The sequence below is a fragment of the Pan paniscus genome, chromosome 3, assembly GCF_029289425.2.
Source record: "Pan paniscus chromosome 3, NHGRI_mPanPan1-v2.0_pri, whole genome shotgun sequence".
Lineage (NCBI taxonomy): Eukaryota > Metazoa > Chordata > Mammalia > Primates > Hominidae > Pan > Pan paniscus.
The window spans coordinates 152,652,940-152,797,118 of record NC_073252.2 but is presented as its reverse complement, the minus strand read 5'-3'; the positions used below and the strand labels follow the sequence as shown (position 1 = coordinate 152,797,118).

Sequence of the window (144,179 nt, the reverse complement as noted above, 5' to 3'; positions counted from 1 at the left end):
CCCCAAGTAATCACTTGTATAGTTTGTTTCTATGTATTTGCCTATTCTGAACAATTTTTTAAAGACTTTGATCTTAGAAACATTTCTAACCAAAGAATATACTTGCTAGCATATATATACTTTTTGAGACAGGGTCTCATTCTGTCATCCAGGCTGGAGTGCTGTGACATAATCTTGGCTCACTGCAACCTCTGCCTCCTAGGCTCAAGCAATTCTCTCACGTCAGCCTCTAAGGTAGCTGGAATTACAAGTGCACACCACCATGCCCAGTTAATTTTTGTATTTTTTTGTAGAGACTATTTCACCTTGTTGCCCAGGCTGCTCTCAAACTGCTGGGCTCAAGTGATCGCCTGCCTAAGCCTCACTAGCTTCTAAAATAGAGACTGGAATTTGCCTTTGGAGCATACTCTCCTTTTGTTTGGAGAAGCACTACAACAGTAGGCTCTTTTGGTTATGCAAATAAAAATTAAGTAAACACCCAATTAAGTTCTGCGGGGATAACTCATATGGCAGCATTTCCAGGTTGGATGTTGTTGTTAAGTGAATATCAAAGTTGATACACCCAAGTACCTATTTGCATATGCTAATTGACAGAGAGTCTGTGAAACAGGAAGTCATGAGAAAGAGAAAGGCTAAAGGAGGGGATTTTAAACTTCATTTCATTTGTTTTTGCAGATATTCTTCTTGGTTATAGAATTCTAGGTTGACAGATGCTTTCTTTCAATATTATAAAGCTATTTCTTCACTGTCATTATATACATTAGGACAACTGAATTTTTCCGATGCGTGGTTCTTTTTCTTTTTTTTTTAATCCTATCTTCTCTGTGTACTTTTGAGTAATCTCTCGTGCTGTGTTTTCGAGTTTACTAATCTTTTCACATGCCTAGTGACACCATAGAATATTAGAATTGATTGAGGAACATCTACAAGACCAGATTGTAGGCTCATAAGAAGTCTATTTTAATACTCATGCCCCCAAGAAATTGATAAGATTGGCTATCTATCAGAGACATCTAAAAGCAGTTTGACATGATAATATCGGCTTTGAAATTCTGATAACACTGGGAAAAAGTTAGATGTATCTCCATTTTTATGCTTTATAAAGAACCCTGTACAAAATGGGACAACCTAATAAAACTCTGCTGCAAACTGGGTACTAGCCAATCACAGACCTGACATGTGATGATGGGAAAACCTTCCTCCTTCCCTATCTCCTTAAAGATAATGGACTTGTCCAGTAAGAAAGGATGGAAGAGAATGGTATTGGCAGTATTGGTAATAGAATCATGATATAAGATACAAATTGTGATATTTTTAATTTTTAGCCAAAGCAGTTATGAGAAGCAGTACCAGGTTTTTGACGTGTTTGCCTAAGTGGTATATGGAGAGGATGGTCTCACCCTATAACTTGTCTACTGGTAGATTTGTGACAGTAAAAAACTGGGCCCCCTGAATTAGGACCTGGCCTGCAGTACCATTTAATGCCTCTAAATCCCCAAGGGAATTCCATGCTCAGTAAGTTTTGGAGAATAAAATCTGAAGTGATAACCTGGAAGAATTTCTTAAAAGCTATTTGTTGTACTTCTCCAATTTGTCCAGGGCTTAATGAAATGGCTACGGAGTTATCAGCTAGCACTGTGTATGACTGACTAGAGTAACCACAGAGTTAGGGTCCTCTACTTACAATGCCATTGTGGCCACCACTGACACCAGCCATATTTTTACCAAGAATGTTTTTGGGTTTCTATACTTCTTGTCACAAAGGTAGATTTCATGCCATAACATTTCAATTTCAGATAATTGAGGAAAACACAATTATTTTCATTTCCAGCTTAGCTGGTGAGGAGCTGTATTCCAATATGGCATCAAATTTCACTTCTCCACCAAGAGCTAGAATACAACCAACACAGTCCTGTATACCCTATTTTAGGAAAGCTTCAGAGATGCTGTGTATAATTATTAACTATTTACATTCTTCCTGTTCCACCTCTTGCAAAACATGTAGTGTTGCTCCATGAATATATATTTTAAGTGTTCATAAATGGTCTTAAGGTACAATTGTATCCTGATTCTTACATATTTTTTCAAAGAATTCTGTTATTACCATCAATTCATGTTGCTATATGAAAATCTAGCTTCAAACTGTAGCATAGTAGTTCCTAGTGGGAAGCTCCCAGTTTTTGATTACCCATCTATCCACCCCATCCCCCGAATGCATACTAGATTACCTTCAGCTCCCTGCTATCATAAATGCTGCTATAGTGAACATCTGTAAACATGTTCCTTTGTGGATCTGTGTAAGAATTTCTCTTTTCAGTTTCATCTTCTCTTAATTGCCCATTAACATTCTTTTTTTTCTCTGCTTCTCAGTAATTTGGAAGTATTTCTTGTAAATACAGATACTTTTAAATATCATTCCATCACTCATTTTAGATTTTGCAAATAACTTCACTCAAGTTGTCATTTCTCTCTTACTCTGATCATGGTGTCAAGATTCAGAACCAAATGCAGGACATAAGGAAATCTAGGAAAACTTGCACAGCTTATCTGTAGGACTTCAAAGGAATTGTGATCATCTGTCCTGAACTCTTTCCCAGGAAGGCTAGTTCCATCAAAGTATTGGGTTGAATGATTTCACCTGGTTCTACAACTACAACTTGAAATGAAAAAAGGAGACTTAACAATGTTCACAGAGATTTAGATGCCTGGGCTTCCCAAGGGTGCCTTCACTATAAATGTATCTTGGTTTCAGTGTCCTTTCAAAAGCCATCCAAATATCACCCCTTGATAATATGCTTATTTAGGTATATCACCAAACTATGTCTTATGAGTCATTAAACATCAGAAGGAGGTCAAGTGAAGAAACAAGAATCCTAGAGAGACTTAGTATCTTCATTAGGGTGGGTGTCCAGGGAATCATTAAAGTGAGTATCTAGGGAGAAAATACACAGCTGTTGCTTTCAAAACTGAAACAGAAATGCTTCAAGATATTAAAAAAATAAAAAAATAAGTGAGCTTCCTAATGCTAAATGAATCCTAAATCCTTTGAATATTTATTAGAGTGCAACTTAGCGGAAAATTTTCACATGGAAATGTTGAAAAATAGATTTGTGCCAGATATTGCTTTTGTTTTAAACTAAAGTAGTCCATTTAAATCTCCTTTTCAAGTGGGCATATTCCTAATGCAAAGAAAACAACTGAATTGATCATGACTTTGGTCTTTGCCCGTATGTCTTTGATGAAATTAAATTTTAGTGATGTGGTCATTTCTCTTGTTTTGTTTTATTTCTCACCAAAAAAATACATATCATTCTGAAAAGGTTAATGTTAGCTTGTTTTTGTTTTAAATACAATTCTCTGCTAACATTTCCATTTTCTGAAAGTTGCTAGGTCATATCTCCTATATTAATGCCACAGATATATGTGAGATCTATAATAGGAAGACCTACATGTAAAGATAGAGATGAAGATGGAGATGGAGATAGATATGTATCTAACTGCAAAGATTAAAAGGCATTTTGAAAATTTATATCTAATCTTTACGTTAAGACTCAATCATGTGAAAACCTATTGATCCCATAAACAAGCATTCTATCATTTTGTAAGATTGAATTCTAGCATTGTGAAGCTAAATTGGTTCTATTTGATTATCTTAATAAATAGCTATCAGATAACTATCAAAGTTAGGCTATTATTTTTTTTAAAGAAAAAAACAGACAATTAAATGTTAAGTAAATTATTGATAGTTCATTGTTCCCCTATCATGACTTCTAAAGGTGCTGATTCACTGAAGTATTAAGACTCTTCTTACAACATGGGATTTATTTTAAGCATATCTTCAGACCAGAAGTTAGAGATATTAGTACATTTATTTCAATGACCAATCATTTTTCAAAGGACATTAGGAATAAAAGGCAGTAGTTAATATGCTGGAAAATATTTTTAATCATGGACTTAGAAAAACAGAGTTTAAAATTATGAAAAAGTATCTATTAATATCTACAAATCAATGCCTATTGATCCCCCTACAATGTGCTCTGCTATTAAGAAGTTTCACATACAATGTTTATGTTATCTTACATAATTTCCACTCCTAATCCTCAGAGAGACCTACATCTCATTTTCCCCCCACTTTTACAGAAACAGATAATTCAAGATAGGCCTGATTGACCCCAAGCCACTGCATGCTAATTTTCTCCTCAACAATTGGTGTTACACTTGAAATAATAAAGTTGAAATCTCCGGAAGTTCTATAGCTCGCTCACTCTCTCGCTCGCTCCTCTTTCTGCCATCACTCTCTCCTGCTCTCCTTCGCTTTCCAATAGACGGTAGGTGTTACAGTCATTCGGTCTCTGACCTGTGAACAACAAAAAAGCAGATAAAGTTCCAAAAATCTGGACATAGAGGAACAAGTTATACTACTCATATTTTGAAAGATATAAAGTGAAGCTCCAGATTTAAATTCACAGTCTTCTAAATCCAGAGTTAGTCAAAGTAATTTATAAGCCTCAAATAAGATAAAACAAGAAATAATGCTAGTTAGTAAGAAATATACGTACAAAATATTTTTTGACTCATAGCAACTCATTATTTGCTTAGAAAAAGAAGCAAGGGAAGATCCATCTGTTCCAATTTGAATGAGTTAGAAAAAAATTAAAGAAAGATAAATAGGATGAAATTTACCTTTCTGCAAATGTGAAAGCTGAGAGGCTCCAAATTCATTAAGGAAGTATTCACTAGAAATTGTGCAGGCAATTCTGTCTCCTCAAGAATTTGTTTTTCTCTGTGAATCCTTTCCTCCCTCAAAATTTCAATCCCCTGTCCCCACCAATAATTCCTTCTTCCTGATAAATAAATATCCCCAAGTATTCTCTGCCATAACAAACAAGAATAAACAAGCAAATCCTTGGCAGTCCTTTTTCCTCAAGTTGCTGCTCCCTATGCATCATTTCTTCCATTGCCAAGCTTCTCAGAGCAAGGGCTTCACCTACAGATTCATTTCTCTGCAAATTCATCCTCATCCCCCTGGGAACTGACATATTATTCACCTCTCACCTGAATCTCTTTCCCTCCTCATCTCCTAAAGTGCTTTAATTGGTTGGGCTTTTTTCTCATCTCTCTGGTTGGGTCTCCCTAATTTTCTAACTCCTTAAAAGTAGACATTCTTTAAGTTTGTGTGCTTCTCATTTTGTTCTCTCTGGAGATCCTGATCTGAATTCCCAGCTGCCTGTTGGGACATCAAAAACATTGAACCAATATATTTCTCCCCCCAAAAAATTTGTCCCTTTTCCCCCTGCGTTATCTGGTGACATTCCTATTTTAGCAGGATTATGCCAACAGCTGTAATAAATGACCTCTGAAAATCTTAGTGGTTTGACACAATGAAAGTTATTGCTTGCACATGTAAGTCCAAAATAGTGGTCCTAATCAATGGACTGCTCTCTGCCAGTAGTGACTCAGAGACTCAAGCACCTTTTGTATTATGACTTTGTCATCTTTAACACTTGGCTTTTAAGGTAATTGAGTATGTCTTCATGGAGCCATTAGAAGAAAAAAGAGAATGGAAAATAAGACAAAATTTTAATTTTGATTTATTTTTGATTCTTTGGTCAATGCTGAAAATGATGCACACAGCACTTCTGTTCATAGACTATTAACTAGAACTCATTCATATGACCACATCTAAGGAAGGTGTGTGTTAGTTTCCAGCCCCAGCTGACGCCTGAGAGGAGTGGGTGGATGAGTGGTAAATAGCTGAAAGAACACTTGGGGGGCCGTAGGCAGGTGAAATATGTTTTTATTCAGCAGCTCTCTCATCAGCAGCTCTCTCACACTATCCACCTTTATCTCAACTGTCTGCTCCGACTCTGTGGCTCCTCTCAGGAGCTGGTTCTGCAGCCCCTGCGGCTCCCATGCACAGCTGCACAGCCAGCTCTCCCTACAGGTTCCGTGGCTTTACTGTCTCTACACACAGCCCCGCTCAGCAGCTTAACTCTTTCCCTCTGGGTGCACTTGCTGGTTTCTGGCTCCTGCCCCCCATGTCCATCTGCGAGATGAACAGCTCTGCCTCAAAGGGGTCAGCAGCTTCACATTCTCTCTCTGGGCACCAGCAACACCTGTACAGTGTCAGCAAGGCAATTATATGTTTTACAGACAATAGTGGCATAGAGCCAAGTATGAGCTTACACAAACAGATTATATAGCAAGTGGAGGTGTATGCCTGCACTCCAATCCCACTGAGTCATGCAGGCCTGGATGTCTGCCTCAGCCTAATTCTTCACCAAAGCACATCCTTGTACCTTACAGTTTCTTAGTCTGCTTGGGCTTCCATAACAAAATACTATAGTCTGGGTGGCTAAAACAACAGAAGTTTATCAGAGTTCTGGTGCTAGAAAGTCCAAGATCAAGGTGCCAGTCAATTTGGTTCCAGGTGAGGGCTCTTTTCTTGGCTTGAAGATGACCTCCTTTTTACTGTGTCCTCACATGGAAGAGGAAAAGAGGCGCAAGATCTCTCTCTCTTCCTCTTCTTGCAAGACCACAGCCCTATCAGATTAGGGCCCCACCTTATATCCTCATTTAACCTTAATTGTCTCTTGAAGAACCTATCTGCAGATGTAGTCACATTGGGGGTTTCAACTTCAACAGAGGAATTTGGAGGGGATATAATTCATTCCATAGCAGAAGGCCAGGAAATACAACCTATCTGTAGTCTCAGGAGAAAAAGAGGGAATAGGCTTAGTAAATGGCTACTCAGGCTCTGGCACAGCCCAACCTTCTGCTTATTAAATATCCATTCCACTCTTCTTTCCACACAAGAAACACAGTTAGCCCCTCCTAGAGGGATAGAAGCCAATGTCCCATCCAGGTACTGCATCTAGCTCCAATACCAGGGTCTTTGGGTGATGCATGTTCCCCTCCATCATGTATAGGGGTGTCTTTTTATGGTTCAGTGACTTATAACCTAAAAATATAAGTTGTCGTCTGTCCCCCTCAACACACAGTAACTGCAATAAAGATTTCCATTGGAAAGATGTTAAATAGTCACTGGTCCATAACAATGCTGTAATTCTTCCAGACAGGAATTTTGAGGAAGTTCTATCCTGGAAGCTGGGGGATTTCCTTAATCAGGTACTGATTCTTCTCTCTGGAGGAAGTTCCCTTGCCCATTGTTCTCTATGTCCCTGGCTTGACCTTGTAAACCAAAAAGTATCTGAGACAGGTCTCAATCATTTGAGAGGTTTATTTAGCCAAGGTTAACAACATGCCTAGAAAAAAGGAACATGTGGTCCATGTCTTTTTCCAAAGATTATTTTGAGAGCTATAATATTTAAAGGGGAAAAGCAGGCTGAAAAGGAAAGAGGGAATGTATGCTCACATTACTGAATTCACATGTTGCAAGAGAAGAGGAGTAGGTAGAACAATAGTCAAATTATGTATTTGTCTTGCACTTGGTAAATCAGCACTTTACATAAGATAATGTGTACATATGTACTACCTGTGGAGATTTTTTAACCTTTTATCTGTAGCTATCTGCTTAGGAATGAAAGGAAAGGCAGTTTCTTGCATAAGTCAGCTTTCAGATTAATTTTTTCCTTTTAGCAGCATGAATTGGGGTCCTAAGATTTTATTTTTCTTTCATAACATTTTGGATGATTCTTCTCTGCACATTGTCCTCAATGGCCACATCTGAAGCAGGTGTCGAGAAGTATGTCTTCTTTAGGGTCATATGGCTTTTGTGACTGCTTCCTACTCATTTAAGTTTGGGAGCCTGAGAGTTGTTAAAAGGCTCCTGACATTTGCAATATCATTTCTTCCAATGCCTTCTGGACTACTTATTTCCAGTCATATCCATGTGCCAATAACTACACTCAATGCTCTTTCCTAGACAGAATTCTCAGAGTGTGTTGTATTTTCTTGCTTTCTCTCTCCAGCAAGACTCTCTCTTTTTCAATTTAATGTAGGCTAACATGAGGCTCACTGCTCCTAATCTCATCTTTGCCACAGGGCTGAGTCTCAACAGACTCTTTCAGTATTATCTTTTACAATTTTCATTCTAGAAGTTGTTGGCCTCATCATCTTTATAATCCTGGAGTATGTGAGACATTTCAAGGAGTACTGGAACAGGCTTAATACCATGAGATCAGTGTCAAGGTGTTTTATTTCTTTATGTAGTTTTTTTCCTAAAACATACCTGCCTTAAGACATGCCTGAATTTCAGACCTAATTCTGGTTTTTCTCTCCCATCATCATTCCTTTCTTCAGAATCTCTCTTCCACCCCCAAAAGAAGGGGAAACACACACACACACATACACACACACACATACACACACACACACACATACACATTTCTCTACTCATCAGAATTTATAATGGTACCCCAGGCTTGGGATGTTAAAAACCTTTGCATACCAAACAAAGGGACAGTTAGAAATATCAGTTCTCAGTTGAGAAAGTGAATGGCTCTACTTGACTGCATTACAAATCTTTAAATCTTTTTTGTTGTTATGGTATTTAGATAACTATGTTTTTCACTTTCAATAGAATTAGAGGACCAAATGTCAGCTGATAGATCATCAAAATACACTTTTTATATTAGAGCAATAATCCAAAAGGAATTCAAAAAAATGAGACACTATTAAAACAAAACTTCTTTCATTCCCTTTTACTTATTTAGGTAAAAAAGATTCTCAACATCTAAATCTTGTTGTGGGAAGTCAGGGACCCCGAACAGAGGGGCCGGCTGAAGCCATGGCAGAAGAACATAAATTGTGAAGATTTCATGGGCATTTATTGGTTCCCCAAATTAATACTTTTATAATTTCTTATACCTGTATTTACTGCAATCTCTGAACATAAATTGTGAAGATTTCATGGACATTTATCACTTCCCCAGTCAATACTCTTATAATTTCCTATGCCTGTCTTTACTTTAATCTCTTAATCCTGTCATCTTCGTAAGCTGAGGATGTGTGTCACCTCAGGATCCCGTGATGATTGCGTTATCTGCACAAATTGTTTGTAGAGCATGTGTGTTTGAACACTGTGAAATCTGGGCATCCAAAAGGAACAGGATGGCTGTGATTTTCAGGGAACAAGGGATATAACCATTGGGCCTGACTGCCTGCAGGGCCGGAAAGAACAGTCATATTTCTCTTCTTACAAAAGCGAATAGGAGAAATATCGCTGAATTCTTTTTCTCAGCAAGAAACAACCCTGAGATAGAGAATGCATTCGCAAGGGGAAGTTTCTAAAATGGCTGCTCTGGGAGTGTCAGTCTTATACAGTTGTAGATAAGGGATGAAATAAGCCCCGGTCTCCTGTAGCGCCCCCAGGCTTATCAGGATTAGGAAATTCCTGCCTAGTAAATTTTAGTCAGACCGGTTGTCTGCTCTCAAACTCTGTCTCCTGATAAGATGTTATCAGTGACAATGCATGCCCACTGGGACATGAAACTTCATGAGCAATTCTAATTTCACCCTGGTCCTATGATCTCGCTCTGCCCCCATTTGCCTTGTGATATTTTATTGACCTTGAAGCATGTGATCTCTGTGACCCACACACTATTCGTACACCCATCCCCTTTTGAAATCCATAATAAAAACTTGCTGGTTTTGCATCTCAGGGGGCATCACGGAACCTGCGGACATGTGATGTCACCCCCGGACACCCAGCTTTAAAATTTTCTCTCTTTTGTACTCTTTCCCTTTATTTCTCAGACTGGCCAACACTTAGGGAAAATAGAAAAGAACCTATGTTGAAATATTGGGGGCTGGTTCCCCCAATAAAATCTGCAAGAGTGAATAATATAAATAGACTTGTTGACGAGCTCTGTCTCATTCTGGGAATAAGTAATATTCACACACAGATACATCAATCAGCACCTCAGCTTGTTATCCTTGCTGACTCCCCTCATGATCACAGGACAGTTCCAGGAACCACATATGGATAGCAACCTCAAAACATAAAAGAGGCACTTCCTCAAATGAATCTTTTTCTCTGGGCTAGGAAACAATTTCCAGGAGTCCTACCGAGCAAACCTCTCCTATGCCTCCTTGGCCGTAAGTAGGTTGTAGTACTATTCCCTAAACCAATCACAAGCCAACATTTCCTGATTCACCTCAGACTACCAACTATCTGAACAAAATCAAAGTTCTATTAGCAAAAACAAAGTGTGGGCAGGCAACTAACAACGTCTGCCCACTGAGACAACTAGGATGTGTTCTAACTGCTCTTCTTTCCTCCAACCTCTCATATCCTCTGTGCACAGAGATTTGCTTTGCTCCTTAAGCACAAAATGGACCGTGTTATTTTCCTGCTCACAGAGAACTTTTAAAAGTTTTTTATTGCAAATTACTAGGAGTTGTGCAGGACAATTCTGAAAGAGGTATGTCATTCTGTTATTATTTTCAAGGAATGTAGGAGGCAATGGAAAATGTAGGAGTAGAAGAGAAGGGGAAGGTATTTTGGAATCAGGTAAGGGTGGTTTTGCATGCAATGCTAATTCATTAACATAGAATGAGGCCTTCCACCGTATGCAATATATTATAAAGTCTTTGAAAAAAGAATTGAATCACATTCATCTTTGAGTGTTATTATTCTTTACAACTCCTAGCATAACCTTTATATGTAATTTAATACTCACTGAGATTTATTGAGTGTTTGCCATTGACAAGAACTGTTGTAAATGCTTCTCATATAACAAATGATTTAATCTCACTGCAAGGGAGGACTTTTCATCTTCAGTTTTCAAGCCATGAAACTGAGGTACATGAAGTTTAAGTAGCAGTCACAGGTGCTACGAAGTGCAAGTGATTGAATTTGCTCTCTTCATCTTATAATACTGCCTCTAAATAGCATTCAGTAATTGGTTATCTGATACAACTTATGGAAAGCTCTCTGAATTAATAATTTCAGCTTGTTACCCAGCAATCTAGTGTTGTTGATTACTAGTTATATGCCAGTGCTGAGTGCTTTCACATGCATTAACTTATGGAATACTAGTTTTCCCATTTTACCAATGTGGAAAGTTAAATCAGAGATATTAAGTAGTTTAGCTTACATCACCCTGCTGGTAAGTACAAACCAAAAATAAAATCTGAAGCTCCCGCCTCCCCCAACCCTTTGAATAGACTTCCTCTTCTGGGCCAGGGCACTCCAAAGTTAACCTAAAAGGTTGGTTCAGTCCATTACTGGAAGGGATAGTGTTGGACATATTTAATTATGCCCTCCCCCCTTTTGGAATTCAGGAAAATCTGACCAGCATTTAATATCAACATAGACCTTAAGTCTGATAGGAAACATTTACAATCTATTCTCTCTGAAGCCTGCCACCTGGAAGCTTCATCTGCATCACAAAAACTTGGTCTTCACAACCTCTTAAAACCCGGACAGTCCTTTCTATAGATAATAACTGTTTCAACCAATTGCCATCAGAAAATTTTTAAATCTACTTATAACCTGAAAGCCCACTTGCTTCAAACTGTCCCATTTTTCTGGACCAAACCAATGTATATCTTAAATGTATTTGATTGATATCTCGTGTCTCCCTATAATGTAAAAAAAAAAAAAAAAAATGTGCTGCATCCCAACCACCTTGGGCACATGTTCTCAGGATCTTCTGAGGGCTGTGTCCTGGGCCATGGTCACTCATATTTGGCTCAGAATAAATCTCTTCAAATACTTTACAGAATTTGACTTTTTTTGTTGACATAAGTATTAGAGCTATGCTTTCTTTTCCCATTACATCAAGCTACAAGTAAGAACAATATGATTATTTATAAAATCAGGTAAAAAAAATCAAATTAGCTTTTTCCAATAAAGTGGTTGAGCCCAGAGTAATTATGACATCTAGGAAAGCCTTCCCTCCATTTGTGTTTTTTAGAAATTCTATTACCTGAATCCCTTGTTTGACCTGGGTCTGTCTTACAGGAAATTTTCTATGCATTATCAAGTTCTGCATGTCCACATGAGTTGCTGTGAGGTCTGTTACTATGAATTCTTGGGTCTACAAAATGTTTAGAAAAACAATTACAAAGTTGATTTCCTCTGCCAGTGAATTTACTTAAAATGCTAATCACAATAAAACAATACAGAAGCTGACAGACAAAATAGCCAGGATAGAAAAGAACATAACCGACCTGATAGAGCTGAAAAACATACAACAATAATTTTATAATGCCATCATAAATATTAATAGCAGAATAGACCAAGCTGAGAAAAGAATCTCAGAGCTTTTTAACTAAAGCCCATTAAAGCTTGACTTTAATCAATTAACACTTGATACTGGATCTCTTCCCCTCCTCTTTCCTTCTGCCTCCTCCTGTTGTGTGCTTAGGATTGTGTTAAGCATTAGGAAAATCCAAATAAGTGTTCAACAGGTTACCATCCTTTGAGGACTTTTAAATCCCATTCAGTAAATAATATTTCTACCACTAAACAATTACATACTTTATCACAGTGGTGTGTGGTATATGCTGTTATAATTACACATATAAGGTCCTAAGAAATCTTAAGATATCAAAAAATGTGTAAACACTATTAATTTAAAGAGACACAGGTTCAGCTAAACAACTTCAGACTCACTATGCAAAACCATTAACCCTGCAGGAATTTCACTAAAAAACATCATTTTTAAAACAAAATATCCTGTAAGTACATGTTGTTATTGCAAGTTAAAAACAATAAGTTGGTGGATTAAAACTGATAAAAGCAGCTGTAAAGTCTTCCTCCTTTGATCTCTAATCCACATAGTCAATAACTGTTTTTTCTTTCTCTGTCACCCATGACCTTTATTTTTGCAATTTTGCTTCTAGCAAAGTTCAAAAGGTAAACAAGAGAACAAAGGAATGCAATGATAAACAAAGCACCACACAATGAAAAATCAGAAATGCTAGAGAGCAAAAAGCAACACTGCTCTCCCAATTGTAAAGGAATAGTTCCCAGTTGTGACCAGCATTATAACCAACTGGGATCCAGTTAATGCAAATCTTGTTAAGCTGTGTCTAAATCACATAATGAAAACTGTCAAGGAAATGCATGCATAACCAAAAGCTTTTTCTTTTGTTTTTGTTTTTGAGATGGAGTCTTGCTCTGTTGCCCAGGCTAGAGTGCAGTGGCACAATCTCAGCTCACTGCAACCTCTGCCTCCTGGGTTTAATTGATTCTTGTGCCTCAGCCTCCTGAGTAGCTGGGAATACAGGGGTGTGCCACCATGCCCAGCTAATTTTTGTATTTTTAGTAGAGACAGGGTTTCACCATGTTGGCCAGGCTGGTCTTGAACTCCTGACCTCAAGCGATCTGTCTGCCTCGGCCTCCCAAATTGCTGGGATGACAGGTGTGAACCACCATGCCACCAAAAGCTTTTTCAAAGCATGCCATACATAAATACCTTAAGAGTTCATAACAATAATCAAAAAATACTGGAAGAGTCAGCAAAGGTTTTATGAGGTGTGGAATTTTAAGCTGGGCAATGAAATGATATGTGAGATGTATATAGATGAAATGAACAGTATCTCAGCAGGAAACAATACCTATGAGAGAGTTTAAAGAAGACAAATGAACTTGGAATGGGTGTGGTAGCAAACTGATTAAGCCAGCATGGTCATTTGTAATTATCGGAAGTTTAGAATAGATGTCAGTAGCCACCCATAGGTAATAGCTATCAGGTATAACAGCTCTACAGAGCCTCCCTACCATCTCACTGTCAATTTCCAATAAAAATACCTCTTAAAGTGAAAGTTTTTACACCTATAAACATTTATTAGCAAGCAGACAAATAAATAAATAGAAACCTGTTTCATGAGGTCAAGTCGCAGCTCTTTGTCTAAATTTTTAGTTGTCCTGACCATAACTGGCAAGAGAGGGTCAATAGAGATAAAAGTGATCATATTCCAGAGGCAGGGTCAACTGATCTTGTGTTCAGCATTAGGCAAAAAGATATTTCTGAACATGAGGCGGCCCATAGGCAACATTCTGGAATCAAGCCAGGGGCACCATTCCAAACGGTACAGACTCTTGGGCCTGCTAGATTCTTACATGCTGTCCAGATTTCTGGCCAATCCACATATCTTGAACACAATTCATTTCACTAATGAAAATTTAATTTCTAACATTCCTTTTGCTAATTGACAAAGCATCTAGTGTTGATTACAGCTAACGAGAGTTGAAGAGCTCATAGGCTCTCTCTCCTCTGAGAGAGCTTTGATTAGATGCCACATCACCACCCCCAAATTGTGTATTCCCCCTTCAGGCCACTAAACACTGCCTAGGTGGATTAAAACTGATGAATATACCCCTACATCACACCATTTCTGATGAAGGATTTTAAAAATTAAATCAACACTGACAAAACAGGTGGGAAGCAGCAATGAATCCTCTAGTGAACCAGTCTGAAGCAGAGTGAATGTTGGCAGATATGAGGAGGGGAAAGCTGCTACTAGATTATGGAAAGAGCTCACTGCAGGGAAGGAGATGAACAGGCATCAGGGAGCTGCCTAGCAGGGAATGGAGCAGCGTTCTCATCACGGGGCAGCCTGCAGGAACTCAGCTCTAGAGGAGGGCCGCAGGGTGTGAACACTAACTCTACCAGTTACTAACTGTATGGACTTGAGCAAATTATCCGTATGCCTCAGTATCTTAATTCACAAAATGGAGATAATTAAAACACCTCATTCCTATAGTTGGGAAGAGTTAATTATAAAATAATATAAGGCTCTTACACTGGTATCAAAACTGATGATATAGCTGCAGATGGAATCTGAAGTCCTGAGAATCAGGAGCGCTGATGGTATAAGTTCTGGTACCAGTCTGAGTCAAAACAGAATACTGACGTCCTAGCACAAAGACAGCCAGACAAAGAGAGCAAATTCTCCTTTACTCAGCCTTTCGTTCTATTCAGGGCTTCAGTGGATTAGCTGAGGAGGCCCACCCACAGTGGGGAGGGCAATCTGCTTCACTTTGTCCACCATTTCAAATGTTAATCCCATCCAGAAACATCCTCACAGACACCCCAGAATAATGTCTAACCAACTATCTGAGTACCTGTTATTCAGTTAAGTTGACACGTAAAAATACTCTTCACTGTGAATAGCTTTGAATAATCACAGATTAAGCTTATAGCTTCTATGTCTTTATAATTCCCTCAAAAACTTGATAGGCTTCTCATCTGATTTGCCTCCAGCCGGTTTTACGTACCAGGAATTCACTCACAGTCTTTTTCTGGACATAGATCTTCAGTGTGCTTTGTGTACTGCTATACCGCTAGGTTCATAGTTTTTTTCCCTTATTTAATGGAAGCCACATTGAGGCACCTAAAACAAAGTTGTGTGGGAAGGAAATGCTCTTATTCTGACCTTTGATCACAGGGCTCTCTTCCTTTGTTTGGCTGAGAAGTCTTAATGGGAGGTCCCAGGGAAAGGCTCATTGTGAAGTCTTACACCTGCTATTTGGGGTACAGAAGACATTAGCTTTTCTAACCTGTAAAGCCCCAAATTTCTGAATTTTTAATCTCTTCCTCTGGATGAAAGCCACTAATTCTAACCTGATCATGTCTCTCTTATAATAGCTTGCTAATAAGATCAGAGGGGCACAGGAATGCACATTTCAGATTAGCTTTTTCACCTCTAGGTGCCCAGGTCTAGCCGAGGTCATTGGTAGAGGCTTTCTGAGAATCACTCTGTCTCTGATGCTGCAGACTAAGAGAGTTGTCAGTAGCTTCCTGAAGGTTTCTAAGGCTTCTAGCAGCTTACAGGTGAGCTCTCAAGCACTTCTTGGTAAGATCAGCAGTGACAATCCCTTGCTCTTCACTCCGTTTGTCCTTACATTGATTGTGGGAGCCTATATAGATTGACTTTGATTTTCCTGACCAAACTCAAACTGTGGCATCATATTTCATAAAACTTAAGTCATCTCAAATGTAACACCCACCATTATTTTATTTGAAACAAGAAAAGAAAAAAATGTTTGCTAAGTAAACTATGATATGTTGTACATTCTAAAAACATCCTGATTTCAGAGATATTTGACTGTTTCAAACATGCTTATATATGGTATGAAGTAGAATCAACTTTTATTTTTTTCCCAACAGGGATACCTAATTGTTTTGGCACTGTTGATTAAAAACGGTATCCCTTCTCCACTGACCTACAGTCCAGCTCTTCATATATCCAATATCTTTAGTGTGTGGTCTGATTCTGGACTCTCTAGCCCATTCTACTGGTTTGTCTATCCCCATACCAATACCATGTTGCGTTAGTTACTATAGTGCCAAAAAAAAGTTTGATAGCTAGTAAGAAAATCTTCCCAACTTGCTCTTCTTCATGGCAATCCTGACCTTTTGTATTTCTATATAAATTTAGAATTAGATTACCAAGGTAAACACAAAGCACACAAAGCACTGTGGGGATCTTGGTTAAGATGGTGTTGACTCTAAATGAAACTGGGAAAAACCAACATATATAGTATTTAGTCTTTTATTCATTAACATACATATCCATTTTATAATATTTTTCCATAGTCTTTTAATATAATTTGAAGAAGTCTGGCCCATATTTTGTTGGATTCGTTCCAAAATGCTTCATATTTTTTAAGCTTTTGTGAATGATGTCTTTATACAATTCAATTTATGTTTGCATATCATTTTTGCAAACTCTCGTATAACTCTGTGAATAATGACAGGTGTGTTCCCTCCTCCTAATCTTTGTATCTTTTATTTCTTTTTCTAGCTTTATTGGTCTCACTAGAACCTTGAGTAAAGTGTTGAATGGACATAGTGATGGAAGACATAATTGTCTAGTTCCTAGTCTCAAAGAGGAAGGAATTCAACATTTCACCATTAATTGTGATGTTTGCTATAGTTGTTTTGGAGAATAAGAAAGTTCTCTTTTCTTTTATTTCTAGTTTGCTAAAAGATTTTATCAGGATAATGTTTTCCAAATGTTTTATTATGTGGTGATAAATGGACAACAGCATCCTAGACTGCAGTGGCTGTTTTTGTGTGTGTGTGTGCATGTGTGCATGTGTGTCACCTACCTTTTGATCACTAATATGTAACATATCATAATGTGTTGTTTTGATGGAACACCATTCCCAGGTACCTATTTCTGAATATGTTAGGGTAAAGTTTAAACTGTTCTAATAAAAAAATTCTCACCACACAGCATTTTATGCCTTTCTTCTTCCTCTTCCTCTGCTTCTTCTTCTTCTTCTTCTTCTTCTTCTTCTTCTTCTTCTTCTTCTTCTTCCTCTTTTTTTGATACAGGTCTCTCTTTGTCGCCCATGCTAGAGTGCAGTGGTTTGAAGAAGTCTGGCCCACCAGCATATCTCACCATCAGTTTAAATGAAATGCTTTGTTTCCCACACAGCAGTCTGACTGTCCTGTCAGCAGTGCTTTATTTCGTGTTGTCATCCACTTGAGATTCTTTTGAATATACTTTACTACCTAAAGAAAGGAAAATGTGTACTGCTATTCTGATGTATTTCAATATAAAAATCATGGATGCTGCTTAAAATGATCATATCAAATGTGGCAGATTGCGAATTGAACCCACCAAGTCTGTCCTTCCCTCTTCCATGCACATGGCTGCCCAGTTAGGGGGTACAATTCCAAGCCCTTCCTTGCAGCTGCCCGTGGCCATGTGACTTAGTTTGAGAAGACGGGAAGTGAAAGAAAGGAAAGGTCACAACTTCCAGATCATCTCCTTTTCATAGACAAGCTTCCTTTCCAGGAGTCTGGCTCTTTTCTCTTTCATGAAAACTGAAAGACAGACCTGCCAACAACCCAGTTGTGAACATGCAGGTGAAGATCATGACCTAGGAGGGGGCAGAGCAGCTGTCAGACATTTTTCTATTTTTTTTTAAGAGATAGGGCCTCACTCTGTCACCAAGGTGCAATCATAGTTCACTGCAGCCTCAGATTCTTGGGCTCAAGCGATCCTCCCACCTTGGCCTGCCAAAGTGCTGGTATTACAGGCATGAGCCACCACACCCAGACTACTTTACTTATTTTTAATTTGCCTCCTCCATTCCATTAGCATAGTCACATTTTAGGAAAGATGTTTTATCATCAGCCAGTAAAATAAGAGTTAAAGAATTAATGGTAAAATTTCTTATTGCAATATTTCCATTAAAAGCTAATAACATATTCAATTCTCTAGGAAAAGAATACTGGAAGTATGTGTTAGTAAATAAAACCAATAGTTCAAGCATTTTCTAGTTTTACTTGCCACTAAATTCAAGCCTAGCAGCAGTTTTCAAGTGCCTGTATTTTGTAGTAGACATTGATGAGATTGTGGGAAATAATCAGGAATAAGACAGACACTGACTCCATGCACATACCCATTGCTCTTTCTCTATATCTCTCTTTACTTTTTCCCTGGTCTCTGAAATTTGGCTTATGAATGCAGGTGTGATGGTTAACATTGAGTGTCAACTTGATTGGATTGAAAGATGCAAAGTATTGATCCTGGGTGTGTCTGTGAGGGTGTTGTCACAGGAGATTAACATTGATTCAGTGGGCTGGGAAAGGCAAACTCACCTTTAATCTGGGTGGGCATAACCTAATCACCTGCTATCACAGCTAGGATATAAAGCAGACAGAAGAACATGAAAAAACAAGACTGGCTTAGCCTCCCAGCCTACATCTTTCCCCTGTGCTGGATGCTTCCTGCCCTCAAACATTGGACTTCAAGTTCTTCAGCTTTGGGACTCAGATTGGCTTCCTTGCTCCTCAGCTTGCAGATGGCCTATTGTGGGTCCCTGTGATTATGTGAGTTTAATACTCCTTAATAAACTCCCCTTTATATATGTATCTATCCTGTTTGTTCTGTCCCTCTAGAGAACCCTGACTAATATAGCAGGTAACCACCGAAGAGTATATTTGAAATTGTTTGGTGGCTATTGGACAGATCCCACCTTCAAACTAAATCAAATCTTCAAACTCATTTCAAACAGACCTCAAGTATTTATTGTTGCAGCACAAAGAAAAATTATCACTGTTTTTGGTTTCCCTGGTTAGACTATTTTGAAGATACTCAAATATTAGAGCAGGGTACAATCTAACCTGTAAAAAATTCATTATCTGCTGGTCATTACTTAAAGGGATAACTAATAAAAAACTATAATAATATTTGAAGTTCACAAGCTTAGTTATAAATTACCTAATATTTATGTAGTGGTAATTATGTGCTAAGTCCCTTCCATGTATTAAGTCATTTAATCCTCACGTGAAATCTCTATGAGGCAGATATTATTTGATACGGTTTGGATATTTGTCCCCCAAAATCTCACATTGAAATGTAACCCTCAGTGTTAGAGATAGGGTCTGATGAGAGGTGGTTATATCCTGGGGGTGGATTTCTCATGAATGGTTTAGCACCATTCTCTTGGCATTGTCCTCATGATAGTGAATGCTTTATTTTGATGTCTAGTTGTTTAAAATCCTGTGGCAGCCTGCCATTCCCCCTCGCCCCGCTAACCACTTGCTCTCACCATGTGAGGCACCTGCTTCCCCTTCACCTTCTGCCATGATTCTCAGTTTCCTAGGCCCCCACTAGAAGCTGAGCAGATGCTGGTGCTGTGTTCATACAGCCTGCAGAAACATGAACCAATTAAACATCTTCTCTTTTTAAATTACCAAGTCTCAGGTATTTCTTAATGCAAGAATGTCCTAACACAGAAAATTGGTACCAAGAAGTGAGACATTGCTTTGAAAATACCTGAGAATGTGGAAATGACTTTGAAACTGGGTAACGGGCAGAGGTTGGAAGGGGAGGGCTCATAGGAACATAGAAAGATGAGGGAAAGTTTGGAACCAGTCTCTGAGAGACTGGTTAAATGGTTGGGATCAAAATGCTGATAGTGATATGGACAGTGAAGTCCAGGCTGACAAGGCCTCAGATGTAAATGAGGAACATTTGGGAACAGGAGCAAATGTCACTCATGTGATGCCTTAGCAAAGAGCTTGGCTGCATTCTATTAATGCCCTAGGGAACTTAAGTTCAAACTGTGAAAGTCTGAACTTAAGAGTGATGACTTAAGGTATTTGGTGGAAGAAATTTATAAGCAGTAAAGTGATCAAGATGTGGCCTGACTGCTTCTAGCAAGCTATTTCAAGTGCAGGAGCAAAAACATGACTTAAAGTTGGAGGTTATATTTAAAAGGGAAGAAGAGTGTAAAAGTTTGAAAACTTTGCACTCTAGCCATGTGGCAAAGAAAGAAAAGGCTCTTTTGGGAGAGAAATCCAAGCAGGCTGCAGAGCAACTATTGCTAGATAGAATTGCATGTCTATAAGAGAGCCAAGTGCTAATAGCCAAGACAATGGGAAAAGGGGACTTCAAGGCATTTCAGAGATTGAGGCAGCCCCACACATCACAGGTCCAGAGGCCTAGGAGGAAAGAATGGTTTCATGGGCCAGGCCCAGAGTGCCAAAGCCCTGCACCACCTTGGGAGGCTGTTCCCAGCATCCCCACTGCTCCAGCTCCAGCTGTGGCTGAAAGGGCCACTGGTACAGCTTGGACTGCTGCTTCAGAGGGTGCAAGCTGTAAGCGTTGGAGACTTCCACATGCTGTTAAGCCTGCAGGTATGCAGAGTGCAAGAGTAAAGGAGACTTGGCAGTGTCGCCTAGATTTCACAGGATGTATGAAAAAGGCTGGTATACAGGCAGAAGTCTGCTGAAGGAGTTGAGCCCTCACAGAGAGCCTCTACTAGGGCAGTGGAAGGGAAATGTGGGTTTGGAGGCCCCACACAGAGTGTGCACTGTCTATGAAGCCGTGGAAGGAGGTCACTGTCCTCCGGAACCCCAGAATGGTGGTAGATCCACTGGCAGCTTGCGCCCTTCACATGGAAAAGCCACAGGCACTGAACTCCAACCTGTGAGAGCAGCCACAGAGGCTGAACCCTGCAAAGCCACAGGGGTGGAACTGCCCAAGGTGTTGGGAGCCCATCCCTTGCATCAGTGTGTCTTGAATGTGGGAGTCAGAAAAGATTATTTTGGAACTTTAAAATTTAATAACTACCCTGCTGGATTTCAGAGTTGTGTGGGGTCTGAACCCAATTCTTTTGGCCAATTCCTTCCTTTTGGAATGAGAATGTCTTCCCAATGTCTATACGCCATTGTATCTTAAAAGTAAATAACTTGTTTTTTATTTTACAGGGTAATAGGTGGGAGGAACTCATCTCCAGATGAGACTTTGGACTTGATACTTTTGATTTAATGCTGGAATTAGTTAAGAGTTTGGGGGACTATTGGGAAGTTGGGAAGGCATGATTGTATTTTTCAATGTGAGAAGAACGTGAGGTCTGAGGAGCCAGGGAGGAATGATATAATTTGGATATTTGTCCCCCCAGATTTCACACTGAAATGTAACCCTTAGTGTTGGAGGTGGGGCCTGGTAGGAGGTGACTGGATTATGAAGGCAGATTTCTCATTAATGGTTTAGCACCATCCCCTTTTCTTTATAAATTACCCAGTCTCAGGTATTTCTTTATAGCAATGCAAGAACAGCCTAATACATTACTAGTATTCATATTTTACAGATAAGAAAACAGGCTCTAAATAGTTAAGTAATTTGCTCAACTAATATAATATTCAAGTATACTAGGCTTAGTTTTTTAGTATAGTATCTTTGTATGAAGTCACTGTCTGGCTCTCATATTGCTTCCCTATGGCCTTGTTTTTCCTCTGCCTCATTTTATCATCTGCTTAAAATGTATGTCGTAGAACTGCATTGTATATATCAATAGGTCTATCTTAAACTTTGTTAGAAATAAGCAAAATGTAAAAAAGTCAATCACTTAAATTTTATATCTCTTTATGTGATGTAAAGTCTTTAATGTTTAATTTATGTGTATTTTTCAGAGTTTTATTTAAATGGTTTTAATTACTATGAAAATATAGTAATAATTCTTAACTTTTTGGAGGACACTGATCAAGTCCAAATGGAAATTTTCTCCTGTTAGGAATTTACTTTGTAATCTAATATACACAATTATCAATGAGCCATAAATATTTCCTTTATGTTAAGAATCATGCAACATAGAATTTGCCAAAAGGGTACAAATTTGTAGCAGCCCATAAACCACAAATGCAACTATGTAGGAAGTCACATATTTTATGCATCTCAACTACCAATAATAAAAACAATAAAAACAAGCTAAAAGAAAGGCTAAATTATCTTTCTGACTTTGCCATAAAAATTATATTAATTATTGTCATATGAATAGGCAATAAAAAATTATGTTGCCAAAGATATAGGGAAAATGTCCTAGAAATATGTGTCAGATTGCTCACGTGTGTAATCCCAGTATTTTGGGAAGCTGAGGCAGAAGGAACACTTGAAGCCTGGGGTTTGAGACCAGCTTGGCATAGGAAGACCCCATCTCTACAGAAAATTTCAAAATTAGCTGGGTGTGGTGGTGTGCACCTGTAGTCCCACTCGGGAGGCTAAGGTGGGAAGACTGCTTGAGCCTAGGATTTCAAGGCTGATGTGAACTGTGATAGCACCACTGAACTCCATCCCAGGCAGCTGAGCAAGACCCTGTCTCTAAAAATATACACATATTTATAAATATTTATGTATATATGTACAATATACACATATATACACATACATAAAATGTTATTTTTCTGGATTTTGTAATGATTATGGTATTATCGTCATTTCAAATTTTAAATTTGTTGTGATTTCTATTCTCATTCTAAATAAATATACTTTCTCCCTTAATTTTATATTATTTTTCTCATAGAGCACCTCCAAAGTTATTTAAACTTTAGCTTCCACCATAAAACTTCCTTTGCCTGTACTTTACACTCATATTATGTGATTGTTATGAGGGTAAAATTTTAAAATGCATTTTAAATAACTTGAAAAAGTAAAAAGAAATACAAGACTGAAAAGTGTTGGTATTATATTACTTTTACTATGACTCATTTTTACCTAAAACTTCCACACATGGTACAAAGACTTCCATGAATAAGTTCCCATTTCCATCTCAAAGTTGTGGGTCATGACTGCTGAGTGATGTGACATCTCAGGAATTGAAGTAGGAGATATGTTCTCTGCACTGAAAAGGTTTAGGAAATCCTGAGGAATTTCCTCAGTTGCACAGGTATTCACTTGTTGAGCATCTACCCTGACCCAGACAATATGTTATGTGACAAAATGATTCAAAAACAGATCCTGCATTCAAGGTAGTCTTAGTGATAGCATTCATTCATTAAGAATAGATTGATTTTTGAAAAATCCAAAAGTCATTTGGAAGTAATGGGGTGAATGAGTTGAACAAACTTTAATAATCATGTTTGAGGCTATAAGAAGATACTAAGATAATGAGATTAATTTTGTATATGGCCCATCTAGTAGAGCTTTTGAAATATTTATTTATACTATTCATTCATGACTTTATAGTCATATTTTTGTATACATTGTGGTTTGGAGATCTTCTTATAAACTCTTTACTGCCTTCAGTAAAGAGAAAGCCAATGCAGCTACATTTTTACACATTAAATTTTTCAGTGAGAAATTCACCAACACGGATTGTACTTTTAAAAACATAAAATTTATTTTTGAAATTATGTATGCACAGACATGGGTGAATAAGATCACTATTTTCACTGAGGCAGAGCATCTGCTTGTAGTGACATAATTATTAATTACCATTAGATAATTAAATCTTACCTCACATCTGTGAAAAATGGCTGTTGGTTTGCAATTTTGCCCAACTTTCAGGATTTCTCCTTTCTTGATGAAAATACTCTACTTATGAAGATGTAAAAAGAAACTCATAATAATCAAATATCAAATCAATGAAATTTTTTGTTTACTGTCTATTGGAGCCCACTAATATCACTAAATTTAAATGCAAAATTGAACCTCCTTAAATATCTATCCCTTTTGCTTATATTGACTTTGGTTTTACTTATTATGGAAATCAGTGTAGTTTAATTCCTTCACTGCTCATTCTCTCCCATTCATGAACTTCTTTCCCATCCACAGCTCTAAGAAAAACAAAACAAGAATGACATGTTAGGAAATTTAACCAGTACTGAGGAGTTGAATCCTTCAACCTCCTGTGCAACCTCTAGGTCATTACACCTGTTACTGCTTTTGTCTTGTTAGCTAAAAACATAGGCGGTATGCTCAGCTTTAGCACTGGCCTCACTGGAGCCAGGAAGTATCCTGATGTGGAAGGCAGGGACTTGCTCTGCTATTGACATCCCCATCTTCAATGCCTTAACCTATGTTTTATATTTAAAAGGGACTTAATAAATATTATTTATTTTCACTTATAAAATACAATTTATGATGTATTAAATATGTATTTTGAAATTCATAAGCATTTTATTTACTTTTATAAATATTGCATATATGTTTACTTCAATAAATATTTAAAGTTACCAAGTAAAATGTACTCAGTAAAATCCCCCCCTTTCAAAGTTATTCTCCAGACTATAAAAAGGTGTAACTTGACGATGACGCAGCTCTGAATAAAGCCCTCCTTTTGCTCACTACTACCCTAGGTTATGACTTTTTAGCCTGGTTTATAAAACCTGGCATCATCTGCCTCTGCTTAGCTCTCCTGCTTCATACCTTGCCATTGCAATCATCACACGCTCTGCTCAAGCCACAGGCTCTTTGAGTTGTATCTTTTATTTCTAGGCCCTTTTTTTTAATACTTTCAGAAACTGTTCACATTGAAATCTCCAACCAAATGAATATCTAGCCTAAAACTTTCTTCTGTTCTCTCACATTAATATATTTAAGGAGAGATGGTAAGAGATTAAGTTTTAGAATATTCATTGGAAGGTGAGCTGATGGAGGACAAGGAGGCAATAGACCACGATTTTTAAGATAACCTCTGGATGCTCAGGTCTGAATTCCTACCAGGACATCTGCTGCTTAGAGAAAACCACTGGGGTATTCTTACGTTTCTTATTTAGAAACAAACTTAAAGCAGATTTATATTTACTTCCACCACATGCATATAAGGAAAGAATGAGATTTTCTGGAGGTAGAAAGCTCTGAGAAGCTTAAATTCTGTGCCTTGGGGAGTAGGAGTTTGAGGAGCAGACTCTTTGAGGAGCACAGGACAGTCTGCAGCAGTGATTGAGCAGCAGCAAGAGCAGTGAGGCCTGGCCAACAACTCAGGAGAAGCCTCCTAACATTGCCCTGTCCCAATGCCAGCCACCCACAACCTCCCTTGGCTTGGCTACTTGCCACCACTTTTTCACATTTCAGCTTGTGCATCAGCGCCCTGGCACCCATCCTGGTAGCAACCATCCTGGTATTGAGTTCACACCATCTTCTGGGATCCTTCCCGGGGTATCAAATCTTGTATTACAGAAGAATGCTCACAAATCAATACATTCTGCATTCATCAATTTTATGTTAGCCTTCTTGACTGACCAAGCACCCTTAGAATCCTTTCCCATTTATAGGATCTTGTCTTTTGCTGATACGTGGTTACTCAGTCTTGCAACGCCTTTGAGGTATATTCCCTTTCCTCCCTTATTAGGCCTAGAGCTTCCCAGCTGGATTCTGCTGAGACTTGACTCTAGGTCTGTCTAGGCCTCAAGGCCAGGAGGAGACACAGGGGAAGATCCTGGGTGGGTCGAGGAGTGGGGGTGGGGAACACACTGACTTTGAGGAGAGGGGCCTTTGCATTGTCTCCAGGCATGTAGAGGGGTTAATTCAGGGGAATCTGGGTGCTCAAGATTTGGAGATGGAGGGAATCCCCTGAGATGTCACCAGTCTATATGTCAGGGTTCCATTCTGTCTCAACCAGGGGGCTCTTACCTTTGTATAGCCCACCTGCCTAGGTTAGTAGTTTAACCCTTTCTGGAGCTGAGTTGCTCTGACAATTAAGTCCTGGGTGGGTCCACAGCTTTATCTGATCTCCCTCTTCAAAAGATGAGAGCCTCTTTGTAAGACACATAGGCCCTCTGGCTTTCACATTTGATTTTCAATTGCCTATTAAATGCTTTCAGCTTCTCATAATTTTTAGAGCATCCATCAAATTCACCTACAGCCATCAAATTCCATTGTTCTTAAAGTTTACATTTCCTCCGTACTTTCAAATAGTTGATGCATTGCACCAGTGACCATATTCCTTTTTACCAGCATATCATCCCAATTCACCTACAGTGTTAGTTTTTAACAGTTGCATCACATGCTGGTACCAGGAGCTATTCGCACTCTACCTACCAGAGATGGAGCCTTTGTTGCCAGCTCAGCAGGGAGTGGTCTGACTCCAAAACTCAATCTTATCACTTGCTTTCTCTGCAGACTCTTGGTACCAAACAAAAGTAGGTAGCAGGCTCTAGGAAGCAGACCCAGCAGTAGAGGTTAGTGTTTAGAATGTTTATTAAGGAGTGACCTTGGGATCAATACCTATGCAAGGAAGGGAAGTGGGGAAAGGAATGGAGGGAGATGTTGTCTGTGCAGGCCTGACATCTTGTGCCAACACCACAGGAAGGTCTGGCACTGAATGGTGCCTCATTATTATCTTTCACTGGGCTAAAATGGTTGTACCTTTAGACTCCCACCTTGATCCATCACTGGAGCTCAGTACTTCCTTATCCAATTATCTTCTCAAATGTCACCCTTCCTCCTGTATAAGATGACTCTTCACTCACTTTTCCTTATCCCTGTTTTCTTCAAAGCACCTACCTGACAGTATATTTCTATGGTTATTAATTAGGTTTCTCTCCAACTAGATTATAAGCTCCAGGGGGGCAGGGATTTGTGCTGTTTACCTATATCCAGAACAGTGTAGAATGGTACCCAGCACATAACATTACTCCATAAAAATTTATTGAATTAGTGAATGAATGAAAGCCAGTCCACAGAAAAGGTGAAGAATGATGCAGACACCAAAAGAAAAGCACAGATAAGAGACTAGGTGAAGGAGAGATGGAACCTTGACTTTGGATGAGTTTCTTTACAGTTGGTTATAATCCCTCATGAGACTAGCCTGCATTATATGCTCTTGCATATCACATTCCATGAGATACATACATCTGCAACTTTCCAAAATAGATGCCCGTTTTTATTTAAACTGGTTTTCATTAATTTAAGTGTCTTATAAACAAAGATCCCTGTCAAAAACAACTGGAAAAATAGGTGTAGGGCAGACAGTGACAATGGAGTTCAGACCTGGGTTGGCTGTGGAAGCTTTGGGGCAAGGTTGATATAATCAGAACTAGGCTTTGGGAAGACTTATTTTTTATTATTATTATTATTTTTTTTTTGAGACAGGGTCTCACTCTGTCACCCAAGCTGGAGTATAGTGGTGCGATTTCGGCTCACTGCAGCCACAACCACCCAGGCTCAGGTGATCCCACCACCTCAGCCTCCCAGGTAACTGAGACCACAGGCACGTGCCACCATGCTCAGCCAATTTTTTTTTTTTTTAAGAGATGGAGTTTTGCCATGTTGCCCAGACTGGTCTGTAACTCCTGAGCATAAGCAATCCACCTGCCTCAGCCTACCAAAGTGTTGGAAATATAGGAATGAGCCATTGTGCCCATCCAGGAAGATTTATTATAGCAGCATTCATCAATCCAACTTTCATTCAACTAACAGTTATTGAGAAACTTTTATGTATTATCCTAAGTGCTGCATATACATGGGTCCTTCCTTGCCTTCAAGGAAATAGGTAATAAAAAATACACTCACCAACAATATGTAATTATAAGCTTTGTTTATTAAAGAAAAAAAGACTTCAATATCAAGCTCAATTTGAAAGCTACTACAATTGTCCAGGCAAGAACTAACCTGAACCATTGTTTCAGGCTCTAGAGAGTGTCAGCAGCAGGTAAACAAGATGGAAATAAAGCAAAATACATTTGGAAGTGAAAAGGGAAGATTTTTGTGACTGATGGAAGTAAGAGCATCAGGATTTTAAACCTCAGAGACCTGAACAATGAAGGTACTTTAGTGCTTATACACATTTGGAAAAAGAGTAATTGACTTAAGAGATAAGAGTCATGTTTGGTCAAGTTATAGATATGTTGAGTTTTAGATACCCACTAGATAACTAGAGGTCCCATGAAGAAGATCTATATAGTAATAATAATATCTTTGATAACATGCTTAGCTGTGGGAGAAGTGATACTTGTCATTTCACATAATTTCACTGTCACTCAGCTTCACTGAACTGTTAACATTAGAGAACTTGAAAGGAGGATTAAAAAATAGTACTTGTGTAACCACTTTGCAAATTGCATACAAGTAAAGCCTTCTAAGAAATGGCAGTAAATGATGCAGAAAAGTTAAGGAAAGTGAAGATCTGGCAAAGTCCTCTGGGTATTGCCATTAAGTGATTGAGGACCAGGTAAAATATCATAAAGAAAGTAAAACTGATCTCTCCTTTCTAGGCTCAAAGGCCAAGTCAGATGACAACAATATGACCCATTTACCTTTCTGAAAAATAAAGTTATAAAAATCAAATTGAAAAGAAATGTTTACAATGCTTATTGACAAACATTAATTTTTTTCACTTTGAATTCAAAGTCAAAAACATTATTCACTTTGGTATCCCTAGCACGTAGCACAGTGTCTCACACATGAGACGCAGTTAATACATTTGATTGAGTGAATGCATGAAGGAACAGCAATTCCTACCCTATTCTTTTCTGAATATCTCACTCATTCCTTTAGCCTTTACCTCTGATTCTAGTCACGCTTTCTAGCTCTGCAATTTTAATAACAAATTATAGTAGGTGGCCAGTTATGCTCACGGATGATGCAGGCCATCCAAGAACTATACATGCAATAAATGTTATACAAAGGTCAACTAGGAGTTATCTAAGATAACACATATCCTTTTAAAGTTCCTTTTTTATTTAAAAAAAAGGCACAGAATTATCCTTCACTAAATAAAAATAGTATAGGAATCAAGCACATACAACTTTTATTTTTAAAAAGCACATACAATCTTTACTAAGCCGGATTACTGATGCTGTAGGGTTTGATATATATTTTATTCCTCATAAACTGGAGGATGTTTCCCCCTGCAGGAAAACTCAGGTAACTTCATAACCTTTAACAGCTTCTGGAACACTCATTCTTGCCAGGGGAAGGAAAAAACATTGGTCCCACCTCTTTTCAGGGCTTCTGAGAGAAGGCACCTTGGAAAAAGTCACCACTGAGGTGCATTCTTTTGCATAATTTCGGCGAATCTAGGTGAAGAGGACATACTCATTGTTTTCTCCTCCCCATAAACCTCAAACAAAAAGAAGCATGATGCATGAAATTTCCTCCTTCTGGTCTGCCCTTAGAATAGCTGTGGGTTCTCTGATTATATAGAGTTACAGGGCAGGAATATCTAAGGAGGTGGTTAAGAAGGTAGGCTAGCTTGTGACTGTTTCCTAAAATGGGGTGATAACTTGAGGCTCATTTTATATCTGGGATTATTCTCTTATTCTGGAGTGCATATGATTATGTGTTCAATTTTTAACATTTTATTTGTTCATCCACCAGGGTTTTTTTTTTTTTTGGTGGGTCATACATAATATGGTTTGCTGCGTCCCCACCCAAATCTCATCTTGAATTGTACCTCCCATAATTTCCAAGTGTCATGGGAGAAACTTGGTGGGAGGTAATTGAATCATGGGGGCAGGTTTTTCCTGTACTGTTCTCATGATAGTGAATAAGTCTCACAAGATCTGATGGTTTTGTAAAGGGGAGATCCCCTGCACATACTCTCTTGCCTGCTGCAATGTAAGACATGTCTTTGCTCTTCCTTCATCTTCCACCATGATTGTGAGGCCTCCCCAGCCACATGGAACTGGGAGTCAATTAAACTCCTTTCCTTTATAAATTACCCAGTCTCGGGTATGTTTTTATTAGCAGCATGAGAACAGACTAATACAGTAAATTGGTACTGGGTAGTGGGGTACTGCTGTAAAGATACCCAAAAATGTGGAAGCGACTTTGGAACTGCATAACAGGCAGAGGTTGAAACAGTTTGGAGGGCTCAGAAGAAGAGAGGAAAATGTGGGAAAGTTTGGAACTTCCTAATGACTTGGAGGGCTCAGAAGACAGGAAGATGTGGGAAAGTTTGGAACTTCCTAGAGACTTATTGAATGGCTTTGACCCAAATGCTGATAATGAAATGGACAATAAAGTCTAGGCTGAGGTGGTCTCAGATGGAGATGAGGAACTTGTTGGGAACTGGAGCAAAGGTGACTCTTCCTACGTTTTAGCAAAGAGACTGGTGGCATTTTGCCCCTATCCTAGAGATTTGGGGAACTTTGAACTTGAGAGAGATGATTTAGGGTATCTAGTGGAAGAAATTTCTAAGCAGCAAAGTGTTCAAGAGATGACTTGGGTACTGTTAAAAAGCACTGAGTTTTATGTATTCACAAAGATACAGCTTGGAATTAGAACTTATGTTTAAAAAGGAAGCAGAGCATAAAAGTTCAGAAAATGTACAGCCTGACTACGCAATAGGAAAGAAAAACCCACTTTCTGAGGAGAAATTCAAGCCAGCTGCAGAAATTTGCAAGAGTAATGAGGAGCCAAATGTTAATTGCCAAGACAATGAGGAAAATGTCTCTAGGGCATGTCAGAGGACTTCACGGCAGCCCCTTCCATCCCAAGTCAGGAGGCCTAGGAGGAAAAACTGGTTTCCTGGGCCAGGCCCAGGGCCTTGCTGCTTTGTGCAGTCTTGGGACTTGGTGTTCTGTGTCCCAGCCATGGCTAAAAGGGGCCAATGTATACCTCAGGTCACTGCTTTACAGGGTGCAAGCCCCAAGACTTGGAAGCTTACACAAGGTGTTGGGCCTGTGGGTGCACTGAAGTCAAAAATTGAGGTTTGGGAACCTCCACCTAGACTTCAGAGGATGTATGGCAACGCATGAATGTCCAGGCAGAGGTGGACTGCAGGGGCGGAACCCTCATGGAGAACCTCTGCTAGGGCAGTGCATAAGGGAAATGTGGGGTTGCAGCCTCCTCACAGAGTCCCCATGAGGGCACTGCCTAGTGGAGTTATGAGAAGAGGGCCACCATCCTCCAGACCCCAGAATGCAAGATCCACCAAAAGGTTGCACTGTGTAACTGGAAAAGCTGCAGACACTCAACACCAGCCCGTGAAAGCAGCCAGGAAGGGGGCTGTACTGCAAAGCCACAGGGGTGGATCTGTCTAAGACCATGGGAATCTACCTCTTGCATCAGTGTGACCTAGATGTGAGACATGGAGTTAAAGGAGATAATTTTAGAGCTTTAAGATTTGACTGCCCCCCTGGATTTTGGACTTGCATAGGACCTGTAGCCCCTTCGTTTTGGCCAATTTCTCCCATTGCGAACAGCTATATTTACCTAATGCCTGTACCCCCATTGTATCTAGGAAGCACCTAACTTGCTTTTGATTTTACAGGCTCATAGATGGAAAGGACTTTCTTGACTCAGATAAGACTTTGGATGATGGACTTTTGAGTTAAGGCTGAAATGAGTTAAGACTTTGGGGAACTGTTGGGGTGTCATGATTGCTTTTGAAATGTGAGGACATGAGATTTGGGAGAGACCAGGTGTGGAATTATATGGTTTGACTGTGTCCCCACCCAAATCTTATCTTGAATTGTAGTTCCCATAATTTCCACATGTCATGGGAGGGACCTGGTTGGACATAATGAATCAATGAATCATGGTGGTGGGTCATTATCATGCTGTTCTCATGATAGTGAATAAGTCTCATGAGATCTGATGGTTTTATAAAGGGGAGTTTCCCTGCACACACTCTCTTGCCTGCTGTCATGTAAGATGCTTCTCATTTGACTTCCGCCATGATTGTGCAGCCTCCCTAGCCATGTGGAACAGTGAGTAAATTAAACCTTTTCCTTTATAAATTATCCAGTCTCAGGTATATCTTTATTAGCAGCGTATAACACATTGCAAGGCAAGAATCTCATGGTATTTTCTTAATTTTTAAGCATTTTTTCTGATCCAATTGACACTTCACCTATATTGACCTACATAGGTTTCAATGTCTCAGCTTAATTCTCTGCAAAGGTGAAAATTTCAGATACTCAGTGACTGATGAACATAACCAGCAACTTAGTAGAGATGGTTTCCACATACCAAATATAGCAAGATATTGACTCCCAACCATGCCAGTCAAGCTTCAGCACAAGAAACAGAAAACATTCTAGATATTTCACACAGAAGGGGACTTAGCACAGGAAATTGGGTGCTTAAAAAATTGCTAGACAGAAACATAAGTAAGGAGCCCACCCCTGGACAATTTGGATTTCAAGATCACACCCCCTTGCCCACAGCTGCAATTTAATCAGGTAGCTACTGGTGTTGCTGCTACCACAACTACTGCCACCACGACTGCCTCACACCCACAAAGTTCGTGAGTAGACACTAGGAATTGCCATCTGCTACTGAAAACATATATATTTAACTATCGTCACCAGCCAGCACAGCAATAGAAAGAGGGCCTCTGTCTCACCTTCAAATTCCAGGGGTCCTGTGAGTGCATCTTATTCACACTACCTGAATCAAACCCAGAACCACCACTGCAAAGGAATCTGGAAAATGTAGTTTTTAGCCTTTCTGCCCATACAATACAGGAGGGAATAAAGAAGAGCATAAATAAAACTCATTGCCAATATAGCATACCCTGCATACCACCTAATTCTACTAGTAGGAAAACTAAAGCTTCTCCTGATTTCTTTTCTCATCCCCAATGTCTATAGCCAATCCCTTCCCAAACCTTTCAAACCCATCCTTTCCCCTATACCTCAGTTGCTATGTCCTAGTTCAGGCTATCCATCTATCACCTGGATTACTAAAACAAGCTTCCTAACTGGAATCTCTTCCTCAAGACCTCACTCATTACCAACTTGCCTTCTGCAAGTCTTCCAGGACTTGTCTTGGCAACTAAAGTGACTTTCAGAAATTCAAATAATATTACTTCTTTTCTCTATTTAAGGCTGTTATCTGTTTCCCATGAACTACAGAACGAAGAACAAGCTCACAAATGTCCTCCTGACCTGATCTCTGCCTTCCTCTCCAGGCTTATGTTTGATTGTCTCATTCTCACCTTCTTCTAATTCTGCAATTTAGGCTTCCTTCATTCCAAACTTCTTCTAATTCTCTATAAGTGCTGTGCCATCTCACAATACCATGTTTGCATATACTATTTTTTCTAACTGAAATACCATGCCTCCTTCTCATCTTAGAAAACTACTTTTCCTACTTCACACAGCATATTATCAATAATTGTTTACTGGCACCCCAGATAGTTAATCACTTGTACTATTTCAGTGGCATGTTGAGGAATTTAAAAGGCCAGGAAACTGGTACACAAGTAGAATTGACATAAGATAAACTAAGCATCCAGTTCAAGGGTCAAAGATCCTTCAGTGGATGACAGTTTGGTTTGCATTCCTCTCTTAAGTGTTCTCTGAATATCGTTTTTAAGCATTACCTATTGTTGGAAAAGATTCTACAGAGCCCTTTTGGAACAGGTACATAGTTACATAATCAGAGCAGAGGTAATTTACCTGAACATTTGTGCTCTATAGGATTTCATGCAATCCTGATGTTCACCTTGTTTATTGAGGACTGGATATTGATGCAGACACTTGTTCTCAGGAATATCCCTGTCACTGAGAAATACAGAAGCTTTGACTCAAGGGGACTTTTATATATTGATTGGTCAGTGCTGCACCCCATGAGAAGAGGGACAGTGCACTCTCATCATTGTATATCCAACACTGATTACCACTTGCAGGTAGTAGGCATAAATTAAATATCTGCTGAGTATGTGAATATAAGAGGTTTACAAATTGAACATATAAGATATTCAAGGATGAAACTTTTCAAATTAAGGGCAAGAGGTAACTTACAGCCAGCTGCTCCTATCTTTCTTGAGAATTGCTCCTATTGCTTATTTTAGAATGTTACCATCATAGTATAATAGGGGACAGTGAGGAATGTTTAAATGTGAAGGGAGGCTTAGCTTATATAAACAGTTTTTAAAATTTTTATGTTAGTCTAAAATATATTTTCACCTACACTTATGGCATACTGAGCAACAGAAGAATCATGAAATTTTCTATGATTCAGGACACAGAATAATCTTCTACAAGACCCTGGAATTCTAGTTCCAGTAATTTCTATCCAGATGCTTTTGACAATTTTCTGGCCTCACTATGTGTATTAGTCTGTTTTCACACTGTTGATAAAGACATACCCAAGACTGGGCAATTTACAAAAGAAAGAGGTTTACTGGGCTTACAGTTCCACATGGCTGGGGAGGCATCACAATCATGATAGAAGGGAAAAGGTACGTCTCACATGGCAGCAGACAAGAGAAGAGTACTTGTGCAGGGAAACTCCTCTTTTTAAAACCATCACATCTCATAAGTCTCATCAGTCTTATTCACTATCATGAGAACAGCATTTCCCGCATGATTCAATTACCTCCCACTGGGTCCTTCCCACAACACCTGGGAATTTGAGATGAGATTTGGGTGGGGACACAGCCAAACCATATCATTCCACCCCCAGCCCCTCCCAAATCTCATGTGCTCACATTTCAAAACCAATCATGCCTTCCCAACAGTCCCCCAAAGTCTTAACTCATTTTAGCCTTAACTCAAAAGTCCACAATCCAAAGTCTTATCTGAGAAAAGCAAATCCCTTTGGTTTATGAGCCTGTAAAATCAAAAGCAATTTATTTACTTCCTGGATACAAGGGGGATACAGACATTGGGTAAATAGAGCCGTTCCATATGGGAGAAATTGGCCAAAACAAAGTCGCCCCATGCAAATCCAAAATCCACAGGGGGCAGTCAAATCTTAAAGCTTCAAAATGATCTCCTTTGACTCCATGTCTCACATCCAGGCATGCTGATGCAAGAGGTGGGTTTCCATGTTCTTGTGTAGCTCCACCCCTGTGGCTTTGCAGGGTACAGCCTCCCTCCTGGCTGCCTTCGTGGGCTGGGGTTGAGCGTCTGTGGCTTTTCCAGGTGCACAATGACAGAGCAGGGGCACCGTCATCTCAGACAAACACCGCCACTTTAAGTTCCAGCTCCCTTTCTAGCCTCATGCATTTCAAGAAAATCACTTCTGTTCTAACTACAAGCAGCCAGAAAGAGCAGACAGTAAAACACAAATAAGACAGCTTGAGCACAGAGGGAGGTGGGGGGAAATTTCTTGTGTAACTGCCAAACTTCACCCTCACACAATGGGTCCCAGTAAAACAGTGGGCCTTAATAAGCACATTCCTTTTCCTTCAGGTGCACTAAGATAAGGAAGCTAAAAGCAGACTCAGGGGTATGCCTGCAACTGCAGAAAGATGTATGGGAATAGACACACAACTCTCCCTCCCGGATAAGCACAACAAAGAGACACAGAAGCAGTCCAAGCCTCTGATAAACAATCCCACCCTGAATCCTTAAAAACTCTTAGTCTGTAAGAGAGTGCACCTCTGACCTAACTCGACCAGAAGCTCCTCTAAGGTTTGTTTTCTCTAAAATAAAAATGTCTTGACTGGTGAGCCACCTTTTGTGTTTCTTTCCACTTTCTTTAATTCTTACACATGGCGAAACTGTCAGTGGATCTACCATTCTGGGGTCTAGAGGATGGTGGTCCTCTTCTCACAGCTCCACTAGGTGGTGCTCCAGTAGGGACTCTGTGGGCTCCTACTCCACATTTCCCTTCTGCACTGCCCTAGCAGAGGTTCTCCATGAGGGCCCCAAACCTGCAGCAAACTTCTGCCTGGGCAACCAGACGTTTCCATACATTTGAAATTTAGGCAGAGGTATGCACACCCCAATTATTGACTTCTGTGCACTCTCAGGCTCAATACTACATGGAAGCTGCCAAAGCTTGGGGCTTGCACTCTCTGAAGCCATGTCCTGAGCTCTACGTTGGCCCCTTTCGGCCACAACTGGAGTGGCTAGAATGCAGGCACCAAGTCCCTAGGCTGCATACAGCAAGGGGACCCTGGGCTGGGGCCAAAAAACCACTTTTTCCTCCTAGGCCTTGGGCCTGTGATGGGAGGGACAGATGTGAAGACCTCTAACATGCCCTGAAACATTTCCTCATTGTCTTGGGGATTAACATTCGACTCCTCATTACTTATGCAAATTTCTGCAGCCAGCTTGAATTTCTCCTCAGAAAATGGGTTTTTCTTTTCTATCACATAGTCTGGCTACAAATTTTCCACATTTTTATGCTTTGCTTCCCTTATAAAACTGAATGCCTTTAATAGCACCCAAGTCACCTCTTAAATGCTTTGCTGCTTAGAAATTTCTTCTGGCAGATACCCTAAATCATCTCTCTCAAGTTCAAAGTTCCACAAATGTCTAGGATAGGGGCAAAATGCCACCAATCTCTTTGCTAAAATGTAGCAAGAGTCACTTTTGCTCCAGTTCCCAACAAGTTCTTCATCTCCATCAGAGACCACCTCAGCCTGGATTTCATTGTCCATATCATTATCAGCATTTTGGTCAAAGCCATTCAACCAATCTCTAGGAAGTTCCATACTTTCCCACATTTTCCTGTCTTCTTCTGAGTCCTCCAAACTGTTCCAGTCTCTGCCTGCTACCCAGTTCCAAAGTCACGTCCACATTTTTGGGTATCTTTTCAGCAGCACCCCACTCTATTAGTACCAATTTATTGCATTATTCAATTTTCACACTGCTGATAAAGACATAACCAAGAAAGAGTTTTATTGGACTTACACTTCCACGTGACTGGAGAAGCCTCACAATCATGGCAGAAGGTGAAAGGCACGTGTTACACGGTGACAGGCAAGAGAAGAGAGCTTGTGCAGGGAGACTCTCATTTTTAAAACCATCTGATCTCAACAGACTTTTTCATTATGAGAACAGCACGGGAAATACCCGTCCCCATGATTCAATTGCCTCCCACCAGGTTCCTCCCATAGCAAATGGGAATTCGAGATGAGATTTTGGTGGGGACACAGCCAAACCATATCACAATGTTACATTTTATTTGTTTATATGTTTATCTGCTTTCCAGTACTATGATTTCTTTGAGGTTGGGAACCATATTAATATGCATCTTTCCAGAAGTCAGCACATAGGATGTGTTCAATCAATGCTTGTTGAATTGAATGTAAACAATTTTCATCTTGGGTCATTAGCCCTCATGATAATCTTTCCAATCATCAAAAGCCCTCTGTGTTGTTGAAATAATGAAGCAACTGTGACTTTCATGTGTGTTTTATCTATTAGAACTATTTTTTGGTCTAATAGCAAGCTTTGCATCTTGGTCCTTGGTATAATTCTCTCTAACCTAATGTAACACCATGTCTTAGCTAAGCAGGAGCTGGGGCTAGATACTTGTGGAACATAAATTCAGGAGTGGATACGAATCACTAGTTCACAATGAAACTGAGAAATCACATATGAAGTTAACCTATGAACACTGTCATCATCAAGGTTCTGTTATACACAAAAAGTAGATGAGGCCAGACGTGGTAGAAAACATTTGTAATCCCAGCACTTTGGGAGGCTGAGGCAGGTGGATCACTTGAGGCCGGGAGTTTGAGACCATCATGGGAAACATCATGAGGACCACCCCCCAACAAAAATACAAAAATTAGCCAGATGTGAGGCACATGCCTGTAATACCAACTACTCGGGTGGCTGAGGCACAAGAATTGCTTGAACCCAGGAGGTGGAGTTTGTAGTGAGCCGAGATTGCATCACTGAACTCCAGCTTCAGCGACAGAGCGAGACCCTGTCTCAGAAAAAAGCAAAAGATAAACAGAAAAAGGTAAGACAAACCAAGTTTGTCCAAACAGAGACTAGATTTCAGGAAAGAAAAGGGTGAAACCGGATAGATACTTCATCATAAAAAAAAAAAAAAAAGAATCTGGAAATACAATCTTCTCTTTGTAATTAATAATAATTTGTGGTGAAATACTTTGACAATATGAAAATATCATGTTACTCATCAAAAATTCACTCACTAGTTTTAGTAAATGCTGATGATTCTTGTCTTGATCAGTTTTGCTATTTAGCTTGCAAAATGGTGATTTTTCCAAATCCACCATTTCTTTCAAATTGTGTAGCATTTTATTGTAAGGAAGAGTTTTTCTTTCTCCCTTGCTTATTATTTTTTATTTACATCAATATGGATATACAGATCCTTATTTTATGCAAGAAATTATACTTTATTATTATTACATTTTATGCTCAAAATGCCCCAGAATTGACCAAAGGGAGCCCTTTAAGCTAGCTCTAGTGTACTTTTAACATATCTCCATTTTTGAATGCTGTCTTACTTTCTAGCATAAAAGATACCCCAGGCTCATCTTGTATTTTTCTTCAGCCTAGACTGAGAATCATGCAGGAGTCCTGGTCTATTTTATTGAGAAATGGCATTTAGAAGCCACTATATGGGTGCAAGGTAAGCTTATGTCTACTTGAGTGTCATTGTCTCAGAGTCTTTTCAGCAGACACAGCTGGGAAATCTCATGGTTTAAAAAAAAAAAAACATATCTACACAACCATAGCTAGATTTCTATTAAAAATACAAGTTCATACTGATACTTCTACGTGAAATCAAACTCCACAGGGTTCATGCTAGCCTTCTCCCATTCCATATTAGTAACACCTTTCTCCAGAAGTGAACAGCCTGCCTCCCCACATCCCAACTTCTTCAATATATTTATTTATTTGCTCATTCTTATAAAACACAGAAATAGATTCAAAATCACTAACCCATATCATTGTGTAAAATAAACCTAATAGCTTAATTTTATTTTTGTTAGCCATTGTCACTCAGGGTTTGAACAAATACGGACAAAATACTGGATTCAAAATTTACTTGGGATAACTCTTCCTCCCCACCCATTTAGAGTGGCTAAGTCCTTTTGAAATACAACCAGATTCCTTTTTCTATTTCTATTTTAGGAAGAAAATAGAATTTCTCAATTTAAAAATTGAAAATTTAAAAATTTTATTTCCTCAATTTAAATGGTTCCATAATTCAAAGCCATACAAAAAGAATAGAGATTTGTCACCAGCCTTTCAGTAATTCCTTCCAACGCAATGCCACTCACCTCTTTTTAAAATAAAAATGAGTTACATATACATTTTCTATTTATTGCTGTATCTACAAAAAGTAGCATACATTATCTTCTCTTCCACTTTGCTTTTGCACTTAATGTATTCTGGAAACCACTCCATATTAGTTCACTGAGTTTTTTTCCTCATTCTTTACACTTGCCAAGCATTCCATGATGTGGATGTGCTGGTTTATTCAACCAATTATCCATGTGTGAACATTTGGGTTGTTTGCCGTGTTTTGCAATGACAAATTATGCTGCAGTGAATACAGTTGTACATATCTACTTTTATTTTTGGTATACTGGTATACATTTGTAATTCCTTTATATTTTGTCCTTATAAATCACTTTGGTTTAGATCTGTCTCTTATATAGAGCATGGAGTTGGACCTTGTTTTGTGAGTCAATTTTAGGTAAGCCCATTCACAGCTGTCTCATTATTTTAGGATCTAATCACTACACGTATTGTTATATTTACTGTGTTTTCCCCCTATGTGATGAGTTTTCTTTGTTCTTTTTGTTTTCTTTTAATATTTTAGGTTTGTGCTTTTAATCTAGTGGTTACTTTTTTACTTGTACCTTTCATAAGGCTTTTAGTTCCTGTTATGTGACATTTTGCAATCTGGCTTGTCAATTTTTAATGGCACCATCTGACTGCTAACTATTATCTAAAAGCAAAGAGCTAATTACACCTTCCTGTTTTCCTTATTCTTCTCCTATTTTTAGTTGCATTATTTTTACTTTGTGACAACATATAACATTTATGTATTATATTCCCACCAGCCCCACCGAGGCTAAGCCATGGATCTACAAGTAAATATATTAAATGCTCACCATCATTGCTTTTGCTAAAGTTTCCCTAGAGCTCATCCTCTAGCAGATTCCTTAGGAAGCCACAAAGGATAATAGTCTCTGAGTTTTTACAAGATGTTTTGTTTGTCTCTTTGCTTCCACATTGCCAAATACCTGTTTGAGGAGATATTTTAGTTTCGATTGTTGTAAAAGTGTTTTTTCCTTTTTAATGTTTCGCTTTTGGAGGAAATTTTCAAAAGCTGAAATGTTTTCATATTTCTGTTTTCTTGTAATAGTGGCTTTATAAAGAGGTTTGCTTTTGTATATTCATTCCACAGATAGAATTGGCAGTTTTGTGTTATTCATAAGATTCCAAGTTCAAGAATGCCCTTTGTTCTCAATGTAGTAAAGGGCAGATTTAACAATGGATTTTTTTAATAGTGGAAAGAGGTTGTATGTCTCTTTTTTTACTGTGGTAAAAATATGTAACATTAAATTTATCATCTTAACCATTTTTAAATCTACAATTCAGTAGTGTCAAGTATATTAACATTGTTGTGTAACAGATTTCTAAAACTTTTTCCTCTTGTAACACTGAAACTCTTCACCTGCTAAACACTAGTTCCGCCTCCTCCCTGCCCTTGGCAATTATCTTTCTACTTTCCGTTTCTATGATTTTTACTGTTTTGGATACTTTATATGAGTAGAATCACACATTTTTTTGTCCTGTGACTGGCTTATTTTTCTTAGCATAATGTCCTCAAGGACATCCATGTTGTAGTATGTGACAGAACTTCTTTCTTTTTGAAGGCTACATCATACTCCACTGTATGTATATGCCACATTTTCTTGATCCATTCATTTGTTCCTAGACATTTTTGCTTGCTTCCACTTCTTGGTAATTGTGAACAATCCTGCAATGAACATAAGTGTGCAAATATCTCTTCAACATGCTGGTTTCAGTTCTTTTGGATATATACTCAGCAATGGAATTGCTGGATCATATAGTAATTCTATTTTTATTTATTTCTTTTTTTTTTTTTTTTTTTTTTTTTTGAGGCGGCATCTCGCTGTGTTGCCCAGGCTGGAGTGCAGTGGTGCGATCTCGGCTCACTCCAAGCTCCACCTCCCAGGTTCACGCCATTCTCCTGCCTCAACTTCCCGAGCAGCTGGGACTACAGGCGCCCGCCACCATGCCCGGCTAATTTTTTGTATTTTTAGTAGAGACGGGTTTTCACCGTGTTAGCCGGGATGTTCTTGATCTCCTGACCTCGTGATCCGCCCCCCTCGGCCTCCCAAAATGCTGGGATTACAGGCGTGAGCCACCGCGCCCAGCTCTATTTTTATTTCTTTGAGGAAACTTCATACTGTTTTTCATAATGGCTGCACCATTTTACATTCCCACCCATAGTGCACCATGGTTCCAACTTCTGCATCCTCATCAACACACTTGTAATTTTCGGTTGTTTTGATAGTAGCCAGCCTGATGACTGTGCAGTGATATCTCATTTTGGTTTTGATTTGCATTTCCCTAGTTATTAGTGTTGAGCATCTTTTTATGTGCTCATTGACCATTTGCATATCATCTTTGGAGAAACGTATATTCAAGTCCTTTGCCCATTTTATAATTGTGTTTCGTGTGTTGTGTAGAGTTGTAGAAGTTGCTTATATATCCTGGATATTAACCATTTATCAGATATATGACTTGCAATGGCTAATGGGTACAAAAAACCAGAAAGAATAAATAAGACTTACTATTTGATAGCACAACAGTGTGACTATAGTGGATAATAACTGAATTGTACATTTTAAAATAAAAGTGTAAATGGACTGTTTGTAACACAATGGATAAATGCTTGAGGGGATGGAAACCCCATTCTTCATGATGTGATTATTACACATTGCATGCTTGCATCAAAATATCTCATGCATCCCATAAATATATACACCTGTTATGTACCCACAAAATATTTAAAAAACATATCTGATTTGCAGTTATTCTCCCATTTCATGGGTTGCCTTTTCACTCTGTTGTTTCCTTTGACATGCAAACATTTTACAATTTGATGTAACCTCTTTTGTCTATTTTTATTTCGTTGCCTGTGTTCTTCGTATCATATCCAAGAAGTTATTGCCAAATCCAGCGTCCTGAAGCTTTTCTCCTACGTTTTCTTCTAGGAGTTTTATAGCTATAAGGTTTACATTTAGGTCTTTCATCCATTTTAATTTTGTATATGGTGTAAAGATTCAACTTCATCACTCTTTCGCATGTGGATATCCAGTTTTCTCAACACCATTTGTTGAAACGGCTGTTCTTTCCCATTGTGTTCTTTCTGGTTGAAAAGGCTGTTCTTTCCCATTTTCACATTTTTTGTGGAAAGTAGTTTGACCATACATGTAAGAGTTTATTTCTGGGTTCTATATTCTGTTCTATTGGACTAAACAGCTATCTTTATGCCACTACCACACCATCTTAATTGCTGTTGCTTTGTAATCTGTTTTGAAATCAGGCCACTTGAGGCCTCCAATTTGTTCTTTTTTAAGATTGTTTGGCTATTTGGAGTCTCTTTGGATTCTGTATTAATTTTGGGATATTTTTTCTGTTCATGTAAAAAATATCATTGGGATTCTGATAGAGATTGCAATGAACCTGTAGATCACTTTGGGTGGTATGGCCATTTTAACAATATTAAGTCATATTAGTAACAATATTTAATAATATGGCCATGCACAGTGGCTTATGCCTATAATCCCAGCACTTTGGGAGGCTGAGGTGGGTGGATTACAAGGTCAGTAGTTCAAGACCAGCCTGACCAACATGGTGAAACCCTCCATCACTACTATGAGGCATGGTGGTGGATGCCTGTAATCCCAGCTACTCTGAAGGCTGAGACAGGAGAACCACTTGAACCCAGAAGGCGGAGGTTGCAGTGAGCCAAAATCAAGCCACTGCACTCCAGCCTGGGCAAAAGAGCTAGACTCTGTCTCAAAAACAACAGCAGCAGCAACAACAACAACAACAAACAATATTAAGCCTTTCAATCCACAAGCATGGGATGTTTTTCCATTTGTACTTTCTTTGATTTCTTTTAGTAATGTTTTGTAGTTTTCAGTGCACAAGTCTTTCACCTCCTTGATTGTTTATTCCTAAGCATTGTATTCTATTTGATGCTTTAGCAGATGAAATTATTTTCTTAATTTCTTTTTCATATTGGTCATTGTTACTTTATGAAAACCTACGGATTTTGTGTTGATTTTGTATTCCACAACTTTACTATAGTTGTTTATTGTCACAGTTTTTGTGTGTGTGTGTGGAATCTTTAGTGTTTTCAACATATAAAATCATGTCATCTGCCGAAAGAGTTAATTATACTTTGTCTTTCTAACTTGGATGCCTTTTAAATTTTTTTCTTGCTTAATTGTTCTGACCAGAACTTCCAGTACCATGTTAAACAGTTGCTGTGAGAGTGGACGTCCTTGCTTTATTCCTGAACTTACAGAAAAAGCTTTCAGATTTTCATTGTTGAGTGTGATGTTAGTTGTAGACTTTTCATATATGGTTTTTATTATGTTGCGGTAGTTTCCTACTTTGTTGATTGTTTTCTTTTTTCATGAAAAGATGATGAATTTTGTCAAATAAGCCATCCTTGCATTCCAGATATAATTCCTTCTTGGTCATATGTGGGAGTTCAGTCAGGCTGGTGGGAAAAATTTTAAGATGAAGTTATAGGATATAGACACAAACCTTCTTGGAAGGCTGGAAAGTTTTACAAAAGTCTCAGGATAGGGTTATGGCTGAAAGCAGCCTAATCCTTACCTTGAGTTAATAGCCTGGGGTGCAGATACAAACAAATGTAGAGTAGTTCATCGAAATAGCTTGTTTACTCATGTGGTCCTAAAATCAACCTTTGATCATTCACAGGCAGAATGGCCCTCTCCAGGGTGGGGGTGACCAGGTTAATTACCACAGGTGTTTTCACTCAAAGCCTTTGTCAATTAAATCTGTACTAAATAAATGTAAGCTTTGCCGACTTGGAGGGGCTGCAAACTCTCTTCGGCCCCTAGTGCTGGCAGCCCCCTGGCCCACTCTTTCACTGAATATCAGTGTCTGAGTACGTGTCTCATCTGTTGTGCAGCTGGGGTGTGCAGGACAGACCCCCACAAGTGGGAGCTCAGGGGGGATTGTTCAGGCTTGGGTTTCGTTTGGGACAATAATTATCAGTTCAACAGAAGCAGTATACAAAAGTATTGAAACATCTGCTTAAAGCTAGTGGAGCCTCGATTTCACAGGCTCAATTAAGGGACCTAATGCAAACTGTTGAATCCCATAACCCGTGGTTCCCCAAAGAAAGCACACTAGACGTAGAGCTCTGGGAACAAGTGGGGAGAAATCTTAAACAACATCATGTGCAAGGGCAACGGGTCCCAGTATCTTTAATGCTATGGGCTTTAGTTAGGGTGGCCCTGACTCCGTTATACACCGAAGAGCCTAAAATGGGGAAGGAGGAGGAACTGTCACCTGCCTTACCACCTCCTTTTCCCTCAGCCCCCCCATCACTGGACCAAAGTAACAAAGAGGAAACAGAGGTCTTGCCTGAACCCCCTCCTCCAATGAATTGGGAAAAAGGCAAGGGATATGCTACAGCTATAAGACACTGTCTTAAGCAAGCAGCATTGGAAGTGGAGCTCTTAGCCTGCCTGGTAATGCTAGATTGACAAGGCAATCAGGTATATAAACTCATTTATTTTAACACTTATAAAAAGATAAGAAAAGTCATTAGAGGCTGGAGCTGCATGGCCGAGCAAGCGGTAGGTATAAGGAAAGGCTCAGCGGTGGGTAAGCTCACAAACCCAAAGCCGGCAATTGCTCCCAAGAGCTCAGCCTGCACAGTGGCGGCGGCCACCGGAAGCCAGGCCCAGAGTGCAGGAGCTGGCCTGCTAGGGAGGGGTAGAAGGCATGCGTGGGAATGTCTGCCAGCCAGTGGCAGCCTACTGGTGGCAGGGGTAGGGAGCAACACAGAAAAAAAAACAGCACAAACAAAAAGCAGCGACTAGGTGGGCACAACACAGCCACCACCCTGGGACCCGCCTGCTTAGCTCTCCAGTTCCACAGGCAACCCAGGGCAAAATTTCATGTGTTCCTTGTATACAAGTGACATCCCAGATTATAATTCTCTGCTAAGATCTAAGTAAAATTTAAGAATTTAAAAGACCTAATAATGGCCACTATTGTTATTTGTCTTCTACCCTTAACATAACTCTCTCCAAATCCAATTTAAATAAAATAATAACCTCTAAAGGGACAGAAATTACAAAGCGCCCATAAATTTGTTAAGGAGCAATTAAAAGCTACCCATATAGAATGATGCAATCAGTTGCTAGGTTATGATCCTGATATCATCAGGATTCCTTTAAGTAAAAAGCAATTCGAAGCATTATTGCCCTTATGGATGGATCTGCAAATAGCACTCTCTGATTACGCAGGACAAATAGAGCATGTACTTCCTGCTGATAAACTCCTTCATTTCTTATCTCATAGTCCTGTGATCTTGCTACAAAAATAGTTCACTCCCCCATACCTAATGCTTTAACAGTGTTTACTGATGGTTCTGGTAAACATGGAAAGGCAGCAGTCTGGTGGAGACCACATAATTCACTCACTTGATCTAGGTTTACTAGCACTCAAAAAGCTGAAATTTGGGCCTTAATATTGGCTTTGGAAACTGTTTCTGCTCAGCCCCTCAATATTGTTAGTGATTCTGCCTACTTTTTATTGCAGAACCTTGAGACAGCCCTAATTAAGTCCACTCTGGAGCCCATCTTGTGTGCTCTTTTTCTCTGACTTCAGCAATTGCTAGATCAATGTACACATCCTATTTTTATTATACCCCTTCAAGCCCACAGCTCACTGCCTGGCCCATTGGCTTATGGCAATGATCAAGCAGACATCACTTCAGGTTATGACATCACTGCTTGACCAAGCCACCCAATCACATCAATTTTCCCACCAAAATTGAAGAAACTTATCTAAACAGTTTCAACTTACCCAGAGATGGCTAAACTAATTATCCTATAATGCCTGGATTGCCAGCTCACAGGCATGTCCCCTCCTTCAACAGGTGTTAACCCTAGAGGATTAGAACCTGATCAGTATGGCAAATAGATGTTACACACATCCTTGAATTTGTAAAACTAAGATATGTACATGTATCCGTTGATACAAACACTCATCTAATTAGTACCCATGCCTTACCTGGAGAGTCCACTCAGTATGTCATTAAACATCTTCTTTTAACTTTTGCACTTATGGGACAGCCCACAAAAATTAAAACTGATAATTGTCCAGCTTATGCCAGTTCACAATTCCAACAATTTTGTTACACTTGGAACATCCAACATTCCACTGGCATCCTGTATAACCCCCAAGGACAGGCCATAGGAGAACGTACCCATTCAACCCTTAAAAATATGCTCAAAAAATAAAAAAGGGGGAGTGTGAGTAAAGACCCTGCAACACTATTGGCGCAAGTCTTATTTACCCTTAATTTTCTAAATTTAGATGATAAATTTCAATCAGCTGTAGAAAAGCACTTTGCTGAAACCTCTCAAGACATAAAACCTGCAGTTTTATTGAAAGATGTAAACAGCAATGTACGGTGTGGTCCAAATGAACTGTTAACTTGGGGAAGAGGGTATGCTTGTGTCTACACCCCCTCAGGTCCTCTTTGCATTCCAGCATGACGCATCAAACCACACCATGGCATGGCTAGGAACCAAGCCGGTACCAGAAATGAAGGAACTGACCCTACAGGACCTGCATCCCCAGAGGATGCGGCTTCCTCAAACAACACAGGCCCCAGACATTATACTGAAGAAGACAAGTCAGAAGACTGAGCAAATCCTGCTCAGGGAACAGGCACCATTCACTCCAGATAATGTATTCCTTTTTTATTCTCTTCCTGTGCCTGCTACGTATACCTGCTACACTCAATTAAGCTCATCTTCTAAACCTGCCTTTTTTCAGCCCTGTTATCTGGGCAGACACTTCCTTCCCAGCTTCTAACAATGAGACTGCTTGGCTGGAAGGGGTTAACTTGTCCCCAGTGAGGTTCCTTAGTAACAGCACACATCAAACTGAAGCGCCAAGCAATGCTGCAGGTCGTTCCTTGATTGGAAAAGAATGTTGCTAATTTTACTCATGACTGTCTTATGTTATTTGCTAATTCTAGGATGCAATGCCAGAATAAGAGCAATGACTGCCTCGCCCAACAGACCTGTTGTTGCACATATCTGCATGCTTCAATCAACAGAACCTGATGCAAAAAAACAGGGAAGAGGGAGATGCGGGAGTTCGGTCAAGCTGGTGGGAAAAATTTTAAGATGAAGTTATAGAATATAGACACAAACCTTCTTGGAAGGCTGGAAGGTTTTGCAAAAGTCTCAGGATAGGGTTATGGCTGAAAGCAGCCTAATCCTTACCTAGAGTTAATAGCTTGGGGTGCAGATACAAAGGAATATAGAGTAGTTCATCTAAATAGCTTGTTTACTCATGTGGTCCTAAAATCAACCTTTGATCATTCACAGGCAGAATGGCCCTCTCCTGGGTGGGGGCGACCAGGTTAATTACCCACAGGTGTGTTCACTCAAAGCCTTTGTCAATTAAATCTGTAGTAAATAAATGGTTTCCAGCTTGGAGGGGCTGCAAACTCTCTTTGGCCGCCAGTGCTGGCAGCCCCCGGCCCACTCTTTCACTGAACATTGGTGTCTGAGTACGTATCTCATCTGTCATGCAGCTGGGGTCTGCAGGACAGATCCCTGCAGTCATGGTGTATGATCCTTTTAATGTGCTGTTGAATTCACTTTGCTAGTATTTTGTTTACAAATTTTGCATCAGTATCCATCAAGGATATTGTACTGTAGTTTTCTTGGTGTCTTTTGATGGTTTTGGTACAAGGGTAACTTTGGCCTCATAAAATTAGTTTGGATTCCCTCCTCTTTAATTCTTCCAGATAATCTGAGGGATTGATGTTAATTTTTCTTTACAACTTCTTCTTTTTTTTTTTTTTGAGACGCAGTCTTGCTGTGTCACCCAGGCTGGAGTGCAGTGGCGCGATCTTGGCTCACTGCAAGTTCTGCCTCCCGGGTTCATGCCATTCTCCTGCCTCAGCCTCCCAAGTAGCTGGGACTACAGTTGCCCACCACCATGCCCAGCCAATTTTTTGTATTTTTAGAAGAGACAAGGTTTCACCATGTTAATCAGGATGGTCTCGATCTCCTGATCTCCTGATCCGCCCACCTTGGCCTCCGAAAGTGCTGGGATTATAGGCGTGAGCCACCATGCCCGGCCTGTTTACAACTTTTTTAAGGCAGAGTATCACTCTGTCACCCAGGTTGGAGTACAGTGGCATGATCACAACTCACTGTAGCCTCAACCTATCAAGCTCAAGCTATCCTCCCATCTCAGCCTCCCAAGTAGCTAGGATCACAGGGACAGGTGCCACCACACCCGGCTAATTTTTAAATTATTTTTTTGTAGAGATGGAGGTCTCGCCATATAGCTCAGGCTGCTCTCAAATTGCTCTGCTCAAGTGATCCTCCCACCTCAGACTCTCAAAGTTCTTGGATTATAGACATGAGCCACCATGCCCAGCCCTAATTTTTCTTTAAATGTTTAATAGAATCCTTCAGTAAAGCCATCTGGTCCTGGGCTTTTCTTTTTGAGAGGTTTTTGATTACTGTCTTGTTCTCCTTACTAGTTATAGGTCTGTTCAGATTTTTAATTTACTCATGACTCACTCTTGGTAGGTTTTGTTTCTATAAATTATCCATTTCTTCTAGTTTGGCCAGTTTGTTAGTGTATAATTGTTTATAGTAGTTAGTCTTTCATAATTATTTTTATTTATGTGACATCTGTTGTAGTTTTCCCTCTTTTATTTCTAGTTTTAGATAATTGAGTCCCCTTTTTTTCTTAGTCTATCTACCAGTTTGTCAATTTTCTTGATCTTTCCAAAAACTAAGCCTTGGTTTAACTGATTTGCTTTCTCTTTTCTATCCTCTATTTATTTCTACTTTAGTCTTTATTTTCTTCCTTTTGCTAGCCTTAGGTTTTATTTATTTTTCTTGTTCTAGTTCCTGAGGTGTAAGGTTAAGTTGTTGATTTGAGATCCTTTTTTTACTATAAGTATTTACCAATATAAAGTTCCCTTTTAGTACTGATTTTGCTGCATCCCATAACTTTTGGTATGATTTGTTTCTGTTTGGCTCCAGATACTTTCTAAATCTTGTGATTTCTTCTATGGCCCATTGGTTGCCTAAGGGTATATTGTTTAATATCCACATATTTGTGAATTTTCATGTTTCCTTCTGCTATTGATTGCTAGTTTCCTTCTGTTGTGGTATGAGAGGATACTTTGTATGATTTCAATATTCTTAAATCTGTTGACTTGTTTTATGGCTAAACATGTAGTCTATGTTGGAGAATGCTCCATCTGCATTTAAGAATATGCATTCTACTGTTGTTGGGTAAAGTATTCTGTATGTATCTTTTAGTTCCAATTGGTCTACAGTGTTCAAGTTTTCTGTTTCCTTGTTGTTTTTCTATCTGTTTTGTCTACAACTGAAAGTGGGGTATTGAAGTATCCTAAAACCATGTGTTGCTATCTATTTCTCTCTTCAGTTCTGTATTTTCCTCATATATTTGACAGCTTTAATGTCAGATGCATATGTGTTATTTTTATGATGAATTGACCCTTTTAGTCATATATATATATAAAATCCATCTTTGCCTCTGACAGTTTTTTCTTAAAGTCTACATTTTCTAAGTATGGCCATCCCTACTCTTTTTATATTCCTAATTACATGAAATATATGTTTCTACCATTTCACTTTTATCCTGTCATTTTCTTTTTGCTTCTTTGCTTTGGTAATCTCAAAAGTCCTGTCTTGAGAATTTGCTGATGCTTTCTTGTGATTGGTTAAGTCTGCTGTTGATTCCTTCTAGTGAATTTTTCAATTCAGCTATTGTATTTTTCAGTCCAAAAATTTGTTTGGTTCTTCTTCATAGTTTCTCTTTGTCTATATTTTCATTTTGTTTTTTATAGTTTTCCTGATTTCATTTAGTTGTCTATTTGTGCTTTTAATTCACTGAACATCCTTATAACGGTAATTTTTACTTCTTTGGTAATTAATATGTCTACATTTATTGAGGGTTGGTTTCTGGATATTTATTCATTTAAATGTGTCATGTTTCTTTGTATGTCTTGTTATTTTTCACTGGGATTTTGCCACTTGAAGAATTAGCCACCTCTTCCAAATTTTATGATCTAGTTTCATACAACAAGAACTTTCTTCACTCAGTCCAGCTAGAAATTCTGAAGATATCTCAAGCCTTTTCTGAAGATGTGCCCTCTCTGGTCTCGTGTGTATAATCTCCTAATTGAAGAGATTTGCCAGTTTCTACCCTGATGTCTTTCTGCCATACTGTGGCAACCCTGGTGCTATAAAAAGCCTTAGTGCTGAAGCTCCACCTAATTTCTGTGGTACCGCAGACTTTGGTGTACTTTGTTTTTGGAGAGCACCGCCCCCCCTCACCCCGCAACCCCTGCCCACAGGGTAGGCCATATTCCTTTTAGTGTTTGGATTCAAGCATGATAAATACTGGCCCCTCTGGTAAATCTGAAAGTCAAAATGTTGGACCTACATTCTACCCTTTTCCCTCTCCAGGAAGAAAACAGGAGTTGTAAATTTCCTCCCAATTCAGCCTCACCATGCTGGGGGTAGGGGCTCTGGTGATAGTGCCACAAATCTTCCTATTGGGCTTCAATTTGTTCTACATATTACTAAATCCACATTTCCGTAAGGGAAGAAAGGTCTAGGGATTCCTATTCTGCCATCTTGCTGATGTCACCCATGCTCTTTTGGTTCTCTTTGTCTTGCAGGATTCTGAATTTCCCCTTTGCTTTTTTCCCTTTCATCATCCACAAAAAAAGGGCACCTCCCAGTTCTTTTTAACTCTTTTCTCCCAGAAGTAATGGCTTTCCAAAACTGCCATCTCAAGTCTACGTGATTTTAAGTCATTCTCCATTAGTCAGTACTTTTATATACCAGGGTATTCTTACAGTATTTTCATACCTGGGATGGACATTGTTAGCTCACCTTTAGGCCCTCTGCACTCTTGTTCTCTCTTGTGTAGTTTTCCAGCCCCTCAAAACACCCCTTCTTCTCCAAAGGCTTGTGGCAAGAGCTAAAAACATAATTGCTGGAACTTGATGTCCATATATATTTATTAACAGGTAATTTGAAAAGTTGTAGTGTTCTCTGGTTATGCTGAAGGTGTGGATCATGTGTGGTTTCATTTGCTTTTTATTATTTTTCTATATAGTTTGTATAGGATGTGTAAAGAGATTTGTTTTTGGTGACTTCCATTATCCTTAGGATACTAGGTTCCAAAGTTTTCTCCCTCAGCCAACTGATCTTAGGTACGTTCCATGATATAACAGGCCAAGTGATGGTAGTATGGCAGGAAGAAGCCTCTAGACTGTCACCATATTCCACTTTGTAGCAGTACTGTTGAACATGCTCAACTTTATGAATTTCGTGATCAAATAACACCCAATTCATGATGGGTATCCCATAGTCAGTACCTATTAGGGCTTAATAACTGGCTAAGAGTTATTTCTCAAAAGCAGACTAATTCTTTGCCTAAGAGAACACAGCTTTGCATCAAATCCTACAGGCCCTCACTGTGATTTTCCTACCAGACTGAACGTGCTTCGTATCTACAGACATCATAATTAGTGAAGGACATTTCAAGTATATTGGGACCCACTGAGTCAAAAGCAGTGAAGTTCACAGCTGTTTGCAGTGCTGTTTATCATCTGCAGAGCTTTTGCCCTGGGTTTCTACTCAAAATCCACCAACTTCTGGTCACTCAGTAAAGAGATCCAGTGCAGCTTTTCCTAATGTGTTTTTGTTCAGATTACTGTTCACTAGAGCTCTTCATTTTGTTTCTGAGAACAATTATGTGTCTTTTTACTTAAAATTATTTATCATTTATTAGTGTCTGCAAGTGAAAGAGATGTCACACTGTGATCCTATCCACTTCTCTCATAATTCTTTTTTTTTGCATATCCTTCTGGAGTTCTGTATGCACCTATAAGCACATACAAATGTTGTCTTCCTCTTTACCAAAACATAGAACACTGTATTATACATACATTCCTAAATAAGCCTTGCTCTTTTTCACTTAACATCCTCTCTTCCTGTATCAAGAATAGTCATTCTCTTTTGTACAGCTTCTTAGTATGTACTGATAAATGTATTCTTAAGCAGTCCTCTAATGATGGATACCTTTACACATATATCATTTCACATACACACATCCAAGTATATCCCAGAAGTAGAATTGCTGGATCAAAATGTTTGTATGTAATTTTGGACAATAGCTGCCAAGTTGCTTCTTAAATACCAATTTTTAATCCCAATGACAATGTATGAGAATACTTATTTACAGGCTTGCCAAACGTTTATCAAACTATGAATTTCTGCCAATCTGAACTTTTAATCTGCCTTTCCTATAATGACATGAGCCACCTTTTTAATAGGTTTGGGAGCCATTTGTCATCTGCCTATTCAGACATTTCATCCATTTTTTTCATGGGTGGTTACTTTTTCTGATATCTAGAAATATTAGAGATTAGCCCTTTGTAAAACAACATGCAAGTATCGCTTATCTTTTTTTTTTTTTTTTGAGACGGAGTCATTTATCGTCTTTTGACATACCTGTGTTACTTCCTTGCCATGCAGACTTTTTTTTAATTGAATTTAGCAACCTTTTCTATTATGGTTTCTACATTTTAAGTCATAAAGAAGTCTTTCCCTCTCTAACATTATAAAACAAACTAGGGAAGAATGATAGGGTTAATTAAACTTTCTGCATACCTTCTGATCTTTCTGCTTACAAGGGATTTTAACCAGGACAGGTCCTAGCTCCATCATAATAGGTCATAAACTTCCACATTTCAGCCATGGTTCTTTGCGTAATGTTGCACACAAAATTTGAAGTCTGTCTTTAGAACAGTTTCCCTGACCAATGAGATACATCATATGGCTAAGACTTATCAATAGTTTGTGATCATCTAAGGAACCCTTATTTGGAGCAAATGCCTTATACAGCTTATTCTGCAAGAATTACAGCAGCAAATAATTAGTAGCTATGTTCACAACTCAAATTTTATTCAGTATAAACAAGATTAAATTGCTCATCCAGAACATCACAGAAAGGGACAGTGTTTGACATGAATGTGCTAATTTCTATATTTCCAGTTAAAGAGAGTAGGGATGAAAAACTACAAAGTACTATGCTCTTCATATAACTATACCCATATAATACCACCCATCAACTGAATGTCTTCCATTTGCCAGGCGTTTTACCTATGTGTACTATGACTACAGAAGTGAAAAGTATGGCTAAATTAATAACTGTGTCCAAGTTCAAACAGCTGTTACTTAATGGAGTGGGATTTGACTAACACAGCTTATATGCTTCTCATCCAATCACCATGGATCTCCAAATACAATGTGTGGTTGGTAAGCTCAATTGTCTTGATTTTTATTGAAAGTGAAAAAGCTATGTGGAAACTTGCAATTATTACGATGGGCTATTTCAAACATTTCTATGAAAAACTAAGTGTCTCTTTTTCTTCTGGCTTGGAGTCTCAGTAACCTCTGTATTCCAAAGGTATTACCACAATCACCAACAAAATACTCACTGTATGCTTGCTGATATGCACCTGTGAGCCCCACATATACCTGGCAATTAAAGAGCAAAATCTATGCAATTCAAAGTTGAGTAAGGAGAAAAATAGTATTTGTTAAGCACAGTGTCTATGCTCATTTAAATTAGAAAACCTAAGGCAGTAACTGGAAGGTAAGTATTGCATATGATTTATATGGAATGAACATTATTTAAAGGTTGAAAAAACTGAGATTAATTTCCATATAACTTCTGCTTGAAACTCGAGAATATTTGCAACTATTTCAAATTCTGTTTACAAATGCTGTCCCATATAGCTGCACAATAAGTTGATTAAAAAAGGTAATGTTTGCTATCTGAAAGATTTCTGACATCAATTACAAAAACTATCATTAGCAATCATTATAAATGTATACTAAAATATTTAAGTCAAAATGACTTGAATTCTTTAATTATTCATAACTGAAAGGCAGAAACTTCAGTGGGTCTATTAACAAAGTATTTCTATTAGTCCCTGAAAATAACTTTTGTTACTATTTTACAAAACAATTTATATTTCTTCCAAAAAAAATGGGATACATGTGCAGAACATGCAGGTTACATAGATATACATATGTGATGGTTTGCTGCACCTATTGACCCGTCTGCTAAATTCCCTCCCCTCATCCCCAGCCCCGAAAAGGCCCTGGTGTGTGTCGTTTCCCTCTCTGTGACCATGTGTTCTCAATGTTCAGCTCCCACTTATGAACAAGAACATGTGGTGGTTTCCTGTTCCTGTGTTAGTCTGCTGAGGATGATGGCCTCCAGCATCATCCATGTCCCTGCAAAGGACATGATCTCATTCCTTTTTATGGCTGCACAGTATTCCACGGTGTGTATGTACCACATTTTCTTTATCTAGTCTATCATTAATGGACATTTGGATAGGTTTCATGTATTTGCTATGGTAAATAGTACTGCAATAAACATACGTGTGCATGTGTCTTTACAGAATGATTTATATTCTTTTGGGTATATAAAAACAATTTTCTTTCTTCAACATCCTTCACTTGAGTCTCATAAAAGCACTGAGCCTATGACTGTGTAAGTAGTAAGTGAAATTGTTCTCAAGAAAAGCTCAAAGTGATTGTGAGAACTAAAGGTTTTGTCACTCTAATAAAAAGAAAACACACATAATAGAAGCATCACACATTTAATGTCAAAAAATTTGAATTCAAGTACAAAAATTAACACATGATTTCAACATTAAAAACCCATAACACTTGTTATTAACAATACAAAGAATATCAAAAACACAAATAAAGCATAACTATAAAATGCTTAAATACATTAACAACAAAATTATAATTTGTGTCTAACAAATAACAAAAATATCTATAGTTATTTTCAAGGACCACAATGGTAGACTGCTTTTTCTTTAGTACTGCACAAAATTTGTATCTTAATCTTTTTGTCTCATCATTTCTTTTTACATAATGGTTAGATGCTTCTGGTCATATAATTGTTCTAATCTCCAGTACAGATAGTGATCCTTGGTAATCAAATCTACTATAACCATTCTCTTCAAGTGCTTTAATATTTGTGAAATACTATTTAGTAAAATTATGCAAAAAAAACCATAAATGACTAGGTTATATTGCCCACTCAGGAAGTAGAAGAAAATCCTAGAAGTTTAAAAAGAATAGTAGTTTGCTGTACCTTTATCAAGAGAAACCACTGAATAACTTTTTAAACTTTGCATTTTTATAAATTCTACAACTCCATGTTATTCTGAATTATAGCTGATGTTTAGTACTTTGGAATAAATATCTTTTTAAAACCAAATATGCCAACCCGATTCTAAAATAAAACAATATTTTAATTTGCAAGTTTTCATACTACAAATTTACACAAATTTTCATACTAATGTTAGTATTTTCTTCAGAAGAATGAGGCCTGATTGGAGATATATAGTCGCTGTCCAACATGGCTGCCATTAGCAAGTGATATTGTTGGTGACAAGGGATAGCCTGGATAAGAATAAGGCCTTGAAGTATAAGGAAGCACGCTGGGAGTCCCGGAAGAGAGGGTAGCACTAACAGGGGAAAGACTATTTATTGAGCTGCGATGGAAATTGTAGTCTGTAAATAAATACATGAACAATTATGCTGTACATCTTTATGGACACAAATTTAATTTAAAGAGACAAAGCATTAAACAATAATCACATTTTAACATAATGTTCTAACATTGGAAATCTTGATGATACTATATTGCTGGTTAAAGATTATTTCAGCATTCACTGCACTGTAAATCCTGAGACTTTTGTCAGTATTACCTTTCCTTTACTCACGCAATGTTTCAGAGATCTAACCAGAATGAATTCTTGGATATCTACTATTTCTTGGAGTTTTGATTATAGAAAAAGAGAACGTCTCATTTCTCTTGCTCTACAAAGAAGCTTCTTTTAAATTTGGTTCTAAGGGGTAGTCCATGAAGAAAAGATAAAAAACAGTGAATTCATATTTGCTTTTTTTTTTTCTTTGAAGCTGTATTAGGCATCAAACCAGCAGAAACATTCACCCCTGGACTGCAAAAACATTTGGTATAAACTAGCTGGCCAATATTTCATTATTTAAATACTAATATAAACACTTATCTAACTCAACATACTGATTTAACATTAAAAGTCCTACTGGTATGATAAAACAGTATAATGAATCACCTTTATTAAATAAACTTCAAAAAACCATTATCAACTTATAGTTACTTCAAAAAACCATTATCAACTTATAGTACAGAAAAATATCCAATTAAACCAAATTATTAAAAAATAACATTTGAAATACTGCTGTTTCACAATAAACATTCATCTTATGCATCAATAATTTCCTGTTTCATTAACTGCAACATTTATAGGTGTGTGTGTATATTACAGACCAAATTTTTAAATCCTGTACCTTCCAAAAACTCAACTATGTTCTTTAGTGTAAAATAAGCCAAGCGTGTGACAATGACTATAAAATATTATTTAGAAACATTATGGTGTTTCTAAATAATAGAAGAAAAGAAATTAGGTCATCTAATGTACAGGTAAGGTTTTTTTCTATAATACTGTCCTGGTACTATAAATGATGCCTACACCATAGGTGCATTAACTTAATGTTGTCATGGGACTTAATGTTTAGCCAACAGGAATGAGATCAACTGCAGGAGAGTAAGCTCAAGCAACATCAGAAAGGACCTAGTTCAGGAAAAAAAAAAAAAAAGGAAAAATGAAAATCTGTTAAATATAGGTTTAATTTCCAGCATTATAAAACTCTAATTAAACTAATTTTATAACCTTTTTATGAATGGTACCATAAGATCAACAAAGCGATCTGTTCCAGGAAGACATAAATACATTTAAAGTAACCAGTTCCAAATATTTTCAGTATTTTGAAAATGAATGAGAAATTACTTTGATACCATTTACTTTTCTAACATCCAAAGTAGGATGACTCTACGTACCATACAATTTATTTATTTATTTATCTTTATTTATTTATTTGAGACAGAGTTTCACTCTTGTTGCCCAGGCTGGGGTGCAATGGTGTGGTCTTAGCTCACTGCAACGTCCACCTCCTGGGTTCAAGCAATTCTCTTGCCTCCACCTCCCAAGTAGCTGGGATTACAGGCACCCACCACCATACCCAGTTAATTTTTGTATTTTTAGTAGAGACGGGGTTTCACCATGTTGGCCGGGCTGGTCTTGAACTACTGACCTCAAGTGATCCACACACCTCAGCCTCCCAAAGTGCTGGGATTACAGGTGTGAGCCACTGTGCCTCATGCTTTTTTTTTTTTTCTTTTTTTTTTTAAAGGATCCACTTCACCTGAAGGGTTTGGTATTGAGTATAAACGGGACCATTACTGGCTCCATGTATTCCCAAGTAACTGCTTTATTTAAAAAAGTCTGATTCTTTCCTTCTGAAAATTATTATGCAAATACAGTCAATTTCTTATTAGCCATTTATCTGTAATACACCTAGCTCTTCAAATTTTAACAATGTGGTCATCAACAATACAATTTAGAAGAGCAGGCTACTGCAAACAGGGAAATGTAGTTTTCAAAGAGAAATCACTTTTGTTTTGAGTTTACATCCACTCAAGAGGTAATGCAGCCTATTTATGAAATGTGGATACTGAAGGTATCTTCAGGTAATGCAGCCTATTCATGAATTGTGAACACAGAAGGTATCTTCAGGGAAAGATTTCAGAAAGCGGATAGCCAAGCAGTTGGCTACTAGCATAATGCGTAGCTTATCTTCATTCCTGATGGTCCCCACTGTAAACCTTGAACTTAAGCCCTTAAATATATACAATGATCATTTGTTGTACTGCATATTTTCAAGGAGACTAAATTAAATACAAAATTAAAAGTTATGACTTTATTCATGTAGCATAAATCCAAAGGAAAAAAATCCTTCACAAATAACAAAGATTAGGAAACAAAAGGTTTCAGAAGTTTTTAAGATTTTACAAGCATTTCAAAAATAAAATTTTTTACTAAAATCACTAAGAATCTAAATATATTCGGGAAGACATCTAGCTGGTTGGAAAATACAATACAAACCAAACTTCAATGAATGAAATGTAAGCTGAAAATGCTTAGTGGGATGAACCTAAAAGTACAATCATGTTTTCCTCAGATCTATTGTAACATATAATTTTCGTATCATAGGAAATAAAAAGCAGAAATTCTAATTTTCAGAAAATACATTAATAAATTAGTTAACATTCCTAGCAAATACTTATTTGCCCACCCCTAGTTTTTCTTCCCAATTAACATCCTTAGTTCTTCAATCCCACTGTTTCTTCCTCAGACTGGGATCTGTACTTCAGATCCCTTCTTAAGGAATGATACAGAGCCAATTTCAGAATATAAGTTTTACACTAAGTGTTATTCAACTGCCTTAACACTTTGAACATTGAGATACAATTTATATAAAATAAAATGCATACATCCTATGTTTATTTCAATGAGTTTTGATAATTGTATAAATCTATGTAACTGATACTCAAAACAAGATATAAAACATATCCCCAATCCAGAAATTTCCTGTACCCTTTTCCAGCCAACAGACCTTCACTTGGAGGCAGCCACCTTCTGATTTCTATTTCAATAGATCAGTTTTGCCTGTTCTTAGACTTCATATAATACGCATTAAGTATTTTTGTCTATCTTCTTTCTCTCAACATAATTTTAAGCACATTTGAATTAATTTTTACCAACAAAAAATTAGTTACAAAAAGAGGAGGCCTCTATACAAAATAAGGATTTTTTTTTTCCATTCACAAAGAGAATCTACTGACATATCTTGCCTTGCCAAGTCGAAACTCAAATAGCTTGTTTTGGTATAATTATTCCAGAAAGATAATCCAGACAATCTCTCAATATAATTTCTAAGATTCGTTCACATTGTATCTTTCAGTAGTTTCTTCATTTTTATGGTTATTACTTCATTGTGTGAATATACTTCAATTTCATTATCTATTTGCCTAATGATGAATATCTGGGTTGTTTCTAAGTTTTATTATGAATAAAGCTGCTATGAACATTTTTATACAAATCTTTTGGTGGATATATGTTTTCATTTCTTTTGGGTCAATATCTGGGAATGGGATTGCTAGGTCATAGGACAGATGACCCATACTGCTTAAAGAGTTCTCTAGTATGACCATTTTATATTCACACCAGTAAGATATGAGACTTCGAGTTGCTCCACATTCTAACATTTGGTACTGCCAGCAATTTTAATCATACCTATTCCAACCTCTCATTTCAGCTCATGCAGCTCTGCATTCCCTTGTTTTATATGCTAAACTTTCATTTGAAGTAAAGGTTGTTTTGTGGAAAAGAAAAAAAAGAGAACAACCTGATCAAATGTTATCTTTAATTTCCTATTTATATATGGAATACACATATTTTCATAGAACAAATTTGATATATACAAAGAAAAGCAAATAAGCTTAACCTTAAGTGGCAATTCTAATTAAGCAGTAATGGCTAATAGGAATTCTAGATTCAGAAAGATTCTGGTGGTGTGTCTGGAATAAACAGGAAAGCGAGTGACGACTTATGCCACATCTGACACAGGAGCAAGAGTAGAGACTGGTAATACATACACCACATACTTGTCAGGCCTGTTTATGTGGCTACTATAATTTGGTCTACCACCTTTCTGTATTCAACACAAAGACAGTCTGTTAGTGAATAATACCAGTAGGTTTCTCAGTGAAAATGTAAACAGTGGATAGATATATTGCTTCAATGTATTTCTTGTTTTGTTTCTAATTCGTCTTACACATCTTGACCAAACACCACTAATTCTTAGCTGCTTTTCTGTCTTAAAGATGAAGAAAACCCTTAATAGAGACATAAGTGTCTTCTCAAATTAATTTTGACTCCCTTTTTCTTTTGTTTCTGACTAGATACTCTTTAGACTAATTTTTCATTTAAAAAATATATTCCTCATAATTGGTTTCTTTCTTCTCTGTTAGCTATGTGAGTTCTACCACCATATCCATCCACTTTCTGATATATCTTTAAGTGTGCAACTTAGTGATTTTTATCACATGTACAACTAGCACCACTATAAAATTCTAGAACATTTTCATCATCCTAAAAAGAAACTCTGTTAACTATTAGCAGTTACTCCCATTCTCTCTTCTCTCAGCCCCAGCAACTACTAGCCTTTGTATTTCTACAGACTTGCCTATTCTGGACTTTTTGTATAAATTTATGTGGTCTTTTGGAACTGACTTCATAACATAATGCTTTCAAGGCTCATACATGTTGTAGCATGTATCAGAACTTCATCCCTTTTAATGGCTGAATAATGCATCATCATATAGCTAGATTACACATTGTTTATCCATTCTTCAGTTGATAGGTATTTGGGTTGTTTCAACCTTTTGGGTATTATTTATAATACTGCTAAGGAATAATATGTACAAGTGTTTGTGTGAACATATGTTTTCAATTCTCTTTAGTAAGTAACTAGGAATGAAACTGCTGAGTCATACAGTAATTCCCAGTAAAACTTTTTGAGAAATTGCTCAACTGTTTTCCAAGGTAGCTAAGATTATACTATTTTACATTCCCACCAGTGTTAAGGATGAGACACCTGATTTTTTCATCTATGAAGTATGTTTATCAGACCTTTAATACATATTTTAAGCATTTCTTTAGATACCTATGATATCTGTATTGAAATTTTTTTTAAAAAATCCTTATTGTACCATTTTATTATTTCAATTTCTAACATTCAATAACCATAACTGAAATAACTATCTCAATAACTTACTTTCACTCAAACACTAAATTTTATCTGCAAAAAAAAACCTTTTTTTTTTAAGCTATACTACTATACATTCCCAGATCATAAAATATGGCTGGGTTCAAACACAGAGATTAAAATATCATATAAGCATAAATAATACCTATCATTTATTTTGTACTTTCTATTCTAGTATAGAAAATCAAGAGCTAAATAAGCAGAGGAAATAAAGAAATGAAATTTCTTTAAAATGAAATTTTAAATTATCTAAAGATTACAATTTAAACCTTCGAAAGCAAGGGGTTGAAATTCTAGAAAATGCAAACTAATCTAGAGTGACTGCCTGAGAAAGAGAATGGAAGGAAGAATGGATTACAATGGGGCATCGGGCAACTTTTGGGGGTGAAAGAAATGTTTGTTTTCTTAATTGTGGTGTCATTTCATAGATGTAGACATAAATCAAAATGAACCAAATTGTACACTTTAAGTATGGGCATTTTGTTGTATTTTATTTATACCTCAATAAAGTCAGAAACATATTAAATAAAAACAAATAAAACTCAAGTGTGTCTTTGGGTTAGCTTCAGTATTTCCCAAACTACATCCCATTCAATTAAAGTGCAAGAATTTCTTAAAACAAGCATCCTATAGCCAAATAATCTCAAGAAAAATTTAGAACAGATAGGCTTATACATTAAACAGGTTGCTACCTCAATTACCTAGGATGCTAGTATGCACTATGATTTTCCCAAGGAAGTATTTAGTATACAGTTTTTCCCAAACCTGTTTGACCTTAGCAGCAGTTATTTCACTGAATTTTGAATATCAGGGAAGAAATCTCAATGGAGTTAATACATAATGGGAAAACATTAAAAACAAAACAGAACAAAATCTTCAAATATATTAAACACAGCAATTAAAAACTCAAATGCCTTCACAGGCAAGGCAATACACAAACAAAAAGAACACAAAGAGGGTCAAGAATAAAAAAACAGATACTTATTTGTACTGAAAATAAGTCTAGTTGCTTTCCATTAAAAAAAAATACATCTAGATCTTCTAGTTTGCTACCTTTGTATTAAGAGATAATTATATCCAACTCCTTTTAGTGCTACTTTCTAAGCCATTTGGAAAGTGAGTACTAGAACAGCAGCTTATGAGAGAAAAAATTACAATCAGAGCTGCAGCAATCTAGGTAGGCTTCAGTATAGGTTAAAAAAAAAGTTGTAGCTCACTAAATGAACCATGTGGGCAAAAAAGAAAAGCCTTAGAAAATACAGCAATTCTTTTCAAGTTTTATTTCTATAAGTAAAATCAGTCCTTGTAATTCAAATTTTGAACTATAAAAAGCTGTAAGGACCTCTAAGACTGGCATCACTTATTTGAATTTTTATGCTAAGATTAAGATCTGTAAAAATAAAATTTTAAGTCTCAAGTATAACAAGCATTTCTCTTTGAGTCTGAGAACAGATTTTATTAATTGTAATGGCAATATTATTAAGTGATAAAAATAACCACACAAGATTAGTACAACTGAATCCACATAACAGACTTATAAGTACTATTATTATCCCCTTTGTCAATGAGGAAGTGAAGCACAAAAAGGTCAAGTTAACTTACTCAAGAACACAAATGTAGTACATGAATTACATCCTAGAAAACATCACATCCTTTTGCCTCTACATGTAAAAAAAAGACTTTGTAAAGTAATAATCTTGACTCAAATAAGCTATCTTTTAACTTCCTACTAAAACTTATCTTCCTCAAGAAGTACCTTGTTGAATAAACTAAACACTAAGTCTTAGTAAATACAACTTTTATCCCAAATTGTTTCAATAAGATTTGGGTTTAAGGTTGAAAAACAAGAGAGTCCTATTCTCAAGATACTTTTGAGAAATACTTGGATAATCTATAAATAACACAGTAACTCCAAATATATCGAATTTATAATACTGTTTACCATCTTGGTGGTTCAAGGTATACTAGCATGTTAAATGTTTTGAGAAGACCTGAAAATACAGAAACCACTTTAACTTTTTAAAACATTTGCTTAATGAGTCTATAATTAACATGGATATTATAAAAAATACTTCATAAAGTTTCATTCTTTTCATTATAAAGAACAATTTAAAACTGGTTTTCTGACAATTAAATATATTACTTAATATTCCTAAGAGACTTTTACCTAATAAACTCTTACCTGTTTATTTTCTCCAAATTCTTCTACACAGGTCCAGGCTGAAGAGATTGTGTTCCCTGTCTGTAAGCAGTGAAGACAGAAAATAATTGAGTCTTTAGATTGATGTTATCCCTATCTTGGAAGTGCATGGAATCCTTGGTAACTTTAGTTAAAAACCTTTTGATCAGTAAATAAAAAAACAAATTTAGAGAAAAAGAAGTAAGGGGCAAATAGTTATTTCTGGAGTTCTATAAAGATGAACAAAGAGAAGAGTATTTTGATATTTGAATGAAAATTATGAGTAATACATTATCAGAAAAAAATTTATCTTTCTAAACAAATTATCATTTATCTTTCTAAATATTACTACCCTGCTAAGATAAAGAAGAGACTTTAAAAACAAATGAGATCACCCAATTTCTGATAAGCAGAAAGCCAAAGAATCTAAGTAAATTTGGGAAATAGAAACGTTGTATAAGGTATAGTTATTTTACATATGAAACACCATTTCCTTGCTGTCTTAAAAAAGATAGATGGCCAAAATAATACTAAACTTAAATCTTTCTTCCCAACAGCAAAATTTTATCTACTTGAAGTCTAATTTAGTCATATATAGTACAACTGTGGGCATCCATCTATTTTAGTGGTTATCTCTTCATATGCCTTAAAGCTTTCTGTTATGGATGTATATCCAAATCTATGCTAAGAAATTGTGTATAAAAGTATAAACAAATGAAAAATTTCTGATAACCTATAGAAAACTAGATATAAAAATAACCATCTAAAGATTATAATTCAGTATAAAAATAGTCACAATATCTTGTTTTTACATGATGAACTAGGTAACACTAATCAACCCTCTTGGTAAGAACTAGAAAATGTAAGAAATTATTAAAAACAAAAACATTTGTTTGAAATCACTGAGAACCAAGACAGTGACGAATTATGGGGCTGTGATCTCAGGCAAGAAGAAAACCCAAAGGTATGTGCACCTCTTTGGGAGGTGCATTTACTCTGGAAGGCTTGGCCAATTCCCAAAAGCTCCCTCTTGGGAATTAACAGAAGATGCCAAGAGACAAATGAAGCTAGGAAGACGAAAACTAGAACTAAAGAGCTACTAACAAGGAATGACTGGAATTGAGTAAAAATGGACCAGAAACAGACAAACTTTAACAGAGACTAAATTTAACTTCAATTCCTGCCTAGATTAAAGCAATCTGGGTTTGTCAGTCCTTTGGCCACCTTTCTGAAGCCAAAATAAATCTTCTATGAATAAATATAACATCGTGCTAGCCTTCAAATTGTCTCCACAATTTTCATACACAGTATCTGGCATTGAATAAAAAATAACCAGTCATACAAGGAGGTAAAATTACTATCACCTAAAACCAACAGAAACAGCAGACAACAGTAACAGATCCACAGGGTATTTAGATCATTAAATTTCAGAACTGAGTATTGAAATAACAATGCCTAATACACTCAAGAAAATAAAAGACTAAAATTTTTGGAAGGAAGTAGAAATCATAAAAGAGACTCAAATTTAATTCTAGAACTGAGAAATGAATCTAAATGAATGGTTCTTAGGATAAACCTTTTAAATTTTTTACAGATAAAAAAATTACAAACCAGAAGACAGGTAAGAAAATATAGACTGACATACAAAAGGATGGACAATACAGAAGAAATATAATCAATACACAGGTTACAGTAAAAAGGCTTAACATATGTGTAGCTGGATTACCATAAAGAAATAAGAGAGAAAATGAACAAATGCAGTATTTGGAAACACAATAACGTAGAACTTACTAATACATTAATCTAGACTTCAGAAGTGGTGAAAGTACCAAGCAAGACGAAAACTAAGAAGACTATACAAAAGTCAAATCCATAATAGTAAAACTTCTGAAAATCATAGATAAAAAGAAAATAGTAAAAGTAGCTGGGTACAGGGAATGATGGCACAATGTATGTTCAAAGGAGTAACAAGCTGATCAACAACAGATTTCCCAAGAGAAACAATAGAAGCTAAAGGACAGTGGAATCATAACTACTGCAAAGGGCTGAAGTAAAATAACTGCTGGCCTAGCAAAAATACCCTTTCAAATGGCAGGTGAACTAAGAATACATTCAGACAAACAAAAATAGAGATAATTTGTCAGGAGCATATCCACACAAAAGAAAATATGAATCAGTATTCTTTAGGTAGAATAAATAAACAATTCTAGTAGAAGCTTAGAGATGGAAGAAACAGAGGGCAAAGGAAATGATAAATGTGTAAATCAATATCAGTGTATATTAAGCCTAAAAACGATTATAACTAGATGTTTTTATTATATTGGGCATTGTGGGGTTTTAAATGTATAAGGTTTAAATATATATATAAGTACCAATGACACTACATAAATTGTAAAAGAAATGAAAGAAGTCAAAGTGTACTAAGTTCCTTGCATTGTCTAGGATGTGATAAAATACTAATTAATATTAGACTTCAGTAAGTTAGGAATGCATGTTGGCATTTATAGAGTAAGGACTAAGAGATTAAAGACTGTATAACTAATACAGCTAAAGAAAAGAAAGTCAAAATAAACACTGCATAAAAAAAAGGTGAGAAATGAAAAAATAAAACAAGCAGAGAAAACAGAATGCAAATGGCAAAATGAGAGACTTAATCCCAAGCCTATCGGCAAGGACATTAAATGTATATTTAGAAATTAATACTGAAGATTCAAGAAGAAATCAAAACATAAAAAATTTTTAAACAAATGATAATAAAAATAAAACATATCAAAATGTATGGAACGCAAGGCCAGGCATGATGGATCACACCTGTAATCCCAGCACTTTGGCAGGCCAAGGCGGGCACATCACCTGAGGTCAGGAGTTCGAGACCAGCCTGGCCAACATGGTGAAACCCCATCTCTACTAAAAATACAAAAATCAGCCGGGTGTGGTGTGCGCACCTGTAATCCCAGCTACTCGGGAGGCTGAGGCAAGAGAATTGCTTGAATCCAGGAGGCGGAGGTTACAGTGAGCCAAGATCACGCCACTGCACTCCAGCCTGGGCGACAGAATGAGACTCGTCAAAAAAAAAAAAAAAAAGAAAAAGAAAATAAAGAGAAAAACCAAATGTATGGAATGCAGCTCTAACCATACTTAGGAGAGATATTTGTAACCTTAATAAAAGAGGGGCTAAAAACTCTAAGATGGCCTCTTAAATAATATTCCACATATTCAAAAACGATGTAACACCAATCTTATATAAATTCTTACAGAGAACAGTGAAATTTAAAACATTTCCCAACTATTTTTATGAGGAAAAGAATGAGTCAATCTCACTAATGAACACAGATGTAAAAATCCTAAAAAATAAAACAAATGAATTTTAGCAATATATAAAAAGTATAATGTATAATGTACCATGACCAAATTGAGTTTACTTCGGAAATAAGATTCATGTAACATTCAAATATCAATCAATGCAACTTATTGCATTAAAAGAAGACAAAAATGATGTAATTAACTAGATGCAAAAAAGTATTTGACAAAATTCATGACCCATTCATGATAAAAACTCATACAAAGCAGGAATAAAAGAGAGTATCTTAAGTGATAAAGGACTTCTATAATAAAAGCTATAACACACATCATATCTTAGTGGAGAAATACTGAAAGTTTACAAGGATGGTTTTTATCATAATTTGTATTCAATGTTGAAAAAGTAGTTCTAGCCAGTGCAGTAAGGCAAGAGAAAAAAAAAATATGTGTATAAAGGATGGAAAGGAAGAAAAAGATCTTTACATTTAGTTGATAAAAGTGTATGCAGAAAAATTACTGTAGAGTCAAACTATTTGACACAAATAAGTAGTTTTACCCAATATATTAAAAAATAAATCGTTTTCACATAAAGCAGGAACAATTAGAAACTGAAATTAATATAAGTTATTTTTTATGATGACATTATGAAAAACACTAGGTATAAGTCTGGAGAAAGATGTAGAAGATATTTAAACAGTAAACTACTGAGAGAGCAAAGTTTTTAAAAGCCTAGGTAAATGAAGAGAGGTATCATGTTCATGGATCAGAAGACCCAATACTATAAAAATGTTATTGTTCCCAAACTGATCTACAGATTCAATTCCGTTCCAATCAAAATCCCATTAGGATTTTGGTCTTGGATATAAAGTTACAAACTGATTCTAAAATTCATATGGAAACTCAAGGGCTGAGAAAAGTCAAGATAATTGTGAAGAAGAAAAAATAAGTGAGAAAATATTATTTACACAATATAAAGTTACAGAATTAAGACAATATGGTATTGGTGCAAAAACAAACAGATCAATGGAATAGAATGTTAATATCCAGAATGAGTCACATATGTGTGTGCGTATTAGAAGGCAGTGTATATACACATACTTGATTTACATTAAGGTGGCACTGCAGAGTCATGGGAAAATGGCAAGTCTTCAAAAAATGGTGTTGGTTAAGTGAATATTCATATGAGCGGGGCAGACTCTGATACTTCGCATTGTCACTAAATTTAGATGATATGAAGTTTCTAAAAGATAATAAAGAAAATATTTCATGACCCTGTGGTGAGTAAAGGTTTTCTAAGCAGGATGCAAATGGCACTAGTAAGATTGATCAATTGAATCATATTAAAATTAAGAACTTCTATGTTTCAAAACATACCTGAATAAACAGGTAAGTCATAGAGTAGAACAAGATATTTTAAAAATATATTCAATAAAGGACTTCTATATTAAGTAATAAAAAACAGACAAACCAATAAAATGAAGGAGCAAGACTTGAACAAGAAAGATACTTCACCAATACAATAGTGTAATGCCCTATAATCCTAAGATGATCAATATCGTAAGTTATCATCATATAAAAATTACAATCTCAGTAAGAAATATACACTAATCAGAATATCCAAAATGTAAAAGACTGATATCTAAGTGTTGGCAAGAATGTGAAATAACTGGAACTCCCATTTACTGCTAGTAAAGTGTAAATCAGTATACTTACTTTGGAAAATTATTTGGCCCTATTTACTACAGTTTAAAAAACATGACCCACCACTTTCACTCCTATATATTCAACAGGAATGTGTGCAAATGAGCACCAAAAACACTATGTTCAAGAATCTTTAGAGTGTCATTATTCAAACAGCTCCAAACTGATAGTTCTTTATATTTTCATCAACAAAGACAGCAAGTTATATACAACACTCCGATGAAACAGAGGTATCAATGACAGCAAATGAACAGTACTGCTACCTGAAACAGTATGAATCAATCCACAAACATAATGTTAAAAGAAGCCAGACAAGATGACATAAAATGTTATATAAGTTTCAAAAATACATAGAATAAGTCAGAGGAGTGGCCTCCTTTGAGCAGGAAGGAAAGTAATGTCTGGAGAAAATACAAAAGAGTATTTTGGAGTGTTGATATTTTATGTCTTTACCTCGGTGGTGAGTTATACCGACATAGTCCCTCATGGTAATTTACTGAATTTACACTCATTATTTGTGCACTTTTCTGTTTGTATGTAATGTTATAGCTTAAGGAGTTTAAAAAAAAAGAGGGGGGGAGGGGATAAAAACCTGCCAGTGATATATATAAAGGAGAAGTTGATAATGTATAATTATGATAAAATATAAAATCACTTTATAGTTACTACCAAAATAGAGCATATGTGATTCAGACTAATTTAAAAACTATAATGATTTTCAATACAGATGCTATATAGAAATATTATTAAATACAGAACAATTCTTTTCTTCATAATGGCCTTCACTATCTACCACCTGGAGTTTTAGAATTAGCTTTGTTAATCTTTGGTTTGAATGAAATCAAATTTAACAGGAAAAATGCTGGGATTTAAATTACCAATGTATAAGAATTAAATTTCTGTCGGCATATAGAAGAGATGGTGATCATTCTCACAACAAAAGCAAAAACTTAGCAGAGTCTCAATTTCCTGTCAAATGCAAGGTTGCTACTTACTGGTCTTTCACCCAATTTAATTTACCATCTTATTTGTGTCATTCCTTTTTAAAAAGCAACAACTGTTAATGAATATATTCTGAGAAATTATTTCAAAAGTGATTATTTAGTAGGCAAGACAATAAGAAAGAGACTAGGGGAAAGAAAAGGCATGTCAAAAAGTGGAGAATAAGAATAGGATAAATTAAACTTCAGAGACCAGAGTCAGGATCTTTACCACCTCTCTGTAAAATGGGAATCATTAAATGTTTCATATTTAGTTTTCTATAAGTTATGCAGGTATAAGGGCCAAAATAAGGGAAAACTAAGTAAAAATCTAAGTAGGCTCCTAATTTTCATTATTTTCAAGAAAACATAACACTGTAGATAGATGACTTGTTCTACAAAGATGTGATGAAGTTTAAAATGTCACTGAAAACTAATTACAAAAGCATATTCTATATCTTTGAAGAAGATTTTACTGGTCTTTAGTTTGACAGAAAATTCCGTATAAATTTTAAAGTAAATGATATGAAAGATAAAAATTATTTTCAGACTCTCAGATATGTCATACTATTTCTTCTTTTGAAGACAGAAAATAACTGAGTGCACAGGATTCCGGTGTATTCCAAATAAGCCTACTATATGAGCACCTGGAATTTTCAAGCTTTTTTCCTATCTTTAGGAAACTAAACTGAAAGGAACACCACCATCTTCTCAGTCTACACCTGTGTAGAAGAATATAAAAGTATAATGCTAGTAATAAACTAAGATTAGAAATAACATACAATAAGCGACTGATATTTCCTATTTGTGAAGCCTTGATCAAACGTTATAGATTATGCTAGATATAACTGTGGACTATATAATGAATTTTAAAAGAAATTTAAAAATTGCACATAAATCATTATATTCTATATTATATTTGGTTGATATAAACACAAAGGTTTTCTCAGAGGGTTTAAAAATAACAATTACAACCTTAATCTCCTATTCCACTATACAAATTTATATACATATATATAATATACACATATCCAATATAAAATCATCCATAGGCCCTTGTCTATATTTCAGGGGTTTCTACTATTTTGAAACCTCCAACATTAGCATGTTAAAAATTATATACTGATAATTTTTACTTTGGTGACATATACACAGATATTTCAGCCCATTAACCACCATTCATAATTTAACCATGCCTGTGTTTATACCTGTCAACTTCCTATCTCATATATTTCTTTCCCAATCCTTTCTTCTTTCTGCTCAAAGCACAGCCGAAATGTATCTTTCCTTGGAATCTTTATCTTTTAACTTTATAGCATGTAGATTGCTTTAAATTATTTGGAAAGCACCATATGCTGAGTACTAAAGGAGACAGTACTCACCCATATAATGCAGGGAATAACAACAAATCATACAGTCCACTGGGTTTATACACACTGATGGATGAAAAATTTTGAGTAAATAAAAAATATAAAAATTATTGAGTAATATCATAAAGAAAAAGTCATTTTGGGTTACTATGTCCAATAAAAGCTTAATATAAAAGTATATAAGGATAAGCAGAATATTCTAAGCACAGTGCACAGCAATGGGAAAGGCCTAGACCTACCAATGAGCATGGCAAATTCAGATGATCACAGCAGGAAATGTATGGCTATGGTTAGGTTAAGTGGGGCCAAACAGTACAGCATTCTGAACAGGAGAATGTGGAGTTCAGAGTATTTGATTATACTACAATAGCAAGCCATGATAGGTTCCTGACTAAGGAAGTAACAATGAAAAAGCATAAACCTATTTGGACTGATAAATTATATGGCTAAACTATGTATTGGGATGTTTTGAATATAATCAGAGTAAAATGAGTACCAAGTAACAGGGGACCAGGAAATAGATACAAACAAACTTTGCCTGTTTGACATTCTGTCTAGAATCTGGATGGGGGAAAGACATATATCATCTGCCACCTTGACACATGCCATTCATTGGCTGGCAATACTGATCCTAGGGTAAATTTAAAAATCATGAAGCTACCTTGTAAACAAGATATGTTTACAAGATTTTTCTAACTCAGAATAACTCAGAATTCAACCAGATGTCTCAGGTCAACATTACAATGGAGTGGGTTCTGGTACATGGGCCTGTAGGTTTCCTAAAGCCAAAATAGTCTCTGGAAAAAAGGTAAGGCAGGACTGAAAGCCCATCTCATTGTATTTTAACTTACAGAAACATAATTTGCCAATAATATTTCACAAGTCCACTGTCTGTTATCAAATGTTTAATATTAGACAAAAACCAGTTTTTCATTGGAATCATGTGAATTTACAAAGGATGGCAGTTAAGAGCACAGCCTCTTATGCTAACTAGGATCTTGGGCAAATTATTTAACATACTGAAGCCTGTTTGTTAAAAAAAAAAAAAGTAAAGAAGTGTCAATATTAAAATCCTATCTACAACAGGCCAGGCGTGCTCATTCATGCCTGTAATCCTAGCACTTTGGGAGGAAGAGGCAGTCGGATCACTTGAGGTCAGGAATTAGTGACCAGCCTGGCCAACACAGGGAAACCCCGTCTCTACTAAAAATATGAAAATTAGCCAGGCATCGCAGTACATGCCTGTAATCCCAGCTACTCGGGAGGCTGAGGCAGGAGAATCACTTGAACCCGGGAGGCGGATGTTGCAATGAGCCAAGATCGCACCACTGCACTCCAGCCTGGGTGACACAGCGAAACTCCATCACACACACACACACACACACAGACAGACACACACACACACACAGACACACACACACACACAGAGAGACACACACACACACACATATCCTATCTACCACAAAAAACTGTGAGACTAAGACATCATATAAAGGCATTTAGCACAAAATCTAACACGTAGTAACTGTTCAAAGAATCTTAACTATTATTATTTCTAATATTTATATTACATATGATTGGAAACTAGTATCTTGGATTCGTTTTCTGAATAATTATTCTTCACTATTTACATGGTACTTAATATATATAAAAGGGAATGTTCTGGGCCCTTTATAATTGTAACTCATTTAATACATGTAATTACCCTATGAGATACTGTTATCATCATTCCTATTTTACAAATGATGAAACTGAAGGACAGAGAAGTTAAGTAACTTTCCCAAGTAAGTAATGAAGCTAGAATGTGAACCCAGGAAATCTGGCTCGAAATGCCATACTCGTTTTTCCTATGTTGCCTATATGCTGTGCCATAGTACTTAATTTCCTTTTCCTGAAATTCTTTCTAAAGTGCAATGTACCATTTCCAGACCCCAATACCAGTTTAGGTCAGGTCATCCAATTGTATGTTCTCATAACACCCCGTACTACTTCAGAGCATTCATCAGAACTCTAACTGAATATTGGTCTCAATAGAATGTAAGGTCTATGAAAGCAGCAACTGTGTCTAATTCACTACAGTGATCCTCATAACTTTACACAAAACAGCCTTAGGTAAGTATTTGTTGAAGGAACACATTTTAACAAGGTTTAACAATCAGCCATCTGCCAGTTAATAAACTAAACATGAGAAGCCTAAAGGAATGAATAGTAAGCAAAAGGGATATTCTTACGAGAATAAAAATTCCCAAATCAAACTTTCTTAATCAGTTTGCAAAAAGTAAATTAAAAAGTAAATTTCTCAGAGGGCTTGAAAATGGCAAGGCCATTATATTCCAAGTGGTATCAGGGAACATAATTCTGAGTTACAATAGTAAAGACTCTTTCCTTCCCCCATATATTTCATGGATTTAAAATAAATGTTAAAAAATTATTTGTTTGTTGTTTTGTACTGAGAGAATTTTTAGCAGCTGAAAGGCTTAGATAGTTCTGACTTATATTAAGCCATAATCTACCTCCTTAAAACTTTGCTCTTTTAGACTTAATTCCACTGCCTAGAGCTCCAAAGATAAAGACTGAAGTCTTTTTTCCACGTGCGAGCACTTCAAACATTTGAAAACTGCAATCACATTTCCTCTGTGAGTATTAGTATTTACACACTAAACAGCTCCAAATATTTCAGTTGTTCACTGTCCTATTACATATTATGGCGTTTCCAAGCTCACCCTAGTTGTCAAGGTTGAATTAAATTGTGGTGCCCATAAGCAACCAAAACATTCCAAATATAGTCTGAGTAGAATAAAATTATTTAGTCTTGATACTATGTAACTTTCCTATTTTACCTTGAGTTATATTAATTTGAGACTCTCTAGAGTAGAAAGACTCTTATTCCAATTTTGACAAAATAACACAAGTTCTCACCCTTGGCTGGCTTTCATTTTTTCCCAATAATGAAATACAGAAACAGAGAAATATATACAGTATAGATGTGTATGCCTTACATAATTAAAAAAAGGAAAACATGTACTCACCACCCAGGTTTAGAAATAGGAAATTACCAGTACCTCAGAAGTCCCTTTGAGTCCTTTCCAATTTCTCCCTCCAAGTAGTAACTTTTAAATGTTAGTAATTCCCTGGCATTTTTATGGTTTTACCTCATAATCGTCTATCCCTAAACAACCTATTGTTTGGTTTTGCTTGGCTTTATTTTCCTAATCATAATTTCCAATTGTCTCAATTTCTCCAATTTAAAATCTGAATCCTTTTGTATTTTACATATTTTTAAGGAGCCACCTCAAATCTTTTGTGGAATGAGGCAGGAATGAAAGTGAACAACCTACCCTTACCAGTAAAAACCATGAAGAAAAAACAGAGGGCAGACTAATGTAATACTTAGGTAAGTGCACTGCATCAGTATGAAACAATGTCATCTCTGCAGGATAAGAAATTGAGTGGAGGAGAAATTGAACATCTTTCCAACTTTTCCTAAGCTGGGTTTTGTATTGAATTTGTGTAAATTTCTAGAATCAATATACTATATATTTAAAGAGCATTCTAGGATAAACAAGTAAGCTAACTGTATTCAGATTATTTCCTTTCCATTTTTCATGCCTCCTATCTAAATATTTGGGAGTTGATTATACAAGTTTTTGTCATAGAAAACTCATTATAAATAATTTCAGAATTAAAAAACTAAAATTAAAAATCATTACAGAAAAATTCTGATTAAATCTAAAGGCAATGAAATAATTCTCCAATATATCAATTCAAATAAGAGCATCTGATATCATCAAGCTGCTTTCCAAGGCCTCAGAGGATTGATGAAAACCCTGTCCATCCTTCTCCTAAGCCACATTAGCTAATGTAGCAACACCCTGCCTGGAGCATAAATCACAATAAAAAAATACATAAATAAGAAAATAAAATGTAAAGATATAAAAAAATCAATAAAAGTGAGTTTTAGAACACTAGTATATTAGTGAGAAATAGAAGAGTCACACATACATATATGTATTTCAATACAATAACTTAAAAATCTTAAGTCTATCTACTAAGTAAAATTGGGAAAATATTAAGAAATAAAGAGAAAATCATTACTATCTCATTTGTAAATCCCTCTCCGAAACTAAGTGAGTGCCTTCACAGTGAAAGCAATCATATTTTTGCTTAGTATTGCCTCTTTCCCTTTAATTCTTAAGTGAAAAGAAATAATCTTTCAATGTTCTGGTATAATCACTATTTCTATACTTGATACACACACCTAAGTTCACACCAAGGAATCCCTTAAGGGATTCTTATTCTCTCAAGGAAACACATGTACACACATATATACAAGTGAAATGCCTTTAAATTAACAAGCATTTCACTGCTTGAATTATTTATAGTGCAGAACAGAATCTTAACCTGTTTTCCAAAGATTGATAATGGCTCACCTGGAACCTTATAAATTCTGTGCCCCAAATTATCCAATACTTTCATAAATTCGTAACTACAGATTTGGTCACCCTTGGACCAAAAATTAACTGGGCAGCAGCAGAAAAAAAAAAGCCGTCCACATACATGGCACATATGCTGCAAATTTTGTGGGTATTCATTTACCCCATAATCTGGCCAGTAAACAAGCAGACTGGAACTATGTATTGCTGAAACAAAGTTAACTCTGGCCAGTAAACAAGCAGACTGGAACTATGTATTGCTGAAACAAAGTTAACAAGAAAAAAATTAAGTAAATGGGCTTCGGTCTTACAAAAATCCACATACAAAACAGGATTAAAGAAAAGTACAAAGAAAAAAAGTAACTCTAATAAAAACAACCTTAGACTACATAATGGAAGGACAATCAAATTGCACAAAAGAAAAAGTAAAGCATAGGTCAACAAAGATTTATCTACTCTATAAAAAGGTGGAGTTTTATATCATGGTTTACATTTTTATTTAAATAAGTGCCAATCCCTTGAATTTGTGTACAGAAATCAAGGTATACTGTTTAAACACACAAGAATAGTAACAAAGTACACAAACCAAATTATCAGGCAATACAACTGTTTAAGAGATTGATGTTTTCTGATAATTGTACTCTTAAATACTTTTTAATCCAAAGTTATAAACATAATTATAGTAGAGCTGATAATACTATTAGTGTAGTACAAAGATTATATTTACTGAATCAAAGCAATGTATAGGCAAACTAAATTTATTTAGTTACCCAAATTATTTTCTTAAAATATGAACTATTGTGTACATAAAATTTCATATGCAGGCCATTCTTATAGCTCAAATGTTACTTGCTATATATGAGACAAATAAGGACCCGCATATCATTAATACATCTCTAACCAAATACTATCACTTAAGGAGCATGAAAATCCAAGGAGTTATTAATATTCTGGTGATTTAAAGTTTCTAATTATTTGGGGATACTAAGGTTTTTAATTATTGTTCTTCTGTTTTGAAGCTTCACTGGAAAGTGAACCATTCTTGGAGGTAAGGTACTACCAGGTCTTGGAAAGAGGAAGAAATGCTCTGGGATTGATGATATATCAGATATTAACTAGTAAGGGCAGATACTATGTTTGATTTTACCTAAAAGGCCTGGAAGAAACACTGAATTTTAAAGTAGTTAAAAGCATAAAATAAATTCGCCATAGTGAAACCATCATTCTACATCTTCTATCTCCTTATTCATGAGTCCATTCACTTAATTACACTGCTACAGCATAAAAAATTATTGTCTACTAAATATTAAACAGGAAGCAGAGATAAGGGCATGATAGGCTGAAGAAGACTAAGTAGAGAGCATTTCACAGAGATTTTTCTGATTCTAAAAAAAAAAGAAAGGTAAGACAAAGAGGAGCTACAAATCAATGTAACATTAAATTTCCTTTTAAAGCCACATTAAAAATACGTATTTAGGGACATCATGTGGCAAAATTATGAACTGCTACCTTAAAAATATGTATTTAGGGACATCATGTGGCAAAATTATGAACTGCTACTAACATTAAATTGTGTGTATATTTAACATATACACACAATTGCTAATGGCATCTGATATAAAGGGAAATTTTTAAAACCATTTTTTAAAATATGAATTAAATAAGATCAGACATTAGATTAATACAGCAGTAGCTGCTATTAAAACTAGTTTATTAGAAGGAGTATTTTAGGACTGTATTAACCAAAGACATTAAGAAGTTATAGGGTAAAGAATCAAGCATGATCAAATAGACTTATGAAGTAAATAAAATAATAAGGATCACCTTCATCAGTTAATAAACCTATGGGACAGATACTCCCCACATGGCATGTTTTGATACACATCATTATTTTCCTAGATCCTCTGTTACAAAAAGAAAATTTAGTTTCCAAACTTTTAAGTAGTTGACTTGTTTTATAAAAACCTTGGTTTTGGCTATAGTAATTGATTAGCAAATTCAGAGAAGAAAATAACTGAAAAACAATTAGTTGTCATCATGCAAATAAAATTTGACTGACTGAATCTTTTATTTGTTTATTTTTTTGTCCAGCTGTTCTGCTGTGAAGTAGGGGGGCATAAGCTTTGAATTCTATAAAGGAAGGGATATTAAACTGATGGATTATTTCTTGCAAAAGCAGCTGTTGGTTTTAAACTACTTGTACTCAAATATGTATCTCTGCAGACATAAAATATTTTAAAGTATTATTTTTGGTTCTACATAGGATTTTGACCATATTTTAAATGAAACCATAATCTTTTTAGAAAAAAGATTCCTTAAAACTTACTAAATAAAATCCTGATATTTTAGATCTGAGGACATTGAAGTCCAATGACTAAACAATTCATTTGCCATTCTAAGGTCACACAGTTTGTCGATGGCTGAGAAAGGATTCTCAATTCTTATACTTTTATTCTAGTAATCATTCTATTAAGCTGCTTCTCTCACTGTACTAACTCCATAATATATATGGTGCATTAATACAAGTGTTAGTAAGATGAGAATTATAAGTAATGCTAAATGTTCATTTAAATGGTCTTTCAGAAAAAAAAAAGTAAATTTCAAGAGTAATACAAATACATTTTCATGAGGACTAAGCCCTCTCAGAGGGTCAAAGACACATAGTTGAGTTAATGGAATTTTGGTCACCACTTGGTCATATGAAAACAAATGTGTAAAATGTCGATCCTGATGCCTATTTCTCATTTAAGTAGGTGAATTTTAAAAGAAATTTTGCAAATTACCTTTGTTCTTTAAAATATGAGTTTGAATAGTATCATCCAAGTTAGAGCTGTAGTTAAAACTCGAAAAAAAATTCTGAAAAGTATTATTTTTCTTCTATTTATAATTTATAACTCCATTATAATATCATAGAATAATTATTTCATATTTGGCTTAAATGCCTCCTAGAATTATTTCTTAAGTTAAAAAAACCTGGAGAAAGTTTCTCTTTATTTCAAAGCAATGGTTTGGAATATTTTTATCTGAAATTATTTTTTATTTTTGCATTTCTGCCCATCAATCTGGAAATAATAATAGCTCATAAGAAAAAAAGCACCAAATATTTTTCAGATTAAAACTTCTCACAATAGTATACTTTCACAAAAGTGTAACTTTCAACAAATTTACAAGTGATAACAGAAATAAAAGCTTCATCTGAATAAAAGGATAAGCTAACAGCGACTATCATGCTTAGAATATATATCTACTAAATACTATTCAATTACTAGAAAAAAATGCAAGATTCTACTGATGTATGCCATTTCAAAGTCAAATATAAGAAGCAATATACAAGTCCATTACAAAATGAATACTGAAATAAGTAAGTACAAAAGATATTGTAAGAATGAATATTCACACACAAAATGGTCCACACAAATCAAGATGGATTCATCTGGGAAAAAAATACTTGCTCAGAGGAAAAGCAGATATATCCAATATAGTTGCACTAAGAAAAAAATGCAAAGTTTTAAGAAACAGGACTAATGAAATTTTAATTAACTAATGTTTACATCTTTTCAACTCCTTTAATTCTTCCTAAGTCTCACTGAAATCATGAAAGCAAACAATATACAGAACTACCTGCCATTAAACCACCACCATGCTATTTTTCTAAGAGGATTTTGCTCATGTTGTGCCCCTCTCTGACACAAACTCTGCAAAGGGTTTACAACTGAGGTCAGGGAAGCATACCTTTTTCCTCTTCTACTCCCAAAATAACCTATGCAAAGAATTTCTGTATCTGCCTTCATCACTAGACTGTGACTCCTTAAACAAAAAAAACAATGTTTTATTTATCTTTAGCTCCAGAATGCTTAGGAAAGCACACTTAGCATGTAAGAGGCTTTCAAAAAAGACCTGTTTAAAAAAAAAAACAAAAACAAAAACACAACCTTAATCATTTTTGTCCAGAACAACAGTACACAAATCTGATGAAATTAAATCAGTGGCACAAGTTAGTTTGTGACAGGTTCTTCATCCCTGTTTTAGAAAGTTTCCAATAGCCATACAAGTAAGAAAAAAATACCACTTGTATTAGTATTACACAAACACAGAAGAGATGCCCTGCTTAAAATTATTTGCTAATAAATTATATAACAAGGTGAATTATCAATTCAGATAAGACTACCTTCCTCTTTCCACTAAGTATTCTCCAGGACTTTCTTCTTCAAAACTCTAACTTTCCAGGACGTTCCTTGATCTCCTTGATTTTGTTTATTCCACTTCTACAATGCAAAGAATCCTCCAAAGAAAAGCAGTGGCAATACTGAAAGACCCAGATTCAAAACAGAGTTGACTTTTAGAAAGAGAAGTACTATTCGCCTTGATAGTTTGCTTTATTACTAAACAGATAACGAGACTGTGAAGATAGAAAAAACTTACTTAAAAATAAGTGATACTGAATGACCCAAGATATCTCCATATAGCAAATATTTAATATAGAACCTATCAATCTTAACCTTCCAGTCTATATTTGGTTTAGATCATTCTTGCACTGCTATAAAGGAATACCTGAGACTGGGTAATTTATACAGAAAAGAGGTTTAATTGGCTCACAGTTCTGTAAGCTTTACAAGCATGGTGCCAGAATCTGCTAGGCTACTGGGAAGGCCTCAAGGAACTTTTTATTCATGGCTGAGGACGAAGCAGAGGCAGGCACATCCCATGGCAAGAGCAGGAGCAAGAGAGCGAAAGCAAGAAGGTGCTACACACTTTTAAACAACCAGATGTGGTGAGGAATCATTCACCATTGCGAAGACAGCACCAAGGGAATGGTGCTAAACCATTCATGAGAAATCCACCGCCATGATCCAATCACCTCCCACCAGACCCCAACTCCAACACTGGGGATTACATTTCAACATGAGATTTGGCAGGGACAAATGTCCAAACTATATCAGGATTCTACCCATTAAACTCACTGACTATCCTACAGATTACAGATCCCTAAAAATAACCCAGTAAATACATAATTTCCTTTTTTTTTTTTTTTTTTTTTTTTTGAGACATAGTCTGGCTCTGTTGCCCAGGCCTGAGTGCAGTGGCTTGATGTCGGCTCACTGCAAGCTCCGCCCCCCGGGTTCACGCCATTCTCCTGCCTCAGCCTCCAGAGTAGCTGGGACTACAGGCGCCCGCCACCACGCCTGGCTAATTTTTCTGTATTTTTAGTAGAGACGGGGCTTCACCGTGTTCGCCAGGATGGTCTCGATCTCCTGACCTCAAGTGATCCGCCCGCCTTAGCCTCCCAAAGTGCTGGGATTACAGGCGTGAGCCACCGCGCCCAGCCCATAATTTCTTATCCTGCTGGTTAGGTAATGAGTTTCCAGTGAGATAAGAGAGGTCATTCCTTGCCATTATGAAGATGAAGATAGTCTCTAATTTTGAAGTAAGTGAAAAAGGATAAGGAAGGTTCTATTTTGGCATTAACCCCAACTTCCAGCTTTTCTTTTATTAAGGGTATTTTGCTTAAAATAGAGCTTGCTTTAGATAGGACCAAAAAAAGCACCTAAATATTTTAAAAATTGATTTTAAGGACCTGTAAACCAAGAACTTTTGAGATGCTAGTAAGATCACTAAATGCTCACCAGAAGTAAACTCCATGACTTCTAGTACTCATGTAGGTGCCTGTTATCCCTGAAAAGACATACTTTTTTTTTCATAACAGCAATGATTGCCATTTAAGCAAAGCCTAATTTTTTTTCTTTTATTTTTCAAACTTGGGAAATAGAAATGGTAACACCAAAACTGTGTGGATATTAAAAGTACACTCTTAAAGAGATCTAAAATATTAATTTAAAAAATGACTTTATATCACATATGATAGTAAAAGATCATCAAGGTTAAGATTGGATAGTAATTCCCAAAATAGCATCAAACTGAAAGGGTTAAAATAAGGATACTGAGGCAAATTCTTTAAAAAAATTACTATCCCCAAAGAAAATATCTTAAAAACAGTAGTTAAATGGATTCTCTAGAAAATTTGACTTCTCAAATTCTTTAATAGAGCCAAAAGATGACTTAATAGGTAAGGAACTTCGTTTGAGAAACTCTAGGAACTAATAACAACCTCTCAAGACTTCAAAACAATTCAATCCTTGGGCTACATAAGTATTTACTAGGATGTCAAGAACACACCACTACCACCCATTGATCTCAACTCTGAGCTATTTGATGAAACCCTATTACCTTTAACTAAAAGAAGGTGTAACTAGAAAGGCATCAACCTTTTAAAACCCAGAGGCTCCAACATTAACAGAAGGGAAAAAGTGATCCAGAACACTGCTATGGCAACACTCAGATCTACTCTTAACCTGCCATATGGCAACATAGAACCTCCTCACTGTCTACAGCTCCTGGCCCTACTTTAATGACCTCTGAAGGGCTGACATTTGTTTTCTGATCAAAGTTTCCTAGACCCCTGATCTCTGGCTCTTCTGCTTCCCTGAATTCTCTTTCTCCTTCTCAGCTGCCTAAATATATTTTCCTGCCTCTAACTCAACAATCTTCACTTACATAGGTACTCAAGCACCATAAGGATTTCTGTGTTACTGTCCATAGACAAGACCTCAGGCTTTGCGTACTCCACCGAAATAGGACCTAGGGTTTTGTTTAATCTTTTTGTTTATATGTGAATTTTGCTTACATTATATTAACTGTTCTGAGCCTGAATACAGATTGAGGAAATAATAAAATACAAATTGTTCAACTTTTTATTAAAATCAGCATTGATACAAGGTTGATAAAATCTGGAATAGATGACTAAAGCAATCTGCATGTGCCCACTAAGGATTTCATTTATTGATGTTACCTTGATCACTAATTAACCATAATTAAGTTGAAAATATTGTACCTGATTAGGTGTTTTCTTAGGGAACTATCGGTTTGTTTAACTATGTTATATAGTTATATAGTTATATATAACTATGGTAATAAGGGAGCTAAAAGCTCTGCTTCCATAGAGAATCTGAATCTTCTTTATGAAATGGGCAAACAATGTCTACATATAATTTTGCCATAAATTAAACTAATATGGCTATGTTGTAAGAATTTTAGAAGTTTATGTGTAAGGGAATGAGGGGGGATAGAAATTTTAAAAATCTTTCAGTATTAGCATGGTAGATCAGACACAAGTATCCTTGGGAGAAACTTGCTCAGCAACTAATTATGTCCCACTCGAAAATAATATTTAGACCCATTTTTCTCTAAGAAACTTAATTTGAATTATTTGCTGTCTACCTAACAATTTTATCTTTAACTTAGATGGTCTTTATTGAAAGTAAAATTGAAGGCTTCTATTTTGTGCATCAATAGAAATAAGAACTAAGAATTTATTAGCTTCAATGATGCTAAATCCCCAAATATCTCCAAACTAATAATTGAAGACACTGCTTAAATGTGTCTTCAAGCAGAACCTTACCTTTAGTCCCACAAGTTTTGCTGATATCTCCAAATCAGAATCTATTAAAAATATTTGTAATATACTTTGGGAGGCCGAGGAGGGTGGGTCGCCTGAGGTCAGTAGTTCAAGACCAGCCCGGCCAACATGGTGAAACCCCATCTCTACTTAAAATACAAAAATTAGCCGGGCGCGGTGGTGGGCGCCTTGTAATCCCAGCTACTCAGGAGGCTGAGGCAGGAGAATTGCTTGAATCCAGGAGACAGGTTGCAGTGAGCCAAGATCATGCTACTGCACCCATGTCTGGGTGACAAAGACAGACTCCATCTCAAAAAAAAAAAAAAAAAATTTCTAATACTATGGCAGTGGCTATGGTACATAAGTAAGCCTAAACAATATATAAAAATTATTCTCCCTTTTGAGAATGTTTTTCTTGACTATTTTCTCTTAAACTTGAGAATATGAATTTTAAATACATGTAAGCTTCTGTACTATGGTTCTGCAACCATATAAAAAATAATTTTCAGTGAAGAGTTTCACAATTATAATCAAGAAACAATGATAACTCTCAAAAGATCTTTCTCTTTTATTTGATTCTCAGGAAACCACTACTCTTCCAATAAATATTATTTGGGACACAAAGTAATCATCAACTAAAATCTGTAGCCGCATTAAAAAATAAACAGGTTTTGGGGGGTGGAGGAGGGGGGAGGCTAACCTAACAGTAAAAAACAGAAAGTAGGAAAACACCATAGTGATATTATGTTTCTTCCTTCACAACGTCAAATATTTAGTTAGCATATCTTTCTATGCTTTTGCAAAGCCTTTCATAATTATCCTTCAAACGTTTTAAAGAAAATTTACTTTTTGAAAAACATGAAATTAAAAAAGAGAATGGTCACAAACATCTCTTAATAATGCTTTTTGTCTTTCATGAGTGATAATGACAAATTTCCAGATTGGTGAGCATAAAGCTGTGTCTACACACGACCCATCTGAAATCCCACTGATTTTACTAACTCCCTATTCCCTGCCCCTCAAAAAGATCATTATGTAGACTTCACCAAAGATGCAGGGACACTCTATAATAAATTGGTTTAATGAACATATCCTGTAACTTATACAAAAAATTTTTATTTCAACTGAGAATTAGTCATTAAAAAAACAATAAATTAATAAAACAGGGTTATGAACACTACAGTAAAACCAAATTTTCCCGCAGGTTAATGCTTAAAAAGCTAAATGTAGGCCAGGTGCGGTGGCTCACGCCTGTAATCCCAACACTTTGGGAGGCCGAGGCGGGCAGATCACGAGGTCAGGAGATCGAGACCATCCTAGCTAACACAGTGAAACGCTGTCTCTACTAAAAATACAAAAAATTAGCCAAAAAATTAGCCTGGCATGGTGGCACGCGCCTGTAGTCCCAGCTAAGCGGGCGGCTGAGGCAGGAGAATCGCCTGAACCTAGGAGGCACAGGTTGCAGTGAGCCAAGATCATGCCACTGCACATAAGCCTAGGCGACAGAGCAAGACTCCATCTCTCAAAAAAAAAAAAAAAAAAAGAAAAGCTAAATGTAGGAAGATTTTACAGGGCACAAGTTTCAAGAAAGTTATCATGACTTTATAAAATTGAGATAAAATTTATGTTACATACTTACCACTAATGTTGAGTTCAAAATAAATGAATTTTAAAATAATCTACAGTATTTCCTAATTTCATATTATACATCATTTAAAGTATTTTTAAACTTACCCAAATGAAGTAATGTAAACTGGGCTGCCAGTTCCTTTGCATCTTCTAACGTAGTACAGAGTTTGTCTGGCATGAAGTAACTCTGGGATCCATTTGCAATAGCAGGAATAACTATCTTATATACCAAGAGTACTTTCCCATCTTGACTTGTTGTTGAATATAAATAATATTCTGGTGGTGCCCAGTTATTTTTGTTGCAGTAATAATCCAAATGCATTACTGCAGAATTAAAATGATTGGATTTTAAAGAATACATACTAATTGGAGTAAGCTTTGTTCCAGGATAAAAAGGGTAAGTGCATCTTTCAACTTCAGGCGGACTTGGGCTATGCTGACCATTGAGACGAGCAGGAAGAGTTGGCAGCTTGCCTAGAGTTTTTGGGTGGCTCTCTTCTTTGTTAGCAAACACAATCAGATTTTCAGAATTTGGACTAATCTGACCGTTAAGATGCTGTCTCCAAGTGTTTTCTTTATTTACTGGTTTAGCTAGTGTTACCTCAATACTTGCTCCATCAATGCATTTTCCATTCATAACAGACATGGCAGCCACTGCATCTTCTCGGTTGAAAAAGTGAACAAAAGCATAATCTCTAAGTTTCTTTACCCGTTCAACTGCACCAGGCTTAAATTTATTGAATTCTGCTTTAATTGTTTCCTCTGTAGTTGAGATCATTAAATTTCTTACATAAAGAACTTTAACTCTCTGCATGGTTTCCTCATCCACCTCTTTCTCTGGGTCAGCCCAATCTACCTGAATGGTGTGGCCCCATAGTTGGAATGTTCCTGTAAAAAAAAATAATAATTTGAAGAGAATTAAAATAAAGAATAGAAGTTAAAGATGTTCAGTAAAACTGTTTCCCTAGAGAAGCAGAAACTCAACTACACATCAATAAATTTGGTTAAGCATTTGTTTCCTATTCACACAAAAATTTTTACTAAATAACTAAAACTTACTATGTAATTTCAGAGTCAATAGAACAAATACACTTCAAAGATAGATCTTTATCAGAAGAATTAAGTGTTGCCCTTTGGATTTTTATTAAACAACAATTAACGGCTCAAAGTGTATATATCCAGTAAAAATATCATAAATAGGACTCATTTTACTGGAACAATTTCTTGTCTTTTAGAATCATGTGATTTATTTTACTTCATTACTCAAACAATTCTTTACTCCTCTTTAAGTGACATTATGTATTTTGATAATATTGATCCCTGATGTACTATCATCTCTCCATATTTGTAATAATGTTAATATTGAAAAACAACCTTTCAGTTTACCTGGAATTAGCTTCCTCCTTGCCATAGCAGCAGCTCTGTGAGATTCATATTCCACAAATGCAAAACCACGATTTTTGGTCTTATCAGTTGCACTTGGATAAACAATGACATCTACAACTCCTTCTGTAACTTTCTTCATTTCATCTAAAATTTCTTCTTTCTTCTTTTCCTTGGGAATAGCTCCAATAAATAATCTACAATTATCCAGGCTTACACACACACCAATAAACTTCCCTGGTCGAATTTCATAATTATTAAGAATTCTGATGGCTAATTGGGCTTCTTCTTTTGTAGTGTACATCACAAAAGCATAACCTCGATTTTCACCACTAAATTCCATCATAAGTCGAAATTCATATATCTTCCCAGCTCTTTCAAATACAGGAACTAACTCATCTTCATACATATCACGAGGTATTTTTCCTACAAAAACTTCACAGCCTCTAGGTGGAGGTGGACCTTCCCAACCTGAACGACAAAAATGAAAAGACACATAAATTCTAATTGGATATTTGTACTCACTATTCAATCATATATTCATTCAACAAATTTGCTGTGCTATGTGCCACTCACAATTCTAGGTATTGGTGATACAACAGTGGACAAAATAAAGCCCCTTCCCTTATGAAGCTAATATTCAATAGAGAAGGGAGATAACAAGTGAGCGGTTAAGTGCTACGAAGAAAATCAAGGGAGTGGTCAGGCAAATCTCTGGGTACGTGAGATTTAAGCAAAGACCTGAATAGAATGAGGGAGTGAGCCATGAGGATTATCTGGGAAAAGGGCATTTGGAAAGAAGAAAAAGCAAGCGCTTTTATGTCAGAGCAACATAGATTATGGAAGCCTGTACAGCTAACATGTACTTGAGAAAGGAAGAAAGTGGTAAGTGCTGCAGCCATTGAGGTAACCAGAAGCCAGATTTTTATTTTAAGTGTGATAAACTGAAGTGTTTCGGGCAAAGGAATTGTATTGACTATTGGTAGAAAAGTCGAACATTCTATTTACATGTTTCCATTTTGTTTTCTAGTTTAAACACCACTCACCTACTCACTGCTGTTTCAAATTCCTCCCCAGATGATCTCCTCTTTAACACCTAGAGTAGCACCCTTTTCCCTACTTTCCTAATCCTGACTTCTTTCTCAACCTAGCCTAGCTTCTTTCTCAACTGCTTCTTAGATGAAGAGCAGGGCTGAAAAAATGTAATGGTAAGACATGAATAACATTTATAATTTAACTCTCCTCAACAGTAAAAAAAAAAAAAAAATGTCTTAAAGCAGTTACAAGGAGAGAGCTATTGTTTGGAATACTTGTGGGGATACACATCTAATCTACATGACGAGGTTAAAGATTAAATTTAAAAGACTGTAAGCAAATCCACACCTGGAGGAGGACCGCCAAATTTCCTTTGTCCATTTTCCTGAACCATGTTGTAACCAGTCTTTTCCATCAAAGCAAGTAATGCTGCTTCATTCTGAGTACCAGTTCGAACTTTACTGCATCCATTTGTTCCATCTATATTTTCTTCATTCATGGTTGCAGTTCCTAAAATAAAGTTTAATAACACTGGTTAAGTTTACAACAGAATACCAAGCATCTATAAGGCATTTCTTTGGGTTGCAGAAAAACAAAGACAGTTGTGGCTGGCATGTTTGATTAGCCTTCACTGTCCTCTGAGGTTCTGTCCCAAAGCTCTTCGCTACAGTGGAAACTTGGAAACTTCTTTCAATGTCACTGACCAATTATGCAGTACCTTTAGAAGGCCTAAGCTATAAGAAAGGGACACAAACAATGAAAAAGAGAAAGCAACAAAGAATGGAAAAACAAAATTAAGTGAAAGAGAAGAAAAAGGAAAGCAAACAGAATAACAACAAAATGTAAGCCATCAACGAATATACCTGCCAATCTACATAGCCCAAAATTTAAATCATTTTATCATCTAAGCCAACTGGATTTTCCTGTGGCTTACATTCAACCAATAAATGACACCCCAACAAACATATTTCCTCTCTTCCAAACTCTCACAACCAGAAACCTGGGTGTTATCCCAGAGCCCTTGATGCACAGCTCATCAGTCACTAAGACTTGAAGATTTTATCAGATATTTATTTCATTTTTTGAGACAAAGTCTCACTTTGTCACCCAGGCTAGAGTGCAGTGGTGTGAAGGTGGCTCCTGCAGCGTTGGCTTCCTGGTCTCAAGTGATTCTCCCACCTCAGTCCCCCAAGTAGCTGGGACTACAGGCACACACCACCATGCCTGGCTAATTTTTGTTTTTATTTTGTGTGTGTGTAGAGACTGGGTTTCACCACGTTGCCCAGGCTGGTCTCAAACTCCTGAGCTCAAGCAATCCACCCGCCTAGGCCTCCCAAAGTGCTGGGGTTATAGATGTGAGCCACTGCACCCGGCCCTAAATATTTCTTGAAATCAGTCTATTCCCGTCCATCCCTACAGCCTATTCTCAGACGATTATTTTTTACTTCAATTAGTGCTAGGTTCCTAAATGCTGTTCCAACTTTTAATTTTGTTGCCCTCAAAATCTCCATAATGCTGTCAAGGTGATATAAAATATATATCTGCTTAATTTAAACTTCTATTTCAAATCAAAAATAAGGAAGAAAATGACTAAATTATTAATCTTAAAATCAGGGAGCTCCTTCTAAAAAATAAGTTTAAAAGCTTCAAAGGTACCTGGGAGTTTGAGGCTGCAGTGAGCCGTGACTGCAAACCACTGCACTCTGGCCTGGGCAACAGGGCAAGATCCTGTCTGAAACAAACAAATCCCTCAAAAAAATACATTAATAGATTTTTTTTACTACATAAAAATACTTTAGAAGGCAAAAAAAAAAAAATCCACAAAAACTAAGTCAAAAAAATTACACAGAAAAATGATCTGCAATACATCATAAAGAGCTAATTTCCTTAAAATAAAAAGGACAGCATGGTGTTATAAAGTGCAGACTCAGGTTCAAGACTGGCTAAAAAATCTGAATCCTGGTTCTTCCTTTACTAAGCTCTGACTTTGGACAAATTATTTAGCCTCTCAATGCCTATGTTTACCTGTCTATAATAAGTAGATAATAATAGTTTCTACCTCAGGGTAGAAGGATTCAGGGGATTCAAAATAAAGGGTTTAAAATAGGTCTTTGCATATGAGCACTATACATGTATTTCCTATTATTACTACCTAATAAAACAGTAAGAAAAACAAACTGCACAGCAGAGCCTGCAAATTCAAAATGCATTCATTTGTTCAACAAATATTTATTAAGGACCAACTATATTCTATGCACTATTCCTTACATCTGGGATATTATTAGTAAATAAAAGGCCAGAATTTCTCCCTTGCATAGCTTACACTCTAATGGGGAAAAAATAACAGATGATTTTTTAAAAAAGCAAATAATAAGAGGTAAGAATACTTAGGGAAAAAAGGAAAAGGAATAGGGCACATGGGTCAGTGGAAGGTTGACAAGGGAAGAGAACCTGCAAATTTAAACAGGAAAGCTAGTGCAGACTTCACCAAAAAGGTAACCTTCCAGCAAAGAATTAAGGAGCCTACCCATGCAGCTATCTGGGAAGAACATCCCATACAAATGGAGAAACCAAGACAAAGGCCTTATATAAAGGTGTACTTGGCATGTACAAGGTATACCTTGTAAGTTAGGTAACTTCTTATAAACTTTAGCTTTTATTCTGAGTTAAATGAGGAGCTACTATAGATTCTGAGCATACGAGTAACAGGTTCTTTCATTTTAAAAGGATCATCTGGCTGTTACATGGGGAAGTCAGTAGAAGGGCAAAGGTGGAAGCAGTGAGACCACTTATGCCTGTAATCCCAGCACTTTGGGAGGCCGAGGCAGGCAGATCACGAGGTCAGGAGGTTGAGACCATCCTGGCTAACACGGTGAAACCCCATCTCTAGTAAAAATAGAAAAAATTAGCCAGGCGTGGTGGCGGGTGCCTGTACTCCCAGCTACTCAGCAGGCTGAGGCAGGAGAATGGCATGAACCCAGGAGGCGGAGCTTGCAGTGAGCAGAGATGGCGCCACTGCAGTCCAGCCTGGGCGAAAGAGCGAGAATCCATCTCAAAAAAAAAAAAAATGATTACTACTAAAATCCAGGCAAGAGATGATGGTGGCATGGGCCAGAGAGGTTAAGGTGGAAGGGATAAGTGGTCTGACTTGAGATATATTTTGAAGTACATCCAATAGAATTTTCTGACATACTGTGAGATAAACAGGCAAGTGAAGGATGACACCACAGTTCTGGCCTAAGCAACAAGGAGAGAGATGAATACTGAGTAGAATTGGTTTTAGGGGTAAGATCAGAGTTCAGTTTTAGGTATTTTAAATTTGAATATCAAACGATCACTCAAATGCTTTTACAAGTCTCTGGCAAGAAATGTTAAGAGGTCAAGAAATGAGACCATAAGAAATGGAATCGACCGTGCTCCTATAAAGTCCAATGCACCATCTGAAAAAGGCAGTGGCTACTAAACTCCAGCAAACTAATAGAAGAGAATCCAGCTTGCCTAGTTATATCAAATTTTCCAATTTTTCAAAATCTCTCAGTATTTAAAAACTGAAAATTAATTTAATTGTCAAACAGCTATGAAAGTGTACAGACCAAACAAAACACCTGCAGGCTTCCTACGGTTCAAACTCTGGGCTGCATGAGGGCAGAGACCACTTTGGCCTTCAACACTTTCTCAAGTACCCACCACAGTCTTTGGCACACAGAAGGTACTCAATAATTATCTGCTGGGAAGCCCACGAGAAAACTCAGGGAAAACTTAAGACTTCATACACTGCTAGCATGTATGCATTACTGAAATTATCCTTTTAGAGGGAAATTTGACAATAGCTATCAAAATCTAAAATACACATATACTTCATAATTACTAAAAATTTAACCTACAGATATAACTGCAAGAGTATACAAAGATATAAGCATAAGAATGTTCAATGAAACACTGTATATAGAAATAACAGTCTAGAAAATATCTAGCTCCTCTTCAGTAGAAGACTGCATCAAAAATCAGGATACAACAACACAGGGAATGTTATGAAGCTATTAAAGAATATCATAGATTTGCATGTATGATATGGAAAAATATTCAAGAAATATGTGAGAAAGAGCAAGTAGAAAATATATTTACTTTCATATCAACTGTATGTTGTTTTACAGATATACAGGTACACATTCATAGATGGCTGTGTAGGAATATAAAAATGTTGAAACAATTTACAAGGAACTTTACTGGTAGTTATCATTGGTGAGTAGGAATAAGGAGTCAAGTAACCCTTACTTCTCACTTTTCTGTGATTATCAAGAGCACGTGCTACTCAATTAAATAAAAAGCCCTTTCAGGGGTTTCCCAGTTCCTTAAAAATAAAATCTGAACTCTTCAGAAAGCCATAAGGATCTCTTCATCATCTCTTCCTCCAGCTTCATTTCTTATGATATGCCAACAACAATGCTGACCTATTTGCAAATTCTCAAATATGCCAGGTGCTCATATATGTTCCTTTACATAGATTGTTCCTATAGTCCTTCTCTACTTTCTCGGCCTTTCCTACTCCTAATATTCTCCAGGAAAACCCTCCCTGACCCTCCCTCTCAACTCTAAATCAAGTATTCCCTTATATGTACTTATATCACAGAATCCATTTCAGCGTGCTGTGACAGTCAATTCCCTCCATCTCTCTCCCGCTACTAGACATTGAAAAGGGTCTAGCCTTTCATTTCTGAATCCAAAGCACCATGCAGACTCCCTGGCATATGATAACTCTTCATTCAATGAATGAGACACGGAAGGAGAGACATCATGATTTAACTAAAAATAATGCAACTGTGTGGGAGAAGACCTGAATTCCAGTTGTTGGTCAGATTTTGGCAAGCACTTTACAACTCTGACCTTTACTTTCCTAATCTATGAAATTCCATTTTACTTCTACATTTAATGATTTGGCATATTAAATACCACATATAATGACACGCACTCTATATACATTATCTCATTTATTATTTATAGTAATCTGTAAATATTTTTCTTTTCCAGTTTAAAAATACATAAAACGAGACTAAGAGAGAAAGTAATAGTGCTATTAAATTGATAAGGTAAATACGGTATTCAAATCAGAAATCTGTTTGCCCAAATGCTGGGCTACTAACCCCTACTTGTACTACTCTAATTTTAGATATTTAAAATTCACATCTCTGAAAAGCTATGTGATTTACTTGAGGTCATATAACTTACAAATAGCAACACAAATACCTGAATCCAGATTTTTTTCACAATTTTTTTTAGATTATAACATCAAATCAATTATTCATACCTTCTCCGAAAAACTATTGCACGCTTTTAAAACAACCCAAACATTGTATTAACTTAGATGGAAAAGTCCGGCAACAAAGCTTTTTGGAAAACCCTTAATAAAAGTAATTTCAGATTTATAAGAAACCTTAAAATTCACCTAATTCAACCACCCACCTGATATGTGTATCCTCTTTATAATATTGCCACAAAGAAGATATCCATCGTATTTTTTATTCTTACAAAGAACTCATTATCCTCTAGAGCAACTAAACTTTGAATAATTATTTAAGAAAGTTATTTCTTATAATGTATCATAATCTCTTTCCTGGTTAACTTTCACATATCGATCCTGATTTTAACTTTCTGGCAAAAGTGAACCTGCCTCTTTCATATAACTGCATTTGAAAGATGATTCACTTCCAAGTACCTGGGACTACAGTCATGCACCACCACATCCAGCTAATTTTTTATACAGACGGGGTTTCAACATGTTACCCAGGCTGGTCTCGAACTCTTGGGCTCAAGTGATCCACCGCCTTGGCCTCTCAAAGTGCTGGAATTACAGGCGTGAGTCACGGCACCTGACCTCATTACCAGTTATTTTAACCAGACACTTCCTAAACTGGCATCCCTTAAAACATTGTTCCAGAGGTGATTAAAAGGTCTCCAAAATGTGTTCGATGTCTAAACACATCTGAGAAATCACTATGCATCCCTCTTAAAAGGATCACAATGATCATCTGCATATTTAAGGCCAAGAAAAGTTTCAGTTAAAAAGAACTTTCCAGCTTTAACTCAAGTGTTTCAGCATGATACCCTAATTATCCTTGGCCTATCTATTAAGTTTCTACAGAACCATGGGAAAATGCTACTTAACTGTTTCTTATATGACATAGTTTATGTTCTCTCATTATCCTGTCTCTTCTTCCTTCAAAAGTGTGGTTGGCCAAAATTGAAAACTCCAGCAATACAGATAAACAGCACAATGGTGTTCTACAAAGCTGCATGCTATTGTCGGTTGAAATTCAGCATGCTGTCAACAAAAACCTCAAATCTGCCCCGCCCTATATCAAGTATCCAGAATTTAGAATCAACTTAATCTCATATTATTAGATTCAACCTGCCAGTTCTTCCTACCTCCCGTCTGATCTTTTACTCACTTGTCCCATCCATGAAATGGCTAATTTTTCCCGCTTTTCCAAGATAAAACTTTCCATATTAGCAAACTTAAGAGCTATCTGTCCAAATATAAATAGAAAACATCTTAAAACTTCCCTAGTCTGACCATTAGTAATAGAATTCTGCATTGTCTTAAATGGTCAACATTGTTTCATAATTGTAATATCATAGAATATCTACCCATCAATACAATCTGGGCCCTGATAATTCATTTTAAGATGTATTTACATTTGAAAAACAGGTATATGTGATATTCTGAAGAAACTCATTTTGCTTTTTTAAAAAATTTATTCCCCCGAGGGGAATGCACCATACCTGGAGGTACTGCAATATCAAGTCAGTGAGTGGAGCAGATGGAGCAAGCTCCTATTCCCTCTCCTGGCTCCAAAAATCCATTTAAGATCTGTCCTCAGCACAACATATCAGAATCCCTGGGACACATTTAAAGCAGTGTGTAGAGGGAATTTTATAGCACTAAATGCCCACAAGAGAAAGCAGGAAAGATCTAAAATTGACACCCTAACATCACAATTAAAAGAACTACAGAAGCAAGAGCAAACACATTCAAAAGCTAGCAGAAGGCAAGAAATAACTAAGATCAGAGCAGAACTGAAGGAGATAGAGACACAAAAAAACCTTCAAAACATCAATGAATCCAGGAGCTGGTTTTTTGAAAAGATCAACAAAATTGATAGACCACTAGCAAGACTAATAAAGAAGAAAAGAGAGAAGAATCAAACGCAATAAAAAATGATAAAGGGGATATCACCATCGATCTCACAGAAATACAAACTACCATCAGAGAATACTATAAACACCTCTACACAGATAAACTAGAAAATCTAGAAGAAATGGATAAATTCCTGGACACATACACCCTCCCAAGACTAAACCAGGAAGAAGTTGAATCCCTCAATAGACCAATAACAGGCTCTGAAATTGAGGCAATAATTAATAGCCTACCAACCAAAAAAAGTCCAGGACCAGATGGATTCAAAGCCGAATTCTACCAGAGGTACAAAGAGGTGCAGGTACCATCTCTTCTGAAACTATTCCAATCAATAGAAAAAGAGGGAGTCCTCTCTAACTCATTTTATGAGGCCAGCATCATCCTGATACCAAAGCCTGGCAGAGACACAACAAAAAAAGAGAATTTTAGACCAATATCCCCGATGAACACGGATGCAAAAATCCTCACTAAAATACTGGCAAGCCGAATCCAGCAGCACATCAAAAAGCTTATCCACCATGATCAAGTGGGCTTCATCCCTGGGATGCAAGGCTGGTTCAACATACACAAATCAATAAACGTAACCCATCATATAAACAGAACCAAAGACAAAAACCACATGATTATCTCAATACATGCAGAAAAGGCCTTTGACAAAATTCAACAGCCCTTCATGCTAAAAACTCTCAATAAATTAGGTATTGATGGGACGTATCTCAAAATAATGAGCTATTTATGACAAACCCACAGCCAATACCATACTGAATGGGCGAAAACTGGAAGCATTCCCTTTGAAAACTGGCACAAGACAGGGATGCCCTCTCTTACCACTCCTACTCAACATAGTGTTGGAAGTTCTGGCCAAGGCAATCAGGCAGGAGAAAGAAATAAAGGGTATTCAATTAGGAAAAGAGGAAGTCAAATTGTCCCTGTTTGCAGATGACATGATTGTATATTTGTAAAACCCCATCGTCTCAGCCCAAAATCTCCTTAAGCTGATAAGCAACTTCAGCAAAGTCTCAGTATACAAAAGCGATGTGCAAAAATCACAAGCATTCTTATACACCAATAACAAACAGCCAAATCATGTGAAGCAATTCACAATTGCTTCAAAGAGAATAAAATACCTAGGAAGCCAACTTACAAGGGATGTGAAGGACCTCTTCAAGGAGAACTATAAACCACTGCTCAATGAAATAAAAGAGGACACAAACAAATGGAAGAACATTCCATGCTCATGGATAGGAAGAATCAATACATGAAAATGACTATACTGCCAAAGGTAATTTATACATTCAATGCCATCCGCATCAAGCTACCAATGACTTTCTTCACAGAATTGGAAAAAACTACTTTAAAGTTCATATGGAACCAAAAAAGAGCCTACATTGCCAAGACAATCCTAAGCAAAAAGAACAAAGCTGGACACACCACGCTACCTGACTTCAAACTATATAAGGCCACGGTAACCAAAACAGCATGGTACTGGTACCAAAACAGAGATATAGACCAATGGAACAGAACAGAGCCCTCAGAAATAATACCACACATCTACAACCATCTGATCTTTGACAAACCTGACAAAAACAATAAATGGGGAAAGGATTCCCCATTTAGTAAATGGTGCTGGGGAAACTGGCTAGCCATATGGAGAAAGCTGAAACTGGATCCCTTCCTTACACCTTATATAAAAATTAATTCGAGATGGATTAAAGACTTAAATGTTAGACCTAAAACCATAAAAACCCTAGAAGAAAACCTAGGCAATACCATTGAGGACACAGGCATGGGCAAGGACTTCATGACTAAAACACCAAAAGCAATGGCAACAAAAGCCAAAACTGACAAATGGGATCTAATTAAACTAAAGAGCTTCTGCACAGCAAAAGAAACTACCATCAGAGTCAACAGGCAACCTACAGAATGGGAGAAAATTTTTACAATCTAACCATCTGACAAAGGGCTAATATCCAGAATCTCCAAAGAAGTTAAACAGATTTACAAGAAAAAAAATCAAACAACCCCATCAAAAAGTAGGCGAAGGACATGAACAGACATTTCTCAAAAGAAGACATTTATGCAGCCAACAGACACATGAAAAAATTCTCATCATCACTGGCCGTCAGAGAAATGCAAATCAAAACCACAATGAGATACCATCTCATACCAGTTAGAATGGTGACTATTAATAAGTCAGGAAACAACAGGTGCTGGAGAGGATGTGGAGAAATAGGAACACTTTTACACTGTTGGTGGGACTGTAAACTAGTTCAACCATTGTGGAAGACAGTGTGGTGATTCCTCAAGGATCTAGAACTAGAAATACCATTTGACCCAGCCATCCCATTACTGGGTCTATACCCAAAGGATTATAAATCATGCTGCTATAAAGACACATGCACATGTATGTTTACTGTGGCACTATTCACAATAGCAAAGACTTCACACCAACCCAAATGTCCATCAATGATAGACTGGATTAAGAAAATGTGGCACATATACACCATGGAATACTATGCAGCCATAAAAAAGGGTGAGTTCATGTCCTTTGTAGGGATATGGATGAAGCTGGAAACCATCATTCTCAGCAAACTATCGCCAAGGACAGAAAACCAAACACTGCATGTTCTCACTCATAGGTGGGAACTGAACAATGAGAATACTTGGACACAGGGTGGGGAACATCACACATCGGGGCCTGTCATGGGGTGAATACTTGGACACAGGGTGGGGAACATCACATCGGGGCCTGTCATGGGGTGGGGGGAGGGGGGAGGGATAGCATTAGGAGATATACCTAATGTAAATGACGAGTTAATGGGTGCAGCATGGCATATGTATACATATGTAACAAACCTGCACATTGTACCCTAGAACTTAAAGTATTAAAAAAAAATTGTCCTCAGATAGAAGACATATCAGATATTAAACTGGTAAGAACACATACTATACTTGATCTTGGCCAAATGGCCAAGAAGAGTAGAAACTCACTTATTAAAAAATAATAAAGTTATATTATAAAGATCTATCTCCAGAGAAGGAAAAAAAGCTATTCAGCTTTCCCTCAATTCCTCCTTTCTTATTTATTTCAATATAAGTACTATCTCATTTATATTGTTTTTAGGTTCTTATAATTTACTAACCTCACACAGTTATTATTTTTGTTTTCCAAGAAGGAGTCTCACTCTGTCACCCAGGCTGGAGTGCAATGGCGCAATCTTGGCTCACTGCAACCTCCACCCCCCAGGTTCAAGTGATTCTCCTTCCTCAGCCTCCCAAGTAGCTGGGACTACAGGCATGTGCCATCATGCCTGGCTAATTTTTCTATTTTTAGTAGAGGTGGGGTTTCACTATGTTGGCCAGGCTTGTCTTGAACTCCTGACCTCGTGATCCACCCGCCTCAGCATCCCAAAGTGCTGGGATTAAAGGCGCGAGCCGTCACACTCAGCCTGTTTTGTTTTTTTTAACCGAAGATTTAAGATGAATATCCTCACACATTTATTAAACAGCAGAAAGAGAAAGTAGACAATAATTTTTATCAAGGGAAAAGTCTTATGTCTGTATTATCAGCTTTGTATCTTACACTATACTTCATGGACAGATTTATGTGACACCAAATGCAATAAATAAAACAATGTAATATTAATAGATTCAGATAAAAGAAATGTTATTTTTTGTAATCAGAACCATTAATAAGATAAAGACTGGCCAGGTACGGTGGCTCACACCTGTAATCCCAGCACTTTGGGAGAATGAGGCAGGTGGATTGCCTGAGGTCAGGAGTTCAAGACCAGTCTGGCCAACATGGTGAAACACCATCTCTACTAAAAATACAAAAAAATTAGCCAGGCATGGTGGCATGCGCCTGTAATCCCAGCTACTCAGGAAGCTGAAGCTGGGGAATTGCTTGAACCTAGGAGGTGGAGGTTGCAGTGAGCTGAGATCGTGCCACTGCATTCCAGCCTGGGGGAGAGAACAAGGCTCCATCTCAAAAAAAAGAAGATAAGGATTGACTGAGCAACCAACTTTCAGTCTTTTGTCTTTTAAAAAATTCAATATTTTTCTATCACCATTCCTTTAAAATTAAGAGCATTTTAAGTGACATAACCACCTTTCTCAACTAAACACTGTTTGACTCTAGGTTTTGCCATTAAACCATCGCTGAATATTTTGTAGTAATATTACAATTGCAAGTGGACCTTAGATGACCTCCAATACTGTAGACAAGAAAACCAAAAGCAAATATGGTGAAGAGTCCTGCTTAAAGTCACAAAATTAGTAATCGAAAAGACCAAGGGCCCAAACCATGGAGCCTCAGAAATTCATAGCTCTGAACTCTCTTCCATAATTTAGTCCAGAGAGTCTTCAATGGCCTCGACATCCCACAGGACATCACACTGGCCCACTACACTAAAGATCATGTTGATAAAATGTGAATAGGGAATTGTGACATTTATATTTTTTAAACATGCTACAGGAAAAACAGTGAGAGAAAAAACAAGAATCTAGTTAAGGCTGTTGCAAAAGTTTTTGCCATTAAAAGTAATGGCAAAAACTGTTATTACTTTTGCACCAATCTTAATATGGTACCTTACATATGCTACTTACTGGTTATAGAAGTAATAAATATGCTCCTGTTTTATCCAAAATGTAGAATTTAACTTAATAAACAAGACTTTTTTTTTTTAACTACAATTCACAGCTAGCTCCAAATGGCTGATTTCTGCAATCCAACCCATCTCTACAATTACGTTACAGACCTATTTTTTGGGTTAATTCATGTCTCTAAAGTTCTATTTTTAAAGAGATTATTTAGGTTCTTACAATGAAATAACACACATTAAAGGCTCCTTTTACTAGATAATGACTAGAAACATATGCTAGACTTTGTACATCTCAAGAAATCTCAATCAAAATATTATGAAAGCTTGAAATTACAGAAGTAAAAGACACACTGAAGCGTCACCAATCCTATATTCTCTTTAGAAAAAAAAAGCATTATCTCAAAGCCTCCAAAACAAAATATATGCACATGTATAATCCACAAGAAAGTTCAAAATTACCTAACTTTAACATATTAATTTAACAAAAGTATATTTCTAAAAGAGGCAAAATTCAAGAATAGCCAGAGAAATATAATCAAATCTAAAACAAGCATACAATACATTCATTCTAAAATACTCCAGAATCAACCTGTTACCTAAATATCCAAGAAAGCACATCTGTCCTATACATTAGAGCAAAACTGACATACCAATTGAGGCTTCCAGACTTAATTTGTCCTCTGCCACTTTCAGGTGTGGAGTCACACTACAAAGCGTTCTAAAAACTTGTTTCCTTACCCTGCTGACCCAAGTAATCCAAGTAAGAGAAGGAGGGATCCTGAGTAGGAGAATGTCAAAAATGGTTTTGCAGACAAAGTGGGAATGAGAAATTAAAAGTTGTGCCATATTTAACTCTAGCTTTCAGATATGTATTTTTTTCCCTAAACTGTAGACTTTCAAAGATTCCTCTCTAGCTCACTTTCAAAAGAAAAAATAGAAGAAAGGAAAAAACCTCTCTAAGGTATGAAGCAAAAGGCCAAGACAGGATAGCAAATCACAAGCTATTCAAGTAACAATCTGAATCAAGCCTTTAAGTGCTAACTATATCTCCTTTAATTTTAACCTTCTTAATAATTATCAAAAATATGTATTTTCAAATTTGTACTGCCATTCAAAAATAGAAAGTATATTAATGAAAAAAGAAAAGCACAATTTAAGCAAAACATTAATGAAAATTATCTAAAGGAACTGTGTCAGCTGTATTAAAACTACTTCAATTGAAACTTCATCTTCCAAGTTACTGTAAAAATTTAGAAAGCTGTGAAAGAGAACATTATATAATCTTACTGTGGGTTTTAAAAACTCAATGTAATAATGAAAAAAATTAAGAATGTCAAAACGTGCCTTTATAGGGGCACATTAAATCTTTATGACATTTCTTGAATTACATGGTACTAAACTCCTGATTTGTTAGTACTGTTGTCATTGAGTATGGTACATGGAAACCATGGTTGCCAGGTCAATGGTGGTTTTCGGTTTGTTTTTAAGCAGCAATTCATTTTAGTGACAGACTGCACTACAGCCACTACACTTCTCATTCTTGGAAAACGAGAAGAGTTCATCAAAAGTGTGTGGACATGGAAGTCTAAAATTATTTCGAAATAAGTGTACAGATGGATCAGTTCAATTCCATTTTAAGTTGTTTTTATTAAAGAATGAGAGCACATTTTATTGCTAGAAGTTAAATATATAATGGATAAAAAGTTTTAATATTAAGTTTAAATTTTGAATGACTTAAAAATTGAACTATTTAAAAAAACTGTAACTAATACTTTTAAAAAATACTGCTTTGAACACAAAGGTGTATATGCTGTTTGAATTCAGGATAAAGATATCTACATATTCTTGTCCAAATTAAGTATACCATTCCTTACACAAGGTCCTTCATAATCTGTTATTTTAAATCTGTTACCAATTTGAACATAGAGATCACATTTTCTTGCCTCATCAATCATCGGGTAGTAAAATGAGAAATAATATTCGGCATTAATGTGCAAATCTGGACAATTTTTACAGCAATTACTTGATTTGTAGTCACAAACTCTACTTAAACTGACATGTCTTCCTTCTCCTAACAATAAAATAACACCATTAAACCTGAGACTTAATTTCAGTCCATAAACTGGGTTTGTTCTCATTATTAATAATTCTTGTTTCATAATATATCCAGTAATGCATATATTTTAAGTGTTGATATGTATTATATTTGGCAATAATATTCAAGTACATTACTCCAACCTCTTAAGTGAAAATCAGCAATCAAAGCAGTGCCTTAAGCAGAAAGCATTAATATTTAGTGATTGCAGGCAGCACTGTCATCTTTATGTCTATAAAGATGCAAACAAATTTTATTAACAATGCAAACAGATGCAGACAGATGCAAACAAAGTTTAAAGTAGAATGTTTTAAATGTGTGCCTGAAAACAAGTCTATTATTAGACCCCCATAAGGAGATTCAATTCTGAAAAGATCCAAATGGAAGTCTGTCAAACTGTATATGCATCGTGGTGATTCTTGAAACGAAAATATCTTCCCATTATTTAAGCAAAATTCTACCGACCCTTGAACATGTCCTTTATATGTTATTCTCCTTATACACGCAACATATCCTGCTTCCTGGTTATAACGCCATTCTCAAACACAAAATCAGGCCAATTTTTAAGAGAAGCCAAGACTTAAAAAGCTCGGCGGCGATGGCTCACGCCTGTAATCCCAGCACTTGGGGAGGCCGAGGCGGGTGGATTATGAGGTCCAGAGATCGAGACCATCCTGGCCAACATGGTGAAACCCTGTCTCTACTAAGAATACAAAAATCAGCTGTGCGTGGTGGCGCGCGCCTGTAGTCCCAGCTACTCCCGAGAGTTTGAGGCAGGAGAATCGCTTGAACCCGGTAGGCGGAAGTTGCAGTCAGCCGAGATCCTGCCACTGCTCTCCCGCCTGGGCGACAGAGCGAGACTCTGTCTCAAAACAAAACAAAACAAAAAAATTCCTTATGATATTTCCTCTTTGATATTTGCCTATATGAGGATTACCACATAACATAAAGGTTACGGGGAATTTATCAAGAATGTAAAGACAGTTAAAGCTTAAAGAACTTAAATATTACCTAAGCTAAATTTACATAGGAGAAAACTGGTGCCCAAGTAAATCAAGCAGCTTCGCAATATCTCAGAATATCAACGCCAGGATTAAATCCCGCTGGTTCTGTGGTTTTTCCAGTAGCTCCAAAGAAACATTTTTAAATTAGGGGTTTAAAAACTACCAGATGTTAGGAAACAAAGGCGGTGCCACGACGTGTGCTGCCGTCCGTGTGTCGGGGGAGACGCGAGCTATCTTCCCTGTGCACCCGCGGCCTCCCACTGCCCACAGCCCAGCACACACGAGGTACTCGGGGAAGAAACAGGGAGACAAAGGCAGAGTAAAGTTCGAGGCTCAGTCCCGGCTAGAACTCCACGCAAACGACGAGGAGCCCGCTAAAGCTCACCCAGCCTGAATTCAATTCTGAAACCAGACTGCTGAATCTCACCCAGACGGCGTCCAAAGCCTCCAGGGGACGCGCGGACCCTACAACGGCCAGGCGGCGGCCCGGGCCTGCAGCGGTCGTTGGTCGTCGGCGTAAGCGTGTCAGGAAAATAACACGAAATGCAGCACAGGTGGGAAGCGGCCGGAAGGCAGCGGGGAAGAGCGGAAATAAAGCAGAGAGCGCAGGGCGCCGCGGGGCGGAAGAAGCCGCCAGACGCCCTAAAGAGACTGGCCGCTGGGCCCTCACCATGCAGCGCCTGGGTGACGGCGAGGGCGCCTTCTGGCCGGATGCTGCCGGGGCGGGAAGCACCGTCTCGGACACTTGCCCTCCTCCCACTGCTCGACGGGGCTGGGGAAGGACGAGGGTGAACCCCGCAGCCACCGCCGCCAGCCCCCACTGTGTATTCGGCGTGAGAGTGAGCCGGGCACTATCCAGCCGTTAGCAGTGGTCTGGTAGTGACCCCGTTTCCCCTTTCCCCTCCTCACCCCTTCGGGTCTTCAAATGTTGGTCCTAAATCCCGGGGCCCAACGACCAAAAACCGCCGCCACCGTTTAGGGGACCAGTCGGTCAGAGCGAGGGGGGGGTCGCCGCAGGGGGAGGGTAGCCCACCGGGACCGCTCGCGCTGGTCCTCGTGTCTCCACTCGTTTCCCAGCGCGCAGCGCGCGCGGTGGCCTAAGCCGCCCCACGAGGAGTGGTGCCTCATCCAATCAGGGATTAGCTTCGGGGCGGGGCGAGGAGGAGAGAGTGGGGCTAAAGTTCAAATGAGGCTCTTGGGCTAGTCAAAGTGCTTGGAGTGACAGGCATTTCGAGCAATTGGGGTGAAGAGAGCGATTTTTAGGGTGTGGGTGGGCACGGAATAATAAATGAAGGTCCTAGGTGCATTGTTTAGGTGTTTGAAGACAAGGGCTGCAGTGTGAAATTCCGCACTTAAGGGAAAACATAGATGCATCGTAATGGTTCTTTTTCTTGTTTGATGTAGTTTTCTTGTAAACTGCTAGTTTGACGCAAAACAACCACATATATCCGGTGGACCTTTGAAATTAAGGGCTAGGGGGAGGTGGGTTATAAAGCTAAAAGATGGATTTGCAAATAGGACTAGAAGTATAAAGTATAAGTGGTTTAAATGACTAAGAAAATGGGTTAAATGAGGAGAACTAGCGGTAGGCCTGACGCTACCACTAATCAGCTTACAGAGACATTTGGCAGAGGCGAGCTGCCGAACTGGGTTCTATGCTCTTGTAAAACCAACTTTCACAGATAGGGTTGTTTGGCATTCGGTATGCGTAACTTCAGTTTTGCTTCCTTTGAAGACAGCTCGAGATTAAATGCAGACAAGGAAAGAAAAAACCACCTTTAGGAACCAACTATTTATCTATAGATAATGTTAGTTTCATGGAATATTAGACAATAAAGAACCTAGCTCATGTTGATTCTCTAATTAACAAGGAACTTCATGCCCAGAATATTCACCGAGTAACACAGATCTCCTTATTCCCAACCTCAAGGTGATTTCTTCCACATTAACTCCTAATGTATTTTCTCCATATATTCAAGGAACTAATGAATGTCTACCAATTTAAATTTTGTTAAAGTATATTTTTAATTTTTAAATATACTACAACAGTGAGGAATTAGCAGGGACTTTGGAGCCAGACAGACCCTGTTTAAAGTGGGGATTGTGAGAATAAAATAATATATGATATTACCAAATATTGAGCCAGATGCCAGAAACAATCCTAAGGACTTTTCATATTTTCATTTAATTCTCACAGTAACTTTGGTAAAGTTACTAGCCCTACTTTGCAGACGGGGAAACAGATGCAGAAACCTTAAGTAGTTTGGGCAAAGTCATATAGCAAGTAAGTGGCTCCAGTTTGAAACCTACAGACATAATTGCTATACTATACTGTCTCAAAATACGTCCAGAAACAAGTAGAAAACTTGGCATAGTACTTGATGCACACTGGAAGCTCAACAAATATTTTTTGTAAGCCATCTGCCCTTTAGTCAATGAATACAAGTGTCATTTTATATAAGATGTATGCATTCAAAATAAAGCAACTAGAAAACCTAGACTGATAGACCTGGTTGGCTTTGTTTGACATGTCACCAATTCTGTACCTCGGGAACTGTGATTGTTATATTGATTACTATTTTTTGCTGCTCTTTTATTTCTCCAGAAAAAGATTCTCCTCATTCTTCATTTTCATGTCGGTACCTTCTCAATTCCTAGTAATTAATTCTAAATACGTGTGTTTAAGGTTAAACTATCTGAAATGAGGTTAGGCATATTAGTGGCAATTTAAAACAAGTAATTTCTAGGAATGGCCGTAAGATCCTTAAGGAGTCACTAGGTGGAGATGTTGTGAGGTACAAAGATTGTTCTTGGAAATAGCCTGGAAGGTTGTTGAACATTGCTGGTTTTCTTGTTTCCCTTTTTGTCTTTTTTCTCCCCAAGTATAAAGAAAACCAAATAGACAAGGGCTTCTCAACAGGCATTACAGTCAGACCACAGAACCTTGCCATAGATGAGACAGTGTTGTTTAAAGACCCTTCCCATACTTAACATTGTATGTCATTTTGGTTAGATTTTGTCTAAGTTTTTATTATCCAAAAGTTTATTAATAGGTATACTTTTCAAATGCTATAAAAACTATTTTCTGCATGTACAATTAAAGAAATGACCTTTAACTTTATTTCTCAAGGCTCCCAGAGAAAGAGATCCAAAACACTTTTATCAGCTAGAATTCTTCATTAACAGATTCCAAATTGGATTTGTTTTAAGATTATTTGAGCTTATGGGAAAAGGTGACCCAAATGAGTAAGAAGGAAGACGATAAGCAATGTAAAGGTGTTTGTGACTAAAAAGAAGTGTCGAAAGATACTTGGCATACAAGGGAGAAAATAGAAGGGGATCTCTGCAAACACCAGAAAGAGAAATAATAGTGACTGTGTGACATGGGAAGTAAAAGTTATCAATAAAAAATTGGAAGGAGCCGGGTGTGGTGGCACACACCTGTAGTCCTAACTACTCTGAGTTAGGCTGAGACAAGAGGATCACTTAAGCCCAGGAGTTTGAGGCTGCAGTGAGCTGTGACCGTGCCACAGCACTCCAGCCTGGATGATAGAGCGAAACCCTGTCTCAAAAAAAAAAAAAAAAAAAAAAGGAAGAGATGCAAAATTCAAGTGGTTAAAAATAGTCTGAATACATGTATTTTCCCCATATAAAATGCAAGCTTTTATATCACTTAGAAGTTAAAATGCAAGTTTTTATATCACTTAGAAGTTATTTTCATATACATTCTGCAAAATACACCCCCTGACAAAGCAAAGAGAAGCAATGGGAAATCTTTAAAATGTTTAACATCCAACTTAGTCCTCTGTTCCATATAAATGAGCCTGTGCAGTGTTCTGGTTTATTTTCCATGTGTGGGAGCTTCTTCAGCTTCCTTTATCACTGTGGCAGTGATATGACACAGATCCACCAAAAACATGGCAGCTACTTGCATGTTTATAGAATTAATGATCTACAGCACATCGCTCAGGAACAAGGAACTCTTTAATGTGGTGAATCTTCAATTGAAATGTCATCTCAAACCTGTTTTGGAAGTGTGGATTTGGGGTTTTGTTTTATTTTATGTGTGTAGTAAGTATGTTTATTCTAATTCACTGACCCTTACTTTCTTATCCTGGTTTAATGCATTCTGCCTGACAGATGAATTTGAACTTTTCATTATACTGGAAGGTGAGCATCAGCACCAAGATGACTATATGTGGCGGGAGAGGCACGTTAACATTGCTTTTTTCCAGTTACGGTGATGAGCCATATTTACATCCTGTCAGTGTACCCCCTATGATTAACAACCTCACTTCCCAAGGCAGCAAATCAGAACCTGAGATCTTCTTCACATGTAGCTAATGGCCTATATATGGACCAAACCCATGACCAAGGCCTCAGTTGACATAGGGGCAAACTAAAGGAAGTACTCATAAAGCTAACCTTTTTCAGATTAGTATAAGTTGTTAGTTAACATCAGGATCCACTTATCTAATTATTAAAAATAAATACATAAATAAACCACAATAATAGAAATAGGTGATGTGAAAGGAAATACACATTTTTCTCTGAGAGATCTAGGATTAACTCACAACATAAGAAGCTAATATATGTAATAAAAAAATAAGTTTCTGATAATGAAGACTGATTAACTTTGGTTGAGAGAGAATGTGATTAAATCTTTCCTGTCTTATCTCACTGGATAAGTTTGGTAGTGTGCTTCCCTGGGTAACAAGTTACAATGAAAACTAGAGCTGTAAGACACCTTAGCAACCATTTGGCTGGGAAAGCTGAAATTAACTTGCCCCAAGTCAAAGAGCCAGTTAGCAGCTATACTGGATCTCCAACTCCTCTCTTCTAACTTTCATTCTGATACTCTGGTTCTCCCAGAAACTTTTAAATTGCATTTTAAGTTTTTTTAAGCCATCATAAATATATTCCATGAAGAAAATTATTTTGGTTGAGGACAACAGGGCCAGCATTGGTTCAGGCACTTCAGTACACCTGGCCATGAAGGATGTGTGAGGCAAAGCACTTTCTTAGGCATGACATTTCTCTCTTAGCACTCCATGGATGGCATCTTCCCTAGATGATTCCAGCTGTGACAGTCCAACTCTGTCATTTGTCACTGCAGAGGAAGCAGAGAGAGACTCCCGTTTGGTGCCCAAGAGGGCACTTTGCTTGCATTTCTGAAACGCAGGAAATAAGGACAGTCCATGGAACTCGAAGGGGAAAGAGGAATGCCATTATGACCCATAATGCAGTCTGGGTTCTAAACTAAGCATCAGATCTTTCTAATGAGTCACTGTATCTCTCTTAATTTGCATTGATCAGCTTGTATCCACAGTCACTTGGGCATCCCTGAAATCACGGGCTTTTTATGTTTTGCCACCTTTTACGTATTCCATTCCAATTCTGATTCTTAATAAATTAGATACATTTCTCTCAACCTGTGTCTTAACAACACTGAATTACTAAACCCTTCTGATGAGAAAAAAGAAAAAAGGCCAAAAAGCAGTCTTGTTCTGCTGTCAGCATAATTAATTCAAATGTAAACTTTTGAAACATCTACAATCTGTAATTCTGGTTTTCACCTGAGTCCTGTGGCCCTATGTATGTTTGGCAGGCTAACCAGACAGAGTTAGAACTTCCTCTCTGATGCAGTCCAGTAGCTCTGTGTAACCCAAATAGAGGTCTTTAGTTCTATTAATAAATGTTATTCTATGAGATAGAATAACTCTGTAGTATGTGTTTAGTGGGGTAAAGATTGGGTGAGTAGTTTATAGGTCAATTAGTTGGAGGTTCAAGGGGTAAGAAGGGAGTGATCAGTGGAATGACTAAGATGTAAATTCAGAATGGGTGTTCAGAAGATTGATTCAGAAGATCAAATGAAGATCAAATGAATGAAATGAAGCAAGAGGAGAAGTTTAGAGAAAAAAGCATGAAAAAAACGAACAGAGCCTCCAAGAAATATGTACTATGTGAAAAGACCAAATCTACGTCTGATTGGTGTACCTGAAAGTGACAGGGAGAATGGAACCAAGTTGGAAAACACTCTGCAGGATATTATCCAGGAGAACTTCCCCAATCTAGCAAGGCAGGCCAACATTCAAATTCAGGAAATATAGAGAACGCCACAAAGATACTTATTGAGAAGAGCAACTCCAAGACACATAATTGTCAGATTCACCAAAGTTGAAATGAAGGAAAAAATTTTAAGGGCAGCCAGAGAGAAAGGTCGGGTTACCCACAAAGGGAAGCCCATCAGACTAACAGCAGATCTCTTGGCAGAAACTCTACAAGCCAGAAGAGAGTGGGGGCCAATATTCAACATTCTTAAAGAAAAGAATTTTCAACCCAGAATTTCATATCCAGCCAAACTAAGCTTCATAAGTGAAGGAGAAATAAAGTCCTTTACAGACAAGCAAATGCTGAGAGATTTTGTCACCACCAGGCCTGCCCTACAAAGAGCTCCTGAAGGAAGCACTAAACATGGAAAGGAACAACCGGTACCAGCCACTGCAAAAACATGCCAAATTGTAAAGACCATCGATGCTAAGAAGAAACTGCATCAACTAACAAGAAAAATAACCAGTTAACATCATAATGACAGGATCAAATTCACACATAACAATATTAACCTTAAATGTAAATGGGCTAAATGCTCCAATTAAAAGACACAGACTGGCAAATTGGATAAAGAGTCAAGACCCATCAGTGTGCTGTATTCAGGAAACCCATCTCACGTGCAGAGACACACATAAGCCCACAATAAAGGGATGGAGGAAGATCTACCAAGCAAATGGAAACCAAAAAAAGGCAGGGGTTGCAATCCTAGTCTCTGATAAAACAGACTTTAAACCAACAAAGATCAAAAGAGACAAGACAATTACACAATGGTAAAGGGATCCATTCAACAAGAAGAGCTAACTATCCTAAATAGATATGCAACCAATACAGGAGCACCCAGATTCATAAAGCAAGTCCTTAGAGACCTACAAAGAGACTTAGACTCCCACACGATAATAATGTGAGACTTTAACACCCCACTGTCAACATTAGACAGATCTACAAGACAGAAAGTGAAAAAGGATATCCAGGAATTAAACTCAGCTCTGCACCAAGCAGACCTAATAGACATCTACAGAACTCTCAACCCCAAATCAACAGAATATACAGTCTTCTCAGCACCACATTGCACTTATTCCAAAATTGACCACATCGTTGGAAGTAAAGCACTCCTCAGCAAATGTAAAAGAACAGAAATTGTAACAAACCGTCTCTCAGACCACAGTGCAATCAAACCAGAACTCAGGATTAAGAAACTCACTCAAACTGCTCAACTACATGGAAACTGAACAACCTGATCCTGAATGACTACTGGATACATAATGAAATAAAGGCAGAAATAAAGATGTTCTTTGAAACCAGTGTGAACGAAGACACAACATACCAGAATCTCTGGGACACATTTAAAGCAGTGTGTAGACGGAAATTTATAGCACTATATGCCCACAAGAGAAAGCAGGAAAGATCTAAAATTGACACCTTAACATCACAATTAAAAGAACTAGAGAGGCAAGAGCAAACACATTCAAAAGCTAGCAGAAGGCAAGAAATAACTAAGATCAGAGCAGAACTGAAGGAGATAGAGACACAAAAAAACCTTCAAAAAATCAGTGAATCCAGGAGCTGGTTTTTTGAAAAGATCAAGAAAATTGATAGACCGCTAGCAAGACTAATGAAGAAGAAAAGAGAGAAGAATCAAATAGACGCAATAATAAATGATAAAGGGGATATCACCACCGATCCCACAGAAATACAAACTACCATCAGAGAAAACTGTGAACACCCTACACAGATAAACTAGAAAATCTAGAAGAAATGGATAAATTCCTGGACACATACACCCTCCCAAGACTAAACCAGGAAGAAGTTGAATCCCTCAATAGACCAATAACAGGCTCTGAAATTGAGGCAATAATTAATAGCCTACCAACCAAAAAAAGTCCAGGACCAGATGGATTCAAAGCCAAATTCTACCAGAGGTATAAAGAGAAGCTGATACCATTCCTTCTGAAACTATTCCAATCAATAGAAAAAGAGGCAATCCTCCCTAACTCATTTTATGAGGCCAGCATCATCCTGATACCAAAGCCTGGCAGAGACACAACAAAAAAAGAGAATTTTAGACCAGTATCCCTGATGAACATCAATGCAAAAATCCTCAATGAAATACTGCAAACCGAATCCAGCAGCACATCAAAAAGCTTATCCACCATAATCAAGTGGGCTTCATCCCTGGGATGCAAGGCTGGTTCAACATACGCAAATCAATAAATGTAATCCATCATATAAACAGAACCAAAGACAAAAACCACATGATTATCTCAATAGATGCAGAAAAGGCCTTTGACAAAATTCAACAACACTTCATGCTAAAAATTCAATAAATTAGGTATTGATGGGACATATCTCAAAATAATAAGAGCTATTTATGACAAACCCACAGCCAATATCCTACCGAATGGGTAAAAACTGGAAGCATTCCCTTTGAAAACTGGCATAAGACAGGGATGCCCTCTCTCACCACTCCAGTCAACATAGTGCTGGAAGTTCTGGCCAGGGCAATCAGGCAGGAGAAAGAAATAAAGGGTATTCAATTAGGAAAAGAAGAAGTTAAGTTGTCCCTGTTTGCAGATGACATGATTGTATATTTAGAAAACCCCATCGTCTCAGCCCAAAATTTCCTTAAGCTGATAGGCAACTTCAGCAAAGTCTCAGGATACAAAATGAATGTGCAAAAATCACAAGCATTCTTATACACCAGTAACAGCAAACAGCCAAATCATGAGTGAACTCCCATTCACAATTGCTACAAAGAGAATAAAATACCTAGGAATCCAACTTACAAGGGATGTGAAGGACCTCTTCAAGGAGAACTACAAACCACTGCTCAACAAAATAAAAGAGGACACAAACAAATGGAAGAACATTCCATGCTCATGGATAGGAAGACTCAATATCATGAACATAGCCATACTGCCAAAGGTAGTTTATAGATTCAATGCCATCCCCATTAAGCTACCAATGACTTTCTTCACAGAATTAGAAAAATCTACTTTAAAGTTCATATGGAACCAAAAAAGAGCCTGCATTGCCAAGACAATCCTAAGCAAAAAGAACAAAGCTGGAGGCATCACGCTACCTGACTTCAAACTATACTACAAGGCTACAGTAACCAAAACAGCATGGTACTGATACCAAAACAGAGATATAGACCAATGGAACAGAACAGAGCCCTCAGAAATAATACCACACATCTACAACCATCTGATCTTTGACAAACCTGACAAAAACAAGAAATGGGGAAACGATTCCCTATTTAATAAATGGTGCTGGGAAAACTGGCTAGCCATATGTAGAAAGCAGAAACTGGATCCCTTCCTTACAGCTTATATGAAAATTAATTCAAGATGGATTAAAGACTTAAATGTTAGACATAGGCAGTACCATTTAGGACGTAGGCATGGGCAAGGACTTCATGTCTAAAACACCAAAAGCAATGGCAACAAAAGCCAAAATTGACAAATGGGATCTAATTAAACTAAAGAGCTTCTGCACAGCAAAAGAAACTACCATCAGAGTCAACAGGCAACCTACAGAATGGGAGAAAATTTTTGCAATCTACTCATCTGACAAAGGGGTAATATCCAGAATCTACAAAGAACTCAAACAAACTTACGAGGAAACAAACAACCCCATCAAAAAGTGGGCGAAGGATGTGAACAGACACTTCTCAAAAGAAGACATTTATGCAGCCAACAGACACATGAAAAAATGCTCATCATCACTGGCCGTCAGAGAAATGCAAATCAAAACCACAATGAGATACCATCTCACACCAGTTAGAATGGCAATCATTAAAAAGTCAGGAAACAACAGGTGCTGGAGAGGATGTGGAGAAATAGGAACACTTTTACACTGTTGGTGATACTGTAAACTAGTTCAACCATTGTGGAAGACAGTGTGGTGATTCCTCAAGGATCTAGAACTAGAAATACCATTTGACCCAGCCATCCCATTAGTGGGTATATACCCAAATGACTATAAATCATGCTGCTATAAAGACACATGCATACGTATGTTAATTGCGGCACTATTCACAACAGCAAAGACGGAGCCAACCCAAATGTCCAACAATGATAGATTGGATTAAGAAAATGTGGCACATATACACCATGGAATACTATGCAGCCATAAAAAGGATGAGTTAATGTCCTTTGTAGGGACATGGATGAAGCTGGAAACCATCATTCTTCAGCAAACTATCACAGGGACGAAAAACCAAACACCGCATGTTCTCACTCATAGGTGGGAATTGAACAATGAGAACACTTGGACACAGGCTGTGGAACATCACACATCGGGGCCTGTCATGGGGTAGGGGGAGGGTGGTGGGATAGCATTAGGAGATATACCTAATATAAATGATGAGTTAATGGGTGCAGCACACCAACATGGCACATGTATACATATGTAACAAACCTGCACGTTGTGCTCATGTACTCTAGAACTTAAAGCATAAACAGAAATAAATAAATAAAAATAAAAGTGTTCCTTTAAAAAAATAGGAGTGGAATGACATTTGTAATGTCTAGAGTTTAGAGAAGTCTTGGCTAAAGTATGTTGAAATTGATGGGCATGTGACTCTAAAATTAGGTTTTAGACAATCTATGCAGCTCTTATTCATTTATCCCTTGATGGAAATTATGGTGAAGCTTAAATTCCTGCAGATCCTAAAGGAAATTTTTCAGCCAGCTTTCTCTTTAGCCTCTGGAAGTATTCTTAGCTGGCACAGAGGACTTCATCCTCTTCATCACTGGAAAAGTGGTTCAAGGGCATGTTCAACATTGCTCAACAAATATTTGTCTGGAACTTCCTGATTTCTAATAATGATAGCAAGTCTAATGAGTTGTACTTCAAAACATTTTTTGAGCCAAAGTGATAAGGTGGAAATACAGTGGGCTTTGGAATGAGACAGGTCAAATGCTGGCAGTGTAACTTCGGACATGAATTATTTAGTTTCCCAAGTCTCCACTTTTACATAAGTTACCTTTTTTTTTTTTTTTAGCAATATTGTCTACCTTGTCTGATTGTTGTCTGGAATAAGGAAGATGCTGTGTCAGTCATGATGGGCTGGGTTATGCTGCAATAATAAACAGTCCCACAAATTCCAGCTTAAAACAGCAAAGTGTATTTCTCTCTGGAGCTGTGGTGTCTGTAGCTCTGATCCTAAGCAGTCATTCTTCAGCTCTTTACTCAGGAGTCAAGACTGATGGAGCATCACTGGTTGTTACATTGCAGGTTGCCATGGCAGAGAGAAAGGAGACTCTGCAGGGTCCTGCATGGGCAAGTCAGTGCTAGGTTCTAAAATGGCAAGTCTTTTTCAGGTACAGGCTGTGATACAGGTGGTGGTCAATTTCAGATTCACTGTATCTTCTAAGAAACTGGTGCAGAGTCCTCCTCTTCCTCATGCAGGTTACCTTCTGGGACATTGCAGCATCTGCAGGGCTGTTAGGACTACATGTACGTACCCATGTGCCTGCCCCTTTCTGGCATGGAACCTGGGAATGGACCGTCATAGTCTGGTGGGATCAGCCCATCTTTGATCAACTTCCAGATCTGCTGGCTAGAGTTGGCATTGACTGGTTGGTTTCACTGGGATCCTATGAGGCCTTTTTGTCATGGCAGAGGATGCTGGAGGCATGCCTCTTCGGTTGCCTGAGCATGACGTATGGCTGTGGCCATGGTACTCAAAGAAAAATAACATATCTGACTTTTTTTCTCTTAAAAATTACATTATCTTTTAGGTGAATGAGAATCAAGCAGATTCTCCTGAAATACATCCACAAGCTGAAGGCAGAGAAGGCCTGCAAGAAGCCCCTGGCTAACCAGATAGGCCCCCAAGGTTAAGACCAAGGAAGTACAGGAGTGCCCCGAGGAGCCACTTCAGGCCAAGAAGGAGGTAACCAAGACTCTGTCCAAGCAGGTAGAGATGAAGACATGAAGGCCTCCCTCTCTTATGTAAGCATAGTGGTTGATGTGGTTTGGCTCTGTGTCCCCACCCAAATCTTATTTCAAGTTGTAATCTCTGTGAGTCCAGGGAGGGTCCTGGTGGCAGGTGACTGGGTCATGGGGGCAGTTTCCCCCATGCTGTTCTCATGATAGGGAGTTCTCATAAGATCTGATGGTTTAAAAGTGGCAGTTTCCCCCATGCTGTTCTCATGATAGGGAGTTCTCATAAGATCTGATGGTTTAAAAGTGGCAGTTTCCCCTGGACTCTCTCTTTCTCCTGCTGCCTTGTGAAGAAGGTGCTTTCTTCCCCTTCATCTTCTGCCATAATTGTAAGTTTCCTGAGGCATCCCCAGCTATAGGGAACTGCAAGTCAATTAAACATCTTTTTTTTTTTTAATAAATTACCCAGTCTCAGGTAGTATCTTTATAGCAATGTGAAAATGGGCTAATTATATCTATCAGTCACTCAGTAAAACAAGCCTTCATCTGCCATAAGAAAAAAGATAACATTGTAATTAGCCGAATAAATATGTGTTGGATTTTGTTTTAATAAGGCATGTGTGAGTTGATTATGTACCGTTTGTTGTCATGTCTGAACACAACCTCCTATGATATGTATGCACAAGGTTAAAAAACACACGAAACCTAGATACTGTTTAGGCTGAGAACTAGAATGACCACAGGGGCGGTCAGCTTCTCACCTATGGGGTGGACACTGTCAGGTAAAGTTAATAAGAAGTCACTCAGTAAAGATTTAACACTAGATTTCTCTTTACAGTAGAAACTTACCTCACTAATTCAGATTAAAAGGAGGAAAAGGGATTTTGTCTTGAGAAAAAATTAAAATATTTATATGTCCAGACTAACAATAAGCATTTACCGTTTTATACAGAAATTTGAAAAATAAATTCTGACCAAATGACTTCTTTTGAGAACAGATTTATTGAATACATAAGAGTGATTTATAGTGTACTTGCAAGTAAATGGGTATAAATAAATGACTTCTTAAGAAGTGTTTGGGATCCTTAAATGATTGTCTAAAGTAATTTAAGTATTCTGTCTTGTACCCTTGGCCATGCTACTAATTTTTTTAAACTCTTGCAGAATTAAACCTTAGCCCATCCCTGTCAGGAATGTCACAAAATACAAATTGTTGAGATCTGAATTAATGAGACTTTAGGTATATCAGTACATAATTTAAAGCCACTATGTTACTGGTCTTAGTAGTGACAAGGGAATAAGCAAATTGAATGTGTTACCAATTGTTAATTCATACTGAGGTTGCCAATTTACGCATTAAGAACTTAAGAATAAAGGAAGTAGGGATTTAATACAATGGGAGGAGATACTGAATGAGTTCTTTTTTTTCCCTTTCCCACCTCCTATGATAGATTAATTATTTTTCTGCTGATATGAAAATTATATATTCTGTTTGACTAACCCACTACAACCTATACCTATCAACATTTGTGTTTTCTTTCTGATTAAGACAGGGACTTCAGAACTCTCTCAGCTCCCTCTTTTCTTCCCCACTTCCCCAGCCAAACTACACATACCTGCTTTGTTGCTGTTACATGGAATTTTAGTTTTGGATCATCACACACACACACACACACACACACACACTCACACTCACACACACATTTTTTTCTTAAACATTATTTAAATTAGTTATTTACTCAACCCTTATTCCTGTATGACTGCCTAGATTTATTTCTCTTAGGATATTTTTTCCAATAGTCTTTTCAAAATTGGGCTTTGAATACAAACTTTCTGAGCCTTGAATGTCTGACATCATCATATTTCTTTCTCCATCATTTTTAGATATTAGTTTTTCTGGGTATAAATTCTTTTTACATCAGTACCTTGAAATAGTACTTCATTATCTTTTTGCCTCCAGTGTTATTATGGATGAGTCTGATGTCAACCTAATCTTGTTCTTTTGAAGATTTTATGTTCTTCCTTTATGTAATCACTTATTATTTTTCTCTCTTTGATCTTAAATTTTATCACAATGTATCAAGGTGTAGGGTTTTTTTCATCTATTTTGTTGAGTTATCTATGATAATCCATCTGAAGATTGAAATCTGAAGGATCAGAGATTTTTATCTTTCTTTGATTCTAGACTATTGTCAGTCTGTTAATATTTTCTTCTTTCTACCTAATTGTTTTCCTCATCAAGGTTTGCTGTGAGTTACGTGACATGTTTGTGTCTCTCCTACATCTCCCACAAATAGCTCTTTTGTATTTCCTACTCCTTAAAATAGTAATAGCTTATATTTATGCAGGATTAGTTATTTGCCAGAGACTCTTATGTGTACTGTGCATATATTAACTCATTTAGTCCTCATTACAATCATATAGTGTAGGTACTATTATTATCTACCCATTTTATAGATGAAAAAAAGTCATTACATATTAGTTAAGTGAATTGCTCAGAGCATTTCAGCTAATATTTGGCAGAGTTGAGATTTGAACCCAGGCTTCGGGATCCAGGGTTGCACACTTTTAACCACTACGCCATGTGGCCTTTTATTTGTCCCTGATGCTATTGGTAAAGTTCTTTGACTTTGTAGTTTTCAGCTCCTAATTAACTTATTGGTTGTATCTGTTCTGCTATTTATCTTTCCTGTTGAGATTTTACTTTAAATCATATTTTTAATTCATAACTGTTTCCACCTTTTTTTTTTAATAACTACTAGTTCTTGCTTCGTGTTACTGTTAGCCTCCTTTATTTCTTGGAGAATATATGTTAGTTTAGTTTCATTTGGAAGATATTAACTTAATCTACTATAGCTTGTTTATTGTGTAGGTGTTGCCCTATTTGGTTATCTAATATTCTTTGTGAGTTTATAGTCACATCTGCAGTCTTCATTAGTAATGTGAATTGGCGGCAAAGGACAGTGTACCCTTCTTAGTTATTTAAGGAGTCAGCAGCTGGCCATCAGCCAGTAGAGTCTTCCTATGTTTTAGTCATAGTAACCAGTGCTCGTGGAATGAATAGAGAAGAAGGGACAACTCCAGGACCTGCCTCTATTTTTATCTACTCTTCACCACAGCCAACACAACCCTGATGTAACTCTCCCACTAGGTGCCCTACTAGTGCTGACATTTTCCTGCTTCTCTGTCAAAGTTGTATTCCACCCAGTAGAATTTGAGAGAATGAACTTATATCACACAAGCTCTTCCCAAAATTTCTCCCACAATGATGTCCACCCTGCTACATCTTGACTGCTGTTTTTTGCCAAAACATTTTTAGTCTTCTCAGAGTTTCTCACATTTTTAACAATAGGTTTTTATATCCTTTGAGGTCTGTCTTGAAATTGTGACATCTCCAGGGTTTGGTCCTGGGGAACTGCTTGCTGCCAATGCAAAGTAGCCATCTAATGAGGAACCAGAAACCCTGAACTCAGTCGTTAAATAAATATAGAAGTGGGAAGATAATGTTTTTGACATAATACAAATAAACAATTCATAACGTTAATGAATATTATCCCTCAGTGGTACTGAATTGATAAGCTTATTTTGTCATTTCTTGCTAATGATACATGCAAACCTGTAAGGACGGACTCCAAGGCTTCCCTCTTTTTTCATCACCCCATCTCCTTAGAGGAAGTTTAATGGAGGAAGTATAAATAGACTATAAATGGAACTTGGCTTCTGTAACCATCTTCTGCTATTCTTTCTTTCTCTTTTCCCATCATGCAATTAGGGTGAGCTGAAAGTGGGCATGGTGGTGTCCAGGGGATGAAAAGCTGGTTATGGATTTGGGCTTGTAACCCTGGCCCCAACAAACTGACCTGGTGAACATTGGACAAATGTGGCAGCACTGGGTTTTCATTCTGTTATTAATTTTGATGATGTTTGAAGAAGTAATTGAAAAATGGTTAATTTTCAGAAAAGTGATCCTATTTTCCCATTTATTAAAATCCTAAAAGAATAGGTTTAAAATAATATATTTTATAAAGTTTAACAGATGTTTTATCTTCTGGACAGAAACACACAAGGAAGATGAAACATTTAATAAAAGGAGAAAATACAGGCCAGGTGCGGTGGCTCACACCTGTAATCCTAGCACTTTGGGAGGCCAAGGTAGGTGGATCACCTCAGGTCAGGAGTTCAAGACTGACCCTGTCTCTACTAAAAAAAAAAAAAATACAATATTAGCCAAGTGTGGTAGTGCATGCCTGTAATCCCAGCTACTTGGGAGGCTGAGGCAGGAGAATCACCTGAACCTGGGAGGTGGAGGTGGCAGTGGCAGTGGCAGTGAGCCAAGATCACACCATTGTACTCCAGCCTGGGCAACAAGAGTGAAACTCCATCTTAAAAAAGCAAAAAGGAGAAAATACAAATCATAACTATCATTTATTGAGCACTTACTTTGTTAGACACTGTACCAGAACTTTAAATACCTTATCTCATTTATTCTTCACTGCAATTCTATGAAAATTGCTATTATTATCTCTATTTTACCTTGAAGGAAGCTAAAGCTTAGAGAGTTTAGGTTTCTTTGTTTTGTTTTGTTTCAGCTATCAGTTTATTGACTTATAGAGTCTGTCAACTTGGGTAAGCTGACAGACTCTATAAGGAATCTGGAAACTCAGGCAAATAGCCAAATTGACTAACCCTATTTTAGAAATGTTGGATAATGAATGTGCTGAAGGATGCAGGTGACTATTTCCAGAATTTGTAGTGAGAATCCCATAGATCACCAACAGGCATCATCCTTTACTTCTGAGCACCACAAACAACTTCTCATTCAAGTAACTGGTATTTCATTAGCCTAATTATCACAGTAATGAATTGCCATAATGTTGGAAAACATATCTGAGAAGTTGGAAGTTTATTTATAAAGTGATGTCTTGTGTGTGCAGGTATACACATACGTACATATATATTTGTCCATAGGTATATACGTGTGTGTGTATATATATATATAGATATATAATATATATCTATATATATCTAGCCTAAATATATATATATCTATATATATTTATATATATATCTCTATATATATTTATGTATCTATATATATTTATATATGTCTATATATATTTATATATCTATATATATTTTTATATATATATCGATATATTTATATATATCGATATATATATCTATATATAAATATATGTAGATATATATCTATATATAATATATATCGATATATATATCTATATATAATATATATAGGTATATATATCTATATATAACATATATAGATATATATATCTCTATATATAGATATATATATTTATATATCTATATATATTTATATAGATATATATATTTATATATCTATATATATTTTTATATATCTATATATTTATATATATCTACATATATTTATATATAGATATATATAAATATATATAGATATATATAATCTACATATATTTTTATATATCTATATATAGATATATATCTATATATAGATATATATATCTATATATTTATATATATATCTATATATTTATATATATATCTCTATATATATTTATATATATATCTATATATTTATATATATCTCTATATATATTTATATATATATTTATATATATTTATATATATATCTATATATTTATATATATCTCTCTATATATTTATATATATATTTATATATATATTTATATATATCTATATATATCTCTATATATATTTTTATATATATTTATATATATCTATATATATCTCTATATATTTATATATCTCTCTATATATTTATATATATCTCTATATTTATATATATCTCTATATATTTATATATATTTATATATATATTTATATATATTTATATTTATATATATTTTTTATATATTTATATTTATATACAAATATATATTTATATATCTATATATAGATATATATTTATATATATCTATATATATATTTATATATATAAAATAAGATACTGTAAAAACAACACAGTGAGCACTTAATTGCTTGGTGTGTAGGACTGGTTTTTGTTTTCCTCCCCATGAGACTAGTAGTATTGAAGGACTTGGTACGCCTACTGGACTCACACTATCCTGGTAGCAAGCTCTGGAAGAGACACCAGAAGCAAAATAGCCACCATATTTAAGAAACCGTATTGTCACTTCAAAGCTGCTGCTCATTGTTTTGTGGTTCATTCATATACCTAGACCTTTCAAAGAAATAGAAAAATTATCCGCCAGGTGTTCCTCAAGGCTGTCCACAATTAAGAAACATTTTCTCTGGTAGCTTGCAGAAGAAAATTAGGGGTGAAAAAGAAGACTTCTCTTAACAATTTATTTATTCTGCAGACCTTGATGGACCATCCCTCACTATTTGTTATGGTACTAAATCCTGCAGAATACAAGTAAAGGTATAATGTATACCATCCCTGTCTCTGGTCTATCTCTAAGAAATAATTATAAAATTATTTATAGATCTTGTATCTCATGGCAGGTTTTTCAAAATTTGATTGTGTCTAAGAATTGTCCTAGGTGTTTATCAAAAATGCAGATTTCACAACCCTCATATATTTTAAATCAGGAGAATTAGCAAGTGGCATTAGGTCAGCTGCATATAAGACAGCAATCTAAAATAACTTCAACTGCTTGAATAAGTTAGCCGCTTATTTCCTCTGGAGGAAGACAGTCCAAGCCCGACCTGCTGGCACCATAGGGACCCAAGGTTCTTTCTGTTTTACCACCCTATGTGCCTGGCTTCCATCCACAGAGTCACCTCATGATCTGGAATGGCTTCTTGTTTCTAGCCATGCTGTCCACTTCCAGGCTAGCAGCAAGAGAAACGGGAGAAGAAAACTTTGTATTCTTTCCCATTGAAGGAGGCTTCCTGGAATTCCTGCACAGCATATCTCCTTTTATTTGATTGGCCAAAACTTTGTCACATGGAAAAGAAGGCCAAGTGTATGGCTAATTCCACTTAAGTCAAGATCATCTTACTAAAGAGGAAAGGGACTATGATGTTGGGGTAGCCAACTAGTAAGCTCCAGTAGATGTAGAATGTTGCCCCAGGAACCTGAAATTTTAACAAGTTTCCTGAGAAATTCTGATGCAAGTGGCTCATGGAATGCACATTAAGTAACAGTATCATAGGAAATCAGAATAAGGGGGAAATTGGCTGATGTTATGGCGGTTTTTTAAAGTCTATTTGATGGAGGCAGTAAGCCCAAGGAAAATGTACTCTCCTTTATAACGAATATTGGAAAATTGGGTATCAGTGTTAATTAAAAATTTTAATTAAGTATTGCCTTATTATATGTGTGTTATTTTTCCAAATATTTAGAAGAAACACTGAGCACACACATGTACACACACACAGATTGATCTGTGCGAATCTTTAAGGTGGAAAGACAAGTGAATCTTTCAGGTGGAATCTTGAATGATGTAAAACCTCAGAATTATCAGTATGATTGCTAATTATAACTGAACAGTTATTTTACTTTTCTAAGTTCTGATTTCAGAGAAAGAGGTGTTCGTTTATAAAACATGCTTTGGTTTGTATTCCTGGCTTCTATTATTTAGGCTACACTTCCCTTCCTCCTCCTTTCCCTGACAAACAAACTTTCTTGTTGGGCAGCTTTGACCAAAAAAATAAAAAATAAAAAAAAAATAAAAAGCACTTTACAGCCCATATCCTTTCTCTTCATAAACTGATTGCTTTAAAAGAGCCATCACGTCCAGTTGCTGAAAGCCAAGCCAGTCTGGCCATTACTGGAATTTCCAAAAGTTCCAAAAGTTCGGCAGCTGGGTCAGATCAGTCCAATGGAGTGGCTAGAGGGACTAACAGCCACCCCAGGGCTCATGGTGCCACCCAGAAACCACAGGGCCTGGACGTGCTCCCCAAAGTTTGGCAGCAGGAGGGCCAAGCAGCTGCTTTGATTCTGAGAGCTCAATTGTGGTGCAGAAGCTAGAGGACACAAGGATCTCTTTAATAAACGTTAACAGAAAGAATTGATATGTAGGTACTAGGAGGAACTGTAAGCCTAGAAATACTGTTCAGAATATGAAGGGGGTGTTACTACCTACAGCCTCTTGGTTAGCATTTATTAAGGACATCTATGTGCCAAGCCCACTGAAGGGCTCAACATACTTTAACCTTCACAGTAATCCTGAGAGGTAAGTAGTAATACCCCCATTTATACTAGAGAAAATTAAAACAGATAATTTTCAGTGGATGTAATAACTTTCAATGGGGATCATTTTAATGGAGCAAGACAAAAATGTCAGGCCTTTTTGTTTTATCACAGAGATTTCCCCATGAAGACTGAATAGACTCATCAGAGAAAAATGAAATTGTGGTGAGGAACTGCAAATAAATGTGATCATATTTGTGAAACAACACAGAAAAATTAGAGAACTGAATAACAAAACTTCCAGTTTGACTAGTTATATTCCCATTAAATCTAGAAATAAGAAAATTATTCTGACAGTCTCCCATTAAATTAGATGGTACACAAACAGAAGAACATCTAAGAGAGGAGTAGTGTTTTTTAATTTATTTTATTTTATCTATATATATTTTAATGATGAGAGTAATGATGGAAATGGGTAATGTAGCCAACCTAAAAGCTCACATGCTGAATTGATGGGGTTCCCACAGGCAGAGAGTGGGGCAAACACCCCGGAAAACTGGTGCTCTCAGAGCCAGTCAAATCCACTTCATATTGGTGCATGTCAAAATGGTTTTTTATATGATAGTCATCTGGGCAACAGAAGAAATTTAAGAAGACAGAAAGGAAAAATCCTTTGTACCTTAAACCCAGAGCCAGTCTTAAGAATAGAGATTTCAAACTTTGGGATAAGATAAGCAAAGGATTAAATAGGAAATTTACAATGCATGGAGATAAGTGTGAGGTTTATGCATGCATGTAAGCCGCAGCCTGAATAATATCACCACTAATACTGTCAGGTGTAAGATTGAGAGACCACACAGACCTACCCTCTGCATTCTGATTGTGAGGAAGACTTGGTGTTTCTTCTTCCAAACCAGAGCAGAAACAGGCACAGCACCTGCTTTGTGCTCAGGTACTCAGTATAAACTTGTTGCAGGGAGGAAGGCAGAAAAAAGAACAAGAATGGTTGGTTAGATGTTTGAACGTAAATCTCCTGAGCAGCTAGAAATGAAAGATCTTCCTTACCTTGATTGCCTGTCTGTAGAACATTATAAAAAATAAAATAACTCTGGGAGACCATGAAATTCTATTCACGCTTTATAATTTATGAGTGCTATGTACACTGTGACTACTAGACACTAAGAAACTCCTTTGAAAAGTGTAGAATTTTGTTAAGGAGTAAGACAAACTATAAACAAGGCAAACTCATCAATTTCAAACTTTCAGCATAGAGGTGTTTTGGAATGGCTTAGCCTCTTGAGCTGTGCCTCCCTCCACTGCCCATTTTATCTATCATCTATAAGACGGGGTTTCATTGTGTCATCCAGGCTGGAGTGCAGTGGCATAATCATAGCTTACTGCAGCCTTGACTTCCCAGGCTGAAGTGATCCTCCCACCTCAGCCTCATGAGTAACTGGGATTACAGGGGTGCACCACCACACCTGGCTAACTTTTTAATTTTTTTAGAGACCATGTCTTGCTATGTTGCCCAGGCTGGTCTCAAACTCCTGGCCTCAAGTCATCCTCCTGCCTCAGCCTCCCAAGTAGCTGAGATTACAAGAATCAGCCTTTGTGCTCAGCCTCCCATCCTCCATTTTAGAATCCCTGGTAAAAGAAGGGTGCTGGACCTGCATCCACCAATTGAGCCCCCATCTGCAAAGGACACTTGGTGTGGTCTTTGTTTTCCCACACTGCTGCAAACGTTCAGGCTGGCACTTAGTAAGTGCCTAGAGGGGCCATGTGAAGCTGGAAGGACTGTCTTTATAAGAATAGACTGGACCACATGGCCTTCCAACAGGCACTGTCATGAACCACTTGCCCTGCCTGTCTTCCACTTTGCCTTCCAACACATTTCCCATCTCCTAGGCTAATTTCTTCTTCAGGACCTCACCATTCTGACCTGACAGTGGCCTCGCTCTTGGCTTCTCAACAACATCAGCAAAGATTCTAGGGCTTGGTTTAGAAGTGCTAAAGACTCTGAGGGAGAACTATAGGAGGATTAAGGCCTGTCCACTCTTAGAAAATGGCCAAGACAGATTTCTGCTGAATCAACATTATGTACATCACACATGTAAATGATATCCTTTGATTTGTAACCAGGTCTGTCATTGCAATAGGCCTGGAGGCCTTGAGAAGGATTGCACCATTGCCCACTCGTGGAGAGCCAGGGTGGTCCATTTGCCATCACTGCATCCCAGCTTCTCAGCATTGGACCAGGTGAGTTTCAGCACTATAATTTGGAATGCACATTTTGTTGCCCAGAAATAACTTTTCCTTATACACCTAGAGAGTAAATCCCAATTACCAAGATGCCCAGTTTGGGAACCTATGTGTGCATCTGTATGTATAACAACAAACAAGATACAGGGACACATCTCTTACTATTACAGGCTTTTGTTTTATCTTAATACCTGTTGTGACGTTGCTTCACAAAAGGAAGTTGCTTTGCCAACAGTTCACTGTGGAATACAGATTGTTCATAATGCTGTCAGCTCATAAACCCCATACTGTCCTCACTGGGGACTGCTGAACATGAAAAGTATGTGGTGTAACTGGGTGCAACTTGCATGGCTACTGTCTTAGCTCAAGCTGCTATAAGAAAATACCATAGACTGGGTGACTTAACAGACATTTATTTCTTATTGTTCTGGAGTCTGAGAAGTCCACGACCAAGGTGTTGGCAGATTCCATTCCTGGTGGAGGTCATTTTCCTGGCTTGCAGATGGCCACCTTCTCACTGTGTCCTCACATGGCAGGGAGAGAGAGAGAGAGAGAGAGATCTGGTCTCTCTTCTTCTAAGAACACTAATACCATCATGGGACACCACCCTATGATGTCATCCAACTCTAATCACCTCCCAAAGATCCCACCTCCAAATACCATCACACTAGGGGTTAGGATTTCAGTATATGAATTTAGTGGATACACAGATAGTCAGCCCATAACAGATACATTAACAAAACTAGAACCAGGCATTAATTGTGTCAGCTTAAATTTCAGGCTCCAGGGGCAGGCACTGCCATATCTTTCCATACTACTTCCCTAGGTGAGGATTTTAAGAAGTTAAGAAGTGTTATATCATGTTGAACTTTATAGTCAAAAAGCACATTTATTTATTAGAAATAAATGTGTTGCCTTCTCATCATGTCAAGTGGCCACTGGCTAACTGTAGCACTGTGATCTTGGAAAGAAAGTAATGACTATATTTACTTAGTTTCCCTACAAATAGGGCATGTGATATATATTACAGAATTTTGAGTGAAAATACTGAGGTATGAGTCTTAATATAACATCACTGATTATAGGATCTTGAATAAAATATTTAGTGTGTTTAGCCTCAGTCTTCTTGTTTGTAAAATGAGAATCACAGTTACCTTGTTGGTTAAAAAGGCTATATGATAAGCTAAGTCATTTGATATTTATAGGCTCAGTTTCTTCTTTGCCTTATGGGGGTGACAGTTATTAAATGAGCAAACTTATGTGAAAGTGTGTTATGAAATAATAAATCCTAAAATGCTATATATTTTCTGAAGCTGTTTTCAACTCAGATAATTGTAACTCTGTGGTCACAACATACCTTTTCCATGAGAATGGAAACTTTTGTCCTTTACCTCTGTAGCCCCACTACCAAGTTCAATGCCTAGCATATTGTGGACAGTGAATACATGTGAACTGAATGAAAGGAGTGAAGGAACTGAATTCTCTGTCATGGGAATAAGCTGGCTGCCTTGCCCTGCCAGGAAAAAGTTAATGCTTAAGGCTACAAATGTGGAACCCTACAGATCCTCTGGGTTCTTGGAAGAACTCCTTGATTCTACCAGGTATCTTCCATACCAGGCAAAATTTGTACAAGTTATTTGAGCCTGGCAAGGAAAAGAATCAAGCAATCCAAAAAAGGGGGCAGAAGGGATAAAAATTGATCTTTTCTACTTTTCTAAGAGTCTGCCCTGCTGTCTAGGTGGGACAATAACTTTGGGATCGAAGTTTTTCTCTCCAAATAAGCTACCAATGATACCAGTGTGGAATAAGAATCATATCTGCTGGAGAGCTTGCAAACAATACATCAATATAGAATCCCCAGAGCAGAACAGGGAATAAGTATCAGGAAAGTCAGATTTTTGCTCTGGTTCTGTTACAAAATTTCCTGGAGTTTCCTACGTTATTATAGGTCTCTAACTTGCATATAAACAGAAGGGATTAGATTGGCTCTGGCCTAAGCCTCTGTATCATCCGGGAGCTCTGAATGTGTTGTCATCTCTGATTCAGTAGATGATCACACCAACAGTTGCCATGGCTGTCCACTTCTGACTGATAATTACTGGAGTTCAGGAGTGCTCATTATCTAAAGATTCTCCCCTACACTTGGGCATCCATGGCTCCTCAAGAAACTTGTGATCCCATTCTGTGCTATTATGAATGATATTCAGCGTTGGTCACATAACTACAAGATAGGATTGCCATTTCACTGCACTTTGATCATAAATCAGCTTGGCAAGTTTGTGGTGACATTCCATAGTTTCAGTATGTTAATAAAGCTTTCATGCTCTGGTCTCTTGCAGAGTGCTCACTCTGCACGTTGCATCTGTTCACCTTGCATGGAAAAGTCCAGAAGAGCAGGTGAAGTCCTTGAGAGCTAAGGCACCTGAGCCTAGACGTGATAGGAACATGAGCACAAAGTTTTCTTTTACATTGGAAAAAAATAAAGACGAAGTTCTGAGAATGAAAGTTGATTCATTTTTCTCTAAGTAAGAAAATAAAAATAAAATAATAAAACATAAAAGGGAAACTGGCAAGTTGACAAATTTTATGTAATTAATTACACTGTAAGAGGGTAAACGTCCAAACTCTCAGGTAAAGCCATGATGACAATTATTTCAGTGATGCCCATTGAAACCACACAGTACCCCAAAATAGTGACTGAAACTTGTATTTCTGCTCTATTAGAAGAAGAAAAAGACTGCCACTAATCTACACCATTCATTCCCACTTTCTAGTACACACTGAAGAATGGACTTCCTTTTGCGGGGATAAGTTTGAGTTTGAAAACCAAGCAAAGAGCCGTATTTTGAGACTAGAAATCCTACAGCTGAGGTGTGTTGAGAATAAATGCAAAAAGAACGTTGCCTCAAAAATATCTGATGAGGGAGAATCCCCATTGCACTGGCTCGCAGGGCGGTCAGGGGGAGCACTAGCAAAGTGGAGAAATCTGGCTGAGCTGTGGCGATGCACCAGCTGCTGCTGCAGCAGTGAGATGAACCCTGACGGTTGCCTGCTGCTTCACTTCACAGAGGAGGTGCCCCTCAAACATACTGAGGTGGTGCAAATCCACTTCCTTCAATCTCATTTTCAGATTTTCTCCCATCTTGAATTATTCCTTAAATGCGTTTATATTTTTAAATATAAAGTTTATTGTCACCTCAACTTCCCATCCAGAAAAATTGCATGTAGTGTGAAATAATTTACCATGGTTAAATTCCCTGGCAGTCATTTGTCTGTGACTTGTCAGAGGTAAAGTAGAGAAAGATGTGTGTGGAGATGTGATGTGTAAAGAAGAGAATTGGGGGCATGGGGGGATTGAAGAAGAAATAAATCTTGATGTTCATCAAGCATGTAGCAATTGCTGCCTTTTAGGTTTCTACCCAGCAGTGAGACACCTGGTCAGATCAGGTGTCTAGACCAACATAAAGCTTATGCCTGAACAGATTCTTGGGGGCAGCTGCTGCTGAGCCAGGCTTAGCAGACAAGTGTTGTTTATCTGATAAATTTTTGAATTTGGAATCATTGTTTGGCTCATCATAAACAAGAAGGTTTTTTTGGGAATACTAACATATTCTTCTTCAATGGATGGTGATTCAGTCAAGTGCCAGATAAAGTGGTCTCAAGATGCTGTGTGAATTGGGTTAGTATAGGACAAAGGGATAAGAAACCATTACTTCGTCTGATTGTCATTGGCTCTGTTAACCACCTGGATTTATTTAACCTTCAATTCTATTTTTCAATGAATAATTTAATTATAAAGAATCTGAAGTGTTTATGAGGTCATGCTGGTCAAAAAGTTTCCGAAAGTTTGAGTCTTGCACTGTGTCTTGATCTCTCTGTTCTATCATTCCGTGAAAGGGAAGGAATCGTAATGGACTTTCCTCAACAGGTTGTTTGAATGAGAGCCCAAGAATCTAGAGTCCCATGCAGTGCAGTTTTAATTTCTACCCTTTCCCAATCCTCTGAGCCTGTTAGACTCTGAATCTGAATATGTGTTCTTTTCAAAGAAGCCAGTAGAAATGAGAATGCTCATTGATTAGACTGAACCTCTGATAGTAATCGGTCTTGGAAAAAAAGTACAATTGTGATAATGTCACAAAAAAGAGTGTTTGTCCCTCAGAAAATAATTACAAAAATTAACTTGCGACAGGTCACGGTACATTTTGTTCTAAAGCATGCGGAAGTACTAAGAGATCACGTTATACTGCTTTCTGAGTCTTTGGGCTTTATCTGTTTCTTTCTTCTCCCACCAAACTGCTACAAAGAGACGCTCGTAGTCATTTTCCATTTAAATCTCAACCCACAGTCTGCCTTCTCCCCACAACTGCAACATCCCTAACACCCCCATACTTGAAGTTAGTGGAATGCCTATTAATCAAGGTCACTCACAGTCTCCTTTTTGCCAAATCCAATGTAGGCACTAATCAGTTCTTATCTCATTTCTGTATCTTGATGCTGTTCACACCCATACCTTCAAAAGCTCACTCCTCCTTGGCTTCCTCATACAATCTCTCCTGTATGAGGTCTGCTCTGACTTTTTGTACCATTATTTTGCAGTCTCCTCCTGGAATTACTCTGGATCATTCTTCCTTCCCCTTGTTTGTGACCCTAGTCTTCCATTCTTATCTTAAAAAAAAAAAAAAGTTCTTCATAAACTTCCCCAGGATGGTCTAGCTCACTCACATGCTTGGCCTGAACCACCACTGTTATAATAACTCCCAAATACATTCCTATCCCTGAACTCTGTCTTATGAGACTCCAATTTCCTATTGCCTACCTGTGAGAACTGTGAGACCCTGGGCTACTCAGACTTCATAGATCCAAATCCAGATTCATACTTCTCCCAAGCCTCATTTTTAAAAAATTCCCCTAAATTAGCCATGATGCCACAGTACAATCAGTCATACTAATCTGGTGCCTGCCTCGGCCTATTGTCCCTCAGATACATTGTTGCCTTGCTCAGCAGGCTGTTTTTCAGGCTCTCCTGTTAGCTGGTTTCTGCATTAGCTGCCCAATGTGAAGTCCTCACAGGAGATTGGAGGGTGAGAGGAAAGGAAAGGAGAAGCCACGGTATCTCTTACGCACACACACCACTAGACAGTACCTAGAATGGTTTTTGTTTCCTTTGGACCCTATATGAAACACTCTCCATCTTTCACACCCCTCAAATCAATCCATTCTCTCCCCTCCATCTCCACTGACACTGACTTCATCTTGTCTTCATCATTTCTCTTCTGCGTCTTGGTAATAGACTTCATATTCTTTAATTTACTTCTCCTCGTCCAATCCATTCTCTATATTGCTACAGAATAAGCTCTCTAAAGTGATCATTAGATATAGGTCTCCCATTTAAACTAAAGCAGACAGCCATCCTCCAAGCGATATCAGTTATGAGTAGCTCCTTAAGAATAAGAGTAGATCTCCATGCCTGGGAACACATGGTCGTGCAATTTGGCAACAAGTGATTAGCCTAAGGATGTCACCTGATCTGAAGGTACCAGACCTAAAGGCCATCAGGGGAATCAATGGTCCATTCAGTAGCCTGGCTAGAGAACTGTTGACTGTGACCACAAATATTGCATAGTGACCGGTCAGCTTGGTTAGATCCCTTTGCAATTTTAAATGAAAGACAGTGACCACGTACAGTGGAGCAGAAGCTAAAAGTAACAGGGTAGAAGTGTAATGAAAACCACAAGGCAGCAGAAACAATGGTGCAGTGTGAGTTAGTGGCAGTAGGTGGGCCGCCACGCGAGTAGCCATCATAAGCTAAGTGGGAGCAAATAGCAGCACCAGAATCCAGACTCGAGAAGAAGATATCACTAGAGTTGTTTGAGGATGCAGGAACAGTTGTGAGCTGAGCAGGGAGCAGTGACTATTCATCTGCTGAGCACTGAAGTGATTTCTGTACTTTCCACTTCTCCTTGTAACCTTAAATGAAACCCCATCCAAAAAAAAAAAAAGTGTTTCTTTTCCTCACAAACTAACTGCACACCTCTTCTTCATGTGTTTCAGAAAATCACATGCTCCTAATACTCACGGGACCAAGTTGCAAAGTTTGGGAAATGCTTTCTTTCCTCTCCAAACTTTCACAATGCAAAGTCTTCCGTGAACTTGCCTCCTGTCTGCAGCAGCATCTGAGTCAGACTTGTTCTTCTCCAAAGGAGTGGTGAGTTCTTTGTGGCAGGACTGGCACCTTTCTCTCACAGCAACAATATAATCTCAAGTGATTGTTCTTAACGCCCTGTTGTAACCCAACTGTGATATGGGTTCTCCTGACTCCACCCCTTTGTGTAATAGTTGCTCCTCCCTGTGCCTGAAAGGCCTGGAAAAAGGAGGTCTTTTTCACCTTAAGTGTTCATATTCTTTACAGGTCAGTTAAGGTATTAATGAAGACTTCTGTGACGTGACACCCCTCTCCTTTATTGGTCCCCATCAGACAGGTAAAGGTTTCATATCTGCTCTTCTGACACTTGTACAAGCCTACCATTATTTTAAAATCTTGCCATTCATTTACATTAGTCTGAGCAATTCCAGGACTAAGATTCTCACCAGTTTATTCTTGTGTGATCCTGCTTAAAGTACATAGAAGGTGTGCAAGAAATAAATACATTCATTGGAGAAAAGTTTTTCTAATCCCTGGGAGACCTCAGGGAGCCATTATACCTCAGGGAGGTATAATGGAATGAACTCTGGAGCAAAGTTCTGGGTCTTTCTCTGAAGCACCTCAACCCCTAGGAGCCTGATTTTCCACATCTTTAAATGTCGTTGGATGGCTAAGCATTAAGCTCAGTAACCTCTATGGTCCTTGGCACTGCTATGAATGCATTTCAAGACTGGCCCTGGAATTTGCTTCTACTCACATCCCATCACCTCCTCACCCATAAATCTGGTTACAGTGTTCCCTCGATATCTTCAGAGGATTGGCCCAGGACCCCCATGTACACCCAAATCCACGCATAGTCAAGTCTGGCAGTCAGCCCTGCAGGAACTGGAACCCACATATACAGAAATTGGCCCTCCCTATATAAGCAGGTTTCAGATCCTAGGAATACTTGGTTTTCTGTCCACATTTGGTTGAAAAATTTTGCACGTAAATGGACCCACCCAGTTAAAACCCATGTTGTCGCTGGGCCTGGTGGCTCACACCCATAATCCTAGTGCTTTTGGAGGCTTAGGTGGGAGGGTCAAGTAAAGCCAGGAGTTCAAGACCAGCCCAGGCAACATAGCAAGACTCCATCTCTGCGAAAAAATTGAAAATTAGCTGGGCATTGTGGCATGCACCTGTAGTCCCAGCTACTTAGGAGGCTGAGGCAGGAGGAACGCTTGAGACCAGGAGTTTGAGATTACAGTGAGCTAGGATTGTGTCCCTACACTGCAGCCTGTAAGACAAAGAGAGACCCTGTCTCAAAAACAAAAACAAACAAAACTTGTTTTGCCCAAGGGTCAACTGTATAGAGTTCATATTATGACTAATTATTTGTTGTCATTGTTACTTAATTTTGTGCAATGGAGAAGGGATATGTTATTTAATATTACACAGAACCTATTCCTACACAATCAAGGTAGGCTTCAAGATATGGATAACATAGATATTATCAGTCTGAAGACAGATCCACATAAAGTTTTAACTTCAAATGCATAAAACTATGTTTGGTAATCTGTAAAGGAAGATTGGAAAGGCAAAATTCTTCAGGCTGCCATGCTGAAAAAAAAAGTTTGTGATCTACATTTATGTATTTAAAATTTAAAGACAAGAGAGAATAGTATGTAAAATTAACTTTATTTGACATGCATGTATACCAAATATAAAATTAGCTTAGCTGACAGATCTAGGTTGGTTAAAACTCTAAATAGATCATACAAAACAAAGATTGGCAACCATTTCTTATATGCTTCTCATCTACAACAAGGACTTTTGCCATTGCCATAACTTGATATTGCTGGAAAACATTTTTGATATTTGACATTAACAGTATGAAGTAGAAAAACAGAAAAACAAGAAACATATATATACTGAAAAAAAAATTTAAACAACAAGTCTATACATAGTTGCTTGTCCTTAGAAAGAAACATATCTAACAGAGCTAAAATTAGGAGTATCCAATATACACATAGTCATCAAGTTAATCTATTTTGCAAGAACCAACTTTCTGGCAGGAAAGAAAAGTGAATGAGTCTTCCTTGACACTCCATCAGGAGTTATGCATGAATCAAATAAAAGGATTTTGCTAAAATCTGTTGACTCTTCCTAAACAACCTTTCTCTCTACTCTCACGAATACAGATCCTTTTTTTTTTAGAGATTGAGCATCTTAGCTAGTCCTTTAAAATGAGTTCCTTTGTCCTCCATACTTTTGGGATTTATCTTTCTGAACCCCAAATCTCGATTGCCTGTTCAAAAGTCTAAACTTCTTGTTCTACACAAGACTTGTACCAGACCATTGCTTTCCTTTTCTGACATCTTTACTCAGCACTCTGCTCTGCGCTGGCCCCTGAACCACTTGCACTTGCCTGAATGCCCTGTGCAGTTCCATGTTTTCAAGTCAACAACTCATAGGGTACCTCACAGCTATGTGCCAGGCATGTTGTAGGCAATTTTCATGCATTTGTTCATGCTATTTCCAGTGCATGGAATGTCCTGCCCAAAATCTGTTTCCTGGAAAATATCCACCCATCTTTCAAGTGTTGGTACATGGTTTGTATAAATTTGGTCATATCTGTTAAAATCAACCGTCTCACTTTCTGTTCCTTCAGTCAGTCAGCTTTATGCAAATGTCAACTGCAGAAAGTCCTAATACAATTATGTCTACTGGGCCATAAACTCTGAGGAACAGGTCCATGCCTCATTCATCATTTCATCCCTAACACCTGCCTAGTATCTGACACTTACATTAATTCATCTTAGCCCCAATTAGTCCTATTCTTCCTTCGTCTGTGACAAAGAATAAAATAAGCATGAAAAAACTTCATCAGACACTACTAGGTTATCATTTCAGAAATCAGAATAGAAATACATAAATATAAGAAACTTGCAGGAGCATAAGGATGAATCTTAATGGATGAAGCCCAGAGAAATTCATGAACTTCCTCAAGTTACGAGACACATTAATGGCTCAGGGTTTCTTCTTCTTTTTTTGAGGTGGAGTCTCACTCTGTTGCCCAGGCTGGAGTGCAGTGGCGCAATTTCCACTCACTGCAAGCTCCGCCTCCTCGGTTCACGCCATTCTCCTGCCTCAACCTCATGAGTAGCTGGGACTACAGGCGCCGGCCACCACGCCCAGCTAATTTTGTATTTTTAGTAGAGATGGGGTTTCACCGTGTTAGCCAGGATGGTCTCGATCTCCTGACCTCGTGATCCTCCCTCCTTGGCCTCCCAAAGTGCTGGGGTTACAGGCTTGAGCCACCGCGCCCGGCCTCAGGGTTTCTTTTATAACTGTGATCAGGAAGATGTGCTTTTCTTTCTACTTTGTTAAGCAACTAATCAAACTCAGCACAACAAAACAAAGATTCTCCTTTTCTCCCAAGAAGTTCAACAGTTCTAGCGTTGTAGAACATTTCACAAATAAAACCATCCTAGTTTCCTTTTCCCATAAACAGTTGAACACATCAGTGTGATAAGATCACCTCACACTATTTCTTGGCTTAATGCTAGCATTGCCTCCTGCATACAGATTTCTCTTACCCTTCTAGCAGATTTAATTGCTTCTTCCCCTGTGTTCCCACAGCACTGTATATACTCTATTATAGCTAGTTTACGAATAATAATATTAATTCTGGACCATAAAATGGCAACTGGTCAATGCCTGGCATATAATGAACACTCAAATGAACAAGGAATTGAATCTTGCTTTAATGAAGTAAGTCAAGACTAATTATGTCAGTTCCAATCTTAAGAACGTCCTTGGCTTTTAATGAGGGGTCTTCATCTTTGAACACAGATTTAGTTTCAGACAGTGGTTTTTGCTGCCTGTAATAACTAAAGTTTGCAAAAAAATTAATTATTTGAGGACACTATATTTTTAAGAAATGAATTTCCTTAAACTATTCCTACAAGGGTAATATACAGTAAGTGAAAAACCACTAACACGGTAGTTCTCATAGTGGTTGCTTTTATGTATGCATACTTAAGATAATTTTAAGTGGTTGGAATAGGTCCAGAGAACACCTTTATTCTATGGTGTTGCCATTTAATGTTTTAATTATTTAAAATACTTAAATAATTTAATATTTAATTTGAAAAATTAAATACTGAGTTTGTTGTGGGCAAATTAGTGGTGATAAAACATTATTAATCTAAAATCTGCTCTTAAAATTTGTTCAGATTATCATTGACTGATTGGCCCTGCCCTCCCCATATTCACTCATAATATGATTTGTTATTTTGTGATTCTTGACAGTTAAGAAAGCAATTTTAATACCTGAAATGCAAGTCTAGCTGTGGCTTCATTTTAAGAATTTGGTAATTTTGTAAAAGTGCTTGAATGCTTGTTTTACCATTGTTATATCTCAATTCTTATAAGACCCTCAGCAGAATCAATTTACATGACTGGCAGTACTAAGCCACTTTAAAATTATTTTAAATAATTTTATTTGCTTGGGTTCTACTTGTTTGGGTTTTACATACTACTGTGGCATCCTTCTTTTAAGGATATAAACTATAATTAGAAATGATATGGAAAAAAGTGACTAGAAAACAAATCTGAAGGCTTTTAAAAATTTCAGAGTACATTAGTAAATGCTTTAAAAGACAACCCATCCAATAACATATATGCAAGTTAACACTACAAATTCAATGACATAAGAAAATAGATTGGACTTACTTTCACATTCACCTCTACAGATACTCTATAATGAACACACTAGTATGATGATAATAAAGCAATCAAGAACAATTTATCTGTCAGTCTGTGTATATGTGACTATCTACATATTTATTTCACACACACATGCCAAATACCCACATAACTTCAATCCTATATCCATTTACCTCTCAGAGTGATTTAAAGTAGCCACAGTGGCACATAAAAGGAAAAAAATAATGAATTCCAGGCTTCCTAGTAAGTAAAGCCAAATCAAATTGTTCAAGTGATACTATAGTGCTATTTTTACAGGAAAACACAGATTTCTATAATTTCTGGTCATTTACTTCATCATTAAAGTACTATTTGCCAATATTGGTTTCACATAATGACAATAAAACATTCTTGACTTATATACTACATGAAAAAAATAGATTATGAGCTTATTTTTTGACCAGTCATCAAACATGTTTTCATTTGAATAAAGAAAATTCTTCCAGTTTAATATAAGTTTATCAATTTGTTTTTTCAATGAAACAAAGTAAATTTACAGTAAAGTTACTGGTCTCTATATAAGTCTTCCAATCTTCAAATTCAGCCAAACAGTACAAGGATTACAGGAGAAAAAAAAAACACAATTAATCTCTTGTGGCTATCATTTTAGGGGCTGGTTTTCTCATATTGCTGAATTCTACCACAACCTGTCGTATTTCCAAGGTTTGGATGGTGCTTTAAATCTGAACTGCCTGAGAAGATTCAGAAAGCCTTTGTTCTTGGGCTTACACAGTAAGCACTTTGCGTGATTCCTAATCACATTTTTATCCAGAACACAGTGTTACGGGTCACATTTTTCTCAATAATGCTTATATTGATTGATGCTCTATAAATATAAACATATTTACATACAGAATACACACACTGACATGGGGGTATGAAGTTAGCCAGCCATCCATAGGAAGAATGGAATAAAAATTGCAGGAAGGGTAGTGTATGATACCAAGCCCGTACAGACTATAGACGCCAATCCCAAGACTGCTGAAGCAAGAACACTTCTCTGATCACGAATAATTATCTTCACAGTCTCACAAAACTGGAAAATAAAATATTGGAAAATTAGGAAAGGTGGCTAAACCCAAGAAGAATCACATATATCAAACAGTAAATCAGTTTTCCCAGCTATTTTCTGTCTACCAGAAGAACTAGACTTTTTCTTATGACTTACAAAAAAATTTACAATGTTAAGAGTCCAGTTCTGATTCTATACCGTATAGTAGCAGAAATGATCCCTTAGGCAACTAAGTTAATAATGGCAGTTGCCTATGTAAATACAGCATTTATAGAAAACTATAGAAAGTATAACCACATAGTTATTCAGGACTAAAGGTTTAAAACATCAAACTGCTTATCAATAATAGCATATTTTAAAATTAGATGAGCAAAGAGGTGTCTCTAATCTTGAGTAAAAATAATAGAATTTGGCCAATTAAAAGTAGATTCAATTCCTCCAATCTGCCATTCTAAAATCTAATGATACCAATGATAACTTTTTTATAAGTCTCAAAATCTACAGGCATAGAAAGTCTAATTTTATTGTCAAATCCCATTTCCTGACTAAATATGCTAAATTCAGGATCAATTATGTGACACATAACTGGCTGCTGGAAAAAAAGACAAATATTGTCCCTACCCCTGAGGAATGCATCCTTCTAATATGTGTAATGTTTTCCTTAGAAAAATAATTTTACTTAGAAATGATGGCCTATGTCTGAGTCCTGGCTCCAGCTCTTATTGGCTATGTCACCTCAAGTAGTCAAATGGGAACACTCAAATTGTTCTGAGGATTAACTGAGATGTTTGATGCACAAGTCCTCTGTATTCTTCTACGTGCTGTATAAACATAAGGTATTACAGTGATTATTATTAGTACTCTATTTGTTGACAGTTATCTCTACCATATTGCCGTTGATGCCAGAATGCAGTGATTGTCAGTCATTTCTATATGGGTTTTGCTATTCATACTAATTTTAAGCTCTGTTTCTAGACATGGCATTTTATGTTCTTTTAGGGTTTTCTACAGTGGCTTACATGGTACTGGGCAGCTAGGTTTCCAAATTATTAAGTGATAGAATGAACAAGTTCAATATGTTTTAATACACCACTTTGACAGCATGGTTATCTCTATCCATACTTTTACACAATTACCTAAACAAGTGTGAAACTCTTATCTAGATGTTGGCCTATTTTTCTATCAGACATACTATTTGTCCTTTTTTAATAAACTAGCAAGGCATTGAGAAGTATACTATTTTAAGATGGTAAAGATCAAATTGAAGTTTTCAGGACAGGGAGAAAAGGAGGTTGATGGAAGACATATTTTTGTAAATGACTAAGTTGTAAATACAGTTATCCTTATTTTTTCCTTGATAATTTATAGTTAAGTCAATCAGAATCATTTTCGACTGTATTTCCCACAAAAGCAGATTTTTCTCAAAAAGCAACTCATGTCTAATACCCTGTTCCTGTTCACTTGGTCAGCAGACCAGCAGGCATCTTTAGTGGTGCTCAACAGTAGGAAATTTCTAGAAGGGGTCAATAAGTCTGTAGGAACACTCTTGTGAGCACTCAATCCACACAAATGAAAAGGGGCATTTGCAATCATTTTTGGCAATGAAAGAGCAGTATTAACAAAGTAAAAAAAATCATAGTAGAAAAAGCATAAGGAATAGTAATAGTTATTAACCAAAGGAATTTTTAGTTTACAAAATACTGATTGTCAACAGTATTATAAAAATCCCATTATTTTATGACTTCTAAACTTGTAAAATAGAGTGTTACCACAAAGGAGTAAATGTTCTTTTCCAGTTCATTCATTTGCAAACTAATTGCAGTGTTTTCCTTAGGGTAGTGTGTTCTTGAGAGTTTTTATTAACTCAAATTTAAGTAAGAGGCAACTTTGTAACTCTCATGTTAATATTAGTTGCATTATGGAGAACTCAGCAATCAGACCCAGAATCAAATAATTTGTTATGTTTCTAAGAAGTAGAAACCAGTCCTTCCTTCAGTATTAATGACCTACTTCTCTCAGTGCATGTTCAAAAACAGTTTGTAGAATTAGGAAATTTGGGATGAAAACTTTTTTTTTTCCCCCGGGAAATCTACTCTGTGGCCAAATTGTTTGTTAGACCATTCAAAGTGAAGACAAAACTCAGTTTCACAAGAGGTGCTATGCAGCAACAGCAATTAAAACACTTCTCTACTTCTGTAGACCCTAACAAAGTTTCCAAAGATGAAAAACTACTCCAACTAGTTATTTATGCAGATTAAATATTTTACTACCTTACAAAAGCACTAGTTACTGTTTTTCTGTAGAAATATATAATGCAGCGCTATATGTGTTCCATGAAAGGGTAACTCCTAATTACCTGATAGAAATACTGTTTTTCCTTAGAGAAATGATTTGCTTGGTTCCTAAGTAAATCTGACATGTTTCCTTTTGTACACTTTGGGAGCCCGTGTTTGTAAATGTGGTGGAGTTCATTTCTAAACAGGCCTGGACTAGAGCTGTGATTCTTGAATCGCTGCACAGTGCTCTAAATGTATTTTTATTTTACTTGGAAAAGAATTCCTAGATTGAGTCTTTTGTGGCTCTATAAAATCCATAAGGAGTTTCATACACCGATCTATAAAAGCAAAATACTTCCATGCTCTCCCACAGAGGATAGAGAAAGATGTTCCTAAATGGGTCAAAAAAATTAACCAAGATGTGGAGCAATTAAAAAACTGGTTACATGAAAAAAACTGACTTAGCTTTTTCTGGTCCCAAAAATATCTAAACATGAAGAGTAACACTAAAGCTCATATGTTATTGCCCAGGTTTCCATTATAAAGACTGAACATTAACAATGACTTCTTTAACAAGTGCAATGAAGGCTGAGAAAGTTTCCAATTGTAAGTGAAGTTTCAGTCTTAAAATCTTAACTATTTTTAAAAGTTAAGAGGTTTAAAAGGAAATAAAAATCCATTTTTCCCTTTGGATTTGTGGCTAATTTAATAATCATGAGTATTTTTTCAAAATACTCATAAAAATTACCTTCCAATGTTTAACATCTCTTCTTGAAAACTAATTGTATTGATCTCTGGGGAACCCATAAACAATGTAATCTACCTTTAGGGCTAATGGGTAAAGGATGCTTAACAATGAAGTCTAGATGAGGATTAAAGCCAACCCAGAAAGAATTCAGAATACCATGGAAAATACAACTCTGAAGCACCAACACAAAGAATAAGGGACCTACCAGGGGGGCCCTCTTACTGGGAATTTTGATAGCTTATAGCAAGCAATGAAAAATCCCTCTATGCAGCTTTCAAAGGGAGAAAACTGCATGGTTCCTTATTTTAAAGGCACACACTTTGTTTATAGTGTTATAGATTAAATATAAACTCTGGACCTCTTCCTTTCAAGTGAAATTCTTGGTTAAAGTTGCAAGCAGCGGTGACCGATTCCTTGTATCCCCCACCCCCAGTCACTTGCCCTTTGTCGTTTGAACTACATTGTGGGTGGACACCTGATGACTTCTGCAGCAATACTGGGCAGCTCTGGAATCTCTGGAAGCGGTCCTGCATTGCCACATCCTTTCTCTAAGCATTTCGAGATATCCTGCAACGCACGTTGCCATTTGCTTATTTACTTAGCCTACCTTAGGAACACCAGAACTTTCCTTACTTAATCTAGAACTTTAAGAATGTTATGGAAGGCCGGGCACGGTGGCTCACGCCTGTAATCCCAGCACTTTGGGATGCTGAGGCGGGAGGATCACGAGGTCAGGAGATCGGGACCATCCTTGCTAATACGGTGAAACCCCATCTCTACTAAAAATTCAAAAATAAATTAGCCGGGCGTGGTGGCGGGTGCCTGTAGTCCCAGCTACTCAGGAGGCTGAGGCAGGAGAATGGCGTGAACTCTGGAGGCGGAGTTTGCAGTGAGTGGAGATCGCGCCACTGCACTCCAGCCTGGGCTACAGAGCGAGACTCCGTCTCAAAAAAAAAAAAAAAAAAAAAAAGAAAAGAAAAAGAAAAAGAAAAAGGATGGTATGGAAGTGGTGGGGGAGGTGTCCAGGAATTAGATCCCTACTCGCGGGGAAGAGAAAAGGTCAGGGATGGGAGGGGGCATCTCCGCGGAGCCCACTTCCCCTGGGAGTCACACATCATACCTTGTCGGACTGGGGACTGATCGGGGTGCCATATCTGCAGTAGGTCACGAAGTGCTCGCAGTTGTTCCACAGCAGGCTGTAGGGGGTAAAGCCCAGCAGCTTCTCAGCCCTTCGCGCCACCTCCTCGTTGAGCAGTGCCTTCTTCTGGAGGGACTCGTCCAGGTGATTGACCAGGATGTTAGCTCCGTAGGCGAAGTCCTCCACTGTGTCCACGCGGATGCTGGCCACTTTGACAATAACGCCCAGGATGAGACGCTTGTTGGAGACCACCTTCTGCGTGCGCCCCATGTCGTCTGTCAGGGCCAACAGGATGTCGGGCATCATGTGGGCAACACGGTTGTCTCCTAGGTAGATGCCATAGTGGGTCAGGTGGGTCCGGGGCACCTCCAGCACGTCGCCTCGGTGGAAAGAGCTGGTTTCATAAAAACTGTTCCTCCCTTTGTCTTCGCCCGCGGCGCCCGAACTAAAGAGCGTGAAGTTGGAGATGAGGAGCAGCTTCTCCAGTAGTAAAGACACCACCTCCAGCATGGGGTTCTTCATCCTGCAGGGAAGAGGGCGTCTTGGAGAGGTGCCGGTGCCACTCCGGCAGGGGCCGGGCTGGGCAAGTTAAGCTCGCCGGACAGGGGTGCTGCGCTGCTGCTCACCTGCAGGCCAGGTGAGGTACGGCGCAAAGTACGGCCGCTGAGGAGAGAGGAAGGCAAAGGAGGACAGCGAGGCCTGGCGACCGGCTCAGCCAAGCCACAATGGGGAATGAGACGGATAAGGAACCGGTGGCTGACGGCGGGGACAGTGAGACCAGTGCTACAAGCAGCCGGAGAAGGAGCGCACCTGGGGGCCGTGCCGGGGGCAGGGCCGCGCGCGGTGCTCAAGAGGTGCAGGCTTCGCTGCGACTTTTTATGGCCGTCGAGGGGGCGGAGCCGAAGGCCGTCACAGACCCGGAAAGCTCACTGATTGGGCGCCGCCGGCGCGCTGCGCTAGCGGCGGGGAGGACGCGGGATCCCGGTTTCTTTGGGAGGGGGGCGGGCCGACTCCCAGCTCCAGGGTTCTGCACAGTGATTCTTTATCGCCGCGGGATCCCGGTTGCACTACTGGCTTTTAAGTGGCCTATTTAGGGAGGTAGAGTCCCAAGGTGTGGCGGCACGAAAGGTCCTGCACCTGTCGGGACTGGGGCGAGTTCCTGGCACTTCGCGGTAGTCTTCGGTGGAAAGTCCTCTTGGGCGAGATTTCTGAGTTGGACCACCTTCCTCTAAAAGGATAGATATGAGGGACTTCGGCTTAATAAAGAGATTGCATTTACTTTGCAAAGTGCGAGCGCCTCGAATGCCTGCAGATTCTTTCCTGACCGAATCTTTCGTTTTGTTTTGTTTTGTTTTGAGACAGTGCCTTGCTCTATCACCCAGAGCAGGAGGGCGGTGGCGCGATCTGGGCTCACTGCAACCTCCGCCTCCCAGGTTCAAGCGATTCTCGTGCCTCAGCCTCCCAAGTAGCTGATATTACAGGCACCACGCCTGGCTAATTTTTGTATTTTTAGTAGACACGGGGTTTCACCATGTTGGTCAGGCTGGTGTTGGCCAGGCTGGTCTCGAACTCCTGACCTCAAGTGATCCGCCCTTCTGGACCTCCCAAAGCGCTGGGATTACAGGCGTGAGCCACCGCGCCCAGCCCCTCTTTTTTCAAATGCCCTGAATCCCCCATGCTTTCAGCCGGCGCGAGGGTGTGTGTGTAGGGCGGGGGGGGGGTTGGGGGGGTCGCTACCCGCGAGTCCAGGCCCTGCGCGCCGGTGATTTGAACCCGAGGCCTCTCTGCGCTCCTAGGCACCTGTGGCCGTTGAGTACGAAGCTTCCAACGGTTGGCATGAAAAACGGCGAGGTCCCAACGCCCGCCAGGAAAGCAAGATTCATGTTAAGTTTATTTCTCCGGCTTCAGGGTCACATGGAGCCAGCTTCAGTTCACCCACCGAAACTTTGTCCGCCTCCCTTTATTTTTATTTTTATTTTTATTTTTATGTTTTTAAGCATAACCTCCCGGAGACGGCCAAGGAAGGCGAAGTACTTGGATGAGATGCTAAGTTCTTTGCCCGTGCGCCTGCAGCCCGACTCCAATGCCTCCTCGAGGGTGGTCCTAGGGAGCTGCCGGGTGAGGGAGCCGCTGAAGCGTTGGCCGCGCCAGGCTTGGCACGCGATGTCCCCACCCGGTGCTGAGTTCCGTGCTAATGCATTATGTAAATGCTTAAATTCTGCAGACAAAGGCCACAATGGATAGCCTCGGGTGGCTCCACAAAGCTGCCCAGTCGGCGCTAATAGGTTTCATCAGCAGATTCTACGCACGCCTGAGGGTACTCTGCGGATGATGGATGAAGGAACATTCATTTTACCTGGAAGACGAAGGGGGCCATAGAGACCAGGCGTGAGGGAAAACGGCTCCCCATTATCCTTGGAGGCCGGGCCTTTGCTGCCACCCTCAATCTGCCGTCAGCGATCTGTCCCCGTCTCCCTGCTTGCCGGTGACTTTTGTTCATTCACAAACGATTGCGCATCACATTATAGTCCCAGCAAAGAGGAGAAAACTCCCACAAACGAGTCGAAAGAGGAAGTTGGAGAAGGGGAGAGAGCCAGTGGACGTGGAGATTTTTTTATTTTCCCAGTTTACTCCCAAAATTTAAAGAAAAGCGCCCAGGTGGCGAGTTGCTGAAACTAATCAGCTGCGCACAGGGAGCTTGCTAGCCTCTAGCAGCACAGCAGTCAGCACCCTTCGCTAAAATCGGGGGAGTCTGATAGACCTCGGTGTGTACGTTCAATGCAGACCCGACGTCAGACTCTGAACTGGCTCCTCTGGGCCAGTTCTGGGAAAGCGCCAATACCGAAGCCTCTTGTGTCACGGGCCAAAGGGCCCCTGGAGATGAAAGGAAACGTGATAATTAACGGTTTCCGTCCCTGGTGGTCACTAAGGCGGCTTATAATGCTTATGACTGCCTCCACCTGGGGAACTTGAGGGAGACAAAAGCATGGAGAATTGCTTCAGGGCTCCACATAGCTATATACATATATATGAATTCTTTTATGCATATAAAAATAAATACATATGTATACATTTTATATACATGAAAGAATTAGCTATAGACTCAATAGCCTTGTCCCACCGCGTTTTGGAAGACGCAAGCAGTGCCAAGCTGATTTGCGTTTCATTTTTCTTTTTCCCCCGGTGGGGTCCACTTTCTGGCCGCCTTCTTGGGAAAGGGCTTTACTTCAAAAAGAAAGGAGGTGAGAGCGATACGAGGCATGAATCTGTATAGGTGGCTCAAGATGCAGATACTCTGCTGCCATGGAAATGAATAGGGCGCGGAGTGTCCATAGTTTCTTGAAGGATATTTTTGCCTCTGATAAATTCCAATTTTTTAAGCCAGAACGTTATGCCATTAAATGATTTATTTTGCTCAGTGGAATTGCCTGAAAGTAACCCTCTCCTGCTGCTCTGCGTGCTAGGACTTCGGCTTCCGGAAGCGACAGCCCGAAGGAGGCAGTGAAAAGTCTTCATTTGCCTTGTTTCTGAAGTCTTCCCAGAACTCTTATGCGGGAAGCGGTTAGCGATGATTAGGCAGCTTTTCAACTGCAAAAATATAGCGTGGAATGAGCTCCTCCCTCGGCTGGACTTCTCCCCGCCCCCGACCCCCCTTCGTCAAGGACCATTGCAAATTTACTTTGCAAAAGGCAGCTTCTCAATGTTCTCAAAATCTCATCTATTTCTGTGGTTGAGAGGTCAGTTTTTAATGGCTCCCTGGAGGCACACTTCATAAAAATACGTTTACACACTAATAGGCTTATGCCCCCAATAATATTTTCCTACCTGCCTCAATTTTAGCTAAACAAAGGGAAGACTATAGCTGTAGGTGGAAAGGCCCAAGAGAAATCTAACATTAGTTCTTCGAAATCAGAAGATGTCACTTGGAGATAGGAGAAATTCCTCTACCCTGAGTAGCTGGAGAGACCTCTGGTTTCCCGGATCGTTAAGAAAGGTGGCTACATTCTGTGATAACGTTCTGCGTGCGAACGCCTTAAATACATGCGAATGCGTCACCAGGTCTGGCGGCGAGATTTAGAAAGAGCCTGGACTTTCCTGGTCAACACTCAGACAGACTGTGCTGAGCGGTCGACTCCCACTTTGGCCACCGCTTCCCCTACCCGCCTGCAGAAGAAGGAATGACAGCTACAGTGTCCCCGCAGGGTGGTCGGCCCCGGGGCAGCGCCCTCGCACCTGCCGCGCTCAGGCCCACGTCCATTTCCCCTAGTAACGCATACAGGCCAAGCAAGATCCGCTTGGGTCTCAGCGCAGAAGAGGCCGAAATTGAGGCTCACAGGTCCCAGCTTACTTCTGCACCTCATCTTCCCACGGCTACCTCACCAGAGGTCCCTGGAGAGTTTCTGTTCTTAAGAACTAGGACAGGGAAGAGGTGCAGAGTTCCGCAGAAACC

At 37.7% G+C, this 144,179-nt stretch overlaps 2 protein-coding genes, 1 long non-coding RNA gene, 1 other non-coding gene and 1 pseudogene across 12 annotated transcripts; 1 reads left to right on the top strand and 4 right to left on the bottom strand.

Moving 5' to 3' along the window:
- Nucleotides 1-54,774: 54,774 nt before the first annotated feature.
- RBM46 (RNA binding motif protein 46) lies at nt 54,775-102,398 on the bottom strand. Of its 8 annotated transcripts, none has more exons than XM_055111956.2 (5): nt 102,314-102,394; nt 86,731-86,892; nt 85,351-85,818; nt 84,070-84,852; nt 54,775-55,720 (listed from the first exon to the last, which is right to left on the bottom strand). In XM_055111956.2, the coding sequence occupies exons 2-5, from the start codon at nt 86,879-86,881 to the stop codon at nt 55,521-55,523; spliced, it is 1,602 nt and encodes a 533-aa protein (XP_054967931.1). In that variant the 5' UTR covers nt 86,882-86,892; nt 102,314-102,394; the 3' UTR covers nt 54,775-55,520. The 8 variants fall into 8 exon arrangements, with proteins under 8 accessions (XP_054967931.1, XP_054967929.1, XP_054967930.1 ...); XM_055111954.2 differs by having other exon boundaries at nt 101,708-102,348; XM_055111955.2 differs by lacking the exon at nt 102,314-102,394 and adding an exon at nt 101,951-102,244.
- LOC112439771 (U2 spliceosomal RNA) lies at nt 93,147-93,340 on the bottom strand. Its single transcript, XR_003027999.1, has one exon. It is a non-coding gene; the product is annotated as a U2 spliceosomal RNA (small nuclear RNA).
- Nucleotides 96,352-96,559, bottom strand: LOC112439764 (U2 spliceosomal RNA; annotated as a pseudogene).
- On the top strand, nt 101,750-130,162 carry LOC134730296 (uncharacterized). The gene is made up of 4 exons (XR_010112051.1): nt 101,750-101,834; nt 113,136-113,349; nt 123,545-123,661; nt 129,716-130,162. It is a non-coding gene; the product is annotated as an uncharacterized LOC134730296 (long non-coding RNA).
- Nucleotides 130,163-131,464: 1,302 nt separating this feature from the next.
- Nucleotides 131,465-143,741, bottom strand: LRAT (lecithin retinol acyltransferase). 2 transcript variants are annotated; one of them, XM_055111953.1, is made up of 3 exons: nt 143,555-143,741; nt 139,712-140,252; nt 131,465-135,591 (listed from the first exon to the last, which is right to left on the bottom strand). In XM_055111953.1, the coding sequence occupies exons 2-3, from the start codon at nt 140,249-140,251 to the stop codon at nt 135,439-135,441; spliced, it is 693 nt and encodes a 230-aa protein (XP_054967928.1). In that variant the 5' UTR covers nt 140,252; nt 143,555-143,741; the 3' UTR covers nt 131,465-135,438. The 2 variants fall into 2 exon arrangements, with proteins under 2 accessions (XP_054967928.1, XP_003822625.1); XM_003822577.4 differs by lacking the exon at nt 143,555-143,741 and adding an exon at nt 140,356-140,456.
- Between the last annotated feature and the right edge of the window lie 438 nt (nt 143,742-144,179).

What these genes read in the sequence shown, in the direction of transcription:
- LRAT (XM_055111953.1), bottom strand. Translation starts at nt 140,251, where the DNA reads ATGAAGAACCCCATGCTGGAGGTGGTGTCTTTACTACTGGAGAAGCTG. An exon ending in TCAGTCCCCAGTCCGACAAG is followed by an intron (nt 135,592 to 139,711) that starts GTATGATGTGTG and finishes TTTATTTTCCAG; the next exon opens with TTTTGTGAGACTGTGAAGAT.
- RBM46 (XM_055111956.2), bottom strand. Translation starts at nt 86,881, where the DNA reads ATGAATGAAGAAAATATAGATGGAACAAATGGATGCAGTAAAGTTCGA. An exon ending in ATTTGGCGGTCCTCCTCCAG is followed by an intron (nt 85,819 to 86,730) that starts GTGTGGATTTGC and finishes TTTGTCGTTCAG; the next exon opens with GTTGGGAAGGTCCACCTCCA. An exon ending in AAGGAGGAAGCTAATTCCAG is followed by an intron (nt 84,853 to 85,350) that starts GTAAACTGAAAG and finishes TTTTTTTTACAG; the next exon opens with GAACATTCCAACTATGGGGC.